Here is a 144,179-nt window from a genome sequence, read left to right as displayed (position 1 = left end):
ATACACAAAGTGAGGTAATAAAGATAGAACATGGGGAAAAACTACAAATGAAAAAAATAAAGCAGAAAAGAGAAAAAGAGTATGATAAGGTGGATGTTAATACAGAGGTGCGTACACGGGGGAGGGAAAAAAGAAATATATATCATCTATCATCATACTTTTACCTATCTATAGCGGATGAGGAGGCTATATGATAGACATTGGGGGAAGAGGTATAAATTAGAAGGAGCTCTGCCCCTCAGCCCTAGAGCGTAAAGTAACTGCACCTCTCTCTCTCGGAGGGGTGACTCAGATGGGCGGAAGAGGAATAACGTCTAGACGTACTGCGGACGGGAGCAGACAGCTACACGCTGACAGAGGGGGGGGCGCAAACGATCTACGGGATATGTGGATGGAAGACAGGGACAAAGAGGAAGACAACGAAGGCTAGCGTAATCTGAAGATAAGAAAAGCAGGGGAAGAGAAAAAAAGGTAGAAAAGAAAAAGAGGGAAGGGGGGGAGTACGGTAGCGGGGTCAGATAGGTCTAGGAGAACGGCAGACAGTTAGGTGAAAAAAAAGGAGTGGAAATTACGGGTGTTAAAGGGCAAAGCAGTCGGGTGGGATGGAGGTTAAGGGAAAAAAGCTAAGATATAATCTAAAAACATCCAAACTGATAATATACAGATAGAGAGAGGAGTTATGAGACCTACCTAACCAGAATAGATAACAAACCAAGACCAGATATAATAGATAAACATACTATAATGATATGACAGAGGATCAGATAGAGCAGATAGTGAAGGATATAAAAATGGGGAAGAGCGTGGAAGCGGTGATAGTAGGGAAGAGAGGGAAGGAGGTAAATGGAAATAAGAGGAAGGGAAAAGAAGAAAAACAAAAGGGGGAATAAAAAAGGAAGTGGGGGGGGGCAGGGTAGTGACAGAAGGGGTACGGGAGGGGAGGATGGGAGGACCTCGCAAGGAAAGAGATTGGGGGGAGGGACGGTGGGGGGGGGGTTGCACTGGGGGTTGGCGGCGCGAGTGCGGGAGAAGGGGGATATGTGCGTCGGGAGAAAGTCAAAAGGGTGATGGGTAGGAGAGGGGCGGGGACTTCCGAGGGAAAGAGGGAAAACTGTGAAACGGATGGTTCCGACTAGCATGGCCAATAAAATCCCTTAGAGGGCATATAACTCAGGGCAGGGGTGAGAGTGGTGGGGAAAGGGGGAAAAAAGAGGAAAAAAGAAGGGGGGGGGAAGAGGAAATTCAGGAAAAAGGCGATGGCCGGCTAAGAGCAGATATGAGCTTAGCCGGACCAACACGGGGGGGTAGGTGATGTGCGGAGGGGGGGGGGGGATATAAGGCAGGGAACTAGGTACAGATAAGTGCTGTAATGTGCAAAAAAAAATCGTAGCTCCGGTCTAATTCTTTCAGGGAAACTGAAAACTTAGACCAAAAATAATGCAAAGCCACAAGACAAAAGAATAAAAAAAAGACAAAGGAGACAAAAAATGGGAACAACTGTTTGAAGACAAATATCATATCACATTGTCCTCTGGGTGGGCCAGGCTTAAAAGTGACAGGGAGGATTCCCTAAACATATGGGGATGTTCAAAAACAGCTTTCTGGGGGGGGTTATCAATAAAAAAAAGGTGCTTTGGTACCAAAGGTTGTGAGTTAAAAAAAGAGGGAAAGGAAGAGGAAAAAAAGGTAAAGGCATTCATACCGGGGTGACATTAAGAAGTGATTAAATGTCTTATGGCAGTGCTGGTAAGTTGATGTTCAAGAAACAAAAGCGTGAGGGTGGTGATTAGTAGAAAAAAGTCTAACTTCCAACAACTGCCACAAACAAAAGAAAAGAAGCCTGACGCAAGAAAAAAGCTATAGGCAATTAATGGTAACAGATTGGCAGGTGATAGCAAAACGGAGAACAAGGTTTGGCCAAAACAAGTTCCCGATTATGTGGGAGGGGAAAAGCGAGGTAAGGCATAACGGGTGGGAGGGGCTGAAAAAAGGAGAATGAGGGGTAGATGTGGACTGGGTGTAAATGGGGGTGATTCAATAGGTAAGGGAGAAGGTTGCATGCAAGCTAAAGAAGGGGGAGCGGGTACACAAAAAAAAAAAGGAGGGAAGCTGATGCGGGGAGAAGGGAAGGGAGAGGCAGAGAAACTGAATGGAAGGGGGAAGAAAAGGGAAGGGAATTGCGAAAGAATACGTAAGGGAAGGGGAAGGAGGAGTTGAGGAAGGAGGGGGTACAAATAAAGGGCGGAGGGGGGCTGGCGGAAAAGGGAAGGGAATGGAAAAAGGAGAGAAGGGGGGAAAAAGGAGAAGAAGGGGGGTCAAAGAAGAAAAAAATAACGGAGGAGGGGGAAAAAGGGGGGAAGAGAGAAAAAGAGGGGGAAGAGGGAAGGGAAGGGGGGAGACGGAATTTTTAGTAAATAAAAACCGACGTGGGGGGAAAAAAGAGGTGGGGGGGCCAAAGTTCGGGAACGGGAAATAGGGGGAGTAGGGGGGAAGGAGGAAAAGGAAGAAGGAGGGGGGAAAAAGAAGGGCGGGAAAAAAGAAAGGGGAGAAAGGAGGAAGGAAAGAAGAGAAAGAAAGGGGAAAGAAGGGGGGGGGGGAAAGAAAGGGGGGAACAAGAGAAACACAGGCGGGGGCGGAAAAAGAAAAGGGGGAAACAAATAAAAAGGTGGAAGGGAGGAAATACACTGGGGGGGGGAAAAGAGGAAGTGGGAGGGGGGGGGGGGGGAGGAGAAAATAGCACAGGCCGAGAAAATTGAATCGTGGAGGTAGGGGGCAGGGGCGCTGTAAAGCAATTAATGGGGGGAGTGGAACGAAAGCGGTAAGGGGTAAGAAGGAAGAGCGGAGCAAGGAGCGGGGGGGGGGGAGGTGTGGGCGAAGGGAAAGAAGACGAAGTAATAAGGGGAAGATAAAAAATTAGGGGTAGGGAAAGGGAAAGGAAAAAGGGGAGTAGGGGTCGGAGAAGGGTCGGGGGGGGGGTGTAGCGCGAGAGTGGAAATGGGGAACCGGCGAAAGCAAGAGGATGAGGAGGGGAGAGGACGGATGGCAAGAGACGGGGGAAAGGGAAGAAGAAAACGAGAAAAAGGGAGAGAGGGGCGGGACGAAGGAGAAGGTAGAAAGGGAGAAAGAAGATGCGAGAGGAGACAAAAAAGCAGTGGGAAGAAAAGGCAAGTAAAGGGTAGGGGAGAAGGAAGGGAATGAAGAAAAAGAGGGAAGGAGAGAGGGGAAAAAAAGAAAAGGGAGAGAGGGCCGAGGGAGAAAAGGGGGGAAAAGAGAAGGGAAGAAGGGGGGGCGAAAAGGGGAGGAAAAAGACGATGAGAAGGGGGGGAAAGGAAGAGGGTCGTTTTATGATCTATTGAATATGCAGAAAAAAGTTTTGATGGGTGAAACAAAACAGATGGGTTAGATGAAGGTAAGTGGGAGGATAACAAGCAAAAAAAAAAATCGACATTCACTGAAATTGCAGAAGAAAAAAAATTCCAGTAAACTCGAAAACAAGAATCTGTGTATCCAGAGGGGGGAAAGTTAGGGGAAGAACTTTGGGGGGTGAAAAAGGACCGGGGGGAAAAAGGGTGAGCGGGAATTAAATGGGGGAAAGAGGGAGGTTTAGTCGTAGTTTGGTGGGTTTATATGTGGAGGGTAGGCGGGCAAACCTTTCCAATTGTGGTTTTCAGTCCGGTATCACCCAAGTACGTAAGGCCTAAGAGATTTGAAATGGATTTACTACGCCGTGAACAGCCAAGAAAAGGTTATACAATATTCATCAAAAAGGGGGAGAAAAGAGAAATGGAAAATAATATGGTAAAGGGGAAAAAAGGGGGGGGGGGGGGGGGGTTGGGAAAAAGGGGGCTGGGAAGGGGAAAGGAAGAAAACAAAATGGGAAAAGAGGAGGGAAGGGTAGGTGGGGAAGCGTGGGGAGGCTGGGAAAGGAAGGAGGGGGGAAGTGAAAAAGAAGCTGAAAGAAAGGCGTGGAAGGGATAAAGGGGAATTAGCGAAAAAGGAAAGAGGAAAAAAAATAAAAAGTAAAAAGGGGAAAGGGGAGGAGCTGGGGGGGGAAGAAAGAAGCGCGCTTTATGTAATGAAAAGAAGTTATCCGAGGGAAGGGTAGCAAAAGAGGGGGGAGAGGTGTGGGGATGGGAGAAGGTGGAAAAAAAGGGGGGGGGGGGGGAAAAAAAAAGGGAAAAACTGGTGAAGCAGGGGGCGTGTGCAAAGGGAGAGGATGAAGAAGGTAGAGGGAAGGAAGAAAGGAAAGTCGGAAAAATCGAAAAAAAAAGAACAAATAGTGGTCAAGAAAAGGAGAAAAATCAGGTCCGGTGTCCGGGTACGGGAAGGCGTAACTCTCTCATGATATCGGAAAAACCCTGTGCCACCTACCGCCAGCGAAGCGTGATTGTGGGGAAGAAAGAGTCCCCCACGGCATATTAAAACATGGTCGTGGGTATGACAAATTTGTAATCATCAAAGCCACTAATAGAATAAGTTGAGATTTTGAGTAAAAGGGAGGGGAGGGAAAGGGGAGGGAAAATTTCAGTTGAACTGGGAGGTTGCGCTAAAAGTAACTGTAGAGATGGACACCTAGTAGGGTGTTGGAACCAGTACGCGATGTAAAGAATAAAACTGGATTTTTCGGCACCCAAATATTTAGAGCAACTGGGGTATCCAGTGGGGTGTGGGGATTGGCGTAAAGATTGGGATTACAATAAAAGGAGAATGATGAAGGAAGGGGGAGAAAGGGGGGGGGAAGGGGGGGAAGGGGGAAGGGAGGAAGGGGGGGGGGAAGGAAGGAAAGGGAAAAGGAGGGAAGAAAGGAGAGAGAAAAAAGGGAGCGAAGGAGGGAAGGAAGGGGGGGGGAAGAAAAGGGGGGGGGGGGGGGTAAAAGGGTGAGGGGTAAGACGTGAAAATGGGGTGGGGAAGCCCGGGGGGGGGTAAAGGGCCTAAAAAGTAACAGGGGGAACCAGAATTAATAAACAGGAAGTCACAGATGGAGTAAGGAAGGGAGGTCAAGCTATGCAATGGAAAATTGTGGCTCATGAGGGAAGACGTAAAATATACATAGCTTAAAATGAATGGTTTTAGGATGCATTAGTAGTCAGTTCATAATTGCTGTTGCAATCCAAAATCTAAATATAGCAGTGTAAAAATGTATTCAGATACCTTGAGAATAGATTATTTTAAATGGTTAAAGCTTTGGATTTCTCCCAGCAGACAGATATATGGGCAAGTGTGGATGATGAATTTAAAGTACCATATGAAGTCTGTGCAGTGGCTGCAGAAGGTGGGCTGTTTGAAGAAGCGGGCTGTAAACTGATGGTCTTTCACTTCTACAATCCGCTTGTGCTTGAGTGCTCCTTTCCTCTGGAAGACTGGAAGCCTGGGTGGAGGAGAGAGGGGAGAGGGCAGAGGAGACGAGGAGGGAGAAGGAGAGGACAGGGACAGTGGGGAAAGAGAGGGAGATGGAGAGACTGGTGTAGACATGCTGCAGAAGGGAGGATGGGGCAGGGGGGAGAGACAGAAGGTTAAAGGAAAGATGAAGAGAACGGCAAGACGAAGATGTGCGAGTGGTGAAATAGAAGAAATGATGAAGGGAGGATTAAGAAAAAAATGGTTGGAAAAAGGGGGAAAGGAGATGTGGATAAGGTTTGTGTGTGTACAGATGGCAGTCTGTGATCCTGATGAAATCAGGAGGAGAGGGTGAGACACACACACACACACACAGAGAGAGAGAGAGAGAGAGAGAGAGAGAGAGAGAGAGAGAGAGAAAACAGAGTGGAAGGGAGGTTAACACACACTTCCATTGGGACATCAGAGCACATAGAGATTAGTGTTTCTCCTTTCCTTCTTCATACCACACACACACACACACACACACACACACACACACACACACACACACACACACACACACACACACACACACACTCCATATCACCATGTCAACCATGCCCACCACCTGCTTTTCCACTTTTCCCTCTCTGCTTTACACTCATTTTTCCCCCTCCTTTTCCCACTACAACACTCATTATATTCATAAAGAACATTTGATAAGATGATAAGTTTTCCTCAGTTTGTCCTCTTCTGAATACCACATCTTAAATCTGACATCTGTACTGCTTCTAGCAGATTCAGGGTCAGACCCTTGTGCAACAAACAAAGGATCGATCTCACTCACATTTATTTAGCAGAGCCAATACAGTGCAGCTAGTGAATGATGAGCCACATGCAGGATCAAATCTAGCAACAGGAGATGAGAGGGGCCAACAGAAGAGTACCTCAGACAAGAGACAGATAAATTCAGTAGGAAAAGAGGAGAGGAGAAAATGAGGAAAACCTTGACAAACTGAAGAAAATAAATCAGCTGCAACCAAAAATCAATGGTAAAGTATTTTTAGAGTTAAAAGAGTACATTAAGAGAAGTTAACAAAGGTCAAGGCGAGACTGAAAGAACAAACAGAAGTGAAGAAATTACCTGTTTGTGGTTGCTTTGGTTAAATGGTCACTCACTGTTCTCCGTCTTCCCTCTTGGTGGATGACAGGTAAACAACTTCTTCAAACCTGACTCATGAAAAGTCGAATTGAGATCATGCAGGAAACCAAAACCAAAAATAGGGAAAACCCTCTGAACAGCCCCCGAAGAGAAAAAAAAGCAAAAAGAAGAGAGAAAGAAAGTTGAAGGTTGAGTGAAGCTTTCCAGGAACGCACGAAGATGGAGGAGGAGTAGAGGGCTCTGTATTCCTTTATCCAATAGACATTGAAGAGGGGTAGAGACACTGAGACGATTTTCACTTTCCAAGATTGATTCTGTTTTTACCAACAGGAAGAGTGTGCGAGGCAAAAAGAGAGAAAGTGACAGAGAGAGAGAGAGAGAGAAAGAGAGAGAGAGAGAGAAGCTGGTAGTAGATGAGGAGAGATAGGCAGCAGTTCATTTTTAAAATCTGGGTTAGGTCTCTCCAGAGGATGAAAGAGAGACGGATGGAGGGAGATAGAAAGAGGACAGAGAGGGAGACACATTGGACAGCTTGGTCAGCTAGCATCTCTGCTTGTCAAAAGTGTGTCAAAACTGATGTCCAGAGCACAGATCTTTAGAAAGCCTCATCTGCAATCTGATATGTCAGCCTCTGTGTGTGTATCATGTTCTTACCTTAAAATGAGCTCATCGGGTGGGTTGGGAGCGAACAATATGGCTGACAAGCATGATGACACCAAAAAGGGAGCATGTCATATAATGTCATATATTTGGAATTAGAAGAAACCCAGGAATGGTACAGTCTGTGATATCTAACTCCCTCACACAGGTGGCTGACTCAATCCAGGTCACTGTGGGAGGATTCAGAAAATATAGCAAGATGGCTGCTGTGCAGGGAGGACGAATGGGGCTAAGGGAAAAAGTGCAGTGAAAAATCAGGACAATGTGCTGCTCTCTTTGACAGTGGGGAAGGGACAAGTCTGGACTGAACAAAAACACCCTCACACCTGTCAGCAACATGGTATGTGTATGTGTGTCTGTGTGGAACACAGATAGCGAGAGAAAGAGAGCAGGCAAAGGGAAAGGGAGGGATGGGATGAGTGTGCAGCGAGAGATAGAGGGAGTAAAAGGTTGAAGGTCTAATTATGTAAAATGTAGGTTATTAGTCTCCTGATGAGGACACTGTGCAAAAATTAATTAACAATTATAATTAGCAAGATTGTTAGAGAGCAAAATGGTGTCATTGGGCAAAGATGTGTACAGGGGCAGGGTGTGTACCTGTGTGGAGGAGCTTGTGTGTGAGTCATTGTCATTGAGAGCGTGTGGAGGTCAGTACGATTTATGCCTTCATTTCACATAGGAGCACACGGAACAGAAGAATTTCAGATCATGCATAATGTGTCTGTCCTCATGTATTATATCAAAGGCAGAACTCCAGTCTACTTCATTTGAAATTTAACTTTAAAGAAGTGGTTCTGAAAGCGGGGACCCATGAACCCTCAGGGGTTCTGAAGCAGGATCAGGGGTCTATAAATTTTGTTACAGTGGTGGAAATCTCAACATACATTTATGTAAGTTATACATGATGAATTACAGTTTGATCACACAGTAACTCAAAAACAAACAGACAGTATTTTACTTATATAGCAGCATGTACATTGCCCCATTTAAGCTCTATAGAGTTATTAGTACACCTGGTGATCATAAAGGGAAACTGACACAAGCTCTAGTGGTGACCCACTGGGGCAAGAATCACTCAGCACCATGTTCACTGTATGAACAATTTGTTTATGAGCAAAGAACAGACCGCAACAGTTGCTACTGCTAATATCGTCTAGGTTTAACTTGTGCCCCAAAACAGCCCTGACTTGTTGAGGCATGGACTCTACAACACCTCTGAAAGGTGTGCTGTGGTATCTGGCACCGAAGGTGTCTGGAACAGATCCTTAAAGTTCTGTAAGTTGTGAGGTGAGGCCTCAGAGGATTGGACATGTTTGTCCAGTATGTGTCACAGATGCTCGATTGGATTGAGATCAGGTGGAATTTGGAGGCCAAGTAAACACCTTGAAGTTTCTGTCATGTTCCTTTTTGCAAAGTAGACTCATACTGCTGAAAGATGATTACGTGTCAAACACAGATGAATGCCAAGACCCAAGGTTTCCCAGCAGAACATTGCCCAAAGCCTCACACTGCCTTCTTCTGGCTTGCCTTCCTTCCAATGCATCCTTGTGCCCCCCCCCCCCCCCATTTTCTTGTCTGTTTTGGTCAACGTGAAACTACCGTATTAACTCTAGCACACCGGTATTCAAGTTTCTGCTGTCTGCACACCAATAATGGATGTAAATGTGTTTGCTACCCTGCGAAGAAATAAAAAAATTAAATCAACAAGAAGAGCCAAATCACGTAAATTGTTAAGACTGGCTACTGTAATATCAGTTTCAGGTTAAAGTACATTCATTTCTATAGTCAATTACATAACGTGAAAATTATATAAAAACGTATTTATTCCAGTGAGTTTATAAGAAGTTCTATATAAAACCATATGATGTTAAACATTTTATACATTTTTTACATTTATTTATTTATTTTTTTAACTATTGCTCGGTCATATGACCATACGCAATCCACGCATCCTGGACATGTGGTCTTGTGCAACGCCCACATGTAAAACACAGACACTCCTACCTTCGTAATAAACACAGAGATGTTAGTCCCTTCCGAATCCATACATGAAATGACAGACGTCGGCTGAAAAAAATTCTAACTCAAACGTCGTTTGGAAAACTAGTCCCGTCCAAATAGGGCTTAACTGGACTGTCTATTTACACCATGAAGCAAATTATAGGTCAGTCATTTTGTTTAAAGCACATGCATTAATCCACAATCATGACCACTATCATAATGTGTATTTGTGTACAGAGTTCTGAACAGCACGGAGATAAGTAATAGAGAAATAACTGGTACAGGATATAGGATGAAGATGAATGAGGTTTGGCTATATATATATACAGTATAAAAAAAGAGAGATTAGTGTTGCATCACAGAAAACAAATGCTCCATGCCAACAGAATGAGAGGGTGATGAAGGAGTAAAAGAGGGAAAGGAGGACAAACCCATTTTCACAATGTAAATCAGCAACATATGTTATACTTAAAGGCTTTGATATCTGTCATTTTTGTGGGTGAAAACTATTTATAACAGCCAGAATTTATGAAGAGTCAGAAAGCTGTATAACTAAACATAACGACTCTCTTAGGGGGAAAAAAATAGGCTATCATCTCATTGAAAAAAGCTCCCATTAAAATAGACTTAAGAGGTTTCATATTTGTCATTTTTGTGGCCATCTTAATGTGGGGGACTCTGTCATGCCGAGATTTTAGGCAGGTGTTTTTCATGGATGTGTTTCTAGCTGAGCTGCAATGCACTTCTTCAGCTCATAAACATGAGCTATATCCCCACTGAAATACATTACAGCTATAAAGCACTGGGCCACCCTCAAAACTCGAACATTTATAGATACACTTCGTGGAAAAGCTAGAGAAAGTGAAGGGATGATTTGTTGGTAGGCTGCTAAAAGAAAAGCGGGAATGATGAGACAAAATAAAAGCAAACAAAACATTAGTAGAGCATTTAGCATGCAGCAGGAAAACAGAGGGGGGTAGAAGAAGAAGGCAAAGAGTGCAAAATCGTTTCCAAACGTACGTTACCAGCTATATTGTACCATGTCATACAGTATGCAGATTATAAAAAGCTATATATGGAATCCACACAGCCATATATTCATGGAAAATACTCCTTTTTTTCAATTGTCTGAGCTATTTTCTCATTCTGCTGACTGGACCAATCTCATTGTCAAATACTTCTTATCTGAGAGCCTCCTAACTCATTTCTCCCTCTCATTTTTGTCAGAAAAAAAGACTCTATGCTTAAATGCAGTGAGTCTTGATTAGGAGGACCTCAGCGCTTCTGGCATCACCCCGGCCTATAAGCCAAGCTGTGCTCTTTCCTCACACCATTTCTCCAGTCATTTCTTGCTAATTTCACACTTACGGTGCATGATAGATAATTAAATTTAAAAACGAGAAGAAAAAGGCCTAAAGTGAAATTTCTGTGTCGATGTTGATATGAGTTTCACGGAGAGTAGAAGATGATAATTACAGAAGCAAATTACAGAAGTTGCTAGATGACTCGGTTATAGCATCGTAAATATTACTGTTATATTATAATGTAAACATGCAGATATTATCATTTTTATCCATATTTGAACTGTATAGTGTCCTGGCTGTATTTATTGCTTTTATAAACTGTTAGTGTGCTGCTATCATCCAGTCTGTCAGTGTTGCATGAGGTTTAGCACCGTCAAACATTATTTTCGTCCTAACATTACTGTACATCAGTTCGTGATCAGAAGAATGACAATAAAGTCTACTTGACTTATAGAGGAGTTATATCTGGGCTTGATTTATGTAGAGGTTGTAGCACCGCTTTTCCAAATAATTGCATTTTATGTGAAATGCAGTTTGTCTCCCATATAACAGGACAGAATTATAAGCCCACAAAAGGGGGTCATGGGTCCCTGTGTCAACTGTACACCATTCATACACAGCGTATCATTTCCGCATGGACGAGCTTTATACGCACTTTTCTGCTCAACACGCCTGATGAAATTCTGCCACCCCAGCTGTGTCCACTGTCTGGCTAACTAATCACCCTAATTAGAAAAACTGGCCAATTATCCAATCAGGTAAAATGAACTCCAGCACAAAGCAGCTCTCAAGATATCCAGATAAATGAGCTTCAAAAGAAGCACAAGGAGAAAGCAGTGCTGAAGCTCTTAAGCTGATTATGTACCTAGTTGGGAGACACGACTGAAGTTTCTTCTGCATGAAATCTTGTCTTGTGCTTATAGTGTGAATCGTTCTGTTATGTCGTGTTATGCATATTATAATAACAAATGCCATATTAAACATTATTGTTTTAAGAAGAAGAAGAAGAAGAAGAAGAAGAGAGAGAGAGAGAGAGAGAGAAAGAGAGAGAGGTATTATGATTTCATTTGGTTTCATACAAACGAAGCTTTAAAGAAATCTATAAACAGTCGCCTCTTCCAGATTAGTAGTAGGGAAATGGGGAAATGAAATTTATGAGATTAAATGAAAAATAAACGACAAAATATCCTCTAACCTGAACATTACCTCTGTATATTTCATATGAACAGTCAATGGACAATTTCATTTTTTAACCTTAGCCTGATCTTAAATAATGTATTTGTAGCTGTTAGATTTGATGTGGAATGTGAACTCAAATCACAGCTATTACACACACACACACACACACACACACACAAACACACACACACATGTGAGTGTATATACTTGGAATAAATATTCAGCTTCACTTCATTGCTGTTCTTCAATCAGCATATTTAAATACACCAATAAGGCCCATAATCTTCTTCCACAAAACTTCAAATGTTTACTCAGCAAAACCAAACATAGAACTTACTGTACTGTACCTTGGCTCAAACTAAAGAGTGAAGTTATAAAAAGAAAAATCAGACAGCTGTAAATTCTTACATCGTGAAATTGTACTTTATACAGCGGCAGACGAAAGGAAATTTGCACGGACGGCAAAATGGAGTGCAAACTGTCATGTGTAATTTGTGATAACTACATCGCTGAAGACTGAAAAGGAAGAGAAAGTGTAAAAGTACTAAATAGACAACATGTGTTGAGCATCTTTATCTGTCCCAATAACCTTGATTTACTCATTTATTACTTCTGTGAACAGCAACAAATTTCTTCCACAGTTCAAACGATAGAATTTATCTGTTCCTTTTCCAGTTCGAATGAACATACAGTAACAACACATGAACCATGAGACTTTCTCAATTGACGCTACAGAACAATTTCATTTCAGAAACAACTTCAGTTATACACCTCAATTATACTGTACCTTAATCAAATATCACTTTCTCCCATTAGTGTTTTAGTCTACTTTTGTTTCGGCCACAGAGACCGATTTACAGCTACGGTTCCAAAAGACATTTTAAAGGACCCTATAGCTGGATGTAATGAACCGCTGTTCTGTTCATGGTGTACTGTATGCCTGTCTCGTACTCAGTGTTCCCGGGAATAGACTTCGGATTCACTATGACCCTGACCAGGATACAGCGTTTTTTGAAGATGAATGCATGAATGAATAACTGTAGCAGGGACACAAAATGCTTTTGATCCCGTGCAAAATGTCAGGCGAACGTCTGCTCCTCCGATCATTTGTAAAATCTTTTTTTTTTTCCTCCTACGCACTTTCATTGATTTAAGGGGGAGAAAGAAAATCCGGTGAGACTGATTAAAATAAATGCCGGTGTTAAAAATGATCACAGAAAACATGTCACTGTGCATTCTAGGCAATTTGTTACTGGACCCTACTGTATTGCACTGCTGGGTAAAATAGAAAAAAAAAGGAAAAAATGTATAGAGGTGCTGATAGAATTTCGAGTGAATGAAAAAAAAAACCCATCATGATGCTTCCTGAGTCTGTTACTTTTCTGTGTTTCTTTTTTTTTTCCTTTGGAGATTTAGTCTATGTGCTCGTGAAGCCTGCAGTACTCTGTGTCCATGATAAAAGAGCGAACAGTAAGACTTGTAGCATATGCTGCGTGTGTGTGTGTGTGTGTGTGTGTGTGTGTGTGTGTGTGTGTGTGTGTCCGTATATACTGTATAAGTCCAATACTTCGTGCTCATCGTATCTCTTTTTCTCTCTGCCCTCACCGTCCTTGCACACATACAGTGTTAATCTAGGCTTTGGGTCTTCAGTGAGAAGATAAGTAGCAGCTCAGCGTCTGACGTTATGCAGTAACCACGCTCTACATCTCTCTTTCTGTTCTATTTTTCTCACTCCACTTCCATGCAGCAGGACAGTGACATAAACATGGCTCAGTGCTGATCATTGAGAAAAAGCTCCACATCCAAGGGAGGGATCAACTGTGGCCCAGACGCTCCTGTGATGAGGCTTAAAATATCTCCCCAGCACCACTGATAATACAGTCTTACCCACTGACATAACATACATTTTACATTTTCCTCATTTTCCTGACATCACACAGTATACAATCCACAGTACAAAAGCACATCTTCCTGTCCCTGTGTTGATCTATGCTGATTGGTTGCACATGCAGAAATCTGCAAAAAATCTGCATGTTGATTTATTTACGATCTACGGAGGACGGTGTCTAATACGGAGATGTGTTGTTCTTTCTAAATGTTATTCCTAATGAATATGCAATCTGGGGGTGTTTGTTTGTAAAGCCACCATGGTGTTTATGCAAATAGATTCATTTTGCCGCCACCTTGTGAAAGTGATTCCGAGAACAATAATTACACGTGCAAATTAATATCCGTCTGAAGACAAAATAAAACAACTGTTTAAATAACATTTCTCACAGTTACACTACAGTATCCCAAAACAATGGGAAATTTTCTTACAAAAAAAAAAATGATTGCGGTGAAATCCTTCTCACTGCATACTGTATATTTGCTACACAACATATGTACTGTATCACTACCACATATGCAATTTATGCATTATAATAACATTAAAAATACCTCTTGTACATATACACATGCCTACAATCATTTTTAGTTACAGTACATTGTGTGTTTGCATTCATACATTTATTTTTTTTTCAGAGTGTTACAGGTATCATATACAGTATGCTGCAGGTTTTAGCCATAACTATTTAAGATCTGAACTCATCACAACTTTCTATATCAGTATTCTATATCAGTATTTATTCAGTATATAGAAATGAATTGATACAAGTCTGATATAAAATGACTTGGGACACTGTTGACTCTGTTGGGGATGTGGTAGCCTAGTGGTTAAGGTGTTGGACTACTAACCAGAAGGTTGTGAGTTCCCAGGTCCACCAAGCTGCCAATGCTGGGCCCTTGAGCCAGGCCCTTAACCCTCAGGTGTATAAATTAAAATAAATTGTAATTCACTCTGGAAAAGTATGTCTGCTAAATGCCAGAAATGTAAATGTTGGGATAATCTAACACTGATTTCTAGTGGTTGAAGATAACGCTTTCACATCCCGGGATGCTTGTAGCATCTCAGAGAGCAGAACTGGGTTTGATATCACTATTTATTTTAAAGATATAAATATTGGTGTAGAAAAAAAATCTATACATTTTTATTTTCGTGTTTTTTTTTACTATGAAATATTGCTAGGTACAAAACATAAATACTTAAAAAAAAACTACAAGCTCCTTACATATGAGCCATTAAGCACCACTTTTTAGAGCGTGACATGTTAAAGAAATTCAGTGCTGATCATGGGACACAACAAAACTGCAATAAATTCCATTTTTTGGCCTCTTGTGAAAAGATTTAACCTAATGTTTCCTCACTTTATTCTGCATGCGATGTCATTTACCCATTTATTCCTTCAACATGCCCATTAACTGTAGGCACTGTTTATCAGATTGGACATGCAAATTAGCCAAAACATGACAATTTGGTCTCAGATAAATACTGTAGACTGAATAACCCACTGAAATTAATCAAGTTTCAAGAAAAGACATCTGATATCAATTGGGATTCAACATCATAGCAATCGATACCTTTAACAACAGCAAGGTTACAACTGATAACATTATGGATCTGGCTTTTTCAAAAGACATCATATAATAGTAACTGAACATCTCTGTGCATCAGGTCATTCTGAATGTTTCCAAAATGGTGATGCGCTGAGAAAGGAACGAGTGATTTCTCATAAAAAGCAAAGTACAAAGTTACAGTTAAGACCTTCCTGTCCAACTGGCATCTGTCAATCAAAAGAAAATCCCTGCAATAATATGCAGGCAGCTGTGCTAATTATCATAAAATCACTATCATTTAGCACTAAGCAGAATATGTATTTCACTAACTAGTTCCTTTTTCTAGAAATATGTAGCATGGAATCATTATAATATAGAAAGCAATGGAGTATTTTATGAGTATTTCACTAAGCTTACCATGTCCACTTACAAATAAAAAAGGGAACAAATACACAAATATAACAAATAACAAATATAACTAACATAAGGAAAAGGAATAACACTTCACTGCTTTTCGCTCTGTTATATTGTCAGCCTGGATAAAAATAATTGAAAGTGAAGTTGCTTGTGTTATTCCAGTGAGTAGTAATTCTTTCTAATGAATAACCACGCTGTGATTAGAGCGGCTTTTCAGCTTTCCATTTTTCATATTAATGCCATGTGAAGTTGACAGCACATCTAAAATATCATCACATGAATGCTCTTGATTAAATTAAAAAAAAAAAAAAAAAAACAAGCATGAATTAAAGCATCAGTAGATTTAGATCAACCCATATTTTCATTTTTACTTCCTCCAGCTATACGTTTTCTGTGATTTCTCAGACTGGTGCACACTGTAATGAGCATGTGATGTTCAGAAAGAACCTACCCTTTCTGATTTATTGTCAATTTTGATGTGTTTAGTATTTCGCCGTTTCACCATTTTTTTTTAAAACTAGGTTTTATTACAGATTTGTCATCAATCAAAAGTTTAGTTCACTTGAAATCTGGTGCATTTGCCTTTTTGTTTCAGTTTATAAATGAGGTCAAAGCAAATTTGTCACATCACAGCACATCACAAGATCTTCACCACGGCCTACAAACATGGCCGCAACAGACTCTCGCTCCCGGCGGGCACCTGAACTCCCACGCTCACGGTCACTACCTTTCTCATTTTTTTTTTACCAGTGTTATCATTATGTATGTTCGGTTTAGAGGATCCAGTTCATAGTCTGATTGACCTGTGTCTGTTTTGACCCTGTTTTTTGCCAGATGTCTGTTAGATTATTTGCCAAGTCTGGTTTCACTTTTGTTTTTATTTGTTTAAACATATTACTATTAATTTAAACTCGTCCAAATTTTGGGTCAGGATCTAGCCCAGATTTTGCCATGTGCCTTTTGTTTATGTTTTGTATTTAAGTGTCTGCCCTGCCCTTGTCTATTCCTTCCTGCCTCAGCACACCTGTCCCTTATGTGTATAATTGTCTTCCTTATTTATTCGTGCTGCGTTGCCTTTGCCTTGTCTTTGTTTTGTCTTTGTATGGTCTTCGTCTGGCTCGCTCTTGGTTTTTGAATTTCGGTTTTGTCTGTTTTGTTTATGTTTAGTAATTTTGTTTTTACTTAACTATCTTGCATTTGGGTCTTTTTATCCACAAAGACACCCCGGTTTTTTGACATTTTGTGATTTAAAAAAAAGAAACACCTATGACATCATCTCTGCATTCAGGACACAATCACACAGACCTAATCAATGGAGACAATGGAGAAATAGTCATACTGTTCTGCTACCAATCAATATTCATGTATCTATTGTTACATATTCTATATATTTGTTCCCTTTGCATGTACAGGTAATTCTATTTCTATTTTATTCTGTTTTTACGGTCATTTTTATTCTGTTTTTTAGTTTGATTTTTATTCTGCTTTTTATGACAGTAGAAATGTCTACTGTGTAGGGTTCTGTATGTTACATAAAATTTTAATCAAAAGACGAAAAAAAAAAAAAGAATTTGAATTTGAGACTGAGAGAAGTGGTCTTAAACCAGTTCTAGAGCTCTAGAATAACCTAACCAACTGCATCCTGAATATGATATGGCCTGAATTGGCCAGATTAATCAACCACACTCAAACTGTACACCTTTTGTATTTTGGGAACTGTTGTTGAAGTTGACAACTGTATATTTAGAAATACAAGAACAAAATATGATTTAATTGATAAAAAAATAACTTTTTACTTAGCTAGTTCTATAATTATCGAATCTTTTATTTATTACCTGCTTCATGTTTCTGTGACCAAGTGATTTTGTATGCTAACATGCGACAAGATCCAGGGAAGAGTCTTACATTTTCAGTCCTACATAAACCTTCAGCCAAAGTGTTTTTGCATTTTGGATCATTTAATTACTTTCAGTATGAAACCAAACCAACCCAAATAGCAAATGAAAAAAAAGTATAAATTATAAACTCACTCGAATTTAGACTTTGCAAACAGACTAACAAGTGTGAAAGTGCCCTTGGATTCAGGAGCAGCGTGAGGGTTTGGCTTGTTTTGACTTGTGCAGAAAATGTCTCATAAGACTCGCTGACCATGAATTCCAGAAAAAGGTGTGATTTTTTTTGAGTAATACGCACCAGTCTGTCATGCCTGTCTGGTTTTTGAAAGACAGTGACTGACTTGTATTCAAACATGCTCTGCTTTCCACCAACCAGATACAATGATCTCCAATATTGCAGTTTGGATCCCAATCTGAGAACTAGCTTAAATCCTATTTCTGACTAAGATACACAGATATAAGATATTCCAGCTCATTCTGTAGATTACTAATTCATAATCATTTACAGCCAGAGATGGATGAATGCTTTAGATAGTGTTAAGAACTTTGGAGAAGGTTATTCAGTTGTCCATGCTTGCTGTAGGGAGCTGCTTTGCTTACTGGAGCATCTGCACAAAAAAGAGCTCTAAAACTCTGAAATGAACTATAACATGATGGACAATATAACAATATAATGGACATTTTCTGCACCGCATGAAACACTAATATCAAATGTGTTCATATTTATAAATTCATCAAAAGTATTGTGTTTTTTGGAATTAGGGCTGAAAAAATAACGAGATAATAAGAATAAGATGAAGATAAGATGATTTACGATATGACTCACCAAGACATCAGGTTGTAAGAAATTTATCTTTCTCTACGCATATACACACACACAGATTTTGTTTCCTACTGGACAACAACTAATCTTAGCTTCTACTCAATTGCTATCTGGAAACAATGCATTCATTTTAAAGCAGAATGATTATAAAATCTAGTAAGCAATCAAGTAATCACCAGTAAATAAATAAACATGAATTTGGATATACTAATATCTCTTTTCACTGTTACTTTCTTTACAGTATTTCTATTTAATTCTATATCCTACTATCCTGATAACCTACTTTCAATAGAACTTAGGATTTTAATGGGAAATACCCTCTGACAATGGACCTCGCTAATAAATTCTGTTCATTTACATATATAAATATTTTTTTACATGGCGTCCCACTGGTCCTTTCATGAGAAGTGAAAAGACCGAGTAACACCTGATTCACTGTACATTAGCTCTGTGGTGTTAATACTGATCAATACAGGACATAAATCCTTGAATGCAACAGGATTGCTGTGCAATGAAAAGCTGGCTGTCTATTTTGCCTTTCAAAACAGTCGCTAATTTTGTTCTCAGAGCAATTAAAGGTTAAAGGAAGGATCGCAACATTGTGAACACTCGTGGTTCAGCAGAATAAGAAACAGAACAGTAGTCTATGTTTTTGCAATAGTATACATTAATGAACCAGTTTGACCCATTCAGACCCCTCATTCTCTGAGTGACCCATTAAGCTTGGACTGTACAGTACAAAGGTTTTGAATATTGCATACATGCCAGTTGCTAAATGCTACACCTGGTTAACATTGCTAAACACATCTAAAAACTGATAAAAGTGATAAAAAAACTTTTTAATTATAATTTGGTGGCATCTTTTGCTTAATTTTATTTCTAGGAGATGTCTCTGAAGTCCACCAGATTAGCCTAGAATCTCTTTGATTTCTCAGACGAAGGTTCATGCCATGCAGAGAAAAGTTTACTAAGAAGGATACACATTTTGGGAAAGAAAATCTCTGCTAACAAATTAACAAGTCAGACAATCAGCATCAAATAGAGATGCTGCTGAAACAGCAAACATAGTGGCGCTGCACAAAGAGGTAGCTTGAAAAATGGAAGACAACCCTGTTCTGATGGCAGACAAAGTCGAATGTGCTGTATTAACCATGTGCTGCTTATCACTTATTCATTATTAGCTTTCAAAAGACAGATCTGATAAAGCGAGTCCCACTCACTTGAGCTTTCATTCACGAGGGGTGATGCATCAGCTGTTACTACAACACTAATCCATGCCAACCTCGGTGAATGTAAGAGAGTGCATAGGTGACACACTGTGCAAATAAGTTAGGCTAAGTAAATCCTGCAACAGGACATGACCTGATTTCCTGCATAAAGGCTACCATCTGATCAGCTCAGCAGTGAGGGACACAACCAGACACTCGGATGTCAGTGATGCTGTCCTTCAAGTAAGACCTTTCAGAGTGCCTGAAGCTAGACTATGTCTTAAGCTCGTTAGAGAGAGAGAGAGAGAGAGAGAGAGAGAGAGAGAGAGAGAGAGAGAGAGAGAGAGAGAGAGAGAGAGAGAGAACATACCTGTGTGACATTGTATATGTGCACAACGTCTCACTTTAATGCTGGGACATTACAGTCCAGTGACATCTATTTGTATGTGGTAATATGTGTGAAGAATGCATCAGAACAAGAGATAAAGAGGAAAGAAAGAGAGGTGGTGTGAATGTGTAATATATATATATATATATATATATATATATATATATATATATATTGTGTGTGTGTGTGTGTGTGTGTGTGTGTGTGTGTGTGTGTACATCAGGAAGTGGATCGTAGAAGAAGAATTTGCTCCCGGCAACAGGCATACCGGCACTGCCAGAGGCATACTGACAACTCACTCATGAAAATTCATGCACATATGCACACACAGACACACACTCTCTCTAATTCTACACAGATAAAATAATTCAAGTCACCAAAACTTGCTCAAGGTCATAGCTGCAAATAAGTAAAAACTGTGCAAATGCTTCATTCTGACTGAGGCTGAGTCTCAGCATGTTGCCCACAAGACAACTCAGCCCTGATCACTGAGCTCAGCATGAGGTGAATGATAGTAAAGGCAAAGCAGAGATGTACGCACACACACACCCACACACACACACACAAATATGCACACCCATGTGGCATTCTGTGATATGCCCAGAAACAGGAGTCTGTACAACAAATAATACAGTGTTTGCTGGTTTCATTAGTGTACACAGACCCACATAAACAAAGCCATACTTGACCTGGCAACATTCACATGATAAACCCAGACAAATATTGACTACCATGAACATTTCTACATATTGATACGAAGTCCTGATTTACTAAAAATTTGTGAGTGTAAAAGTGTGCAAACTTGATAACAACATGCTGATCTACTAGGGTAGACACTATTTTCCCATGTAACTCTGGTTCTGTGAACCCCAGGTCATTCCAGCCACTGTCAGCAATCGTAGTGCAATGGCAAGTGCAATAATGTACCATGCATGTTGGGGAACACAGCATAGCTGACATTCGATATGAAGTTCTAAAAACATCTGTGGTACGGAAAATAGAACTACGAGTTGATCAGACCACCAAAGTGATCCATTCATATGGCTGCATGGCATGAATAAAACAGCAAGTATCTGATAACTTTAATATGCAGAAGGGGATGACTTAGCCCTCTCAATTGGATGGAAAACAAACATGGCTTTTACTATTTTGATAGTGACTCTGCTCAAAAGGAAGCAAATGTGTTTAGGTCACAGCAAATTGGTTTTAGCCATGCTGGTTTTGTGATTCTAAAACCTGCACCTTTCAATGGCCTAGAATAGCTGGGGCAAAGAACCTCCCTGGCAGATTGTGCAGATTTAAACATGTCTGGGATAAGTGAACTATATGTAAACCAGGTTAGTAGAAAGCTTGGTCTTGTCCTGCATTAAGTGCCCAACTACCAAGGATGATTTGTTCTCACCAGAAATCTGAATTCTGTGCTCTGGCATAGCATATCTGAGAATAAAGATTTATCTGGTACTGTAGGTATCACCAGTAAAGCAAAACTAGTTAATTAATGGTAGACGTGTGGCCAAGGCGGACCTGCTCATGTTTCATCTTAATACTTAAGAACTTACAAAATCTCAAGAAAATCCTTGCACTGTGGCTGAATACCATGATGACTAATGTTGTGTGACAAAATTACAGGCAGTGCCATGGACACTATACAGTCACAATCTGGTCTCACTTGGCAAATAGATGACAGGAGAATGAAGGAAATCCAATTCCAGCCTCAGTAAGCCAAATTCTTAGTCTCGGGAAACGTACGCAGTATGGCAAGGGAGACTCTCTAAACCTGCTAATGGCACAAATACAGGGGCCCCATTTAGTCAGTGGATGGAGGGTGATGTGAATGTTCGGAGGAATTGGTGCCAAGACACTGAATGCAGCAAGGCACCGAGCAACAAACTACAGTAGTAGTAGTAGCTACTCACATGCATAGTGAGTAAAAAACTAACAAGGCTAGCAATGCTAATGTGATTATCCAAATTGGTGCTCCAAAGTAACAGCTTTTAGTATTCTCCAAAAAAGAAGCTATAATTGTAAGAAAATAGTTACTCACCACAGTAGAAGTGATGAATGAATAGAATAGGAGTCTATTGCCTTCTTTGGAGATAGGATACCTGTAGCTCCGACCATAGTTAAGTACTTATGTAGAGGGCTCCATAGGGTGTATAAACGGTCTGAGATGTGTACAAGGTGAGAAGGAAAAAGGGAAAGATGACTGTATGACAGCAGTATTTATTGTGAATACGGTGTCATACTTCACTCCACGAATGTGTTGGAAGGTCTCAGCATATGTGCACAAGAATCACGTTATTCACACCACCCTTGTCTTTCACATGAGCAAAATATTAGCATGGGATGTTCATTTTGCATGTTCTGCTTATCGATTGTGCATTTCGAGGTACAGTATTTCTATATACTGTACATGTGCAAAATACAGGGTGGTGGCAGTTTTTATTTTGTGCTTGTGATTTACTAAGCCTGGAAATCACTTGTAGCACAAATTATTCAGTGGACAGACCACTTATTAAATTTGCAGAAGCATGTTGTTTGAAAACAAAATTATACCATATAGTATAAACCATTTAGTCCAAATGATGTGAAAGTTGATCTAAATTATGCCTTAGAAACAACGGCATAACAATCAGGAACTTTTCATAATAATTTGCTGTTATTACCATGATAATCTTTGTTGTATATGAGATATTTGTGCACATTTGCCACTCTGATAGATATCCTTTGAAAAGATTTTCATTCACATCTAGCTTGTCAACATAATGCACACTCTTGTCTATATTCTTTTATTTATTTATTCATATTGTATTCTGAACAGTTTTTCAGTTTTTTTGTCAGCATCTTACTAAAGATTCATGTATCACTTTACTCTCTGAGAACTAGCTATGGTTACTGGGGATGCTGAGCGCAAACAAAAATCTGTTTTATATATTGCTTCCTCCCATTTTTTTTTCATGGATGTACTTCACTTAGTTATTCTTTGTAAATCACCCGCAGCATGCCCAATATTGGTGTGTATGATTTATCACTATGCACACACAAATTAGCGCTTGTTATTTCAGACCATAGTAAACCATGACCGTAACTCACACATACAAAAATCTCATTGCAATGTTTTAAATGCATCTCATGACCTAGTGGATCTCAACTCCGGTACTAGAAAACCACAGCCCTTAAATGATTCAAGTATTTTCCACACCGAACACCCTTGGCGCAACCATTTTCAACCATCTCCTAAATTTGATCAGAGAATTGGGGCAGAAATATACCTTTAAAACTATGCATTACAGTGGGTTCTCAAAAAATATCCTAAATCCTATAGGGCACTAAGGAAGGTCATTTACCATTGTAAGTAGTAGGAATAATGACTGCTTGTTCATTTTACTTTGTTACATACATCACTAACATGCAACTGTTCAGTACAGTAACAGTACACGGAGTACAGTATAGCCCAGACTCTTGCTTCATTGTCATCACATGCACCTCTTCAGTCATACTGTCAATTCATTAATGCATTACATTTTGATTAGAATCAAATTGATCATCATCTTTAATAATCAGTCAACAGAAGCAAGAACACAGTAGCTACTGGTCTCTGTTTTTTGCTAAGTGAGAGAACTGACAGGTATAAGCAGTGTGATAAACCATGAATTCAAAATGTGACGCAAATACATGTAAATGTAGTAAATGTTTTAGAACTAAAATAAAAATTTAAATATAATTGTAAATCATTGTTACCAAACATTAATTTAGAGTGAAGCATAACAAGAATCACATGGAGAAACAAATAGGCTTTCAAATACCCACAGATGGATGGCTGAATGGATGATTGGATGGCTTGTCATGAAAGAAAATAATAATAATTGTAATTACTTCAGGCAGTATTAATAAAGCATATTAAAGCAGTAATAAAAAATAAAAAAAATACTCAGGGATTAGAGTAAGATATGGTTGGATGGATTAATGTGTATAGTATATGTATGAATGTATAGAAAGATGAGGATATTAGACTTCGTTTTTGTCTTTTCTTAATTCACAGGCACTAATGTTTTCACAGTCATATAGGAGGAATAAAATTGAAAAATGTTTCCAGTATCTAGAATTGCTACAAAGCTAAAACATTTAAAACTATTCTCTAACACTTCCTCCAAGAATACCAAATATAATTTTATATATATATATATATATATATATATATATATATATATATATATATATATATATATATATATATATATATATATATAATGTCAGAATATTTATGTGTATATATATATTTGTACATATATATATATATATTGTATATAAATGATTCAAATGAGACCTCAAATGATAAAAGTTCATTCACAGCATTACATGATACATTCTGGGGGGAAAAGTAAAAATAAATAAACAAACAAACAAACAAAAAACAGTGTATATATTGTGATATATTTTTCTCAGCAAAATTAAGCTACATGGAAAAATTCTGTTCTGTACATGCAGTCAAAGAGTACTGTGTTAGTGCCTTTCAAGGGTCAGTGAAAGATCAAGTGTACTGTACATACACCCCACTGGACCCATTCAACTGTCCCTCAGCCCTTGCCCCACTCCCCGGTATAGCCACGAACATGACTTCCCCAAGCATCATCAGAAAGCTGACCAAGATGGGCTTAGCAGCTGTTTTAAAGAATTCATTTACACAAATCGCACTTGATTACCTGAGCATATTCATCCCCAAACGTATGCGATTATGTGCACCCTTTCATAAATGGGCAAAGTAATTAATCATATTGCAAATATTAGCAAATTTGTTTTAAAAAAGTCCCCATTAAAGCAGTATGTTGTACAGAAAGACATCACAGATCCTATTAAAAAGCGGAATCTCGGGTAAAGGGTGTTTTAATCTAGAACATGTGCAAGTACTTCACATCCTGATGAGTGTGTTTTTTCATGATATCTGCATTCAAAATGCTACAAGTCTAAAGGTATTTCTATATTTTGCTACATTATGTTAAAGCTACATTCAACTACAACAAGGGCAAAAGAGTTGTGCCTGATGTCAAATAAATTTCAGCAACATTTCATGATGTAAGCTAATCTAGAAGACCTAAAGCCCTGATATGTGCTCAGTTTGTGTGTGTTGGCACCAGTGTTCATTCTTATGAATAATGATGGTCTTATTGATTTGCCCTTGATGTATTAAATGATGCATTTTACTGGCATAAGCCAAAGCATTTGTGCTTTCTAAAATTATTTCTTTTTGCACTGGAAATAGTGTCTGCCAAATAATTATTAAAAGATGGTGGAGAGAGCTGGGAACACACTCAGTACCTTATATCTGCAAAATTACTTAACTATTGAACAAATAATGGAATTACAATTAAGTTTAAAAGACATGATTCAGTATTCAGTATTATTAACTAATTTTAATATAATGTAGCCATCTAGTGCCAATTATAGATATTGCAACCCTCATTTTGGTTAAGACAGTTACGTATTGCTTGTGTTAAATACTCTAAGCCAACAAGAGAGATCAAATATCATGGGTCCACTCTAAAAATCTGAATTCTCTGTTATTTGGCATCCAAGACTAAAGTTCTACTATTTAACTTCAGACACAGCTACTCTACATTTACTAACACAGTGAGCGCAATAGATAGAATAAAAAAGGAGTAGTGGGAACCTGGAGTAAGAAAAGAAATCCATACAGAAAAACTGCTACATGTATTCTGTTTTTGTCCTTAGTTGTTTTCCTGTTAAAATACATCGCAGACTATAGTAACATCCCTGTTTGACACCACGGCATCAGAGTTCTGACAAGCGCCAATAAATTTCTGCTAATGGGATTTGATTGGTTGAAGTTGTTGCATTACATCATAGGAAATGCAAGTACTCTGGAATCTTGACTCTAAACAAATTAGGTCAAAGGTCAGACATCACTGTCCAATATGGTCTTGAGAGTTGAACACAAACAGAAAAAATGTCACCGCATCACTGTGATGAAACACAGCGAAAAATATGTAAGGCCAGTTGTCAGCCAGTGAAGTGATTTTGGCCACAGCCAGCGTGCCGAAAAAGCAAACTAAAAATCTAAAAAGCAACTTTAGTCTTAATGGTTTCCATAGTCCATAAAATTCCCATTGAAGCAAGAGTCTTTCTTGAATGACAGTGTGTGTGTGTAAACATGACATCATTATTCACAGATTCTAGATCCACTGTTCTCATTGGAGGACAGGACTACGGACGACATTGTAATGCTCAGTTCCGAGCGAAAGTGGAGCACAGCTGGGCTTTCCGTGGTTTGGGAGACAGCCTCTGCCATCTCATCTCCTGTTGTGATATCACCACCACTGTCCCAGACTCTGGCGCCATCATGGCAGTCGTAGTCACTGCCTTGTTCCTGATGCAGCGCGTGTATGTGTGTCACAGTCCATTTGCACCTCACCATAGAGCTCACACACATGTGCAGCAACGAAGCCCCGTGTCATACTTCGCTTTCAAGGCTGGAAAAGTGGGCAGAGCCACGTCGTGAGCACAGACTTTTTGCTTTAAGGGGCAGGTGGGGAGAGTAGAAGCGTCTGGGCTGTGGCACAGAGCGTAGTCTCTGGTATTGAAGTTTAGCACTAGCACTAGCCCCTTTTGTGGTACCAGGCGACAATACCGGTGGGGGAGACATGGATGCAGAAGAAGTGGGTTGTGGAATGGGCACAGGAAGAGAGGAAGGTGCAGAGCTTGCAGGGAGTGAGGGCAGTAAGGATTGGGTAGGGGAGGATGCTGGCTCTGGATGTTGAGCTTGCTGGGTGCTGAGGTTGGACTGACTGCCAGATTTGGCACCATCAGGTTTGGGGGGAAGTTTGGGTCGGGAGCCTGCATTTAGACTGTGGCAGTGGGGCAGCAGTTCCTCCTGACTGTGGGAGGTGGCACTGCCCCTTTTAGACCGACAGGGCACTCTGCTGTGGCTAATCTGTGAGTACGAACACGATCCCATATCCTGCTCCCTCTCTCGAGCCCTCTTTCCTTTGCTCTTTGACCTACTGTGACCTCGTTTCTCACTTTTCATTGGCAGCTTATCAACTGACCAGTACCTTCGAGGAGGTGGTAGTGATGTTGGAGGAGGTGGCCACTGTGAGCCAAGTCCCCCACTTCCACCCCCAGAGCCCCACCCAACCCCTGCTCCTGAGCCCCAAAAGTCTCCACTCCAACCTTCATTTCGACCTAATACAGAATCATCCCTGCTGTTAATGCTTCCCCCTTTCTCTCGGGCAGGGTAGGTGCCAAAAAACCAACCCCCACCTCCAATTCCGCTTGCCCCTTCTGCCCCATTGCCCTCCCAATACCTTTCAAACTGACCAAACTCCCCTGATGACCCATCATCAGAATAACTCTCATCTGCTCTAACACGATCCCTCTCAGACTCAGACACAGCCCCTCTTCCCCCTGCCCTTCTCAATCTTCCCTCCACTCTTACCCTTTCTTGCTCCCTTTCCTGTTCCTCCTCTGCTTCATCATCTTGCTCTTCATCCTCAGAGTCCCATTCATGGAAGGACAGCCCCTCTCGGGTGTGTGCCCGGCCCCTCTCATAGTGTAGGAGCAATGGTCGACGCTCACCACCCCTCCCAGCCATATCTCGCTCTGCTCCACTGCTCCTCCTTCGCTTGGTTGATGGAAGAATATTATGTAATGAGGAGGGAGGTGAACCTCCAGATGCCTCTGTACCACCTCCACTGACCCAGAATTTAACAGAAGTAGGAAGTTTGTGGAGATTTGGGTATCTCTTGCTAGATGGTCTGTGGCGTGAATGGCTACTCTTTGCCCGCCTTACTCTATTCCGACCTCCACCACTCTCCTCATCTTGTTCATCTCCCACATCCTCCCCTCCATCTCTGTTCTCTCGCTCTCTCTCTCCTTCCCAACCTAAGAGACTTCCCTTTTCTCCAAATGTGCTCCGGTACTGGTTTGAAAAGGTGGCGTACTCTCCCTCTCTTTCTCCGTCACCCTCTCCCTCTCTCTCTACCTCTACATCACCTTCATCTGGCTCTGAATGCTTTCCAATGGATGCCTTCTTCTTCTTCTTTGCCTTCATAACCTTTTTCTTTTTCTTCTTCACCTTCCGCCGTTTACGCTCCCTCTCTCTTTCCCGTTCTTCTCTCTTTTTCCTCTTTTTGTTTTTTTTCTTTTTCTTTTTCTCTCTCTCTCTTTCTTTCCTGTGCCTTTTCTCCCTTTTCCGTTCAGTGTCACCAGATCCTACCCCGTTTCGCTCTCTCTCTCTTTCCCCCCATCCTGCCCACCACTCCTGAAGCTGAGCAAGCTGACTGCCACCTCTCTCCCTCAATCTGTTGCCTTCTCTCTCTCGCTCACGCTCTCCAAATGAACCACGGGGCTTGCGTGGGGGTACAGGGGGTGGTGGTGGACCATGTGTAAGAGATCTGGGGGACAGGATGGAGCGCTCAGGCATATTGTTATGTCGGTTGTGTCCCTGCAGAAGACTGGACTCCTCTGTCAGCTCATCTAAGTCTTCTTCTTCCTCTTCCTCCCTATCCCTGGTGCTGCGTGAGGTAGTGCTGGAGGTGGTTGAGGGAGAGGTGGATCGAGAAGAAGAGGCAGAAGATGTAGTAGAGGAACTGGTGCTAGAGGTAGAGGAGGACGTAGAGGTATAAGGAAGAGAGAGTGAGGGCGATGGTGGTGTGTATGATGGGGAAAGTGTTACAGGTAATGGAATAGGAAGAGGGGGCGAAGGTCTGGGCCTTCGACCTATGTCCCTTCCACCTCCTCTCCGGCCTAGGGGCAGAATGTTTTCATACAGTGGGCCACCAGACTCTTTTGTTTTTTTGGGCCTCCGCTTCCTCCAAAGGGATGAGGGAAGAGGAGGAGAGGGGTGCTGTAGTGGGGGGTTAGGTGGCAGTGGGGCTGGAGTCTGACTTTTAGGTGGTAGCCTAGGAGTGCCCAAAGACTTCACCCCCTTCCCCTGACCCCCTCCACCAGTACACACTCCCACCTTCTTCCCCACCCCATGGTCCATGCCCTTCTCCTGGTAGAAAGCTAAGGTAGCTGGTGGGGGTTGCTGATGGTTCCTGGGAGCTGATTTTGGAGTCTGGGTGCCTGCCTGTTGGTCCATACATGGTCCCAAGCCTTCAGGGTCAATGGGGCCATAATAGCGCTTGTATCCATCCAAAGTGCTTCCAGCAGGTCCACTCCCTGCCCATGTAGGAACTAACTTTTGTGGGAAGGTCCCCATGTCAGATATGCCCCCTCTGAGATTCATGGGCGTGGTGGCACTGGCAGTTTTGGGCAGTCTCCAGCGGTCCACAACAGCCAGTCTGCGGTCAGGTCGGGGCAGAAATGTGGAGCATGGGAGAGGGGCGCCTAGAAGTGGCGTGGTAGAGGGTCCCAAAGATCCCCCAGAATGTACCACCGAAGGAGGGGACCCAGGAAGGGGGGTCTTATAGGTCTGTGGAGGCTGAGGTGGGTGTTGTTGTTGCTGCTGCTGTTGCTGTGGCACCATGGCAATGGCCTGATTGGTGACACCTGCTGTGACAATATGGGATGAGGGAGGGGCTGACACCACAGAGGTATGATGGTGGGTGGGTATGATGACTTTGGGTCCACCTTGGGCAGTTTCATCCTCAAAACTGCAACAACTATACATTCCCTGAGAAAGAAATAGAGAGCAAAATAAAAAAAATATATTTTGGCAGTGGAGGATGTTATTTTGTTAGTCCTCAAAGAAATAAGATTGTTGTTCTGATATGATTTTCCAGCAGGCTCAGCTATTCTGGGGTGTATGGGGATTTGATTTAGGAAAGAGACTAAGCCTGAAGTTTTACACATCACCCTTACAGGATTAGCATCACTCTGATTCTACCATGCAATATCTCGTAAACAGCAAAACACTCTATATATGTGTCATAATGACTCATACTCATCCACTTTTCTCTCATCTTTTGTCTCCTATAATCTCCTCCATTTGCTATATCTGTCTGCCTGAATTTGGCTGCCCTTCTTACCCTGCTGAAGGCAAGTAGAAAGTCCAGTTTTCCAGCTTGGCCCATTCTGTTCATGCAATGGCGGAGTCTCCAATAGACAAGATGCTCCCAGGCAAACACCAGCAGACTCAAGCCCATGGCCACCAGCAACATGTAAAATACTCCAGCCATATTGTCAATGTCCAGCTTTGAGCTCATCACTTCAATTTTATCATTGTGGCATATCCCTGAAAGCCAGAGACGTTCCAGCATCTCAATTTCATCTGAGAAGAAAAGAGAAGAGTTACTCACTCTTTACACTACATAAAAAACTGTTTATATGAATAAAATTCAGGAAGTTAATATTTATATATAGAAAAGATATATATTCTTCACTTCCTAAATTGCATACTAAATCAAATGATACCATTAATTATGTATACACTCATGCATACTGATCGCAATATATGATCAAGAGTACTATTTACAGTGCTATACAAAGTATATCTGTGATGAAAGAGAGACAGTGGCAGAGAGAGAGAGAGAGAGAGAGAGAGAGAGAGAGAGAGAGAGAGAGAGAGAGAGAGAGAGAGAGAGAGAGAGAGAGAGAGAGAGAGAGAGAGGGTCAGGTCTAGACAATTCCTTGTGAATGTGAAGTTGGAGAATAAAGTAAGGAGAAAAACAGGCAAAAATATGTTTGTCTTTATTTGGAAACTCCATAGTGTCAGGGAAAACATGCAGGAAAGTAGAAAGGACAAAATGGACAAAAAGAAAAATGTAGATAAGATTGTGACATAATGGCAAACAGCAGGAGCATATTTTCAGTTCCATGAGGAGTACATAAAAAGAGAGATGAGGATACAGCAAGAGAGGGACAATGTGAAAACAGACATATTATACAAGTATATGTGTTTCATAGTGTGAAAGAGCAAAAACCTACTGGAATTAAATGAGGAATAAAATAAGTCAGAAAATCAATAACCAATAAATAGAAGATGGATTGAAGGGTGAGATCATAATCATTTAATCGTGGTAGATTTTGGACATCCTGGTTGTAGGAGCGGACTACAAACACTATAATGTTCGACATTCTGCTTCAATCGGTAGACAGACAATTATCCAATATAAAGCCACTCTGACAAATTTTGGTTTTAAGTCTCAAAAATTAGAAAGCAGACAATTTATTTGTAAAATATTTTAGCAATGCTTTAGAGACATTTCAAAGAGAAGCAAATGGTGGCAGTATTAAGATAGAAAACCTGACTGCATGCATTTATGATTGGAATGGCATAGGCCTATTGCAAGTGATTGATAATGTAAAGCTAATAAATTTCAGAAATGTATAATTTTTATCACAAATTGAATTGAAATCTTCAGCAACACACCATTAAAACACTATTGCTGGCTAGGGGCTCAAAAATGGTAGGTACATGATTATTCTCATCTTATTATTAGCATTATATTGTTGCTGAATAAAATGTGTGGAAATTACAAAGTAAAACTAAATAAATTCTTAAAAATCATCAATCCTGGACTGATGATGTGCTATTCTTGTATTAAGTCCTGAAACAGCCTCCATGTCTCATCCACTCAGAAAGTTTAAAAGACAGATCCGTTAGCAGCTGTTTGATGAATTTAACACTACTTAATTGTGACTCAAAAAGTGATCAGAGGATGCAAATTTGAATCCTGATGATGCAACCATATGTGTCTGGGAGCCCAAGAGAGCAAACTTGGCAGTACTTAATTGTATTATACTATCTAAAAATATCTAGATGAAAATATAAGTATATACAGTAACTTATCGTCATCCTTTGATCACAAACAGAATTGTATTCAATGTATAACAAAAATGAAAGAACCAGCCTCGCAGTTACAACACTTTCAAGGGTCTGTAGATATGGACAGTTTACCACAAATTTGTTAGGTATAAGCAGACGAGTATCAGTTTGTTTTCACAAGATACAAATTGGGCCATAAAAGGGGCCATAAATTTAATCACAACCAAACTGTTTTCAGCTCTTTAGCTGTCTAGAGGTAATGATGGTCTTTTTATTTTTCCTTAGCATGACACATGTTGCTTGATAGGCACGGTTAGGTGGTCTTTTTAATTTATTTTTTTACAAATACAATTGAACACCCTTTAACCTGAGATAATAGCTGGGCATGACACCATCTGTGTGACCTACAGTCCCAGTCCGACTCTTAACTATCATCAGTCTCATGCCAGCCACAAACCTGGGTCAGACCTAAGAGAATATCACCAAAAATGTCCGCCAGATTATTACTTCAGTTTATTACTTCAACAAAGCATTTTGTTTTACTTTAAAAATAGGACTAGGCTACACTAGAATTGCTATATTAAGATAACCTTGGTATTTCATAATATGTAACACTGGAAATATTTAATATAGTGGCCTTAGATGAAATGTATTACTAAAACATAATATAAACAATATAATTCATGAGGTTGTGTGTGGAAAGTGGAACATTCTAATATGATGGTGTATAATTTATAGTCTAGAATTGATTGCATTCTCCAGTGAACAGTATTTTTGTTATATTTAACCAACAAGGTAAGGACACTCCATAGATAACCAGCAAAAATCATTTGAAAAAATGGAAAGAAACTCTTTAAATGCTTGAAAAGCATTTGCTATAAAAGAAACCAAGAAAAACAACAACAACAACAACAACAACAACAACAAAAAAAAACTACACATGAAGAAGTACTGTATTGATAGCTGTTAGGCCTATGTGATGAAGCTCTAACAGGACGTAACGAGTAAGACATTACTGTCTGAGAGGTAGACGGAAGGAGTGAAAGATTAGAGGAAAATGTCGAGAAGAGAAGGATTACAGTCAGCAGGTTGGAGAGGGTAGAAAGAATAGAAAAGCGATACACAGAATCACCACCTGTGAAATGCTCTTGAAATGCAGCAGGAAAAAAAACTAATCAGCCTACAAAGCAAGTCATTAGTGTCAACAACCACTAAACCATCATGCTTTTTAATGTTCCAAAAGTGAAGTGGGTGCAGATTCACAGAAAATAAAACCACAGAAATCACACATAAACAAATGGAGAGAAAAATACAAACAGCACAATTCGTTTCGCATATAGAAATGTCATGACACGGTTAGCTGTTTAATTGTGGCATTAGCTGATGGGACCTGGCATCAGTGAGATGTTCTCACAGCAGGGACTTGGCAAACACACACAACCACACACACACACACACACGCACGCACGCACACACACACACACACACACACACACACACACACACACACACACGTGTACACTGAATGCCAGTGAGGATTAAAAACAGTGTGCAAACCATTAACCTGTGAGTATCCATAATAATGGCCAAGACTTATTGCTATCTTATTGCTATGAAGGCAGTACTGGTCAGTGGGGTGCAGTAGCAATGTTCCTGCTTCGTCCATTTAGTTATTTATATTTGTATTTGTTGGGTTTACGTTTATAGGCTGCTAGCTATTGCTTTTTTTTTTGTATTCATTTTTTGTATTTTCTGTGAGGATCTGTTCAACTAAATCATCTACACCAATAAAGCAGTTTGAAGTCCTTCGTTTACAAGCACACCTACACAAACAGTGCATAGATCACATTAAATAATAATAAAGTTCCCTGCATTACTATGTAAAAAACCAAACCAATAAATTCATGAAATACAACATTGAATGAAATCCATTCAGCTCTTTTAACTATCTCAACTTGGGTGCAACCACAAGGTCAGGCTCTTACCATCGCCCACCAGCTGCAGCAGTGCCAAGTCCAGTGGTCGCTTCCAGCGGGAGTTCTTAATGAGGGCAATGCCATAGCCTGTAGTGGCAAACACTTTACCAGAGCCTATAGTCATCACTTTACAGCCCTCGTCCTTACGAGCCATGTAGTTGAGCACTGCGGCATCATAGATAAATGCATCTAGCTTACTGCAGGGGGGAAGGGAGAGAGAGAGGAAGAAATAGACAGAGAGAGAAAGGGAAATGCTGAGAAGGCAGTGTGAAAATGCCTGCTTCTCAGATTTATTAGCAAATACAAAAAGTGTAAATAAATGTCGGACATCGGAAAACCACACAGCATGATTAACAATTCACAATATTTAAATTATTTATATTAAACTATTATAAAACACAATAAATGTGTCGCAAAGGGCCTTAAAAACGACCCTTAAACACATAAATGAGAGCCGATAGCAAATATGCAGAGCATAGATAAACATCTAAAAAAACATCTTCAAAAAATAAACTGTAATAATGGAAGTTTTACATGATACACCCCAACACAGTAGTTAACTTTAACACAAAGGTGGTAAACACATGGCTTACAAGGATGATTTTTTTTTTTTTTTGCCCTAGCCATTTTTTTATCGTTGACCAGATATTCACTTGGCAGTCATACTATTCATTACATTTCCAGCATTTGGCATTACTTTGCTTTCAGAATACTTTTAGCCAAATTCCTTGGCACTGAATCATACACAGGCATCCACTTCATGCACCTAAGTGGTTTAGAAGATTCCTTAATTATTTAGTACTGGTCACCTTAGTCATTGTGAGTAATGGAGAATATTTCATAATGTGCTTGCTTGTGGTTTGTTCTCTCTTTACTTCTAGAGCGGCATAATCTAAGTTTCATCATTTATGGGCTTTTTGTTCATGATAAATCAAGGAGTAAAAGTCAAATGTCCAATATAATTTAAGTACAGTCTTAGGTGACAGGGACTTATCTTAACCCAGTAACTCTTTATCTTTTGCCGTGTCCTTTGAAATATCTATTTTAAAACAGGTTTCAATAACAGTTTGTAAAACATGGGTCAACACTTTTCCCCATATTTACAGGGACCACGGTTTGGTCCTCAGTTCAGGTTACTGTCTTGTATGGAGATTTACATGTTCTCACCTTGTCATGTTCTCGCTTTGTCATGTTCTCTGGTTTACTGTTATGATCAGTAGACCTACTACTTAAATAGCTCCAAATGGTAATCCACTTTAAAAATCCACCAAAGCCACAACCAGGATTGAGCAGTTAAATGTGTATGAATATGAGGATAAATGATCATATACAGTATTTAAAACATATGTTTAGTGCTGTTTTATCCTTATACCTTGCGCAGTGGAATGGCAAGTCACCCTGGACCCACATACCAAGCTTGTGTACAGTATACAAGACTATTTAACATTAGAAACCAGGGGATGTTCTAGTTTCTAGAATTAGGCCTTTATAGAACACACAGTCACAGACACAAACACACACAAACACACTCATGCACACTTGATAACAGCTAAACTAAATCAGGGGTGTAAGTTGAGAACAACTGGTGTTTTTTTTTTGTAAACCACTTCAATAAGTCTCTACAATAATCAGGTACAAGCATTCATGGCCTTCATTCAATAAAAGAAATAAGCAGCTCAGTGCAACTGAGAGCAATCAAGAAGGCAGTGCATTAATAACAACATTTGGCAACACCAATAGTTTAATTTCATCACATTGCACTGATGGGTTTCTATATGAAACTCTCTGCTCTTGGTTTATTTTTAATACTTCGTGTTCTTGTAATGTACCTTTTTCACTCAGAAAAAGTGATGACTACATTAACATAATCAACTACTAATTTATAATTTGAAAATAACCAATTTATCCACTTAACTAATTATAACCAAAAGTATAACATTAGATCATCAAGCTTACTGTATAAATTTATACCTTCTCTTTTAATGCCAGGATCAAAGGTGCTCATATAACAGCAATTATATCAATAATTAATATCATTAAGAGAAGCTGTAAAGCAATATATTTTACAGGAAAACACTGAATAAAGTGCATTTATGTGTAAATGATCTTTTTACCTTTTTTTTTCTTTGTTTTTGGAGAATGCAACAGACTCCAAACTACTTACCTGTCTATAATTTCAAATGCAAAGAATAATGCCTTGAAATATTAACATTTTTATTGGTTTTGAATATGTGTGTGTAACATTGCCGTTGTTTCATTTGTTTTTTGTTGGTGCTACTCCAAATATTAAGTACGAAACTTGCCATTAATCATTTCCGAATGTGAACAATGTGTGCTTGTAAAGATGTTACCCTTTGTGGTGGAGTGTATCAACTCTGTCTCACTTGTAAGTGCCTAACAAAATTAGCTTCCCAGCCATTTTAACAATGACTTAAAAAATTACAATTTGTCTGTTACAAACTGAGGCCATGAAAGTGAAAGGTCACATGATCTGATGCTCACTGGTGGCCATTCACAGAGTAGAGCTTTTGCATTATGAGTATGAGTGAGAGAGAGAGAGAGAGAGAGAGAGAGAGAGAGAGAGAGAGAGAGAGAGAGAGAGAGAGAGAGAGAGAGAGAGAATGCATAAATCATAGGTATTTGAGGAAAAAGAGATAAAGAATCTGGCAACAAGTATGAAAAAGTGCAAGCACATCACAAAATGAATAACCTTAAACTGCAGAGCATTCCAGGTCGAGATGTAAAATGGATTTGGATGGTTGATGAAATGAAAAAAAGATATCAAGAGTCAGCAAGACAGATGCAGCACAAACCCCGTCTTCAGGTTGGTGATGGCCTCTTCCACTCCTTTCTGGTTGTATTTAATCATGTAGTGGTGCATGTCGGGGTAATTACTGCGAATGTTCTTCTCTGTGCTGCCATTCGGGACCGTTCCAAACTTCAGGGGCGGGTATTGTTCAGTAGGGTGCTGAAACTGAGGAAAATAGGACATGAGGAAATACAAAATCTGAGGTATGTATTAGCTTAAATATAGAGTAGGGATGACTTGATATAAGTGTGTACAAAACTGCACACAAAAACATAAGAGAACTACAGTATAAAGTTATGTGAGCTTAAGTGTGTCAGGTAATCACAGAGCTTGGACTTTTCTATTAATCATTATGCCTGAGACAATATTAGGAAAAATCCTTGGGAGGAACCAGACTCAATCTAAGTGACACCAGATAATGATAAAATCATATATTGTTATGTAATATTCACATCAAACATCAAAATGTATAAAAAAAAATATGATCTCTGTGTCTCTGTTACTAGTATGGATATTGGTATCAGATGGGCTGCTTTGAGTATTTCTATAACGGCTGATCTTCTTCAAACAGAAAAATATCATGTGAATGGAGGGTCTGAAGTCTGATACAGCGTTTTGATGAGAAAGATCAGAGGAGAAGGATCAGACTTGTCCGAGCTGACAGGAGGTCTATAGTAACTCAAATAAGTACTCTATACAACTGCAGTGAGCAGAAAAGCATTTCAGAGGTTTTTATAGAAAAGAACACAATCCATACTGTCGTTTCTTAATACTGTACAGTATATATTTGCTGCAGTTATAGGCTGTCATATTCCCATTGTGGACCTTTAAGTAATTAAACCCTGTAAGTAATTAAATGTGGTACTGTAATAAGTCTGGAGTTGACTTCACAAATTCCCAGTACTAAATTGTTTTAAGTCTCTAATCTTTGCACTTACTCAGGTATGATGGTATAGCATGTGGCCCAGGATCATTATTATTTTAACATCTGACATTGTTGGAACCCCACTGTGGTCAAGAACCATTCCAAATGGCCATTCTTGGTTGTATACAAGCCTCTTGCTTGTAACTGAAAGGCTGCTGTGACTTGCTGAGCTTCAGAGTGCTCATCTTAAAATCCATTCATGATGAGAATTGAATTAAATGGCTCCCTTCTTGAGACTTAATCATTATCTGACTCTATGTCCTGCAGAATTAGCTCCAAAAAATGCTCATATTTGCAAATACAGCTGGTTTTTCTTTTTCATTTTTTGGAAGGAACCCAGAGTCTGATGCAGAATTATTTATCTTTTTGTCCTTCCTGCTATGTGTCCCACGGTGAGGGGTATAGTGTTTGAAAATAGAAAACAGAAAATAACATAATTCTTCACACTGCAGAGGATAAAAAGGATAAGACCCGCACTCGGTGATTCACATTATGTCTGCGTATGAAATGTACAAGACATTACAAGACAATTTCTCACACTACCGAGGTTAAAAAACAAAAGGATGTTAAAGAGTAAAAAGACAAGGAGGATTTTGCGATGGTGTGCTCATACATACTGTACACCTTTGAGCTGTTGACTCAATCCTGAAAATTATGAGTTTCTATAATCTGTATGAGTCACTCTCTGGTTAGGGTGACTAATGGAAAGAGACACTTACTGTACATGCTTAGGGAGCCTTCTTATGGAAGGTGAGATCACAGCGTGCAAAAGCAAATTGTTTTTTTTTTGTTTTTTTTTATTCTTATTTATTTATTTAATTATTTTTTAAAAAATTCCAAATGCAAATACCAAATATGTAAAAGTTTTAATAAAAAAAATCTAGCATTTTATTACAACAGAAATATTCCAACAGTATAAAATCTCACTGTAATATGAATTTAAGGCTGTTCATTTTTCATATGAATATTTTTTCGTTTATTTTCACAATGGGCATGCAACTGAAGTGAAATATGGAAGTGCAAGGTTTACACACGCAACTGGTTTAAAAGCATTGATTAAAGTAGCAATGTAGTGTGCCGCAGTTAGAGCGTCAATAAACGTTGACAATAAAAGACTATTTAGAGCAGTTTCTTGGGTTGTTAACACATAAAGAGAGGAAAATTGACATATTGAAAGATGTGTGTCTTTATCAAGAAAGACCTTCCATTCCAGCCAGACAATAAGCTACCTCTGTTCCAAAATTATCCCTCAAGGAACAGGACTGTCATCATTTTTATTTCTATTAATACAGAATTATTACCTTCAGTCAGTTAAAAATTGCTATTGTTGCTGAACCTAAACAATAAGCATAGCATGACCAGATCAGCTTTGTTCATCATCTGGCCAATTTATTTGCACTGATTTAAAAGTCATTTTGTATAACCTGCTGTAAATCATCAGCGATGTGAGTGAAATGTGTAGAACAGTGTTTATTAAAAGACACTATTACTAATGTATAATGCAGGATAGTAATGCAGGATTTGTTAGATAGCATAGAATAAACTTGAGACAGAAAGTACACAATGGCTAGACAATGGCACATGCAGACATTTTAGCTGGTGACTGGACTGTTTGTGGTAGCTTTTGGTTAGAACCAAAAGCTTGCAATAAGGGTATTTTCATTTGTTACTGATTCTTTACATCGTAAATGTCTCTCTTGACAGTCACCTTAGTTTCAAGAATAGAGGACTTCTATTCTGTCTGTTACAGCCTACAATACTGATGGTTTTGGACTAGTCTCCCCTTTCACTTTCTGCTTCAGCTCTACCAGCATATTAGATTGATTCTTTTGCAAGTGATGATGTATGTGCTTCACCTTCCTGTAACTATACACTCACTGAGGAATACTTTTACACATACTGTACTCATTCATGCAATTTACTAATCAGTCAATTTTATAGCGGCAGTGCAATGAATAAAATCATGCAGGTACAGACCAACAGCCTTGGGTGATGTTCATCAACCCTCAAAATGGCAAACAAATATGATCTCAGTGATTTTTTGATTTTCCTGGGCTTTTCACACACACACAACGGTGCAAAGGGAAAAATAAATATGGAGTAAGTAGAAGTTCTACCAACAGTAACACCTTATTATTGATGAAAGAGGTCAAAGGAGAATGGCCAGATTGGTTGAGATGGAAGAAAGGCTACAGGAACTTAGAAAGCCTTTTTATACAATTGTGCTGAGCACAACATTTAGAACCTTGAGGTGGATGAGCTTCACCAGCAGAAGATCATGTCATGCTCTACAACTTTCAATCAAGAACAGAAAGTTTTGGCTGCAGTGGACACAGATTCAGCAAAACTGCACAGGTGATGACTGGAAAAAAAATAGCCTGGTCTGATGAATTTTGATTTCTGCTGAGACTCACAGATGGTGGGGACAGAATTTGGTGCCAACAGCATGACTCCATGGACCCAGCCTTCCTTCTGTCAAGGGGCCAGAAGAAAGTTTTCTTGGCGCACTTTGGGCTGTTAATAGTACTCTGAGTATTGCTGAGTATTATGGAGTGTTGCTGAGTGATGATCATATGTATCTTTTTCTACACATATGCAGAATATACCATATTCTAAAGGCTAATTCCAGCATGAAAATGCACAGGAATTGCTAGACGCAGTGGACCACATCATGGTCCAAAATCTCAAAGGAATGTTTCCAACATCTTGTAAAACCCAAAGCAAGAAGTAAGGTTGTTTTCAGAGAAAAAATGGGCCCTAGACAGCATTACTAATGTGTTCCTAATAAAGTGCACTGTGAGAGTACATTTATTTTATGTGATTTTCCTGTAATTTTGATTATAATTTTAACAAAAATAACCAGTCAAACATCAGACATTGTTCTTTGGTATGTCTTTGTCAACCGCACTTACTCTGAGCATCACACTCTCACTTAGATCGTGTTGCTGTATAGTCTTTCATTTGACTGATTTCCTTTTGGGTTGTGTTCATTGAATTATGGCTGTAAAATAAACAAAAAAAGTATTTTTAAATAAACTTGGAAATGAGCTTAATTTTATACCGTATTTTGGCTTTTGGGCAAACACTGCCTATATACCACTTATTTTATTTAAAAAAAAAAATTTCAAAAAAATTAACCTCTCAGACTATTTTTCCAGCTGACATTATTTAAAGTTTTTTTTTTTTTGGTGTGCATTTTTATCTTTGAGATCCCTTTCGAAATTAGATGATCATTGTTAATGACCAATTTTAACAAAACTGGTCAAAAAAGCAGACAAAAAATAAGGTTTGAAACTTGAAATTGAAATGGAAAGATGATAAATAAATAAAACAAGATTTCCGTAGAACAAACAAAGCGTAACATTTGTAAATAACAGATTTTGAAGAAGCTGTCCTTAGGAAAATAAATAGTGTTTACAGTGAAAACCCAATAAATGCAAAAAAAAAAAAATGTTTTTGTATTTCTTGGAGTAGAGGTAAAGTGGTGTAAATGTGCCAATCACAAATCCAGATTTTACTTCCAATAGTGTTGTTACAGTAGTTACAGATTGGTTCAGAAATGCTTTAGGGTGCTTTCAGATTTGCTTTTTTTTCTACTTTCTAAAATTACTCAGATCCTGCTACAAAAAAAAAAAAAAAGCATCTGGTCAGAAAAAAAATTGCTTACTACTGAGACGAGTCCTGGATCATTCTTGGGTCACCACTTAAACAACAATTAAAATATTATTTTAGTTGTATATCTTAATATCAAACAAATGCCTTGTGTACTTTCATTATGTATTATACCCAAGTAAACACTATATACACCACTGGTAGAATATGTTGTGGGATTTATACCATAAAATCAACTGTTATGACCCCATGACGTATCACCTTCATCAAATAAGACGGCACAACATTTCCTGAGACACAAAAGAAACCTTAACCTCAAACCCGATCGCTTTGGTGCAATTTGCTAATTGATGTCATCAAGCAGCAGCAGTAAAACCACTTTAATAGCTTGAAATATAGCGTATTTAATAGCTCAACTATATCTTGCATTACTAAAAAAAAGAATGCATCCTTTTTATCTGAGTGCCAATAGGTGGCTTGATCCACACAATCCCAAAGGTATTATCAATCTTCTGTCCTGATTGAGTGCACTCTTTCTCTTTCTGCTTAAGTCTCTATAGGCATGAACCAAATCGATTCTACACTCCACATCCATGCGCTGCCCTGAATAATGAAAACAGCATGAACTCAAGCACGCGCACACACATACTCTCTCTTCAAAGGCTTTTTCTTTTACCCACACACATACACACCCATGTACTCAAACGTACCTTCTTGTCACTGAGGCCAGACACAGTGTCAATGTATTCCTCTTGGATCATGAAGGCCGCCAAGTTAGCTGTATAGCTGGCAAGAAAGATTACAGCAAAGAAAGCCCAGACGAGCACCATGATCTTACTGGTGGTTCCTTTGGGGTTCTCCACGGGCACAGAATTATTGAAGACCAAAGCCCACAGCAGCCAGATGGACTTTCCTATAGTGAACTTAGAACCTCCTGCTTCTAGGAGTCAGAGGGAGAGAATGTTAGAGAAAGTCTTAGATTTAAAAAGTTTTTGGATTTCTTTGCTTTTCTTCTTTATTTAATTTAACTGCAAGAAAGTGGATGCAGGGCACTAGAATAGTTAATGATAAAACAAGAGCTGCACATTGCCAAAAGGAAAATAAGCAAGTGAACAGAGAAGCAGTAGGATGTATACAGAGCTTCTGTACTATTCTATTATACATGATGGTTGAGGAAGAGTGAAAAGTCAGCAGCGGCTAGTGCAGAGCAATCAAACACAGATAAAGAAAAAGGGCTAAGGCTAGTTGAGTTTACTTATTAGTCTTTTTTGGAATTCCTCTGCTGCACAAACACAAGTATTCATTAATCTGAATAGTCAGCATGCTAGTCATGTAAAATATGGCCATTAAAAAGCAATAGAGATGTCTATGAGCTGGCAGAGTGTGCTGGAAAACAACATGGCTGCCAGCAAGCCAGGGGTTTGACTCACTCTTGCCGTTCTGCAGGCTGCGGTTATATCCAACTGGACTAAAAAATTCAAAGATAAAGACAGTCACTGCTACCACAGTCAGGCACATAACGAACATCATCACCCAAACTGCAGGACTGTATGGCTCTGAGAAGAGAGAGAAAGATAAACAAGACAGAGAGACAGAAAAAGAGAAAAGCAGACAAAAAAAAAGGAGAGAAATAGATCCGAACTACATTGAATCCAATCTATACAACTGTGTTTGTATTGATCATTAGGTTATAAAGAGCATCTTGTAATGTAAAAGTAGACGCAGATCCATTAATAACAAAACAAATTGTAGCATTTGGTAAGGGAATGTTTATCTACTGCATTTCTCTAAAGTAAAATAAATAGTTTGTTAGGATAGGGAACATTAAGTCTGATTGATTTGTACAATATGCACCATCCGTACACTCATTCATCACAGTGTTAAAAATGGTTTACGCCTGCAGAGATAAAACTGTTTTTCATCATAAGACATGTACTCACCAAGGAAGGCAGAGGGTGAGACTGTGCCATTACTACGGGAGACCATGACGCTGATTCCTGTCTCCACAAAGGGCACTGAGAAGTCAATGACCTCTGACCTCTCCTCATTGATGGTGAGGGAGCCGATAGCCATGTCCGCACGCTTATCGACCACCTAGAGCACAGGAGAATAACTGAACACCTACAGACTAACTGAGTGGACCCACAGTGTGGCATCTGCCACTCTATTTGTTCAGCCCCATAACTATTATTTGAATACTATTTTGCACTGCCCACACACCTATGACAGACAAGAAAATTGTGAAAAGTTAATGTATGAATTTACACAACCATACTACCAGTCACAAGGAATCCAGTCTAAGCTATACTCGTGCATTATTTTCTTTCCAGCTCAGAACACATACAGACCTACAGTATAGCTGAATACCAGTTGTGTTGCCAAGGCTTACAGTAATTTAAGGTAAATAAGCAAGGCTGGAAAGAGCAGTCTTTCTTATTATAAGTTCAACCTGAAACAAGCGGTTAATTATCCACTTCAATATTATTCTGTACAAATTCCATTAATAGTACACAAGTACACATAAGCCGCTAGGTGCCTGTTCAAGATTAAAAAAAAAGAGTGCCTTTTTAAGGCATTAAGAGGCCATAAGGCTGCCTGGTGCCTTTCTTAATGGTAACCATAGGGTACACAGGCAGCCACCGGCAGTGAGGAAGGTTTTCAAGTTGAAGAAGGAGTCCTACAAAGTAGTGCTCACAGAGGGCTCCCCTTATTCAACTGAGCAGTAAAGGAGAGCCAGTAGGGTTGTGGGTAAGAGCAGTTTCTAAAACCAAAGTTTGAGCATGGAGAGGTCATGCAAAAGACTTCTATTTGGCTCCAGAGATACAGTATACTGAGACACAGATCGGATGTTTTTAAAAAAGAAAGACCCCTTAACCCAGTGGGAAAGCACTCTCTTAACAGGCAGTGTCAGTAGTGTGTTAGAGTCCATCTCTTCAGCTGAAAATACTATGGCAATGACTATTTTTAGGTTTTTAGGCACCAGACAAAAACTGTTTCACATGGTCAACACACTTCCTCAATGTGTATGTTTGTAAATATCTGGGAATCCCACTCCTCAGGCAATAATATGGTTCTGAAGTGAAGACTCTGTTACACAATATGAAAGGATTCAATGTGGATTCTGCCGAAGGCGTTTATTTTCACACTGCATTGTAATGGGTCTTGTGCGTAAGGTAATCCAGTCAACCTGGATTTGGGGGAAACATAAAGTAGCTTGCCTAGATATTTGTTTTGTTGGTGGTACCACTGGAGTTTGGGCTTTCTGGGTCACTATATTGTGTGATCCAATCTCTGTATGAGCATAATTAGAGCTGTGGCCATATTCTTAAAAACACAGGCACAGGCATTGGTGCTTTACACGGTTCAAAAACACAAGTAAAAATTCAGACCCAGTACGTCTGATTTGGACCACAATGAAGAAGGGCCAGATAATCATTCATCTAAAGCTTTCATCGATGAGGATGCTCAGAAGCAGAAAAATTTACTTCCATTCCCATTCCTAAACAACGGAGAGCACTTTTCAGTCTGTCTCTCTTCTGCTGCTGCCTGAGTTGACCACTTTCACTGCTATAAATCCCACACTTTGACTCAAAATCAACTTTTTCTTTCTAATTTATTTCCCTCCAGTTGAAATCCCCAACATTTCTGTTTTCATTCATTCATTCATTCATTCATTCATTCATTCATTCATTCATTCATTTTCTACCGCTTATCCGATCTTCTCGGGTCATGGGCACGTTTCTGTTTTCATCATAAAAATGGACATCCTCATCCAAGGTACTCTCCAACAATAATAGATAATCCAGGGGTAAAAAACCTGTGGGAGGTCATAGAGGACCTGATATTTTCTAGGAAACTCAAACTCTGCCCAACACTTGGCAAAACAAAAGGCATCGCCTTACCATTTAATGACAGACAATGATGATGGAATTTCTACATTCCTCCCTTCCTCCTTCATAACAAGGGGAAGCTGAGCTAGCCTCTTTATTTCTCAATGCAGAGAACACCAAAAACTGGATCTTTGGAAGGGTTAGACTGGCCCCAACTGCTGCTGCTGCTGAAAAAAAATTGTCCTTTTAGCCCTGGATAACCCACTAGACAGCTCCTGTGCCCTTGCTTGTTGGAAAAGACTTTCTCAGGACAGAAGGCACAATGCAGAACGTAGGCAGGAGCTCCCAGAACCAAAGGACCAATCACTGACTACTGATGGTGGTCAGAGAGAATAACAGTACTGTCACTAAAGCTGAAGTTTAGCACCTCACTAAATAATCATTTTTTCCTATTGTTTCAGCAGGTACAGGTACAGGTACAGGTACAGGTACAGGTACAGGAAGATAGCAGAATGGAAGTAAGATGATCAATTCACAAATGTCTGGAGAAATGTTCTGATACAGTGCTTAAGGGTATAACAGTAACACATGGAGGCAGCTGCACAGTTCAACAATCCTTAGCAGAGCCTAATATTTTTAAACTGCAAGAAGAGGACAAATAAAGAGAAATGTAGGAGGATGGCAGCCTTCGGTCAGTGACAGTGGTTGAGGTCATCCATGGAAGTTGCTACAAAGTGTGGGAAAATTAGGAACTCTTAGAATTAGAGCACAAGGCTCGCTTCTCAGCTGGAAACAGGAGGGGGACCATCGTGGTTGTATGATTCTGTATGAGAAACACAGGAAAGCAGCAGCATTAGTGTGACAGCAATAACTACACAGCACTCTCTGCAGGCACCATCCTTTTATCCTTGTGAGCTGACTCAGAAAGGGTGAACAGCTGCAGTGATCAGAAAGCACCAGCCGTGCTTTATTCCTGCGTTCCACCCCATAGCAATGTGCTTTTCTGTGGTCCTCAAAATTTTGCGCTGAAATGGCACTGTCTGTTGAGCTCTATCTCAGCAGTTGTGTTAAGTGATTTTTTTTTTAACCATGTTGCACAGTGGCTTACCATTCCAAGGGGGAGAACTGGTCTGGTGTCTACAGATCAACAGGAAGCTGACGGGGCAAGCCTCTTAAGGTGAGGAATAGCCAATATCTGTTATCTAAAAGCACATTACAGCTGAATAAAAGTGTGACACTTTATATACTGTAGGATATCTCCAGCCATTAAGTGGGCTATTGTCAAACGCCCTAGTTTGGCCCACACTGCAGGGGCAAAACAGAGGTTGGGCTGAGATAATCCTATAGCACTGATCGGGGTTATAAAATTCTCATGTTCCCAAACAAGGGAGAGTAGAATGAGTTATGCAACCTATATAAAATCTTTATATATCTACAACTGAGTATTTTTAAATTTACTTAAATATATTTGCCAACAATCAACCTCGATGGATTTCCATTTCTGTGCATTCACAGAGTGATATTAATATTAAGCAGGGTTTTACGTTAAACCTTTTTTGCACATAGTAGAGAAGTTGAGAGCACAGAAGTTGAGAGCACAGAGGTTTATACAAACAGTTGTAGCACAAGTATAAAATGTTTCATGTCTGAAAACAAATACAAGTAATGGAGATCATCATTTAAACAAGCATTGATGTTCCAATAAAAGCGCAAAAAATACAAATGATCAAAAATTGGTTTTAGACGGTTATTTCTAAATGTTAAAAAAGGAATGCAGAAACATAACACCATTTCCACCTCAACATTACACATCTAAGTAGAACAGATCTGTAAACACACATCGCTAAATAAAAACTCTAAATAAACAGTGTGTGTCTGAGTGTGTGTCACAGATCTAGCATGTCTGCTGGCTACTCTTTTGTATTTATTCTCCTGGCCATTTTAAAAGAGGTCATACATTTAACTGCTACCTGATTTGAATTGAATTCCTCCATTCGTCCTGCGCTGATATGACTTGAAAATACTGCGTCAATTTTCCCGTCAACTCGCTCAACTAGCAGCGATGTAGAAACTATGGGAATGTAGAAATTGTGGGAAATGGAGTTGGACAAAATGACTCAATGCAGCCAGGATTCAAACTACAAAGTATAACAGTAATGCACTGTCAATCTCACACGCGTAAACAAACACTAAACACACAGTGAAATCACTAAAAACTATTAAGCGGCTGTGTTATGAGCATGCTTTATCGCATGCAAACTCTTGATATGCTGATTTTTGAGTGTCTACAAACAACCGCTTAAATATGTATACACTGCATTACCTGCATTTCTCAAAACATGGCTTGTGATGTTAAAAAATGTTTAAAAAAAAACTCTCTGTCTTGTGTATCACGATTCTAAGAGTATTGTTTTCTTGAATCTGCTCTTTACAGCCTACCTACAATGGAAACCTTTGTAAACCTATATATATATATATATATATATATATATATATATATATATATATATATATATATATATATATATATATATATATATATCCAGCACCACCGCTATTACAGACAGCACAAGCAAGCATGTGGCAGACCAAAGCACACCAAAAGGACAATAGCCAATCATAAGCATTGCCAATTAGAAAATTGCTATTGAGTTCTGGGTTTGTCTAACCGATTCTTTCTGTTTCAATGCTGCAGAATCTGTGCACAACAAGCCAGTCTAGATTCCCCTCACCTGTTGAACCTGAGCCATGCTCATGGGGTTTGCCTCATTGCCTTTCTGCACCTATTGCACAGCTATGTCACTGGGAAATGCATCATTACCTGCACTTGCTTTAGCAGACTGCACCTCTTTTCCTTTTGCCCCATGCTACAAATAAAAGGACATTTGTTCTATGCTAGACTGTGGTAATCAACAGTATCTAAAGAAAAAAACTTTAGGTTTTAATAGCTTGCTTGGTTCATTTAGTAGTTAACTAGCTCAGAACCTTTTTTTAAAACTGGCTATATATTTAGCTCTACGGGTTTTGGCTAAGATACAGAGTATGTATGTATATATAATGTATATATATATCGCTGCTCACAGTAAACCAGTCACCATAATTACACACTGGATTACTGTTAAACTGCAATAATAACAATAACAAAGTATTTTAAACAACACGTGCAATAACAGAAATTTTGAAAAACGTGCAATATCACCTGTGTGCAATATATCCGTTAGCGTAACTACTACTCGTGGTCTCTATTTTTCTTCTCTTCTCTTGTGTATTATGTCTCTATTCTTTGATATATTTATATTTCTTTCTCTTTGCTGCTGTAATTTCCCCATTGTGGGACAAATGAAGATATAGAGCTAAATATATAGCTACCAAATGAACCAAGCATGCTATTAAAAAGTTGTAAAGTTCTTTTCTTTATAAACTGTTGATTACCACAGTTGTGTTCACTTAAATATAGTTTGTTAGTTAATATAATACTTCAAAATGCATTCCTCAGATATGGACCATTTCTGGTTAGTTTTGCGAATTATAGACTTGTTAAAAAAATGTATAATTTGTACTGTGTTTTACTTTAGTTTAGTTTTTTTTACCAGAAGAGTCTGGTCACACTTACAAGTCTGCTTACTCTTACATTTACATTTATGGCACTTGGCAGATTCCTTTATACAAAGCGATGTACAAAAGTGCTTTGAAGTCTCTATCCACAAATAAATTGTTATTGGTAACTAGGTCACAGAGTAAGAATACTATAAGTTTAAAACACTATTGGCAGCTAATCTAGCACACAGACAATTTTTAATATATAAACTGGAAAAAAATAAGCGCTAGTTTAAGTATTTCAGGAAGCAGTAGGTGTTCACCCGTCATTTGAAGACAGCTAGTGACAGCTATTCTGACAGTCATGGGAAATTCATTCCACCACCTAGATGCCAGAACAGAGAAGAGTCGTGATGCCTACCTACCTTATACCCTGAAAGATGGTGGGACCATTTGAGTGCTGGAGGACCCGATCACTGGAGTGATAAGGTGCTTTTTAGGTAAGTACTGTAGGTGCAGGTCCATTCTTGGCTTTGTCGGCAAGCATCAGTATCTGATGCACGCAGCTACCGGAAGGCAGTGGAAGGAATGCAGTAATGGGGTGGTGTGGGAGAGCTTTCGAAAGTTGAAAACAAGTCGTGCAGCTGCATTTTGGATCGTTTGCAAAGGTCAAACTGTACTCAGAAATAGACCTGCCAACAGCAAGTTGCAGTAGTCACCTGTGTGACCTGTGTGAATAAAAATGGCTGAATCCTTCTGATGTTGTAAAGGTAAAGATACCTTGAGAAATGAGCACATCAAATTAGCAATGTGCAAGGAAAAGTATAGTTATCACAATGTTGCAAGCAGTGGCCAAAGGGGAGAACAACGAGTTGTCCATGTACATGTACCCTTACATAAATATTGTTGTAGACCAAGTACACCCTATCACGGCAACAGCAGCAGTGGTGTTCTCTTTTATCTGGATAATGCAGCCTACCAAACAGCAAAAGAATATTCTGAATAGTTTGAATTGAACGTGACCAAGAATTCATGGGTTGACTTGGCCTTGATCTGACTGAGCATCTTTGGGACAAAAGTGTTGGAAAATCTGCTGATAAAGTCTTTTTAGATACCACAGCACACCTTTAGAGGTCTTGTGGAGTCCATGTCTATTTTAGTGGCACTGCTTGCCGATACACATGGTACAGTATTGACGTTATGGTCTATATACACTAGATTGCAGATCACCATCATGCGGTTTCAAGGTAATTGAGGTCACTGATGAATTTTTTTATTTTGTTTAAAACTGAATGTATTTTACTTTAAAAAGTCATGTTACAGTGAATCGAGTACTAAAGTACTGTTACAAGTGTATGCGTACTTTGTTACTTTCCGGTTTGCATGTTATAATTTTAATTAACAAGTTCCATTATATCAATTTGAGGTAGCTACTGTATGCAAAGGAAGGACAGAATGCTTTATAATTACTGTACTTTATTCATTCCAACAACAACAACAACAACAAAAACGCAATAAACTATGTAACAGGAAGACTGAGGATGCAATAGCTGCATGTATGCATTATGTACTAAGTGTAATTACTAGCAGAATTATGTAGCAGTGACAAATTGGTGAAATAGACATCACAAAGAAAAAAACAAAATCAGCCACAGGCGTTCACTATATCTTTTTAAACTTATTTTAAACACTATATCTTTTTAAACTTATTTTAAACACTATATCTTTTTAAACAACACTCTACCAAAGTGTGTTTTTCTAAAAAAAAGATTTTAGACTCAGACATGACACGTTCATTTTGCCTGAACATTTATCATCAGTATCCGAGTTAATCCTGTGAACACTAGAATACTTAAAGGCAAGAATACACCCGGATGTAACACCATGAAATGCTACCTGCTGCACCGACATGCGACTTAAAATATGATATAGTTATACAGTAAGAGGGAATGGGGGGATGTAAAATGTAATGACATCATTGTTTTTTCCGATGATTATTCCTCACTCTGATAACTACACACCTTTCTTATTGGAGTCACTGTCATTACTGAATGATTCATAGTTGTTGCTGAATTACATGTTTTATTGCAAATATTTAGATAATAATCCTGGATTTTAAGGGGTTATTTGAAGATCGTCAAAGTTTTGGTGATTAATGCTGGAAGATTTCACCATATGCTAAAGGTTATAGACTAACAAAACAATAAAGGTCGTTTTTTGGAGTTATGAAAACGAGGGTGGCATTTTTGTGAGATAAATTATGGAACGTATATGTCAGTTTTTAAGACCCATATGTCAGTATTTTATTTACTGAAATACACCATAGGTCTCAGAGTTGATTTATAATTCATTGTTAAAATGTGCTGTTTTTTTTGTATTGTAAGCATGGTGCACATAGACACAGAGATGGACTCACGTGCTGTCCTCCAAGAAGATAACTGTATCTTGGACGTATCTTAGGTACTGTGTGTCAACCTGCCTTCAGGGAAATGCTGACTGGTTAGCAGTAAGTAGCAGTACGTCAAGTTATGTTTCTAGAAAAATGACATAACATGTTGTAATCTATCCCTCAGTCCCTAGTTTAAGGTGACTTAAGTATGCATTTAATTTGTTTGTTCTTGTCACCATAGTGACTGATAAAGAATGCATTTCATTCGTTCACTCTGTGGAGTGGGGGTAAATATGTTTATGTTAATTTGCTCTCACTCACACACACACACACATACAGTACACACACACAACCATATGAATGTGCACGTACAGATATGTACAGACATATTTTATAGTTGCAGCCATTCATTTAAAATAAAACTGTTGTTGTGGCATATCACTTGGAGTACCCTTAGTTTTTGTGCATTTTGTCTACCTGTTACAAAATACCCCAGTATGTGTTACAACCTACCCCAGTAGTTGGATAGGTTGTAACAAAGGACCACCTTGTATTTGTCATCATCTCACAAAGTCTGTGACATAGCTGAATAAATTTAAACTGTTGCCATTTGTAGTAGACAAATGTGCCTAAAAGTTTCAGACGTGTAGCCTAAAAAAAAAATAAGGTAGTTTTAGGTGCTGAAGAAAAAAAATTTACTAACCATATCCGGTCTCCCCTATTCTAAACTCTTTTATTTCTACTCACTCCCAGTTTTTAGGCTGAAATCTTTCAAAACATATCTTCTCGGTGAAAAATCCCTTGCATCAGAGAGCTATTAATTAACAGCATGAGCACATAGATCAGTTCTTCCCCTGCCATTTATTTCAAGAAAACTACAGTCATGACACTGGGACACAAGCGAATATAAAGTATGAGGCTTCAAACCAACCAAATGTCATTATAATGGCCAAATTAATCAGCCTGTATGATGGTACACTCCTTTTTTTCCCTTCTAATCTTCCTCCAGTAAAGAGAAGACGATCTTCTTGATAGCGTATAACATAGATGAGTGTATTATTGATTTAACTTGGTTTACAACTGATCATGAAAGATAATTATATTCCACGGTATGTTTCGAGTAAAAGTATAGCGAAATATATACGCATATACAAAAGGAATAGATCAGAATACAGGCTCCGTGGACGAGCTTTCCGGGTTAACGAAGCATGCATACAGACTCACACACACACACACACACACACACGCACAAACACACACACACACACACACACACACACACACACACGAGTGGACATATCTGCTGGGTAGTGAAAATAACCTTTAACCTTTGTAAGCAAAGAAAAGCTGATATGCTGGTGTTTAGCTCAAATACAAATAAGACTAACCAGAGGCAGAAAGAGTGATGAATCGGTTGTGTGACTGTTATTAAGAGCCAGAGGGAAATTAGGGAAGAGAAGGAAAAGATAAACAGCAGTCAAATTGGATACGAAAACAAAGGTGTGAAAAGGATGTGAGAAAGGAAGACAGGCTGAGAGAGAGAGAGAGAGAGAGAGAGAGAGAGAGAGAGAGAGAGAGAGAGAGAGAGAGAAATAGAAGTATAGATAAAGTGACAGAGGAAATGGAAAATAAGGCTCTGATTCCTTAGCAACCATCTTGAACAGGCCTCCCTTGGGGGTGTGAGCACCGCAGCAGGGCTTCTCTCTCAAAACAACAGCCGTCTACATCTTCCTCACACGCACGCAACAAGTGTAGGCATAAGCAAATCCCGAAATTGTTCAAAAATGAGATGTGTGTGTATATGTGTGTGACTGTGTGTGTTAGCCATCGTTCACACTTCTGCATGGTGTGTTAAAAGGGGGACACAGTGTTTCAGTGGCAGTTTCGGAGTGACAGGCTGAGAATCCAGGCATTAAACACTTCACAGCTCCAGACGTTACACACAACAAGTCAGAGCATCACCCACCCACAGCCGCAAACGCACACATCAACTTGATCAGACAGTGTGAGGGTTGCATTCTCAGGGCCCTACAACTTGTACACAGTGCATACGCTTCACGCTTACCTTCCACAAATAAACAGTAAGACGCAACACATGGCTTTGGATATATTAATGATATAGAAAATAAATATATACAATATATTACATAGAAATCTTTGCAGTTGCAACTAAGTATTAAAGGGTATCGTTGATATTTTAATACGATTGCAACGGTGACTCTTAAGATAAACATATAATTGCATTCGCTTATAATGCATTATTACTAATGCGAATTAATAGACAGAAATAGATTTTATATATTTTTATATTTATTTATAAGATATAATATTATATCGTTTTACTAAATTCACAGTACCTCACTGCTTTTTTTGTGTAAGTTATAACACCCTAAAGCTTATCATTAAGTTCTAAATTCGGGAGCATATTATACTGTATGTGACAAGCTGTGGTTTTTTCTTTCTTTTTTGTTATATTATGTGTGAGAGAGAGAGAGAGAGAGAGAGAGAGAGAGAGAGAGAGAGAGAGAGAGAGAGAGAGAGAGAGAGAGAAAGTGGAGGCAACAACCATTTATAGCTGTTATAAATAATAACAGAAATGAACTTGTTTTTCGGATGTTCCACAACATTACACACTAACTATAAATAGCTAAAAATCAAAATGTGCTGTTCATTAATGAATCAATTGTAATTGCTGGAAATATCTGTCAGAATAAACACACCAGTGTGTGCAGTTCTCATTAAATAATCAACACGGGGGTGGGAGGATGGGGGTGCAGTAGCTCTCTTTCATGTTGGACCGCATTACACCACTTCTTTCTTTCCTTTCCTTTCCTTTCCTTTTCTTTCCTTTCCTTTCATTTTACTATAAAGTTTTTTCTTAGAAAACTCTCTTGTAGAGAGAGTCTGTGCTACCTGTGGAATGAACAGTATGTTCTCTGTTTGAAATGTCGGATTATATAATAATAATCCTCTGTCTGGTATCTTTTTTTCCATGTATTTAGCCATAAAAGTTCATGATAGTATGGTATAAGACAAGGTTATATTTTGAGTTATTTTAAATCGTGTTTTAAAATGTTCACAGCCAGTCTCAAGGTGCCAGGGCATGACATTTTGGTGTCATTGCTACATCTCAGGTATAGTGATACTGTAGGTAGTGCAGTTATTGTAGTTATTTTAGATTTCTTCCTCACAGTATACCATCACTACACCACTGAGGAGTGTTAGAAAGTCTCCTAATAGAAGCTCCCATCAGCTGAGTGAAAAAGTCAAGGTGAATATTACAGACGCAACATTTCTTAAGAGAAAAAGTACTCAAGGGCCATCTGACACCTTACCTCTCCAACCATGCCGTTCCACACACCATCGATCTTTTTCCCGTGCTTTCCATTGGTGACCAGGTAGAGGTCATAAGTGAAGCCCACAATCTTGGCCAAACGCTTGAGGATGTCGATGCAGAAGCCTTTGCAGCACTGTTTCACAGGAGTCACCCCTTCCTGATGAGCCCTGTAACCACAGAAAGAAAAAAAAGCAGAAAGAGAAAGGAGAAACGTGAGGAAAAAAAGAGAGGAAGTAGGCTGTATTATTTGACTGTACTGTAGGAACCACAAACGTATCGGTAATAATTATTTCTGTGCCGAGAGCCAAGAAGCGGAAAGAGAAAATGAAGGATGAAGCTGAGAGAAAGAAGATGTGAGAAAACAAGACCGTGAGAGAGAGAGAGATGGAGCGAGTGGGGTGGGTGTGAGTTGGGGCCGGTGTGTGTGTGGGGTGGGGGGATGGGGGGGTTGAGTTAAAGTCTGATGGAGTGAGAGGTGAGTAGAAGGTGAGGATAATGAGATGAAAAGGCATTAAGCAGTGAGTAGCAGAAAGCATGCATAAGCAAACCTGGTTTACTCACTCACAAGGACACACACACACACACACACACACACACACACACACACACACACACACACACACACACACACACACACACACACACACCCCAGGTCAGTGTGCCTGCAATAAGGCAGTATCCACATGAGACACATTAATACTTCAAGCACTCAAGCAGATTGACAGGCTACATGATGAGCGAGGGTGTGTAGGGATAGCCATAAGGCAAACATACAAAAAAACGAGGGAAGGAACAAGAGCGACAGATCGATGGATAAACAGTAGCAGTGAATGTAGCCCCTGGACTTGTGCAGCCCCGCCTGGTTCTTACCTACCAAAGACAGTGAGAAACAGAGAGGATGAGAGACATATGAAAGAAAGGTGACAAATGGGTTAACGAGGAGATCATATTCTGACTGCGATGGTAGAGAAGTGGCAGGTCTGAAAAGAAAAAAATGCCACAAACTTGTCCCTGCCCTGGTGTTATGCTGTAGTTAAGGAGTTTGTAAAATGAACCATCAATGGATGAAATTTGTATATTGTTCTCTGATCAATAAGAATCGAAGATCGGCTTTTCATTAAAATGAAGAGATTGCGGAAATCGGTTTGATCGTGAACGAATAAAGTAAAAATGAAAGTTTCTGGTATTTCATAATTATTTATACCAGGGATTTTTTTTTTTTTTTTTTGCACATGAATGTCCAGCCAATTTCTATTTACACCTATTTACTTACTGTATATCTGAAGCAAATTACAAATAAAGAAGGATGTATTGCAGGAATCTAGCATTCACGGCTCAGCGGTAGTGACAGGAGTTGAATCATCCGGTTCTCAGCACATGAACTTAACCACTCTGCTACCATTCTCAGCTATTTTCTTTTAGCTGTTATTGAAGATTGATCTGACGTATTCCTGCAGCAATCATGACACATGAAATTCTCAAATAAATCCTGTCTGGTTTTACATTCAAATGTATTTACAAACCCATAAGTCTATTCAGAACACTGTCGTAAACGTCGTACAACCCCACTCAATTATTTTAAAGCACGGGCCCGATGTTCCTTTGCCTTTGCTCATGTTTTGTCCATGGCTAAAACCTACCCTAATCTCCAGCTACACCAAGAGTTTCTGATGGATAGGAATAGAGAATAATAATGCGGATGCATTCAGGAGCTCACAAGCCCATTAAGAAGCCTTTAAAGCACCGCTTAGAGGGAGCTGAGATACTCAGGGCTCTTAGTGAGGCAGATATTTACAGTACAGGTACAACGAATACAGCAAAACAGCTTTTTTCCCCTACGACCATTATTATTTACTGAAAACACCCGTGTAATAAATAGTGGCAGAGTACTAATAGTATTAATATTAGGAGTTGCAAGAACACTGTGTTTTAGGTGCAGACATTTACAGATTTTTGCTGCATAATTTGCAGAATTTTGGCTGCATAAGAACACGATCGATAAGATCGCATGATAGATGTATAGTGGATTTTTTTTTTACTACATTTCTCACACAGACTCACTAATCAATTCACAAATGGCTTTTTTTTTTCACTGCGTCTGTACCAAACAACTGTGAACCAGTTTGCTAAACTTCTGTTTCTTTAGATTTAGCCAGCATTATTAGCTATCACTGTATCAAAAGGAAATACATCAACATTACAAATCAAATCTCCATTTCATTACTATTCAGCAATATTCACAGTATTCATTAATATGGCTATTGTTTTCAGTTACTGTTTTTGACTGGGTGAGGAGGAAAAAAACTGTTTTGCAATGGTTGTTCAGTTGCTGTGGTTGTTTACCTGTAAATATCTGCCTCACTAAGAGCCCTGACTCTAAGCAGTGCTTTAAAGGCTTCTTAATGGGCTTGTGGGCTCCCGAATGCGTCTGCATTATTATTCACTATTCCTATCCATTAGAAACTCATCTTGTACTCATCTTACTTCATTTCTATTGTAATAATATTTCACCTGTAAACTGACACTAGCAGAATATAAATAGAATTTATTAATAATAAAGTACACCAAACATCTCCATCTAACCACAAACCAAAAACAAGAAGGCTCAGAAGAAAGGAAGGTCGAAAAGGTTTTTGGCTATGAATGATGAGATTGGTCATTTTCAATAGCAGGACATACAAGTGGGCCAGGAACATCATCAGTGTCCCCATCCATCCCATTCACAATTTCTTTATCCTCATGAAGTCTGGCAAGTGGTACCAGAGCACTACAGTCAGAACATCCAGACTATGGAACAGTCTATATCCTCATTATAGCAGACTGCCTTAGCCAACTTCATATTAACTGGACTACAAAACTCTGACAATCTTACCCATTAAATTACACTGCGTTGTCACTTTTCACTTTAAAATTGTTGTCACTTTAATTGTATACTCATCACTTTAATTGTAAACTTGCACTACAGCCTACTATGGAACCGGTTGTTACAAATTGTTTCTACTGAATACGGGTTCTCTTACATTGTAAACTGTCTTTAGTTTCTGTTGTATGTCTTGCTTTTTTTTTTCTTGCAAAACTTCATCTCTGATTCTTATTTACGTTTTATTGCAATTTATTAACTTTTACTGATGTTTTTAATTTTTATTTACTTTTTATTATAATATCAGGTTTGTTGCCCTAACCCTAACCCTAACCTGAACCCTAACCCTACCCTTTGTTCTCGTGAGGTAAAAACAAAATAAGCATTTGATGCATTTAACAATAAAAATATTGAATTTGGAATCTTGGTTGATGCCGAATTTCCCACAGGGAAAAAAGTCAGGAAAGAATAAAATAAATAAACAAATAAAATTATATATATACACATCCAGAAGGTTCAAACTTGTGCTATGTGATGCAGAAATCCACAAATATACTGAGCAGTTTCTGCAAATAATGACAGGCAGGCATGTTTGTTCAATACAAATTGCTGAACCATTTTTATATATGAAACCTAAAAATATTTTTCCATCTTATTTTATTAATTGAATGAATCCGAGTTTATTTTTGTGGATGTTAACGTGTTTGCTAGTTATACAACAAAAATATCTTACTATTATAAAAATTTATTTACTAAAATAAAAATTTTAAATCTAAATTGATCACTGTTGAAATGATGAAGCAGTTCTTGGTGGAACTAATACTTTTAAAACTTGCTTTTTAGGCAAAGAGTAATGGTGTAATGGTGTGTTAGACTGGTTATCATACTGACGTGGCATTGAGAGGTCGTCGGCAGGGCACAGAATCCCTGATGCAGGTTCCTGAAGCTTGGTCAGCCAGTTCCACAATGACGAATGGCCTCTCCTCCAGGGTCACCACCCTCAGGTGCTGTGCATCATCAGGAGGCTGCAGGAAGGGGCCGTATCGAGACCAGGCTGGGTATCGCAAACGCAGCACACCGTTTTCCCACCATCCTACCTGAGACCACACACAGAGAACACAAGGTAAGGTCAAGGACCAGGTGATAATGAATAAAAAAGAAGGTCTTTGGTTAGTGCCTTGACTCATGGTTCATCTGCTGACAGAAAGCAAAACTCTAGATTTTTCGTTGTCTGGGAACAAAGTGGCGATATTTTTGGTCAAAAAAGTCAGAAATGCCTGCTCTAGACTAGAACGCTCTTTTTATTCACTTTTCCTTCATATGAACATCAGAGGTCAACCCACCCCATTACACCTTACTATAAACTGCCTCATTTTGTTGTGTCATTGAGGCAGGTTGATTGAGGAGAATGACTTCACTCTGTGTTGGGAAGCCTGCCGAGCGTGTTGAGGCAGTGAAAAATGACTCCCTGCCTCCTCCATACTTCTCTCACTGAGAGGCTTGGACCTTTAGCGCAGAAGCAGCATGGGGCTTTTCACTGAAAAGCAAGATGGAGCCTTTAGCTAAGAGCTGGCCAACAGAGGAAAAGGTCAGGGAGACACTTGAGGGCTTTATTTACTAAGTGTGCCATTAAGGCCATTTCATTTGCTTGCAGAGACAAAATAAAGTAGTGTAGCACTTTCAATTTGTCTTCCATGTGATTGCGATCTGGTAACAATTACTAAAGACAACAGTGTTGTTAAGAGTATTCTCATTTCTACAGTCTAATGAACCTCTCTATATTAAGTTTGCTTTATTAATTCCCATTATGATCATCTTAATGGTCAATGCAAACAACATGCGCACACACACACACGCACACACACACATTGTTAAAAGCACTATACAAATAAGCTATATACACACACAGGAATAAAAAATAAAAAAAACAGACACACAAGCCAACTAAGAGTCTGTATTGATTGGTCTGCCTGTCCTATGGGACATCTATTTAGGCTCAGATATATTATAACAATTCGGCGCAGTTGGATTTTAATTAGATAATAATTAGCCTTTTGTATTCGCATAGCAAACAAATGTCACATCTCTATACAGGATGATTGGCCTACAGATCTCCATGCAGAACTATTAGCTTTATAAAAGCCTTTCAATGGTTGCTCCAGAAAGCTAGACATCTTATTAAAAATCCAATCTAACGGCAAATTTGCATAAAACCAAACTTAAATTATTTTAAAACAAATAATGTATTCATTATACGTATATGCATATGTATTCAAGACAGTAAAAAGCCTTAGCCAAACAATTTCCAGTAAACACTGTCCAACCCAAATGAATGCAGGAAATGTGTAATAATGAAACATCATTAGGCTGTGAAATAAACATTTTATGAAATAAAAATCTCACAAGAAGGTTGCCGTAAAATGTCAACTCGGCCAATTACACACAAAAAACATTACGATGGTAATGAGTGGGCTAGCACAATGCTATAGTGCCAGAAGAAACTGTGTGGGCATGCAGGCTCTTCAAACTGTCAGGCTGTGAATGCTGCACGCTCCACGCTTTCCTCATTACTTCAGGCCTCACGCTCCAGCCTCTGCACCTCCACCAGCGCAGCCGTCATATTGCTCAGATCTGCCAATGACACCACACTGCTGGGTCTTATCAGTGACAGTGATGTGCAGAAGGGGCACATCACCTTGCATCAGTGAGTGCAATCCTTCAGTAAATCACACTCGCAGAAAAAGATGGGTCAAATATGCTGTCGACTGCAAGTCAGAGTGAACAGTAAAGACTTCTAACAACTCTGCTTTGGTTCCGTTTAGTCTGAACGAGATCGCAGATGTCTCATTACATTCGCCTTGTTGTGCACTTGCAGCATCTTGTAATTAGCATATTTTGTGCATTTTTGTTCGTAAATGCAACATGCGCAGCCCGGAAGACTGACTCTGGCCTCTGGGTTTATCCTTGACACTTACACACACAGTGACAGCTATCAGTAATTCTGCAGCTCCTCACTTAATCCCCATAGAGCTATTCACCTGCCCCTGACACTGAAATTGCACTTCTGCTCTATTATATATCTATCACAGCTAAGACGGTGTGCACACAACACTGTTGGTTGTGTGTAATTTGTAGACGAGATCCTGGCGGCCAGTTGCTGCTTGGGATTCAGTACAAGACGGCGTGGGCTTAGAGCCGAGACAGTTAATTGAAAGGGAAACGGTAGCAACCCAGCATGTAGGCGTGGGCATTACTGTCCTGCTCACTTACAGCCATTCTGTAGCCTTAGCGCTGACATGCGACCTCTTATTTAAAAATGCGACAGACATAAACCTTTGCATGGTACAGTACAGAAAGACCATATTTCCCAGCAACAGCTTTTTCTGACAGCCTGCTTGTCACCTTCACGCCTCCATTGCTTACTTCTATCATCAACCTTTCTCTACAGGTCAGTCTGATCATACATTCCAGCTTGTCTTCTCCGATTCAATTGTCTTACTCGAACTCTGTTTACCCGGCAAAAAAAGGTAAATCTGGAACAGCAGAACACTGTAGGACTCTGACTCTGTCTGCAAATGTGACAAGGAGAAACGTCTTAAAAATCTTGTGTAGGAAGAGTTCAAGACTCACGTCCAATCAGTTAACACTCAGCTGAGTGTTCCAGTGAGTAAGAAAAGGCAGGGGTGTATGTATAAGGCATTTTATATTTCAGAAACTGCTGCAAGAGGTGGATACTGTATGTCTGATGATAAGTGTCATGTCTTGGTGGACCTCTTCAATAATTTCTACTGGTACAGCTTCTTCCTCTTTCTTTCCTTCGTTCTATCGTTCAGTTCTAATACAATCTGGAAGAGAAGAAATGAGATGTTGTAACTTTTCTGTCACATTTCAGCAAAGTGGTGGCTCTGCAGAAATCTCACTCTATGCCTAGGTGGAGGGAGAGTTGTAAAAGACAGGCTATGATCAAACACTCTCTCCCTGGGGAATAGCTAATGCTTTCACAGAGTGAAGCGCGCACACACACACACACACACACACACACACACATATTCTGCCGTACACACCCATCCCTCTGAGCGACACCTTTTAGAGCCAGGAATGGTGGGGATAAAACAGGGCATGTTTGAGACACAACAGTCCTTACAAATCAAACTGACAGCATTTAAACAAACTAAACACAACCACAGCAGATTTGATCTACCATAATGAGCTTTGGAGCTAGAGAAGGACAAATCCATTTATAGCTACACATTTTATCCTTTAATTTGATGAACAGTTTTGTTTTAAGAATACACTCCATGTGACAGAATAATTGCCTAAGTAGGCTGAACACTACTTTAGTGAATAGATCCAACAAGAAGAGAATTAATGCTCTATGTTAAGGGCATACAAATGTGCTATTTGTGTCAGGGCTACCACTGGCTATGCTAAGGATCAACAATACATTTTACGGAAATCATTTAGGAAGGTTTGCAGGCCTTTTGACTTTTACCAGAGCACTGAAAACAATTGGAAAGGGAAAAAACATCTGTACTCAGCACACCCTCGTAAACTGACATTACAGCACTTTCCTAAATATTTGATGAGAATTAGAAATAGAAAGACTGATCGTTGGAGATAGAAAACCTCAGAGCCAGAGTTCCCACTAAGGTGTCTAATCTGAAGCTCTTGAGCTCTGCAGATCTCATCTTAAAATAAATCTCAAGCATAAAACACAACTCTCTGTAGAGACATAGCATGTAACCCTCGCCCAACTGTTGCATCATTTTGTTAACGTCTTGATATATTCAGTTTGTCTTTGGCAATCTCAAGACTCCAAAACCCTAGAATCTGAAGGGCCAGTCTGCTCTTTTGTCCAGCTTTTTGGAACAAAGTACTCAAATCAGAGCAGGGCATGATTTTGGATGCTGGAAGAGAAAAGAAGCAGGGAGGAGAGATTTTCCGAGTGGATTGTAATAGGCCAAAGGCTAATGGCTGATATCAATGCTGAGTTCACCAGCTGGAGACATGGGAATCTAAACTGAGCTGACAAGAAGTACATGAGCATCAGTGAGAGATCAATATGTGACCTCTTGGCATGCCCGGGGCCAGTAGGAGCCACCACGTTCCTTCATTCTTTAGCTTTGGGGCTTGCCACTGAAGCCAACCCAGTGCTTATAACCGTTCTCCAGTCACCCAGTGTTCCGCTTTATTGAAAGACTAGACTGGCATTTCTTAGGGAGCTCTCTCACTGAAAGTTTAACCAAAACAGAGCATGGTTTGCATGAAAAATTGGTAATCTTAAATCTGTCATGAGGATCGGTAAGTTCAGCTCGGTCACGAACCCGGAAACTACCTTTAGGAGATGGTGTGAGTTTCGGTTCCACTAAAACTATTCTACAATTCCTATGAACGTGAGCGCAACTCATACTTGGGTCCGCATGTGTTCAGGAAGTAAAGTAACTGCCATGTGTTTTAGCCAATGATGTGCACATGTGTAGTAGGAGTGACATTGGAATGCTGTGGAACATAGAGAAGATAAGATGCTATACTGTGCATTATAGCACCAAATAATAATAAAAAATACAGTGAGTCATGGAATGCACTGATTCAATAGAATCAGATAAGTCTGAAACCAGTCTAACGCTGTTGGGACAGCAGGAGAAATCGCACTCGGATTCAGACCACAGCAAACACGCCCAGTGTGAAAACCACCTTGAACTAATGGGGGTCTCTCATTCACACTGGTTCCATCTACATAAGCCCAGACTCTGTAACAGAAATCCACACATAAGGTAAAATGAAGTGACCAAGGTTCATCCAAGCACACCAAAAGATATGTGTGTTTTAACTATTATTCACTAGGATTCACTTTATGGGCATGTACTCATCGACTGCTATATTTGCCAATCATTTGGCAGCAGAACAACAGTGGTGTTCACTTCAAACTTCAGAATTGGAAATATGTGATCTCAGTGACTGGTAGTGAGATGGTTGTTACAAACAGATGGACTGGGGAATATTCCAGAAACTCCTGATCACATGGGATTTTAGAGTCTAGAGTTTACACAGAATGTCAAAACAAATAGCATCCAGTAATTGACAGTTCTGCAAAAAAAAAAAAATTGCTGTTGTTCAGAATAGAGAGATGTAATAAAATTTCTACCGATGTGTCAATACAGATAAGATATACAGTACATGAATAAAATTTTGTGGACAGTTATTGTGAATTATTATACTTCCCTCTCGGCAATAACTGCCTTCACTCTCCTTAAAAGCCTTTCCACTACACTTTGGAATGTGGCTGTAGAAATTTCTGTCCTTTAAGATACAAGTTCAGTGCTAGTGGTGGCTCAGATGGTTCAGACTCTGGGGTGTTGCTTGGAAGGTCAGGGGTACAAACCCCAGCACTGCCAAGCTGCCCCTGCTGGACCCTTGAGAAAGACTCTTAACCCTCTCTATTATAGCTTTGGTGTTCAATGCGGTTGAGGTCAGGGCTATGTGCAAGCCAACTGAGTTCATCCTCTCCAAAGTCTATAAACTATATCCTTAAGGACCTTGCTTTGTGCAGAGAGGCATTGTCATGCTGGAACAGGTTTGTGCTAGTGAACGAAGGGAAATATTAGTTAGAAAAACAAAGCTTGTACATGGAAGCCTTGCTTTTCTTAAGGTTTGTGCCTGTTTGTCACTTAGCGCTCATCTTTACTTGATATTAAGAACTGCACCATCTATGACCTACGTCATTTGAGCTGCTCTTTCCACTGTGCAATTGTAAAATTTCATGTCTGTAAACATGGACTCAGTGCAAATTAGGCATAGCTTTAGTATCAACAAGAGACAAACTTCTGTGTCTGATCTTATAAAAAGATCTAAATGAATTTATGTCTCATAATCAAATGTAAATTTCTGTTGCCACCAGGAGATATTCAATATGCATGAATAAATTAGTTTTTTTCTTGTTTTCTGTATTTTTTTCTATATTACTTCTAGTTGTGTTTTGGGGTGTGGAAACCAGCTGCAGTATTGTTTACCACATTGCTGAACGGTAAAGATGTTGCCAGAATTTCATGCACATTTTTTTTTTTGTCTTTGTTTGTCTGTATGGCAGCCGCTCTATAACTTTATCATTCTGTTTTATCTTGTACTGAGTGACATTGCAATGTTTGTGACAATTTCCTAGCTATATTTGTTATTACTGCCTTTGCCTCCCATGAGATGTGCTCTGCAGGTAGCACCTGACATATTACACATGACTGCTATATTCAGCTCACTGAGGCTTAAGGCCAAAATGCCAAAAGTTTTCATCAAGCATTAAATAATTGAACCACATTTAGTCATTGTTAGAGTGTAGGTTTTTCCCTCCACCTTTTATTCATCATTTCATTTGTCTCTCAAACCTGCAGGATTTTTTTGAATGACTTTCAAGTGAGTTGTGTACTTTTCTGCACTTTCTCTATTTTATCTGTTTTTGTTAAACACTTCAGCATACTTGAATTTCAGACCATGACAATAAGCCATGACAATAAACCCTGGCTATTCACAGTTTGATGTTTCATGCTGTACAATCCTAAATGCTGGGTTAATGGTCTAATTTGCATATTTGAGGTGTCAACAACCATGATTGAATAAATGCAGTGTACGACTTTTGTATAAGTGAGGAAAAAAGACAGATCTGCCTTTCTGTGCCCGAGCAGGTATTGTTACCTTTCACAGCTTTCTACTCTGTTTTAGCCTTTTGTGTTGTTGTTGTGTACAGTAGTAGAACAAGCATTCTCTGATATCCAACTTCCGCAAATTTTTCAAAACAAGATATTTCCCCTACGGTGCGTTGCACAATTCTGTGATGTTCACCGTCCACGTCATTGTTTTCAAATTATATTCACCAAAACTGTTCAATTTCTGTTTGGGTGTTTGCTGCTAAACATCTAGTTGTAGCACTCTACAGTACCACTGTGTTGTTTCACACTGTACATGTTTAACACATGTTAGCCATGCTAATCCTGCTTCTAAATTACAAGCATGGAATGTTGATCAGGGGTTAAAAGCGGGCTTTAGAACGATGTTAACCCAGGTTAAAACCCCACTATAAGCCAGGATGTTTAAAATGACCAAGGGTCAACTATTTCAAATGAGGAAGTGGTGGCTCAGTGCTAAGGACGTTAGCTACAGATACTAAGATCTAACCATCAACTGCTCAGCTGTATAAATAAAATGTATGTAAGTTCTGCCAAATGATGTAAACATTTTATTCTTTTCGAAAAACAATAATGGCGTAGTGTAAGCTGTCATGACAATGAATATGTCACCTATCAACGCAATGATAGCATGACACAACTCGACAGCTGGACATAATGTGTCATTACACATCCTGACAGTGTGTGACATCTGCTATGATACATTTAAGACATGATCATGAAGAAATTTTGGACGATTCTTTCAACCAACAGAAAGAATCAACAGTGAGAATCTCTTTAACTAAGTCTGCAGAATATATACATATATAACCTACATACAACCGGTCCAAACGTCCGAGACCACTAATTTTACATTACAAATTTACGAATTCTATTATTGACAACTTGAGAGAAATGTAGAATCTTTGAAATATTTACATGAATCTTAGTATCTTAGTTTCTTAGTATTTGATTCGTCCACTTTTTAATTAGACAAGGTAAATCCTAACCAGAAATTTGCATACATTTAAATAGGGACTTAGAAATAGTGCAGAATCTTGAATATTAAATATCGAACGTTTACTTTCATTCTTTTAAATATATAAAAATGTGAAAATCTTCATTTTATTTCCAGTATTATTTAAAAAAAAAAAAAAAGGCTCTAAGACTTTTGGACCCCACTATACTGTACAAGATGTACGTGATAGGTGTAAGTTTTTTTTCCTTTCGTTCTGGATCGTATTTTGTACGTTCCTCTGTAATAACAAAATGTCATCGTTCTGGCACTCAAGACCATGCCTTGGCATTTGCTAACATTGCATGTTTTCTCTTAAAGATCTTCTTGTTTCTTTTAGTTATTTAAAGTGACTGCAGTAATACTGTACCACATATTGATACACACTAATGGAGAACGCACTGATACGGATCAATATATCGGTACACCTCCATTACAACTGTACACAGTCAGCACTTGTGCTCCAAGCATACATGATGCATTGCTCTCAGTTAATTGTAATGGGTTTCTCTTTTGATGAGTGCCTCAAAGCCCTGGGAAACAGTGTTCTCTCTCTCTCTCTCTCTCTCTCTCTCTCTCTCTCTCTCTCTCTCTCTCTCTCTCTCTCTCTCTCTCTCTTTTTTTAATGAGTGCATTGTCTAAAACATCATTGCACAATGGTTTCACTTTCTGTGAAATAATGCTTTTACTTCAAACCAGGACAGAGTAAATCATATACACTATTTTAATATAAACTACTCTGTTTCTATAATTACTGTGTTTCTATGTAGTCCCTTATGAACCTATAAAAACGATAAGGCCAGTTCATTTGTTTGTGCTATAAATTAAATGACACTTACAGCAACACAATATTTGCTTGGATGTCCCTTGCTTGCGATAACTGCACAAGTCATTAACATTACCGAATTGTCGGTTTTCCAGGCTTTTACAGCAGCATCTTTCATTTGTTGTTTATTTCAGGATGTTTCTCCCTTCAGTCTTCTCTTCAGGAGGTGAAATGTCCTGGTGAACTTCTTTGTTGAATTAAGTGTGTGTTTCGGATCACTGTCTTGCTGCATGATAGAGTCCCTCACGATACATTTGGTTGCAGTTCTCTATAAATTGGCAGACTGTAGCTCTTCGGAGCTTTTAATTGTTTAAACGATCAATCCAACAGGCCACACGTGTTAGTAAATAACGCTCAGTCAGTCACATGTTCCAATATCTTTACTTGCTTTAATAGTTTTTATCTCTGAGTATTTATATGTTAATTTGTTAAGTATGGTATTTTATTTGTGATTTGATCTCAGCATAAACAAACAAATTGGTCTTGATGCTTGTTAAGGGGACCTGATATCTAGACATGTGAAGTCAACCTTGCCATCTTTTTGGACCGCTAATTGTGCAGGTTCGCATGATAGGAGGAAAGCACTATCTTCCCTATTCTCCATGCATTAGCTCACAAATGCTTGGGATTGATTAGTATTGTGAGTGACAGGCGAGAGACAAAGAGATAATTCCATGGCCAGTATCGGTCTCTTGACTTCTGGGCGCAGATGGCTGGCACATCATCAGGATTCAAACCTGATGTTGTTTTATAAAACAGATCAATATTTATCCGAGAGGATTTTATCAGTTATTTGGTAGAAAAATTTCACAGCAGTCCCCATTGGTGACAATTGCTTTCAAATCATCGGGACCTTTTTACCTTGACAGCACAGAATCACTAGCAAAACCCACTTATCCAACAACAGCACGACGCTTCGGCTTGAGAACAAAGAAGGGATCTAATGATACACTGTTGGCAGGTATTATAGTTAAAGAACATCTCTTTATACCATCATTTGCAGAATTCTTGTAACATTCAAACCACAAATAAGCTTGATTGAATACTGCATCACATGACAAATTAGCCACAGAATAAAACACCCCAAAACCACAATGTACTATGACAGACCTGAGCTGATTATACAGTATAAAAACAAAACCCTTGTTATTTCTTACGTCTTCCCAGCCACTCCCAGGTGTGTAGGAGATGACGTCCAGAAAGGGGTTGGCCAGATAGCCCTCGTTATTAAAAGAGTAATCCTTCCCACTCATGGTGATGTTACTGAAATACCTGCAAATGAGAAATGATAGGGAAAAAGAGAAGGAAATGAGAAACAGAGAGGTAGTGGAGATCTGCATTCACACTGTCCTCAGCACTAAAATGGGATTCATGGAGGCTGAAATATAAAAGGTGATATTTTCCATAATTGCCTCAAATTAATCTTTTTCATACGGATCCAACATTTTTCAGAGTATATCTTTAAGCATGAATCTTTTCCTGAAATGCTATTGTACATTACAGTGCTTTATGTATTTGTATTATGTGCAGTAGCAAGTCCAATTCCATCTTGGAGTCATGAGTCATCGCATCGCACTGTGAAAAGAAATTGCTGCAAATTTACAGCAGTTATGCTGTTTTATTATTTTACAGAATAGTACTGTAAATTGGACATTTAGAGAAGTGGATTGCTGTACAATAAAATAAAATAAAACAATGGAATATTAAAGAAAACATTAAAAACAATGCATAGTGGGATTGCTAATATTTTAAGCAAGAAAGAATGGAAAAAATATATTAAAATTATATTATAATTAATATTAATATATTTTCCTCCTTTTTATCTTTTACAGTAAATGACTGAATAAATTTACTGGCCGAATTTCAGACTTTAAATTTTAAGTTATAATATATGGCCGTCTGTATGTGGATACCTGTCCATCAAAGCCACATATGCTTATTGAGGACATTGTGTGTCCCATCTTTGTAATGTGATAATAAACTTCACTATTCCTCGAAGGTCTGCCAATAGATTTTGGAGTGTGTCTGTAGGGATTTGTGCTCATTCCACAAGAGCATGAGAGCATGAGTGAGGTGATGTTAGGTGAGGAGGCCTGGTGTGCAGGCAGTGATCTAGTTTATTTCAAAGGTGTTCCACTCTGGCAAACCATGTCTTCATGGAGCTTGCTTTGTGCACTGGGGAACTGTCATGCTGGAACATTAGCAATACCAGTGACAGAAATCTGTAATGATACAGCATACAAAGGCATTCTGTAGAAGTGTGTGCAACAAACTTTGCAGCAATAGTTTGGAGAAGGTTCACGTATCAAGTCAAGTAGATCTTTACTGTAATCACAGCCATATGCAAAGTGCAGTGAGTGTGACTTCTGGGTGTGATGGTCAAGTATGTAGTGTACTTAAGATATAGTGGCTTTGTCATGTTCTTGGGTTTATGAGCTATATTTACACTTTAACACCTGTCCCGTGTTGTTTTCACTTCTATGAGCAATTTCTAGCAGTTTCTTATCTTCCGTTTCTGTGACCTGGTTGAAAGTCAGAACAGACTGCTTTCTTGCCCCTGGTCTCTCTTACAAAGAAAGAAGAGAGGACGTAATGCAGCCCAGGGATATCCTATGTAGACACTAATTACTAAATATGCCATACAAGCTCTTTTTATAACTGCAACAAAACATGCAAAACTGAATGCTAAACAGAACCTTGAGCTAAACAAGATGATATTTAAAAGATGTGCCCAGGGATATTATAGGCAAAGGAAGTAATTTGCCTACTCAAGGAAAGCTTTGATAATGTAAAATTTTACAGACAATCTGTAGTGAGAGAGAGAGAGAGAGAGAGAGAGAGAGAGAGAGAGAGAGAGAGAGAGAGAGAGAGAGATATGAACAGATTGGTTTAGATTACATGGATAATTCAGTCAAAAAATAGCTACCAAGCCAGCAATGTATGGCACAAATTCCCGAAATCTGAGTAAATACCATGCACTGTTAGCCATATGAGCCTGTTGGCTGAATGTTATTAATTACTGCTCATTCTTAAATTCAAATTATCAGTCATTTTCAGTACTATTCCTTACTTCATTCTTCCTCGAATCCTCTGAGTTCTGTTGCCATCTGTCTGGCAGTTTGTGACAAAGTGCGGCCCACTGGTAGCACCGTAGTCTTGGCGCAGGGCCATGGCTCCATGTATAAGGACAGAAACACCCCGGGCAATACGTTTGCGTGGTTCATCTCGCCAGCCCTGAGGCTTCACAGCAAAAAGGCGGCTGGGCAGGCCATTCACACCCAACTCAGACAGCGCCGGGCCGACAGCAAACCACATATGAGATGCACCAGCCTGCCCAGCAGCCCACGCTGCGTGAAACACCTGCTCGGCCTCCTCCTGGGAGCAGTACAGCAGTCGGACCTGGGGGAGAGGAAAAGAGAAAGAGCGTAAGCGATTGAGAACTAGTTAGAGCATAGAGGTCAATACACGGAGACTCAGACTGAATACAGAGACAAAGCGAAGTGAGGAAGAGATCATTTGTGGTGGAAGGACAGAAGATCAGAAATAGGTCAGAGATTTCGGGAAATTAGAAAAGACTTAAAAAGCAGACAGAACATGAGAGAAGAAGAGCAACGCTGGGTGAAGATATCTGCATACATGTGTCACAGCTCACGAATAATTATGCCCATAAAAGGGGGTGGCATGTGCCTGGGGAGAAAGATGGTGAGAATCAAAACAGGCCCAGTGGGGAATAAGAGGAATATGTCATTACTTTACTGCCATATTTCCAAAGCATAACAGTTTAATCCAGATAATAGATTCTCTAGCATAGTTACCAGTTATCTACTGTACAGAGCTTTCATATAAAAAATACAAGTGCTTTCGAACATATCCTGATCTCACGCAAGAGTGCTTAGCCTCAACGCTAAAATTTATATGGATGTTCTCATGGGTTACGAGCTTCAAAAATGAAATAGTCATCACTCCTGGCATTCTGACTGGTTGACAAAATAAACCAGACAGTAGAGATGGGAATTCCAGCTGTTTTCAGTGAGTCACCTCACTCAGCATCGCTCACCAATAACAGCCAACTCTTTTAGCTCCCTAATGCCTCATTGCCATTTTTAATCATGCTCTAAAAATGTTCTTCTTTGCTTAATTATGACTGAAATTGGTCCATGAAATCTGACTCTGCTGTCCAGTGAATAAAATAACAATACTTTAAGAATTGATGTAAATAAATCAGAGAACAATTCATTCCGACTATAAATATGCCCTGAAAAATACAGTTTGCATCCCTGCAATAATGTTATCCTGCCTGTCAGTTTGTACCTCATTAAGAAGATTCATTTGTATTCATTCTGATAACTGAAATCAACCTGTAAATCACGTTTCCCTATGAAGTACTGTACATCTTCCGCAAACAGCAATACAGCGGCTCATTCTCCTCCTGTCATGCTGCCCTTATACACACAATCGGATAGATGTTGAAAAGACGTTTCCATGGAAGCAGTTTGATTGAATTACATTGCAAGAGTAACGCCACTGCTGGCTCGTATATACGCAGCTGGCTCTTTATATAAAAGACGTTCATTAAAGAGCCGGCACGTTTACAAATGACACATAACTACCATATTGATTACACAAGGCCAAACCCATATCAGGTTGATTGGCATGTCAAGATAATTTGCATGTAGTTTTGATTTGCTGACACTACTGAGGTAGGAACCACATGTAAGTGTTAAATATTCTTTGCTTTCTTAGAATAGCAACTCTATAAGAGACCATGTCTAGACAGCATGGCAGCATCCAGGTGTTGATTAGGGCATTCCAAGCAGAGATCTAATTACAGCTGCAACTTTAACAGTCTTACTAATGCTCAGTCTTATACAAACGTAAATAATGTATTCCACCAGTCAACGCACTGAATAACTAGTCTAACCTTTTTGCAAAGGTACTATCAAGATAACCTGAGAGATTAACAGTAAGCTAATGTGTTATAAGGGTATGGGAATTATGGTAAGATTCCGGCTTACACAAATAATGACCATTGCATTATTCATTCATTCATTCATTCATTCATTTTCTACCGCTTATCTGAACTATTCTCGGGTCACAGGGACCCTGTGCCTATCTCAGGCGTCATTGGCCATCAAGGCAGGATACACCCTGGACGGAGTGCCAACCCATCGCAGGGCACATACACTCTCATTCACTCACACACTCACACACTACGGACAATTTTCCAGAGATGCCAATCAACCTACCATGCATGTCTTTGGGCCGGGGGAGGAAACCGGAGTACCTGGAGGAAACCCCCGAGGCACGGGGAGAACATGCAAACACCACATACACAAGGCGGAGGCAGGAATCGAACCCCCAACCCTGGAGGTGTGAGGCGAACGTGCTAACCACTAAGTCACCGTGCCCCCCATTTGCATTATACATATTTGAAAATAAAAAATAGGATAATGAAACAATAACTATGCTATTTTGCTATAATCTTTATTGTACAATATATAATATACTACAAATAAATACTAGGTAATTATAGTATTTTGCTCCTCTCGGTAAACATGACTGGTTACACATTAATTATCCCATTACCATTCTGATGAGTTTAAAAATAGCAGAAAGTGTTTGAGATTAAAAGTCGACCAAGACGAAAAGCAATGCTAGGTGATTTCTGCACTGAAAAGTACACACAGAGTAAAAAGAATCATCAGCAGGTCAGAAATTAAAATGTATAATGGCACACAAAAAAGTGAAAAGGAAAGTAAAAGGCTAGAGCTGAAAGAGTGATCACTGAACGACAGGGTGAACTTTAGGAAAATGAACTTCCCAGTATGTCTCGGGCACCCACGGACTCAGAATATAAAGAGGAGGGATAATGATAAGATTCATGTATTTATCATCTCCAGGAACCGAGTGGGTTTAATAATGCCTTGCTTCATTAAGCTTTATAAGAGATTTCCAGGAAAATGGTCAACTCTTGTAATATACACAATTTGACAAGTTAAACGTTTATTAGCGTATCCTGCGTATCAGAATTGCCCTGTCACGAGCAGCAGTCATCTCCTGACTTTACCCACCTGAACAGTGTGTTCTTTTTTCCATGGCAAGAAATACCACTTAACAGGTTCTGTTTAAAAGCACTAGAAATTTCTCAGCAAATTAAACTAATCTTTTAAGATTGAGCTGCTTAATCTACTAATGAAAGCGGAAGGCAGTAACAACTTATTTCTTAGTAATTACCCAGAGCAAATTCTGATTGCAGACTTTTTTTTTTAAGTCTATTTAAATTCTGTTTCTATTTTACTTCTATTTCTAAGTCTATTCTATTTTTCTATGTGTTTGTTTGTTTGTTTGTTTAATTATTTAAGTAATTAATTAAATGTATAAAATTTTTTTAAAAAAAGGCTCGCAAACAAGCGAAATGGATTTTAACATGCGTGCACTTGTTCCGAACGCCAGCAGGACACACTCACATGAGAGCATAATGAGTTCGAGTGTGTGCGATGCTGGATGTGTACAAAGTGTGCGACGGATATAGAGTGTAGTGTGGACACGCACGCAAAGGAAGTCTGTGTGAAAGCAGAAGGAAATCTGATAATATATTAAGCTCTGGCGAGCTCGATTTCTGGCAGTAAGTTAATGCCATGGAGAGTGATTAGAAGTGGAACAACAGAAAGACTGTGGAAAGAAGAGAGGAGACAGGAGGAGAGATTGAATGAGGAGCTAAGATTCTGAACTGTTAATCTTTTATTGGTTTTGGAGTTATAAGGACTAAGTGAAGTAGCCAGAGACAGACCCATGTAATCACAATGAAAAGGAAGAAAGTCTACTTTTGTATGTCTAATACGGACTTGTTATGCAGCTGGTATGCATCTGAGACTGTGAAAAGTGCGTCTATTATAATCCTTAACACTCTAGTTCGGTTGTCTATATCTGTACAGATGTATACTGTGTGTGCGTGTCTAATCGTGAGTTCAGGACACACATGGCTGTAATTGAGGAGGACCACTGGCTGCTCCTGTCTGCCAAAGAAATCGTGCAGGTCTGGCTGAGGCTAATGCACAAGGCATTGGGCTGCAGAGCCACTAGCTCAGAGCTATATTAACACTGACACCAGTGTACCAGGACCCACACAGTACAATAACAACCCTGTGAGCATACCCCCTCCCGCCCCCCACCCCCGGCTCTCTCACACACCATACACACACACAGACACACAATAACAACCCATGGTCACAATTGGGGGGGAAATAGAAAATGAAAGAGAGTGCACTCAGGAAGGACAGAGAGAGGTCAGAGAGGAAAAGGGCAAAACCAGGAAGCATGGCTGATGGAAACCAATAATGATGAAGGATGAAGAAGAATGGAATTAGAGAGAGCGGGATTCAGAGAATGGGAGAAGGGCAGCAGAGATACCAGGTCAGAAGGAGACACAATTCGAGATGAGGCTATGTAGAAGAGAAATAGAGACAGGAGAAAAGTAATGAAACAGAGTAGAAAAAGAGACAGGGGAATGGACAGACAGATAGATAGACTGTCACAAAATGACAGAAAAATATTATAAAGAGGCGGAGAATTAGCTGCTGTGTGAGTGAGAAAGAAAGTAATGGAAGGAAACGTGTCTCTCACTTATTCTTACCTGCGCCTCGTTCTCCTTCAGCAGTCTGCGTGTGCGAACTCCGCCTGGGTCATCGGTTAAATTCAGCATCACCACACTCTTCTTCTCCCAGCCAATAAAGGAGCCATCTGTCAAACCCTCGACCATAGACAGGAAGTCTTGGTAGCCATGGTGACGTGTGGAAACCACAGAAAATGCTGTCCAATCGTACTCCTCGAGCACCTCAAAGATCACTTCCAATTGGAGAGCAGTGGAGGTGCTAAACTGCAGGAAGATAGAGCCGCTCTCCTGCAGTATGATGAAACGAGAAAATAACTACTCTTTTTCATGTCTTCACTCTATTCATTCCCTCTATAAGGCATCATGGGGACTGAATTTCTTATACAGTGTTTCTTACATAACACTAACTACAATTAACTTCAGGGTGATAGAGCCTCTGGCAGAGTAATTAAGGGGGGGAACTACATTTCCCATGACTACGCTCTCTTCATTTTCAGTTTGCATCATCATGGAAATTGAATTTCTCATCAAGTGTCTCGGAAATAGGAGTCCACTGCAGTAAGGAGAGGCGGCAACAAGGGGAATGTAACTGTGAATGGGTTTCAAATGGCTGCTGGGCAAATCTCCCACAGATTTAAATATCATTTCTGGTGACATGCAGGGCCTTTGTTAGGAAAACCTTACAACTTGCTATTTCTCCAGATTAAATCATTTTAAAATACATATTTTGTAAGAAAAAAAATGCTTTGTCTTGAATGTATTCCCAAATATAAGTTAAAGAAGTTGTATGAATTGTTTTTAAACGTACTGTAGTTAAGATGAGAAGAATGAGAGAGCGCATGTCCCACATTGTAATAGACAATTGTAGCTCCACATGTTTCTTCACACCCAAATCTAACATTGTTTTTTTTTACTGCTGGTCTAGCACATGCAAAAGACAACAGCCATCAAATATCATCAGCTTTTAAGCAATGTCCCTTTTTTTTTGCAATCTCATTATTGGGACTGTTTTTGAAGACCTAGGACACGCTGGAGGGACTATGTCTCTCGGCTGGCCTGGGAACGACTTGGTATTCCCCCAGAAGAGCTGGAGGAAGTGTCTGGGGAGAGGGAAGTCTGGGCATCCCTGCTTAGTCTACTGCCACCGCGACCCGGCCCCGGATCAGCGGTAGATGATGGATGGATGGATGGGACTGTTTTTATTTTCGACAACAGACACGATGCCAAATAGTCCCACATCAGACATTTAAATGTTTCAGCAAGGGTTCAGCAAGTCAGTCAAACTATTGGTGGCTGTAGTCAATTTGCCAGATGACTTCAATTTACAAAGGCTTCATTCAAGCCAATGGGTTGTGTGAAGTTGATTTTCATTTCAAAATCTACATAGCCTCTAGTGAGCGAGTCCCATCATTTCATTCTGCTGTGAGCACATTCTTAGCCATTAGAGTAATAACCCTCGTCATACCTGTGGCACTCTGCCCAGTCCTGCTCCCCCTCCGACAGCCACAATAGGAAGGCCAGTCTGGGCCGAGACGAATTCCAGCATGGGAGACAGTGGGCCCGAAGCCAGTGGGAGGGGTCTCTCATCCTCGTACACCAGCCCCTGCACAGGTCTGGATGCCAGTAGGTCACACAGTTGGGAGAGAAGGCTCCTGGGACTACTGTCATTCACCTGCAAACAGATCAGTTTCAGATTAGTGTTCATACTGTAGTTAAATTCACCTTGCAAGTTTCAATTTGTATTATTATGTGCATAAAGAGTTCATAAGCATCTATTTATTTTTCTTACGATATATTAGAACACTCCTAACCAGACATGGTTAGATGTAAACAGTGTGTGCAGTCATAAAGTGGCATAGTGAGAGATATTGCATATATACAGTACTATAATTATTCTATCCTATATTAACTATACTATATTAGCATATTATGGAAGCTAATGCACAGACAGAACGAGTCTAATATCAGTACAGCAATACAGTGATATATGTACTTCTCTGTATACACTATGATCTAAAACCATTTGATCCAATACACCACATTAAATGGTCAACTTTTTCAATTTGACTACAATAAAGAAAACTTTATTAAAATCCTTGTTCAAATTCACATTCAAAATCTCAACTGAACTCCAAATTGGGCTGCGACTGCACTTCTGTTCACATGATATAAAACTTTTTCAAGTCCTAGCCCACCTGAAGCCAGATGACATTAACATAGCCCCACTTGGTGACAACACTCTCCCCGAAGCTGCTGTGCACTCGGCCAAAGCCTGGATACAGGACCCTGCCTCCGGCCGCTGTCACTCCCGCCTCGTCCTGAGCCACGGAGCCTGCATGGATCACTGCAATGTTGAAGTGCATCGGTGCCACCTGGTCTCGCTCACGCTCTCGGGGGCGGAGCAAGAGGTGAGGGGAGGAGACAGCTGGCCCAACCCATTCCACCAGGGCCAACAGGAGAGGCAGGGCAGGTACTGTGACCATGGCAACAAAAAAAGAGGGCAGGAGAAGCGGAGCAGCAGGGGGCGCAAATAGAAAATGCCTAAGAAAGAGAAAAAGAGCAAAATGGAGAGAAAGAAAAATGATTAGAGTCAAATCTAGCAGCCAAAGTGTTGGTGAAGAGCCAGAAAGACTGGGTATGAAAACAAACAAAAAAGAGGTGTGTGTACAAGATAAAAGTGCGTACAAGATAATCCAGAATAGAAAAAAAAAGCTAAATTAACTTTTTTATTTAGGCCACCGGATGAAATAGAGCAATACTGTGGAAAAAATAGAAATGGAGAAAGAGACCAAAATTGATAGACAGATATAGCTGTGCTGGAAGGAGACGAATGTGTGTGCATGTGTGTGTTTGTGTGCTTGTGTGCATGTAGCAGCTATCATTATACCTGTGGTTATTATGGCAAACAAATAATATTAATTAAAATCCTATGCTTTATACGTGTATATTTACACACACACACACACGCATACACACACACATTCAGTGGCACACTAACACAAAATGATTAGACTCATTTTATAGAAAGAAATGGAGTTAATATTACAGACTCATACACAAATATGCACAAATATACACACACTCTCTCTAACAAATCAGTTTTGAATTTAAATAAAGTGCTGAAATTTGAGCCCAGCATCCCAATCCCCTTCCACTTCACACTCTTCATCTCTGTTTCTCATGACTTTTGGTATAAATGCAATCATTTGGGGTCACTGAGCTCAGTAAAATAACATTCCCACAAATTTTCTGGATTCTATGTATCACTGCTTGCTTTGCTTGCTCTCTTTTTCAGCTTAAACCTACTGATTTCTTTGAGGAAAAGACTATAGGGAAAAAAAATTAACGTGTTTGGCTTAAACAAACTAGCAACCCTATAGTTTTTGGCCAGGCAGGTGTGACTGGCAATACGAGGCTGGCTGGAGCGGGTTGAAGAGACACAACGAGCAGTTGGTAAATGGTACTTTAAAAAACTGTAGATACACCATTTCCCTTTAAAATAGCACTGACGCCTTCTACATTAAGCATGAGCGATATCAGATAACTCAAATGTAATGTGATTTCAACCCGTGTAAGTTATCATAAAGAGAAATAGAATTCAAATGAAGTTTCCTTCCCTTATATTTTGAAAGAATCATTTTAGAAGTACTGTATTACAATCAATATATAATAAAAATAATAAAAGTGATTTTTCAAAAATTATCTCAGAGTTTTTAGAATTATCTTTCCAGTAGAAATAAATAAATAAAAATTGCGTGGGGCACGGTAGCTTAGTGGTTAGCACGTTCGCCTCACACCTCCAGGGTCGGGGTTCGATTCCTGCCTCCGTCTTGTGTGTGTGGAGTTTGCATGTTCTCCCCGTGCCTCGGGGGTTTCCTCCAGGTACTCCGGTTTCCTCCCCCGGTCCAAAGACATGCATGGTAGGTTGATTGCCATCTCTGGAAAATTGTCCGTAGTGTTTGATTGTGTGAGTGAATGAGAGTGTGTGTGTGCCCTGCGATGGGTTGGCACCCAGGTCCAGGGTGTATCCTGCCTTGATGCCCGATGAGGCCTGAGATAGACACAAGCTCCCCGTGACCCGAGGTATTTCGGATAAGTGGTAGAAAATGAATGAATAAAAATTGCTTTTGGGCATGAATTGTAGCTCCAGTTGGACTCTGTTTCTTGAAGTATTCGGACAAAAAGTGATGCCAACTACATGTGGTCTTTGAGACAACAACCTCCTCATCAATACACAATTGTCAGACTGTATATTTATAATCACACCCTCCAGTGTCCCCCAAATGAGGATGGGATCCCTGATGGGAGTCTGGTTCTTCTCAAGGTTTCTTCCTTTTCCATCTAAGGGAGTGTTGCCGTGCCACAGTTACTTCAGTCACCTCAGACTTGTTCATTGGGGATAAATACAAACACATTTAAATATAAGTCTTATATATTAAGTATCTATTATACTAAATATATATACTTTTTGTATTATGTTTCTCATGTTCAGTAAAGCTGCTTGGAGACAATGTCCATTGTTAAAAACACCAATACAAATAAATTTGAATTGAAATTATGTTGGCTCCTCATAGGGCTTTCGAGACACATGAACCAAATTCGGATATGTTGTAGACCCTGGTCTTTGTTGCTGTTACTGTACTTTTCTAAGCGATCCGAGTACCGGTACTTCCGGTACCGGGTCTCAGAGTGGCCTTTTTTCCCCATAGACTCCCATTATAAATTCGGCAAGCTTTTGAACTATCTACACCAAACTCGGCCAGCTCCTTTAGGGTGATACTCTGAACAAAGTTTTAAATTGGTGTACCAATTGGCCTTTCGGTTGTCCCGCAACCCCGCCCCCAAAATATGCAAAATCAAAAAACTTTTTACAACATGGACATGTGATGTATCAAAACACTCAGAACAATGAGGGGAACTTCCTCACGGGTCTTCGGATGACATCACATCACATGCTCGTCTCCACTTACCTCCTAGCGTTCTGTCTACTTGCTTTCAAAAGTAACACTGACCCTTATGTCCACTCGCCTCCAAAAAGCACCGGCTTTGTGAACACTTGCACTGTCAAAGCCAACATCAAAGTTTGTCGTGACGAACTTTACAAATCTAGTTTCAATTGAATTTTCATTTTGGTTAGTCACTAAGAAAATGAATCAGATATACAAGCAATATAAATGCGTAACAAACAGGAGTATGTGGCAGTAACTCTTCATCAAGAAACGTGTACATTTCTTGACCTCCAATAAAAACAAGTTAATACATGTACTGATGGACCTCCAAAAAGCTCAATACTGTAACTACATTACCCACACACAAATGCTGACCATTATAATATGAAAACCTGCCCATTCAAACAGTTATTTAATCAATGCAACATGTAAGGCAATGCAGATACACCTCAAGAGCTTCAGTTCAATCAACTGAAAAGAGAAAAATGTGAGTAACACTGGGAAAAAAAGAGTGCTAGTTCTATAGGTGGAAAAGCTTTGTTGATAACAGGGGAGCTGGTTTGAGTTGACAGAGGATCTCTACAGTTAATCTGTACAACCATGCCACTGAAACTGAAGGTGGACGGACTTCAACTGCAGAAAACCACGACAGGTTCTAGTCCTGTTAGCCAAGAATAGGAATCTGAGGCTATCGTGGATCCAGACTAAGTGTAACTGGACAAGTGCAGGCTGAAACATGTTGTCTGGCCTTTTTACAATCTAGAACTGTGCAGTTTCAGGGAGTCTGTGCCCTCAGTAGCCCCAGATACTCGTTCATGACTGACCAGAGTGGACCATGATATGGCCTTCTGCTGCTGCTGTCTATCCACCTGAAGGTTCGATGCTTTGTGCATGTAAAGATGCTTTTCTGCTTACCACAGTTGTACATAATGAGCAATTGATGATTGATTGATTGATTGATTAATTGATTGATTCACCATCACCTTCCAATCAGCTAAAACCAATCATGCCATTCTCTTTAGACCTTTCTTATCAACAAGGTAGTTCTGTATGCTAATATCTTGTTCCCTATAGTTTTTTTGTTGTTGTCGTTTTTGTAAAAAAAAAAATCACTGAAATCCCAGAACATCAGCAGGTTCTGAAAAACTCTAACTAGGCCAAGTGGCACCAACAACCATGTAACAATCAGTCATTGATGAGTTCTAAATGAATTTTTCTCTATTTTGATGTTTAATATGTTACGTGTTTAAATATTAAGAGTGTTTGTTGTGTGTTAAATTTTGATGTTCCCTCGAACAAGGCACACTGTACATTTGTATCACAAAACGTTGAACTGATTGAACTGAAAGGAAATTCAAACTACAATCAACCTCACGAAGCAGAAATAATCAGAAACCAAACAGTTGGCAAATCTGAATGGATGTCTCACTTATCTAACACTGTTTCAAACAAAACTTTAAGAATTAAAAAAAAAAAAAAAAAAAAGAAGATTTTTTATGTCAGGACACCATTTTTCATCAAGAGACTATATCTTATTTAAAGATCACTTATTCATAGTATAAGTATGAATAGCCACTCAAATTGCCACCTACGAGGTACGGATGCTTGTGACCAGTGGGAAGAAGTGTACAGATGATATCAGATGTACTTCAGGCTACGTAGGCAGAGTATCAGACTATTAGTTTTACATTCAGTTCAGTAACATATACAGACTTGTTGCTGGCAATAAATAAAAATATAGGTGAAAACGTATGTCCAAATGTAAGGCCATTTTAGACCTTTAATGATCATATTCTGCATTACTTCCTTATGAGGAGTCCACTCTACATTTCAGAACAACAAGCCATATAGGAAGTTAAATAGTTGTGTTCATTTGTCCTGTGTCATTTCCACTCTTGGTGAATGACCAACATGATATCAATTCTAATCATGTAATGTGGCTTGTGACACTTTCCAATGTCATTCTACATCATTGTCATTCAGGACCCATTCGTGGCATTTATGATACAATTATCTAACAGTTTCCAAGCTGCATCCCATTATAGTTAGATCCCTAACAAAGATTAAGGCCTTAATACCTGGACAATTTGTTGTTGTTGTAGTTGTTAAATGGCAAAACTCCACAGAAATCTAAAGTGCTGCATAGCATGATACTCCCAGCAAAAAAGGTTAGAAAGTCCACATCATTATTTGTACAATATGATCAATAATGCATGCTTTCATATTGCTGCATGAAGCTTGAAGCCACCCACAGCCAGCCAGTGCTGCAATATAACACCCTGAATTCTGATTCACTTTCCATGGCTAGTTTGGAGCTAATTGCTTCTTACTTTGATCATATTCAGTATTCAGTGAAACACGCATAGCCTGGATGGATCGCACTGATTTTTGAAGTGGTGTGTATATATCACAGTCCAGTGCAGAAATATGGCTCACACACACACACACACACACACACACACACACACACACACATACACACACACACACACACACGCGCACGCAGACACACACACACACACACACACACACACACACACACACACACACACACACACACACACACACACACACACAGATACACTTGTACAAACACATTATGCATGCATGAGCTTATACAGACGCACAGGCACTCATGCGCACACACACACACACACACACACACACACACACACACATATACACACACACACACACACACACACACACACACACACACACACACACACACACACACACACGCACACACACTCATAATCTCATGCATACTGTACAGACTCAAGCTGATGTGCATTATGCAAATGTAAAACACCTGAAAGCGCACACACACACAATCAAACACACTCAGGCCGTCTGGATCTTGATTCGCCTGGTGCTCGTTATGGCTGGCAGCACGAGCGGATCTTCAGCAGCACACGACTGCCAGGGTACAGCAGCACTTGTGTTTCTCTCCACTGTGCGGGTGTAAACACCTGTCATAAAGCATCGTGCCCACACCCTGATGACCCGCCTCATCTCAACTACTTCATCTGACAAACGACCATGGCATCAATTATGTGCTCAGACAGCGTTAAAGAAAAATCATTGTTCTACCCCGCTGTACATGAAACTTGCATGCGCTATTTATACACTGTTCAATCTATTATCAGAAATATAAGGGGACTAGCATGATGCAGAGCTGCAGTGAACTTCAATTACAGCACAGCGCACAAAGCAGGAGCTGTAATCTTAGCAACAAAGCCAAAGCTATATAATTGCTTCCTTTTTTTTTTTTCTTTACTTCTTTTCACGGTATAAAATCACCTTGCCACTGATGTCTGTTGTCATAGTATCTCAGAGACCACTTCTCATGTGTGGTTTCAGCAAAGGCTAAGACTATGTAAGACACTTCAAAATCATTCGTTCATACATTATTCGGTAAGAAGCACTGTCCAGCTTAGTGCAGATGTGCTTCCGAGTGCATTTCACTAACGATCATTAAGAGGCAGCCCTCACACAACAGCCAACAGAGGTAACATGAGACATTTAAATATTAAAAGCAAATACGCTTTGGCAAGCCAGCCCGTATACTGTATACACAGCTCTCGGTTGTAATCTTATCACCTCCAGTGAATTACATAATTGCAGTGGTGTAACAGGGATGAATATACTGTCTGCCTCCTTCGTCTGTAGTGCTCTTACCCAGACACTTGCTTCACTCGCTAGCATAGTGAACTGGTTCTGGAGCCTTACTAATAAATGCCTCTTATATTCGTACTACTCTGGGCTCTGAAAGATTACTGAATCACTCAACAGCCATTGGATAAAATAATGAATTTCATACATTTGACATTGGTACATTTCGGTGCAATTATGGCGCTGTAACCTATTATCATGACACTTAAAAGATTCTTCTAAGAAATTTAGATTGAAGACATTGAATAACTATGAAATTAACAGATGTGACAGAATTTGATATGAGGAAGTAAATGACATCAGAAATCCTTTCATTCGCTCGGACCTTATTACACCGTAGTGATTAGGCTTATATTTGATATTTGCTTGTTTCTTTAAGAACTAGATTTCCAGGCTGATTTTAAAGCATATGTGAGGTGCACGATGGAATTAAGCGAAGTCACTTCAACATAAATTCTAAGATGTTTGCATACTGCACCATGCCATTAAATGGTTCTGGATCAAAGTCAAATTAATCACGTGCTGTCCAGTGGGATCAGTGCGAGTAACAGAGATTGAACGGATTTTTATCAGAGCTTCTGGTTTCGATTACATTTTTCTGGAAATATATGAATTTGCATGAAAGTACTGCAGAGCAAAATACAGTAAGTGACTCGATTAAACTAACCTGCAGCCCTGTTTTTATTTTAGGTATTGGATTTTTTTAACGTAAGAAAAACATTTCATTTTGTGCAACTTTTTAGAAACTACCAATGGTGAACTACGTATACTAAGAATCACAGCTGCTTTGTTTTAGGGTCTAATAAAAATTTCGTCTCTCATTTCATCATCTTCTTCAGATTATATTCGCTAGCAGAGTTGAGGACACTTCATGCTCAACCCATTTACAAAGAGTCTCTTTGCACTGTTTTTCTTTTCTCATCGGTCTCTTTAGCACTAGCTCTAAAAGCTACTCGAGTGAACAAATGTAAAGGCCAGAATCTTAACATGCTGTTCCTGTCTCTCTGTGGCTCATAGAGTCCATCTAATCAGAATGGTTGCTTTGACCCATTTACAAAAACATATTAAAATAGTCTCATTAGGAAAAGCAAAAACCTTTAAAAATATCAAGTTTTCCACTCACATAAAAAAAAAATTGAAAACCTCCATTAAAAAAAAAAAAAACCTCTTCTCCCTTCACTCTCCTAAGCCATCCATTGACTCTAATTTAATTTTCTTTAATTTACTTTTCTATTTGGTTTGATCTAATCACTACTGTTCCATTTAAAGATATAGAGTATTTTCATTTGACCTCCAATTACAGCACAAATTTCACTGTAGCATATTTCACTATTGCCAGCTGCATATCCACCTCTGCTTAGCCCCATTCACAAACATCCATGGCTGCGTCCCATTTTCTACTCCATTCTTACAAAGCTGGCTGCTTTTCAGAAGCGCAGCGATGATGAATGGCTTCCCGAACACCTCTATTAGCGGGTAGTTGGCTCTGTAGAAGCTTCGGCGGGGCAGATCTGCACTACGCAGCTATTTGGCAGTAGGTGCTGGGTGCTAGACTATGTGCTGAGCTTGTGGGCAAAAATGAACGCAGCTGGTCCAGCTTGCAAGTTCACAGGTCGGTACTGCAGACTGCAGGAGCGGGTCGGTCTGTAGTTTAAACACATTTTAACCCATTTAATCCCCTCTTGGGATCAATTTCTCTTTCCAGACTTACATCTCTCACACTTCAAGCTTCACACCTTTCCTATTAGTTACAGAATCATTTAGAACAATGACTGACTAATATGGTTTAAGATGAATAACTGAATATTATACTGTAGCATAGCTTTGTTGAATTCCTGACTCTGTACATGTTAAATCGCTTTCTTTAAAGTCACAGACAGTAGTTCCAGTTGCAAAGCAAACAGCAGGTTTATTTGAATGTGCTTTTTTCTAGCTTTAGCTGTAGCTGTACCTTTCTCAGACACAAGGCTTTGCAGTATCGTGGAAACATATCAAGCTGCATTTGAGAGAAAAATAAAAGAAGCTGATGAGAAGAAGCGAATATTCCTAGCTCTCTAACGTAAGTAAGAAGAAAGAACTTGTCTCGCATGAAGTGGAATTAAAAATGAAATATAGTATAAAATGTATATATAAAATAAAGTATAAGAGGAATAAAACACATTGAAACATGTCTTTACAGAAAAAATCATAAATATTCTTAAACAATTAAAAGATCGAGATGTCCAGACTGATAACGAGTTACAAACAAAAAGTTTACAAAACAAAGTCATGAATGTTTTCTTTAAAATATACTGTATACGGTTAAAAAGAGTGCTTAAATATATATATACATATATAGTATCCAAAGAGATAGATCATTTAAACAATATGCTCCAGGTCATCTGTGGCTGGAAATGAATTTGCAGTTGTTTTGACTCGGTGGTAGAAACTACAGAAAACCGGTTAGCACTAACATCCTCGCAATTTTGCGATACTGTTTATCTCCGGTTCTGATCAAATCTCATTCATAATTTGTGATAAATAAGTGATATTGCATTAAAATGTTGAACCACATTAGTCTGGTTGCATCTACATAAAAGTTTATAGACTCATTTGGCATTAAAGTGCATACTTTGTTTGGAAACCCTTCCTTTTGGGTTATTTACAGAACACAGAGGCTCTATATAACAACAGAACTTCCTCGAGCGGTGACAAGCTTGTATTATCTATTAAAAAAACATTATCCTTAGTTAATTACTGCTATTCCAAAGCACAATTGAATGGTCAAATCTGAATGAACAGAAGGTGTGAGTTGTTTTTGTATATAACTGAAAAATATGTGTTTAAAAAAGTAAAATAGTTGCGATGTGTTTTTTAGCTAGGAGATATTTATTGAACAGTTATGGAAGGAGTCCCTTTAGAAGTGTCACGATGCTTTGTAAGCTTTCCAATCCCAAGAAAGTAATTTGGTTTGATGAGCAGTCAGAAATCAGACTATATTTAAATGTTTATCATGCACTGATAACGGTCTAGTCAAGTGAAAATGTTTTATGGTTAATGTCCTATTAAATGAAGCTTTTCCATTATTCTGGGTTATTTTGAAATGATTACTTTGTAGAGAAGAAATTCAAGACATTGCTAATCACATAGAAATCTCTATTTCATTTATTACCTTTCGAGCATATGTCTGATTCCGAACACATCTGTACACCACAGCTTTAGAAGAATGTTAGGATTAACTGAGGAGATGGATTGTGAGCATATAGTAAACACACACATTTTCACCTTGGGTCAAAACACACAAAGCACCAAATCCTCTGCGTATTTTTGTATTCGGCGCACCACACACACTTCACAAAGAAGCAGGATGTCTGGGGAAATCCCTCAAGTAAACTGGATCCATTTGCGGATCCTCTTTGTACATTATCAGCGGTGACCACTTGTATAAAGCGGCTACTCAAAATTCAGTCATGTATCCACACACACTCATGCTTTCACACATCTGCCAAATCCTTACGCACACTATGTGGCAAGAAAGAGACTGGATTCACACTGTGCACATCGACACACACTTCATGGGCACTAGCACACACATGCATACGTGAACACACACACACACACACACACACACACACACACACACACACACACACACACACAGCTGTCATCTTTCCCTGTACCTTCCATGGCATGCAACCACAAATACCAATACACCTGCCCAGACGTACAGATGAACAGATGGAGGCTCCCATCAGCATGTAATATATGATTTAGATGTACATGTATACAAAACGATGCATACTGTATGTAAACACCCAGACAAACCTTCACACGAGTCTGGAGCTCTACGAACAAAATGGCAGCATACACTTTACTCAGCAGACAGATTTCAACGTGTATTAAGTGACAGACCTACTGTAGATATACAGTAGCAACTCCAATATAGTGTGATACAGACACATACTGTAGTAGTAGTAGTAGTAGTGGAGTCACACACTCCAAACACACACTCAAACGAGGCTTATGACATATAGCCTAGTTTGTGTTAGTATGGTGCTCCAAGGAAATCCAACACTTTGTCAGACACGGTCATTATTAAAGGTCAATGTCCGCACACTGGTGTCATTATCATAACAAGGAAACCGTCACGGGAACCTTTGGTCCGACACGCGCATTTCTGACAACTGCGATTAACATTCTGACACACAGGAGACTGAATACCTTGCACTCCAACCTCGCTATGTTATTCATTCTTGCGAGCAATCTGGCTCACAGGTTTCCAAACGTGTACAATTGATCTGCATATTTGAAAAGAAGTGACATTGTTAAAGGTGTGCCATAACTGCCAGATGAAAGGGAATATAAGAAAGTGACAAGTCCTGCGTATGCACATAAAGGAGAGTAGCTATTAATATCACCGGGCAAAAAAAAAAAACAATGGTACAAAGAAGATACATGAAACACATTAAAGGCTTCAGTTTTCCAGTAAGAAATGTTCCCACTCGGGTCCATTTATGAGTTAAGCTGCAAAACCTAAACTTCATTATTTGTAGTAATTGTATTGTTATTATTAACTTACACAGCCACTAAATCGTACAAACCATAAAATGAGGTAATGGACAATTTTCAACCATGACTATGTATAACTGCTTAAAAGAATGGAATCCCACACAAATTGCAGGATGCAAGTAGTTAGAAATTTATAGTTAGGAGGTAATCATTGGACATCAATACATGTAGCAATATCGCAAAGTTTGTTTAAAAAATGTTGGGGGCAAATCCCTTTTCAATCTCATACTACAGCTTCTCACTGCAGACAAGACTCACAAGCTTGACCAGATCAGTGCACAACGTGACCTGATCAGTGCTCAACATAAAGGCTCTTCTTAATCCACTCAGACTAGTTCAGTTTTGTGTTCAGTTAAGGTGAAACTGTGCTCACTGCAGCTTCACTGGACTCTGAGACAGTGCTCTTCTTCTGTTGTAGACCAGCATGGGTTTGACTTGTGCCATGTGAGACACTTTACTGTTCACCGTGGCTGTGAGTGTTTATTTGAGTTACTGTAGACATCCTGTCAACTCAACAGGTCTTCCCATTCTATTCTGATGTTCCTTTTCAACCGCGTTTCCACCCACAGAACTGCCACTCTCTGGATTCTTTTTTTTTTCCTGCACCATTCTGTGTAAACTCCAGAGACTGTTGTGTGTGTGAAAATCCCAGAAGATCAGCAGCTTCTAAAATATTTAAACAAGCCCATCTGGAGCCAACTTCCAAGCCATGGTCAAAGGCACAGAGGCAACTGAATCTCTTATCTCTAATCTCTAGCTGTCACACGATTGGCTGATAAACTGTATGGATGATTGAAGTAATGATCAGGTGTATAGGTGTTTATAAAGAGTATAAATACGTAGACTTAGTTATAAATAGGTATACACTGTCTCCTCTGTCAATCAGAGAGACACTAGCCATTTGCAGAAATCTATCAGAACTCTTCATGACATGAATTCCACAAGATGCTAGAAACGTTCCTTTGAGATTCTGGTCCATGTTGACATAACTACATCACACAATTCCTGCATATATTTTATGCTGTGAAGCTCCTGTTCTACCGCTAAGGTGTTGTATTGGATTCTACTGAGAAAGTGACTGAAGATCACTGAACGCATTATCATATTCATGAGACCAGTTTGAGATTATTTTTGCTTTGTGACATGGTGCTTTATCATGCTGGAAGTAACCATTAGAAGATGGTGAATTGTGGTCATGAAGGGATGCACACGATCAGCTACAACACACTCAAACAGGTTTTCTGTTCTTGGCTGACAGACGTGGAACATGCCATGGTCTTCTGTTGTTGTAGCTCATCTGCGATATGTCATGCATTCTGAGATGCTTTTCTGCTCAACAGAAATGTACAGAGTGGATATCTGCCTTACTGTAGCCTTTATGTCAGCATAAACTCCATCTACCGGGCTATTGAGCTCTATCCTCAACAAGGCATTTCCATATGCAGTACCAGTGCTGTCTGGATTTTTGGAGTAAACCCTAGAAGCTGTTGTATATGAAAATCCAAGGAAATTATTATTTAAAGAAATACTCAAACCAGCCTGGCAGTAACAATTATTGGGTCTTACATCTCCGAGATAACATTTTTCCCCATTCTGATGGTTGATCCCCAATTACTGTATGTACAGATGTTCCCAATACAGTGTTCCTGCAGGGCAGATACTCTTGAGCACGGAAAAAAAGCATATTCCTCCGATTGCGTTTCACTGCCCTGTAACACAGCATAATCACCAAAAAAAAAATAAAAAATGTGGCGTTTAGCTTTGCATGTCTTGAAGGAAGCACGTGTTTGCCCCACCCTCCCCAGTTCCCTCATTGTGATAAGGGGAAGTTCTCAAGCAGGGGACAGGCAAAACTAAATTGGAAAGAAAATATAGGAAAAGTTAAAAAAAAAAAAAGAAAAAAAAAGAATAGAAATGCCATCACTGTCAGCATGGTTTGTCAATGCTGGGTCTGACCATTCCTTAACTTCAGCTGTATAAATCGTGTTCATAATAAGTCTCAATTATTGATGTGCGGATGATTTTGTTCAGCTTGTACAGTCAGCAGTTGCCCACAGTATTCTCAAAAAAAAAAATGATTTCATTTCCCATATTAAAAAACTAATTAGTAGCTAGTAATGTAAACCCCCACAACGCTGACCAGGTAGTTACTAAGGACGACTAAATGAAAACACTTATATGGTGATGAATGTCAAATGAGTTGCTTTATTTTTTTGATGAATCCTGCAAGACCCATGTATTGTACTGATGCACTTGTTTAAAGCATGTTATATCTTCCTTCTGAAAGACTGACTCATATTTGCTTACATCCGAAATACATAACTAGCAGCCTAATATTTGTTTTTGTTACATAAACGCAGATCATTTAAAAAAAAAATTTTTTTTGTCCTTATTAAGACATACTGGTTATTTTTTGTTTTTCAGTTAAAAAAAAGAAAGAGAAAGAAAGAAAGAAAGAAAGAAAGAAAGAAAGAAAGAAAGAAAGAAAGAAAGAAAGAAAGAAAGAAAGAAAGAAAACACCTCATAACACAGGGCCTGTCATGTTCACGTCTAGCCTTTACCTGTCAGTAAAATCAAATCCATAAATAAAAAAAATGAAAAAGGCCCCTTTAGGCAGCAATGCAATGTTCATTAAACATACAACATGTATCTGCATCGAATCAAATACATGCACACTCATGACAGCTAATCTAATTAGACAGAGGTGTACTCATACAATTTACATCACACTGTGGTTATCGGCGTGTGTAAAGAGCCTGCAGCTGTAGGTTTCGATGGAATGTAAGGAAATGGTGAGCTCGTTTTTAATTAAATCCAATCACATAAAGTGTTTTTAGAAGCAAAGGGACTCTAAGAGGGTTTTCCCTGGTTACTGTACATGACCGTAGTGGACATGGACAGGAATATCCGTGGTTACGGTAACCGTGGAGATGGGTGAGAGATGGCTTCCTGTAGAAACTCATGGCTGAGGAGAGCAGGATGCCGTCAAGTGTCACTCTCTCCCAAAGCAAACGTTTGCAGCTCATTTTAAAATTAACACTTTATGTTTCCATTTTCAGATCCCATTCATCACCAAATGACACCGCACATTTCCTCTCACAATTTTCTCTTTTCTTCTCACTGCCTTTCTCTCTAAGAATACTATGCACTGCCAAAAACAGTGTCACTGTGCAAACGTGCTTAGGGTTTTGTGTGTGTGTCCGTGGGCTAATGTGAATTAGCACCGTGTTTATCATTGCGGCCCTGACCAAAACCACACAGGAGCCGGCAGAGAAGGGAGCACTGTAATCTCTTTCAAACACTGGTCTCTGATCTCGTTAAAGACTAATTGATGTACAGTGTTAACGAGCTTTACCTTAATTAGTCACATTTAAGTGAACAGGGGATACAGAAGGAGGGAAACAAGAAAGCCAATGGAGTTTGGGGTGGGCTGGAAATATTAGCAGTGTTATTCAGTCAAAGTGTGCACAGACATGAGTAGACAGACGAACAGCCTGACAGACAGACGAACAGCCTGACAGACAGACTGACAACCTGACAGACAGACAGACAGACAGACAGACAGACAGACAGACAGACAGACAGACAGACAGACAGATAGATAGATAGATAGATAGATAGATAGATAGATAGATAGATAGATAGATAGATAGATAGATAGATAGATAGATAGATAGATAGATAGATAGATAGATAGATAGATAGATGTTGGGGAGACAGGCAGTGAGGTGCTGGAATAATAGGAGAGGAGTGAATAAAGGAGACAGATATAAAGGAGGATGACTTCAGGATAAGCATTACAGAGAAAAGGGCAGACAGTTAAAAAATGTAAAAAATTTTAAAATTTAAAAAAAGAGAAGTGAAAAGAAGGTAGGAAGGCAAAGACAAACAGAAACAGTGAATCCACTTTCTCTCATCTCACAATCTGAGCCCTCCAACCATGTTTGGGCTCAGACACTCAATTCCAGCTGTCCCCTCTTCCCCCCGCTTCCCATTTTCCCTCATCTTCCTCTCGCTTACTCCTCTCTCATTCTTTCTGTTTCTCCACTGTTGATTTCTTTCACACTGTTCTCCATCCTGCCATTTACTCCATCCACACTTCCCCCCTTCCCCTAGCTATAAGACTGCATCCAAACCTCACTATGCTACTGCCACATCTCCCTTGTTATATGTGTATTCAATTTTTACATTTTTACATTCTACACCATCACTACACCACTCTCATTGTCTCCTTTTACTCTCTCTGTTCTTGCTCCTGGAAAAACAGCCGAGAGACTGATGGAGAGAAGCTCTATTGACACGGATGGCAACACATGAGCGGCAATAGCTGCATAATATTAATGCAGCAATGCCTGTGTGTGTATCGCTTACTTTTATTTAAAAGATTTGCTTTTACAGAACAAATACAGATTTATTTCTGGTGTATTTGGGTGAGATGTAACAAACAACAGTGATTTGTTCACTTGCGGAATAGTATATAGAGTTCCTTGGCAAATTATATTTTAGATCAAAGGCCGTATATGCTAATTATATTGGCATGCTTTGAGACCTTATAACCAGCGTACAATATTTTAACCTGTGTATAGACATCGTATACACCGATGAGGAACCAAACCTCCTGGATATCTGCCAGTGCAGAGTTTAGTTCCAAAGTGTAGAGTTTAGTTCCAACCAATACACGTCTGATAGAGTCGATGAAGTGGTTAGGATTGTGGAATGATTAAACTCTGCAGTAACACTAATCTCCTAAAGGAGGCCACAGCAAGGGCTCCACAGTACAAGTGGCTGAGTACAGTACAGACCTGTTGTATGTCAAGCCTGCTGAGAGGGACTGAGCATTCATTTTCTTTTGATTAAAAATGCCGTTAAGAAAAAAATCAATATTTTCATTTTGTATAGCCCAAGCCCGGAGTGGAGAGATGCAAAGTTACTGAGGATGATAGAATGAAGAAGGCCTTCACTCCAATGATTTTAGTTAATCCACTTGCTGCGGTTCTCTCAAATCACGTGACAAGAAGAAACGTTGGCCTATCAACTAATCAGCATGGACATATAGTCTAATGAACCTGGCTCAGTGTTCTGCAATTCCAATCCAAATCATGCAGCCATGGACTGGACATGATCACATTTGTATGCAATTGAACAGTCTGGATGTATATTATTTATGGTCAAGTGTAAGTATATCATATTCTTCTTGGTGTTAGAGAGCCTGCTGTGTGCAGCGCACAAGTGAGAGCTTTATCGACAGCTGCGTTCCGTGAAATTGATAAAGCCGCAGTTTACGCGACTGGAGACTGGAGAGATGCGGGCTGACAGCGCACTACGACCAAAGGCTGCGTGCTGCTGTTGCTTCTGCTCTTGCTCTTGCTGCTAATGTTCAAACGGCCAGAGAGGCAGAATTTTAAAACACTCTTCAATATTCCATGGATATTGTTATACATATTCTGTTTTCTTTCATGCATTCATCAATTGAGCTCACAGACCAAAGACTGAGTGTCTCTGCTTGTCTCAGTGTCTCCTGCAAACATGCTGCAAACATGCGCGCGCGCGGCTGGTGCATGCCCATGTGTGTGCTACGAGAGATGTGTGTAAAAAAAAAAAAAAAAGTCATAGTTCTTATGGCCTATGAGCGAGCGCACGACAATGACAGAAGGGTCAAAGCCCCACGCGAGCCGGTTCTCTTCCACCACTCCATCCCGCACCAGTCACCCTCTCACGTCTCTTTCAGACATACGTGTTCCCGCACCCGCACGCGCATCCCCATCAAATACCGCAACAGTGTCCGTCAAAGACGCGCCGTGCGCCCGTTTCCAGCGCGCGCGCAAAGACGCTTAAAAAACACCTCATCCCGCAGCGCGACGTTGTGTTTGTTACAGATGTAGGCTACTTACTGCGGTTTTCACGCGCCTGTCCCCCTCTCTCTCTCTCTCCTCTCGGCCCTCCGTTCTCTTCACATCATCTTCCTCGGGCTATATCCCTTTTGGCGTGTTCTCCCCCGGCAAATGCATCTACACACAGATTCTACATGGATTCAATTTTCGCGAGCTCACTTACTCTCTCCCTCTCTCTCTCGCTCCCCCTATCCTCTCCTCTCTCTCCTCTCTCCCCTCTCTCTCTCTTTTCCCAGCTCTTTTGTTAAAATTCAGTATATGCACCCGGTCACCTAGCAACCGTCAACCTCTCTCTCTCTCTCTCTCTCTCTCTCTCTCTCTCTCTCTCTCTCTCTCTCTCTCTCTCTCTCTCTCTCCATCACAAGCGACACGTGTTGAATGCTAAACTTAGCGGCGTGCAGTAATAATACTAACCGGTTGGCTGGCGTCCTTTCCCCCTTTCTCACTGCTTCACCATCACCGTTCGCCTTCGTGTATCATAAAGCAATATAAATATTTACTAGAAACCCTTAGCCTTCCCCATCACCCCCTCATCCGTCTCGTCCCCTCTGCGCAGAGCGGCAGGGTTGCCAGATTGAATCGACCGACCATTTTTGGCGAATTAAACGTTAATTGTTTGAGAAGTGCATCTCCACCACATCCACCATTCATTTTCATATGACCACCTCTACATCTGCTTAGTTAATCAGTTATCTAGTCAGCCAATCATGTGGCAAGCAGCAAAAATGCACAAAAAGTCAAGCAGATACAGGTCAAGAGCTTCAGGTAATGTCACATCAATCAACATAATGGGGAGAAAGTTGGATCTCTGTGACTTTGATCGAGGCATAGATGTTGCTGCCAGGTGTGTTGTTTTTGATTATTTCAGAAACTGATGATCTCCTGGGACTTACAAACAACAGTTTTTAGAGTTTACACATAAAGGTGAGGAAAAAAAAAAACATTCTTTGGGTGGAAATGCCTTGCTGATAAACGAGGTCAGAAGAATTCAGCCATATTGGTTCAAGGGTATAATAACTCATATAATTATGCTTTATGACCGTATTGATGAAGACCACAGCAGGCTTCAGAGTCTACAGGAATCTGAGGTGATCGTGAGAACAGGCTTGTCGAAACAAATCACCAAATCTTTTTGCAGACTTCAGCTCTACCATTTGTGTGAGTCTGTGCCCATGATAGCCTCAGATCAATGTTCTTGGACAAAAGGTATGAAAACCCACATAGTGTCCTGCTGTTGTAGTTCATCCACCACAAAGATTGATGTGTTGAATGTTCCCGAGATGCTTTTCTGCTCAGCACAGTTGTAAAGAATTCTTATTTCAGTTACTATAGATTTCCTGACAGCTCAGACCATTCTGGTCATTTTCCTCTGATCTCTCTCATCATCAAGATGTTTCAGACTGCAGATGCTCCACTCACAGGATGTTTTTTTTTTTTTTTTTTTTTTTTGCATTTCGCAGGGTTCTGTGAAGATCCAAGAGACTGTTTTGTGTGAAAATCCCAGGAGATCAGCAGTTTCTGAAATATTCCAACCAGCTCATCTAGCTGCCATCATGTCACAGTTAAAGTCACAGAGATCATATTTTCCTCCATTCTGATGTTTAATGTGAACATTACCTGTAGCTCTTGACCTGCATTGGCACGATTTTATGTATTATGCTGCTTCCACATGATTGTATAAATGAGCAGGTGTACAGTACAAATTTACCTAATTAAGTGGAGTGGAGTTTAAATATCTTTGATTTTACCACTTTGTTAAAAAAAAGTGCAAGGGTTAGAGACTGTTCAAACTTTAAAGCTTATATAGGGTATAATGATGCTACAGTATTTGCCTGTGTTTTAATTTGAGATAATCTTATTACTTGTGACTTTTCCTGTATTTTCTTTTGTGGCTGGTGTGATACAGTCAATGGAACATTTTTTGTTTCTGTAGTATATACAGTATCTTTTACATGAAAATCTACATGTAGTGTGTCTTTTTATTTAGCTTTTAGAGAGAACATTTTAAAGGTTTAATCACTGGTCTTAAAGTTACAATTGTGTTTCAGGAATTATTTAAAGGTACACTATGTATACATTTATAGGTGAAAGAAACAAATAATGTACCCTTGATGGTACCATTACAGTAAAAAAGGAAAAGTACGGTTTTGTACTTTTATTTCTGAGTGTAGGCATTCCAGAGGTTTGCTCACACAACAGCTCAAAACACACATGCACTTAACCAAACAAGAAAAAAAATCTTAGCTACCTGGCAGGTTGATGTGCTTCCCGCTGTCCCCATCTAAGACAAATTTATATTCTCCTGGACAATGTGTATGAGCAGACTTTTACATTTCCTTTAAGTATCTATGAGGATTTTCTCTGGGCTCTTTGGTTTCCTCCAAATCTCCCTCATTAAAAAAACATGCAGGTAAGGGGACTGGTTACTCAAAAATGAAATTAGGTGTGAATTAGTGTTCCAATGTGTGTGCATTGTGTGTTCCAGCCTCTTATCCACGTTCCAAGGATTTGTATCAACCTTGACTATATATCCATCCATTTTCTTTCCCATTTATCCTACACAGGGTCATGGGGAGCCTTGAGGCCTATCCCAGAGGACTTGGAATATACTGGATGGGGTGTCAGCCCATCACATGGCACAATTTCACACACACACTCTCACACCACAAATTTCTTTGGACTGGGGAAGGAAACCAGAGTGCCTGGAAAAAGCCCTCTGAAGCACAGGGAGGACATACAAACTCCACACAGACAAGGCAGAGGCAGGAAATGAACCCCTCAAACCTGGAGGTGCCAGAAGAAGACAAGGCTAGGCTGGGCCTTGGACAAAGTTCCTGCAAGGTGAACAGATTATACTAGCAATGGAGGCTTGGAAGACTAAAGCAGCCACAGTCCAGTTGAGTAGGCTTGTGATCAGAGTAAGCAGCACCCCCATAGATCAGTCCAGGACTCCAGGTAGTGAACTGGTGGTGAACTTTGGGACAGACAGTACAGAGGATTCAGAAATGGAACTAAACTTACAGGCAGATAATATAGAAGTGAGCTGTCAGACTATATGCCAGTAATGTGATGAAACTGAGTTTTATGAAACCCTTGGGTGGTATGGCATGCAACCAAAGAAAGCAGGGGAAGGGAAGTCTTCGTTAAAAGAGCAAGTTGAAACTCTGGACCAGCAAAGCCAAAAATACCACCGAATACTTTTATCTCTGCAGATTAGAAAAAGGGCCATGTAAGGAGCAGAAGCACAGGCCAGTGCTAGCTTGGGATTAGAGGAATTCACTTAGAATTCATGGATAAAAAGTGGTTGTAAGCATAAGCAGTCAACAGGAACAGAGAGGTGTGTTGGATTTTACTATTTGTTTGGATCAGGACCAGCATAAGACTTTGTGTATGGATTGGGAGAGTGAAGGCTCTAGAGGACCGGGTACTGGTGGACTGGACAACAGTATTAGGTACCAACTGGAATGATGTTCAGAAATGCACAAAATGCTAAATTTTAGACTTCTTAAGAAGTCTAATGTCAAAATGTGTAAGTGATACTAGGCGGGAATGTTAGTTGTCGAAGTGGGCACTTTAACGTTTCCTTTTTTCCAATTTCACTGGACATTGTCCACAGCAGTTGCTAGCTATTCATTCTTTATTACAAATGCCTTATGCATCAAGGCATTCGTATATCAAAATGCTGTTCTTTTTATTAACAAAAGATGTTTTCCACCTCAATTGAGCATTTGTCTCATAAATGTGATGAAACCTCCTTCACTACATTTTATTTCCGGAATTCATTTGCCATAAGCATATTATTTGTTTGCCATAAACATATTATTTTATTTTTTATTTTTTTATTTTTTTTTAAACACAGGAAGGGGGTTGTTGTTTTGTAGCCTAGTTTAAAACTTTAAAACTAGCTAATTAAGTAGTTGCCAAATAAATTCTAAAGCACAAACTACAGAAATCAAAGTTTCCAAATAACAGGCTATGCAATGAGAAGCACAATGCAATCAATAAAATAGTCCTCTTTGTAAAGCAAATTGTAAAGGATGCAGCTGTTCTGTGCATGAAGCTCTGTGTTGTGTTTCAGTGTGGGGAAAAAATTTACAGACTCTACAGAAAAAATGAATAAACACCAAGCGTTAATACACTAATGAATACCTGCAGTGCTTGTTTACAACTGGAAACACTGTGCAGGTCGATATAGCACAGTTTTATTTATTAGGACTATATAAAAAAAATCCCTCCTTTTTAAACTGTAAAGTTCAAAGGATTTTCATTTCCTTTTGTTTTTATAGGCACAATGTGGGATCTAAAAATCAATAATTAAACGACAACAAATCTGGAGCTGCTGACACTGTATTCCAGATCACAGATTCCTATCAACATGAACAATCAATGTTTTTCAGAAGGTCTTCTGTTACTGAGGTATTTCACATGCTCTGTGATGCAGCCCAGCTGACGAAATTTGGCCAAGCCTGTCGCATAATGGACCTTTACATTTTCCCTGTCTCTTTCACTGAACAAATCCATTAGACATCACTAGTGTGTGTGTGGAGGAGAGAGAGAAAGAGAGAAAAAGACAGAGCAAAAAAAGAGAGAATGGCTGGATGAGCAATCAACAGCCACGGTATTGTTTAATTGCTGTGTTCACCTTCCCTTCATCCAAAATTTGCTTTCCCAAAGTCCCCAGTTTACCCCTGAAAGGTGGGTAGCATAATACAAGAAGACACATCTGATCCATTATCATTAGTGGATATAGTGATACCCATATAAGCTTGGTTGATATTTAGATATTCAGTTAGTGAATTCTTCGCTCAATGGTTTTTTGACAGATTGGTCTTTTACCGATGCTTAACATTGGGCTTCATTCAAGAATTCATCACACTACACCATCCCAATTATCCCGAGGACCCCAAACATTAATACCCACCCCTTACACCCCCAACTGCCTACAGACCACAAGAACAGCACGATTGTAGTAGATTCTGATATTGCACTGCTTTTATTAGGCAAAGCACATGTTAATACGCATTTCAATAATACTGCCGTGTGTGTGTGTGTGTGTGTGTGTGTGTGTGTGTGTGTGTGTGTGTGTGTGTGTGTGTGTGTGTGTGTGTGTGTGTGTGTGTGTGTGTGTGTGTGTGTGTGTGTGTGTGTGTTCTGCTGTTTGAGGAACTGCTCAAAGCACAACAGATGAGTCAATACTGATAGTGAAAGATCCATTTTGCTTTGGGAGTGTATACAGATACAGAGCAAGGCTTGCTTAGGTAGTTAAAGAGAGCAAGGAACAATGAAAGATTGAAAGAATCTCACAAAATTAAATGAACCCTATTTTAAACGCCATTTTCACATTCATCCTAAGGTTACACAGCACACAGTATGAAGCTCTATCTCCGCACCCCTACAGCGTGTATTCAAACGAACCTGTCAATTATAAAATCATGTAATAAAAAAAATAAATTCACTTCTTAGCCAGGTACTCACTGAAACTTCGTAAACACAGCATCCTGCATTTTAAATGCTTCGCTCAGAATTCATGCTATAAATATCCTAGACTACAGACTAGACTTGCAAGCATGCAGAAAAATTTAATATTTCAGTTTAAGCACACAGATTATGCTTATGCACAATAATGTGCATTTTTGGTCATTCTGATCTAACAACTATTTTTTTTCCTGTCATTAGATGATGAATTTATATAAGAAAATATTCTCACTGTGCCAAAAAGTCTCGATAAAGCCTTATAAGTGTAATGCAATTAAACTATGAGTAATTGTACCTGTATCTGTGAAATGCACCAAATACTATATCTACTAAAGATTACGTAAATTAATCAGATACAGTAGATGATAGAGTACCATCTAAAAGACTAAACAGTAAATTAGTAGGGTGTTAGAAAGAGCAATTGTGGGTAATGACACTAAAAGATACACAATGCCACTAAATCTCACAAAAAAAGCAATCTGTCCTGTTTCAGTTTCAAGCTTCTGTGCCCATTGTAGCCTCAGATTCATGTTCTTGGCTAACCGAAGTGGAATACAATGTGGTCTTTTGCTGTTGTATCTTATATGCTTCATAGTTCTACATTTTGTATGTTCTTACTTGCTTTTCTGCTTAAAACAGCTGTAAGAAGTTGTTATCCGAGTGTCCGTAGACCTTTTGTAAACTCAACCCAAGCTTCACATTCTCCCCTGAACTCTTTCTTCAACACAGACATTTCCCCTTTCAGAAATGCCACTCAATGGATAGTGTATTTTTCCCTCACATCATTCTCTGTAAACTCTTGAGAGTATTGGATTTGAAAATCCCAGGAGAACCAGCCCATCTGGCACCAACAACCATGCCACAGTTCCTGAGATGACATTTTCTTTACTCATTCTGATGTTGATATGAACATTAACAGAAGCTCTTGACTAGTGCTGCTACTCCATGAATGGCTGATTGGATAATTGTGTGAATGGGCATGGGCACAGACCTCTATGAAAGTAGCCAGTGAGTTTATAACAGCTGATGTAACTTCCATACTTTAGAGTGAGCTGCCATGTGTCTCTGCCAAGAGCAAGTGCATCCTGACTGATAAATCTACTTGCCTATTTCCCCCAATGCTGCAAGTGTGACAAATGCTCAAGGTGCTGGCTGATGCCATTTCCCTGGTTGAAACCAATGGCAAAACATTTTCTGCTGTAACAATGACACTTTACAGTTAGAGACACTGGATGTATGTTATACACTCCTGAGTGGTTAAAAGGATTATATGAAACTTCATTGTCCCCCAATCCCACGATGCCATTATAATCAAACAGGGAAAATTCTAAACTGGATTTCCTTTTAGTTGACACATTTCTCAGTGGAATTGTTTTAAAAGCACAGACCTTTGGATGATTAGTTATGCAGACCAGGATATAGCATCTTGCATTAGTAATGGATAAAAGCGACAGGATCTTGGTGAACACAGAGAGGAGCTAATAAGGAAGTAAGGGAGAAACAAGAGGGAGATGGAGAGAGAATGAGCTGTGAGCTGCCACCCCATAGGCTCTCGTCTCACACGTAGATGCAGTGACAATGGAATTTATTCCATTGCAGTTAGAGAAGGAAATAAAGCAGGCCTCATCCCAGAATGTAGCTAATCTATTATGGTGTCCTTTATTCTCCGTCTCGAGTAAATTAACTTTTCCAAACCTTTTTTTTTTGCTTACACTAGATCATGAACTTTATGTCCTTTAGAGTGCTGATGATGAACCTTTTCTCTTCTACCCCCAGACTTACTGTTTTTACTAAATGAACAGGGAATGCTAAAAGCAAGCCTCATTTGGATTCTTTACAAGCATAAAAAGAAGCTGGCATTATCCCCGATGATTCACAAACGAGCAACAAAGTGCATCACCATGGCAAAACTACATTCGTAATGTATCTCTTAAACGAACCAATATAATACATGCATATCAGGCTAATAATTATTCATATTCATGAAACTAGGATACATGCATAAATTATTCTTTTTAAAAAACAAGTGGGAATACTGTCTCGCCGGACATGATATAAGGAAAGGAAATAAAAGAAAGTTTTACAGAGGCTTTTGGGAGAGTCTGTCTTTGTTCCTTCAGGACATAATAGTTTTAGCATTCCTCAGTAAGTGATCCCATAAAGCAAAGTTCAAGAACACTATACGATTTAATTTGATAATATTTAATAATATTAGATTTCAGTGCTGATTTTGCTCGAGTCTGTTCCATAAGAGCATTTATGAGCTCATGCACTAATGTTGGGCAGTTAAGTCTGGCTTGCAAACATGTCATTCATTCTTTCTTTATATCAGGGTTGTGTTGAATCCAGATCCTCCAGTCCTGGTTACACTGGTGTACTCAGTCTGACTTAGGGGCACAAATTTACTCCAAAGCATTACGTGGACTTAAGGCTACAAGCTATTCAAGTTCTTCCACTTCTACATAAACGAGCAATTAAAGTATAAAGACTTTCCTTCATTCACAGAAAGTATGCAATTGTCAAACAAGTTCAGTTCATTTAACCATCTTCAGAAACTGCTTCATTCAGGTCAGGATTGTGGTGACTTCGGCTCCTCCCATTCTGTGAACACTATCGTCTGGTAGGTACTGTATAGCAGTCAATCTCAGTCTATCTATGGAACACAAATTTAACACAAAGCATTCATTACTTGGAGGTGAATACTAGGCTACAAGCTATTCAAGTTCTCCCACGCCTCCATTAACAAAGCGTTTAAAGTATAAAGACTTTGCGTCATTCACCGAAAGTATGCAATTCTAAAACAAGTTCCATTCAATTACATTAAATTTTAATTGTATAGCAATCCAGGTCTACATCCAGACCACTAATGAGAAAGCCAGAGGCAAGAGTGACAAGAAAAAACTCCCTGAAACAGCAAAAGGAAGAAACCTTGAGAGAAACCAGTCTCAAAAGGGAACACATCCGCTTTTGGGGCAAAACTAAAACAAGTGTCTTCCCCAAAGTTACCACAAAATAGAAAAGTGGAATTCTCCAGAATGTGATGCAATGTGCACTTGTGCATTCATTCATTTCCTAATCATGACATTTACTGTAAGTGTTAGATTGCCCATGTGGAGAAGTAATGGTCCCCAAGCATCCACCAAACCTTGTCCACCAAAATGGTTTAGAGTCCATTGGTGGTGGGATTTCCACTAATCTAGCCATGGTTTAGAAATTTGGATGGAGATTCAAGGCTCAAGTGCAGCTGCTTCTGGAAAACCCATGAAATTCTTGTGCTAGCATTGCGTCCAGAGGCAGTCTGCAACATGATAGCAATAAATCCAGCCCGAAGCCAGATTATTTTTACACACTATACACTTGAGCAATATTCTGTTCCGTGCTGTAGCAGATTACTACAGATGAGCTACGGCAAAGCAGAAGCTAGAAACTTTTACGAAAGACAATGCCACTTTGATGCCACATCGAAAGTCTCCAACAGATGCTACTGTACGGATAATGTTTAATCTCTGCACACACCTTGGTGTCTACACCGACAAGGACATCTGTAAACATCTGAATATATTTTTCCGTGTACTGTATGTATGCCCGTGTATTTTTGTTGTTGCTATGATGGATCGCATAAAGTTTAGACCACATACCGCTAAACAAAATACTTCTGTAGAATATGAAAATGAGGACAGGGATATTTGGAATAAAATCAGGTTCTTCTGTTGATCGAGATTCATATGTATGCTGAAGAAGATCTTATGCTAATAAATCTTTTCTGTAACTTGTGTATAGCTATTGCAGCACCATCAAATTGTTCCCAGAAGGACTTCAAAATTCCAAGCATTGGGAAAGTAAATATGAGGTAAAAACAAGAAACTATATATTCAGCAGCATCTTCAGCATCCTTACTGTAAGAAGTAAAAGGCAAAGTCAGTAAAATTCATGTACTGTACTGAAAAAAAAGCAACATTATAAAATAAATTATAGAAAAATCTATAGTGCCATACAGTAACTTATGTCGGAAGCTTTTTTTCGAGGCATTTCTTATTTACTATACGTTTACTGAAGTTGGTTTAAATCCAATCAAATTTATTCCAAAGTAAACTTTTATTTGAATCCTGATTAAAAGGTAACAATCAAGACATTTCTAACATACCGTTAAGTCGTTCGAAATGGGATGTACTTTTCTATCATGTTACTGTAAGAGTTTCTGTCTCTTTAAAACATTCACACACTTACAAAAGTAGAATGACTCACAAGATATGATATCATTTGGATCTGATAAAGAACATCCTGGATTGAAATGTAAGCCATCTGTCATCTGTATATTTTTCCATCTGTACATTTCCATTTCCTTTGATTTGATCTTTACATATATGCCTGCTTAACTAACCAAGTTTTTTTTATACTGTATAAAAACAATTCATATAAAAAGTTTTTTTTGTTTCTTAAAATAAAGAATACAAAAATAAAAATCTGTTATACTGGATGCTATCTGAAAATAAAAATCGTATTTAATATAAATTACTTTAACTCGGGTACTGTAGTAAAACTGACAACAACTTGATTCTAAATTAAACCAGAATCATTACTTTTAATATAGCATGATTAAAGCTCTTGTATAATCGCAATAGTATTATTGTTTTGCTGAACATTTTTAGCAACAGAGACAAATTGTCAGCATGAATCCTGTATACATACAAAAAAAAGTCAACACACTTCAGGTTAAAAGATGAGTAAATCGTTCTAGATTATTTATTTGATTGTATTTTAGTAATTAGGACCAGCTCAGGCCAAGACAACACAGCAGCAGCAGGTAACATTGCCACCTCATAGCTCCATAGGTGCGGACTTGATCATGAGCTCAGGTTACTGTCTGTGATTTGCATGTTTTCCCTGTGTCCAAATGAATCGCCTCTGTTTTTTTTCCTACTGTACCTATCAAAACATGCTGGTAGTTGAATTGTTTACTGTAAATTGAAACTTGATGAATGTGTGTATAGGGTGCCTAGCAATGGGTCAGTCTTCCATTCAGGATATATTTCCACTGTGTGCCATGTCTCGATCCAAAACGACCCTGACCGCTATAAAGTTGTCTGTAAGGTCGACTTTAACAAGTTTATAAGAAAATATTGTGAGTGAGTACATACATAAATAACTGCAGAAGCAGGAGCACTTTGCCATCATACCCATCCATATGTGCTTAACATCCCAGTCCAGATTTAGTCCCCTTAACTTTCACTCTTTTGCGAAGTTTTTCCACTAGATGTTGTACCACAGCTGTGCGGATTTGTGCATTCAGCCAGAAAAGCATTAGTGAGGTCAAGCACTGATGTCAGACGAGGAGGTCTGTTCATTGGGGTTGAGATCAGAGATCTGTGCAGGCCACTTGAGTTCTTCCACTCCAAGCTTGACAAACCATGTCTTCGTGCACCTTGCTTTTTGTCATGCTGGAACAGGTTCGGACCTCTTAGTTCCAGTGAAGGGAAACTGAAGAAATTCTATAAAATGTTTTGGTGGCAACTTTTTGGCAACAGAATAAAGAACAACCACATATGAGTGTGAAGGTTAAGTGTCCACAAATAAACATATTTGTTAACCAAAATGTTTTAAAGTAAAATGTTAAGTAGCAAAAAAGGAAACTGTTTATAGAATAATTCTGAAGCTTATGTAGTGAATTTTAGGAACTTGCAACATGGTATTAAATATGCAGAACCATTAACCTTAGGGCAATAGCAACAACAACAACAATAACAATATATTATCCGCTAAAAACAATTATGGAACACATAGCACTACTATGTGAATACACTTTGAGATGCAGAAAATAATGGATCAGTACAGTATAACCACTAGTAGGATAAAACCTGAAGAACCAGGCAGAACCACAAGTAAATAAAGAAGCTCAAAGAAACCTCAAAGAAAATTGGGTATAGATGTGTTAGCAGCGATTACAGACACATGTTCAACACTCTTTAAATAGAGATGGAAGAAGAGAACCCTACTGTATACCAACCACTAGGTACAGTAGAAGACTAAAGAAACTGCCTTTGAGGTCACAATGTGTTAGCCTTCAGATCATTATATTAGCTGTAGGGTCTATAGCGTTTTCCTGGGAAAGCTGGTCTCACCTTTTCTATGATTACATCAGGGACAGGGTCAGCAAAGTCCAAAGATGAAATGCTAAATGCACAAGAGACCAGAGGAAGATCATCATCAACGAGGGTCAACAGTGTAGTGAAGATTGAGATCAATGGATAAAAAAAATGACAGAAAGAAAGAAAGAAAGAAAGAAAGAAAGAAAGAAAGAAAGAAAGAAAGAAAGAAAGCATCAGTTGCCAGGCAGAGTCTGGAGATGACCAATCCAGTGGAGTCAGAAACAATTACAACCTGAGGGTCTGAGGGGTTATTACCAAGGCTGCACAGAGATCTTAAGAAAGTCCGGTGCTTAAAGTTAAGCTACTAAGCCGCCCAGCCCTAGCTGTTAAGACTGACCTGTACCTTGTTACACTGAGCTAACATTGCATACGCATATGGCAGTTTAAAATTTGCGGTTACCAAATCTGTTTTATGTTTGCAGATATTTGACATTGCATTGTAAATGCTCACCCAATTCCCCGATGGTACAGATTTTTCTGTAGCTTCTTCTCTTTTCTACATAATCAGATGGATGTTCTTTACACCAAAAAGGTACACTGGCTTTAAAGCTGCATCCCAAGCAGCAGTTGCGAACACAAACAAATCACTGTTATTATTTTCCTATAACAGCATGCCCTGTCATGTTTTATTAATGCTACTATAAGGGAACAACCTGTATTGTTCACTCTTTACACTATAGGTGCAAGGCTTGTATATAGTATACACGTTATTCTTTATCAAAGGCTCAGTAATGCATCTGGTACAGGAAATTTTTTTTATGGAAGACAAGGCAGGTCACATTTCTTTGGTCACATTTTTTGTTTGATTTGTTGTTTTTGCTATCTAACCGGTTTTAAGTGATTTAACATATTCTACATGGAAATAAATCGTATGCCATCTGGCTGATTGAGAGTTGTTAACAGCACACGTGTGACTTGAGCGGCTTTTTAAAGTTTAAACACATTTTATGCATTAAGCAGGATATTAGGACATCTGGCACTTGCAAAGTTAAATTAGCTATCCTAGGAGTAATGGCTGAGGCAAGTCTTGGTCAACGGCTAATGTGAGGGAAGGGGTGATTAATCTCTCTGTGGTTGTCATGCACTAAAAGTCAGTTAGCTCATATAAACTTCATTAATTGCCTGTAACCTACAGAATATTTAGCTGCACAGAACATTTCCTTGTCTCGCTGATATACTTTGTTTCAGTCACAGAAGAAGTGTGCCTCATTCTGTGGCCTGATGTAGTAGAGACTAGAAGAGACTAGAAGTAGCCCTTAATCAAGAATGGGACAAGGGGAGGATGGAGCACTGCAGAGAGATAAATTACACTGAATAATCAGATCAGCTGGGAGGTGCCACAAAATTACATTCCACATACAGCAGCGTTGCCTCTGGCTGCCACTTTAACAATTACATTAAAGGTTGTTTGACTGTGTTAAACTTTGGCTCATACAATAAATTCATGCTGGAGCCTTGTTATGTCAATAACATAAATGTATTTAAAATGATAAGAGGATTGATTTGACCAGTGTGAAATATGCTCGATAGAAACTGAAAGCTGTTATCATCATGGGAACTTGTGCAAATGGAATGAAATACAGCTAAAATCTTTGAATACTGTCAAAGGCAGGGTCCCCGATTTTTGAGAAATGCTTCAGAAAACTGAGTCGGGACAAATAATAAACAAAAATCAAAACAAAAATCAAAACAAACGTGTAGCCAATGAGCAGAAAGGGGCGGAGCTTGTCAATATGCGGCAGAGAGAGTGTTCAGTGCGCATGTGTGACATTAGCAGAAAGCGGTTTTAACATTGACATGGAGGATAAAAACAAAGAAAGAAAGCGAAGAAAGGTTTACGATAAGGCAAGAAGTAGGACGTGTTAATGTAGGATCAGTTTTCCAGCGGAGGAGAGAACTTAAGGAGCAGGAAGTTGGCCACATATTCACAGATTCGTGTTTCCCGAGTCAATAACTCCTGAGCTAAATGCTGTTACTACACAAATAACACCTCTTTTCTATCGTAGTAATGTAGAGACGCAGCTACATCCGTGTTTTGTGTAGTAACAGCGTTTAGCTCAGGAGTTATTGACTCGGGAAATTCAACTTTACTTAAGACGCCGAGGCGCTTTTTTTCCTTCTCGATAGGTGAGTAACGTTGGTTTTGCTTTGTTACACAGAACTAATATATGCTGTCCTTTGCATGATTATGCTTGTGTGTCATTTTTGCTTGTTTGTTTATCTGCAATCGTATTGTTTTTCCCTTCAGCTATGATAAAGACACATTTCTTTCCAGTAGTTGCCTGGGTTATGTATGTGTGTGTGGGCGGAGCTATCAATACAGGGGTGGGACCTCTTTGGGTTAGGGGCATGTTTGTTTTGGTGATTTCAAATGTTGACATTGGCTTTCAAAAATCGGAGACCCTGCCTTTAATGACTATTGGAAGCACCTTATTTCAGTCTTCTTTCATTTGTACTTGATAGCTTTTTCAATGGCAAAAAGGGATTTGTCATTGAACATTAAAATGGGCCTTTGTTATGTCTGCACCGTTGTCCTGTTTGTTTGAAAGTTAACAAAGCCCATTGGACACTCTATTGTCGTGCCCTTCAAACTTTGCAAGTCTTCACTCTGTTCAGCTATTGCACCTTGATTACCGACTCGTCTTGATGACAGCTAACGACCAAATACACAGGAAACTCATTAGTGTAAAATTACCATCGCTAATGGCACCTTGGCACTAAAGAAGTTCATAGAGCATTCATCATTTTAGATTAAGCAAGTTTGGATACTTTTCTGATCTATTTGTCCGGTCAAATGTGCTTGCGCAACTGTGATATATTCATAACGTGAGTCAAGGAAAAAAATTACTGTGTGACAACATAAATGTTACAACATTTATCTGTGTTATGCCTTTAAAGGGAGATAAAAAACACACACAGAAATCACAGAGATATCATAACAAATGAACCAATCACTATAGGACCAAAGACTTTCACCCTGTGGACAACATGATCAGCATGCCTTCCATTTGAATACGCATTTGAATTCCATTCTATGCAAACACACATTCAAGTTTCAAATGTCCCCTTGTTTCTCCATCCAGTGAAACAAAGCAAACTTCTGCAGAAATCCATAATATATTAAAAAAAAACATGCAATTTATGTAAGCTGTTTTGGATGAGGCCATCTGCCAAATGCTGTAAATGTAAACATATTTCCAGTGAAGGATGAACTACTCATTAAGCTATGCAGAGGATCAGATGAATATTTGATGATAACCTTAATTGTTTTAGAAGCTACCGAAAGTTCATACTGTATACAGTTGCATATTGTATACATACTGTATATATTTGCTATTTTCGACATATTTAACTTGACGTTTAATCAATCGTTTTTCTCAGGCTTGATCATAATGGCATATCAATGTTCGAACTAAAATCTAGTCTTTTCTGGCTGTCTCTCTCTCTCTGTGAGAGCTACAGCTTTGAACAGGTGGAAACAAAGTAGAGTATCAACTGCAGAGGAGTCGGAATATTGGAGGCAAGATTTCCAATGAAATCATACATTGCTCAAATCACTTTCCCTCAGTGGATTATGCTATTTTTTCATCTGCATTGCGACTACACAGTGTGTGCATCCGTGCGTGCATGTGTGTGTGTGTGTGTATACATTGTACTGTAACTTGGCTCCCTAAACTGGAACCCTTGAGGAGATCATGCTGGGCCCCCGATGGAAATTTCTTAGAATAGGTTTTTAATACTGACGGCAAAGCAGCAAAGCGATGTCCCATGTGACGTCCTTTGTCACTATTCATTCTCCTTACTCTGGAAGATTCTATTGAAACAGTATGAAAACAGTGCATACCAGGATAGAAGTAGGAGTGGAGCTGGCAAATGTGGCACACTCCTATTGTTTGTATGACATATATTGTAAATAAAATTCAGGTATAACTGCAATGGAAAACTTCTTCCTGTGATCAAGGGCTAACGATTACTTAAGCATTTAGAAAGGTTATCATCGATTGAAATGAAATTAGGAAAACAGCCTACTGTATATACAGTAGGCCTAACAGTGTTACATTTGAAACTTATATAAGCTATAAATCTGATGGAAAGCAAACAACAACAAAAAAAACTCCCACGAGTGCTGCTAGTGTGATAATAATTTACTTGAGTAAAAGTAAACAGACACCAGAAACATTCATCAAATGACAGAAGCTGTCACTTTACAAATGACTACAAGTGACATAACTAATATGTGAGAAATTCAATGAACAGCCAACTTTCAGTAGCTTACTAGGATCATTAACTGACTAGCTCGTGTTTATTTGGATATGTTTCTATCTCTGTGATTAGCAGCCTAGCAAAAATTACACCTTCGCATGATCCTAATGATTACTTATAGACCGTAGCAGCACTTACAGTAGATATCTTGAACACAACATACAGTAGCTGACAAACATTGACAGGGCTCTCAAGTTTTGAAGACAGGCAAGAGTGTCATCTCCAACCCCCAGTGACCCCAATAAAAAAAAAGAAAAGAAAAAAAAAAGGAAAACTGTGTTTCAGCAGGATCACTGACCACATTTTAACCAAATGCAAAGTATTTGTTCATTTTCCATTTATTAATTTGTGTGTGTTTTTACATTGGCTCCCATTTAAAACAGTTCGGCTCAAGCACAGCCATTTTTAGGGTCATGATTGAGGACAATGTCCCGTCCAGAGACAAGCTGTTTCGTGTTGAGGTTTTGTTCAAACCGACCATCGAAAATACCCTCTCTAATGAATATTTTTTTCCATTGGTTGTTGCGTTAAATCTTACCCAGATACAATAGTGCTATTTTCTGATTGGTTATTGTGTAGCCTTTTTTTTTGATTAGCTGATAAGTGTCAGGCTCGACTAAGAACTCCAGGGGAGACGCGCTTGTTTCCTGCCCGGTTCCATAGAGACAGCGGTGCGGACTGATACGTTTTTGGTGCTGCGGCCGATTAAATATATGATAAATAGTACGTGAGAAATACGATGAGACCAAAATGATCAATGCGTGATACTTGACAGCCGTGCATCGAAGTATTATTAATAGTTCGTTTTGGCTAGCTAGTCTAGCTCACTCAGATAGCTAATGGGCATATTTTTGTAGGTTAGATGTTGAGCTGTGAAATGCTCCAGGGCTGACTTTCACTCACATAAAAGTAAAAGAAGTGTTATTTAATTATTCTAAAACTCCTATTGTTAAAGTAAAGCAAGTACACGAGTGCTGAATGGAGACTACATGAAGTTTTTTTGTCATGTATTTTTTTTTCTTTCTTTCTTTTCTTTTGTGTTTAAAATAGTGCATAGATTTCTTTGCTTTTTTGATGGTTTAAACTTTGGCACAGCACCATTAAGAAATCTGAAGTACTGATGAAAAAGTGCATTTTACATAACCATCTCAGCAGGTATGTACTGTAGGACTGTTTCTTTATCCATGTGACATTAAAAAGAAACAGAAAAGAAAAAAAAAAGCATCTCGGTGTAAATCTCAGACAAAGATAGAGTTCAAATAGTGATATTAATATTGCATAACACCAGGGGTTGCAGTTTTACAAGGGGGTTACTAGCATCGACCCGGGGGGCTGAATATTTACCTAAACCCCATTTTAGTGTCAGTGCAAACAGAGCCAGAGTATGCCCATGGGTTTGCTGTGGAAAATCAGGATCCTCTACATTAAGCAGCAGATAAACCCCCAACGGTTTTTTTTTTGTTTTGTTTTGTTTGTTTGTTTGTTTTTTGCACCTGAAGTAACTGTTAATCTCCCTAGTGCTCTGGCAACCTAGTAACATTCTGCTGCTGGGTAAGTTCATTCATAGAAGTGCAGGTAAAGTAGACCTCGATTATGTATATTCATTTGGTAAGTGCAGCAGAAAAGGTAGATTCCGAGACCAGAACTAACTGTTACATCTTCCAAACTCTTTTTGAGTGATCTCAGGAAGTAATAGAAAATCTACGCTGACAAAGAGATACTCAAGAGAATCTGAGGAGTGTGTGTGTGTGTGTGTGTGTGTGTGTGTGTGTGTGTGTGTGTGTGTGTGTGTGTGTGTGTGTGTGTGTGTGTGTGTGTGTGTGTGTGTGTGTGGAGCTGAGATTAGAACAAGTCAGTGGGTTAATATGAAAATGCTGTGCCTCAGGTAAAAGAGTCAGGTAAACGAGGTGGGGGTGGAGGAATGGGGGAGGGGTGGAGAAGAGGGGAAAAAGGGGAAGCTCAGAAGTAGAGTATTTAAAGCAGGGGAATTGAAAGCACTGTGGAGCCAATGGGTGGAGCAAAGAACAGAGCGCAGTTGTAAATCAAAACACGATCCCACAGGTAGATGTGGCAGAAGAGAGACACTGAAAAGGCTCATGTGAAAAAAGGAGTGCAGGAGATAAGGATAAGGTGAACGGGGTTAAGTTACAGTCTTGTTAGGTTTAATTCTCATTCAGTGTCTGTGGAATGAGAAACACAGAAGAAGGAAGTACAGAGCTGCTGGCTGACTGGGGGAGTGGGAGGATTAATGTTAGAAGCTGGATAAAGTGACAAAGTGAAACAAAAGAAGAGAGAACTGAGTTGAACGGCAAGCTAGAATACACAGTGTGGTTGTTTGAGATGCAACTGCAAACAAAAGTTTGCAGGTAAAACAGGCACAGAACAGAACAAGCGCGAGACAGACAGCAGCAAAAGCAGACGTAACGTAACGCCACCATGTTGATGAAAGAGTACAGAATATGCATGCCTCTTACTGTGGATGAGGTAAGTGTGTGTGTGTGTTGTGAGCGTGGCTGGAAATGTATGTGTGTGAGCGAGCACCGTATTTCAAAATTCATTGTGTGTTTGCATGGTAAACTTACAGAAATGGTCAAGTTCATGATGTTTTTGTACTTGTTGCTCACTCAGGATGAACTCGGTGTTAGTAACTTGACCTGAGTGAACAGCTTTAGCCTTTGACCAGAAACATGTAAAACTTTAAACCAGGAAGGTTGTATAAAAACAGCACCAGTTTACTTTGCTCTCTGTGTGTGTGTGTGTGTGTGTGTGTGTGTGTGTGTGTGTGTGTGTGTGTGTGTGTGTGTGTGTGGTGTGTGTGGTGTGTGTGGTGTGTGTGTGCGCGCACGTGTGTGTGTGTTTTTTCCTTTCATTAAACAAGTTCGACAGGTTAAAATGTTTAACACTAGAGGCTATAAGCAGAAATCCCACAAACCAACAAAGGACACTATGTGATACTATCAGGCTTTTATAGGAACATCTACCCAGATGAACAAGTCTGCCAGCTTCATGCTCACGCTTAAACACAACTGTGGCATCCAGAGGAGCTCTAAGAGGTGGTTTGGTTGGTTTTAGTTCCAATGGATCAGATAAATACGAAGATTGCTTCTCCGATGCATTGTTGTAGTCATCACTGAGGCTGACTGATGAAGGAAGGATGATTAATGAGTGCTTTTTAAGAGAAGAATTCAGAAGAAATAGTCAAGTGATAAATCAGAGGGCTTCCCTCTTTCATTTCGATGAAAGTGTAAAGGCTGGAAACAAAACGAAAGTATCAAAGTGTGAAAAACACTGTAGGATTCAGGACACTGGCATCAAATATGTACAGGTGCACAAATGAAAGAAAAAGAAAGTGTTACCAGAGCAGACAGACTGGTTTTTAACCATGTAAGCAGAGAATTTCAATTAATGAAAGAGATATGTTATTACCACAGCAATGCAGAAATGTCAGGGCATTTCCTGTAAGCACAAAAACAGCTCACTTTTTTTGTCATCACATGACACCATGAAGAATAATGAGGAATTTCAAATCTTTTCTCACTGTATCTTTATTCAGCCCCATTCGAGTTTATTAGCATAACAAATAACAGCACATTTTTGTTGGCAAGACTTTTGTGTTATATAATGGGTGAGTACTGTGTAAGAAAGAAAATACTAATGATAAGTGGCATGAAGAAGAAGAAGAAGAAGAGGAAGGGGAGACAGAAAACGGAAAATGACACAAATATTAAATTACATCGTTTCTCTAATACAGTATAGGATTGTTCAGCTGTACCATTTGTATTGATAAGTGACGTGACATAAGGCTAAGTACGGTGACACGTACTCAGAATTTGTTCTATGCGTTTAACCCATCCAAAGTTCACACACACAGCAGTGAACACACACACATCGTGAACACACACCCAGAGAGGTAGGCAGCCATTTATGCTGCGGCGCCCGGGGAGCATTTGGGGAAGTTCGGTGCCTTGCTCAAGTGCACCTCAGTCGTGGCCAGCCCGAGACTCGAACCCACAACCTTAGGGTTGAGAGTCAGACCATTAGGCCACGACTTCCCCCGTAAGACGTGTTATGTAACGTGTGAGTATTTACCGAGAAAGACAATACTAATGATAACGTGAAAAAAAAGAAGAAAAACAAGGTGTAGGAGAAACAAAAGTTAATTGATATCTTTTCTGTGTAATACAGTATACAATCGGTAAGGTGTACAAATTGCATGACTTGCTATGTAATGTTCTAAGTATTGTGTGGGAAAGAAACAGTACCAGTAATTAGCAGAAAGAAGAGAAGAAACGAAAATGACACCAAAATAAAATGAAATGATATATTAGTGGTAAATTTAATGATACGGTCGTTTGCAAAGGTTTAGGAACCCCTGACAATCTCCATGACTTTCATTTGTAAATACTTGGGTGTTTGGATCAGCAATTTTATTGTGATCTATCAAATAACTGAAGGACACAGTCATAGTTCAGTAGTGAAATGAGGTTTATTGGATTAACAGAAAATGTGCAATATGCATCAAAAAGAAATTAGACAGCTGCAGAAATTTGGGCACCCTTGCCATTTTGTTGATTTGAATACCTGTAACTACTTAGCACTGATTAATAGGAGAACACAACCGGTTTAGTGAAGCCTTGAACTTCATAGAGGGGTGCATCCAGTCATGGGAGTCAAGTTGTTGTTCTCTTTGACTCTCCTCTGATGAGTGGCAAAATGGAGGCATCAAAACCACTCTCAAATGACCTGAAAACAAAGATTGTTCAACATTATGGTTTAGGGGAAGGCTGCAAAAAGTTATCGCAGAGATATAAGCTGTCAGCGTCCACTGTGAGGAACATAGTGAGGAAATGGAAGACCACAGGCACAGTTCTTGTTAAGGCCAGAAGTGGCTGGCCACGGAAAATATGGTTAAAGTTGTGGGTTGCATGGATTCCACTCAATATCTGCAGGTTCTTGGGAATAATGTTGACGAATCAGTCACAAAGTTGAAGTTACGCCGGGGCTGAATATTCCAATTCAATTCAATTCAATTCTAGTTTATTTGTATACGGCTTTTTACAGTAGACATTGTCTCAAAGCAGCTTTACAGAACATAGAACAGAAGGTAAACATAAGGTATAATATAAAGAATTAATATAAAAAAAAATGAAACAAAATTCAAGATATATATAGTTCACAATGTTCACTGCTCAGGTAGCAGTGGCAAGGAAAAACTCCCTTAATTTCAACAAGACAACAACCCAAAACCCTGCTCAAAATCTACTCTGGCATTCTGGAATGGCCATCCCAGTCCCCAGACCTGAATATCATTAAACATCTGTGGGGTGATTTTGAAGCGGGCTGTCCATGCTCGGCAACCATCAAACCTAACTGAACTGGAGATGTTTTGTAAGGAGGAATGGTCCAAAATACATTCATCCAGAATCCAGACACTCATTACAGGCTATAGGACGTGTCTGGAGGCTGTTATTTCTGCTAAAGGAGGCTCTACTAAATATTGAGGTGATTTTTCTGTTGGGGTGCACAAGTTTGTGCACCTGTCTAATTTTGTTTTGATGCATATTGCACATTTTCTGTTAATCCAATAAACCTCATTTCACTGCTGAACTATTACTGTGTCCTTCAGTTATTTGATAGATCAAAATGAAATTTCTGATCCAAAGACCTGAATATTTATAAATGAAAATCATGGAAATTGTCAGGGGTGCCTAAACTTTTGCATACACCTGTACAGTGTATTCTGTCTGTGCTGTCTTTAATACAGTATAGAATTGGTCAGCTGTACATGATCAATAAGCACAGCCTTGAGCAGTGCGAGGGAGGGGATGGTGTGGAGATCATCCGGAACGAGCTTGATACCCACCCTAAATACGGAGCCGGTCAAGTCACTGAGAAGCGTATTTACCTCAGCAGGTAAGACGACACACAATGTTCAGCCATCACCTCTTTCCTGAATGAACTTTTTTTTTATCCTTAAGCAAAAAATGTGTAGAAAAACAAAGAAATCTTTTAGGATTTAGAGGAGGAGGTGTCGGTCTAACAGTACTTAAAATTTCCTGGCTAGAGCTCCTTCTTCTATCCCTTCCTTCCTCGCCTTAATCAGGTCTGTCAGGTAGCATAAAGGCTGAACATAGGGTCCTTCCTGTTTTTAACATGCACACAAGCCTAATGATTCAGCTTTTAACGTTTAATTGGTATGCGATCTGCAGCTGTCTTAAAGCCAAACCTCATACTCTCATTTCCTCTCGCGCTTAAAGCCGGAGGAAGCTGCTGCAATCGTGTGTTTACTTTATTTGATTTTTTTTTTTTTTAATATCATTCATCAGAGATGTTTGAGTAGCAGTTGAATGAAATTCAATATTAAATACAACTGTAAACTGTGTTCAGCTCTGAATTCCGGCAGTTTTTAAAGTTCTACGTATGACGATGTTGTTGTTGTTTTTTTCAGGCTTCGAATCTAATTAAATCAGTGTTACATTTTCAGCGGCATTAGCATTTAGATTATGCATGCTGAATCAGGAGTAAGTGAAGAATGAGTGAATAATTGCAGAGCCACATATTTGTGTAGCAAAGTACTTAGTTTGAGAAGATTTCCACTCTGGTCTTATCCGGACTACAGGATATAACAGTAATCCTACTCTGAGCGTAACAGTACTGGTGCACACGAACTACACGGACACACACATCACAGCCTGCGTGCACACAGTCCTGAGGGGGCTGAGAGTATAAAACATAAATGACTTTACTGGCAGAAGTAGAATACACTTTTCAAAAAATCAGTGTGCTAGAAAAGGCAGAAGCATTATGTTTTCAATGAGCGAATAAAAATTCTTGTGTTTATTTTTACTGCAGAAATAATTAGGAGGGGGGCACGGTGGCTTAGTGGTTAGCACATTCACACCTCCAGGGTTGGGGTTCGATTCCCGCCTCTGCCTTGTGTGTATGGAGTTTGCATGTTCTCCCCGTGCCTCGGGGGTTTCCTCCGGGTACTCCGGTTTCCTCCCCCGGTCCAAAGACATGCATGGTAGGTTGATTGGCATCTCTGGAAAATTGTCCGTAGTGTGTGATTGAGTGAATGAGAGTGTGTGTGCCCTGTGATGGGTTGGCACTCCATCCAGGGTGTATCCTGCCTTGATGCCCGATGACGCCTGAGATAGGCACAGGCTCCCCGTGACCCGAGGTAGTCGGATAAGCGGTAGAAAGTGAGTGAGTAAGTGAGTGAGTGAGTGAGTGAGTGAGTGAGTGAGTGAGTGAGTGAGTGAGTAATTAGGAAATGGGAACGGTTCAGGCTTTAGAAAATGTCGTGGTGGTGTGTCCCTTAAGAATCAGTGCAAGAGTGAACAGTATACTTTGGACATGACAGTCCGCATGTAGATTTCTTCTTCATGCCACTTACTCCACCTCACATCTGTCCCTACATCTATCACTCTGTTCCTGCGGTAACAAAGCTGTCCTGTTGTCATTTATTAGAGTACAGTTCTCTCTCTCTCTCTCTCTCTCTCTCTCTCTCTCTCTCTCTCTCTCTCTCTCTCTCTCTCTCTCTCTCTCTCTCTGTGTTATTGTGAAAGGTTCATTTTATAGCCTACAAAGTTTTATGTGTCAAAGGTATGTCAGCATTTAACAACCGACCTTAATGTACTTAACACTCTGTACCACTATGACAACTTGAACATGATAATACTGATAAAAGTACCTGATAATCGTGACTCACTCATGTAACCCTTTTAACCACTAAATCTTAGTAAATTGCCCTCCTGGATGAAGAAGTTTGTCCCTATGATCTTCTACATCACTGAAAAGGCCTGGAATTTCTACCCATATACTATCACAGGTCAGTAACAATAACCCAAGAGATACATATACTATATATCTGTTAATAGCTCTTGATACACAGATATATTGGCTGACACGGTTAAACACCCCTTCTCTTCCGAGAGAAGAAAAACATAAAAAAAAAAGTTTAACTCAATGTTTGGCAGCTGTATACTGTACAAACAACTTAACATGGATCATATTACAACTGACCCACCTTACAACTGACAACAACTGACCCACCAACAGCCGTGATACAATCAACACAGTAGTATGGAGTAGAGGCTGTGGCTGATTTCTTCCTTGCTCAGACAAATCATGTCAAATGTTTACACAGCTTGAAACTTTGTGTGCACTGGGGCTAATTTATTTAAACCCTCTTCTGCATGTCCATAACACACCAGCAATGAATATTTTCCAGTAAATGTTCAACTGTCAGAGACAAGTGTGTAGAGACAAGTGTGTAGTTTGAATGAAAAAAAAAACTCATTAATGGAAAACACAGCTTTTCTGTTTACCGTGCTTTCTATTTCTTAAAGCATAGAGATAGAGCATGATATAAAATACTTGCCAAGATGCAATTATGAATGATGTTGCCTGTTTGTCTTTTAATGAATGTGTGTGTGTGTGTGTGTGTGTGTGTGTGTGTGTGTGTGTGTGTGTGTGTGTGTGTGTGTGTGTGTGTGTGTGTGTGTGTGTGTGTGTGTGTGCGTGCAATAATTTTGAGTCAATGATAAAACTCTCCCCTGCAAGGCTAAGGAATTCATAATAGTAGTTTCTATGCATTTTTATCTCTGTATATTTTTTTATTAAACTGTATATACACTGCAAGAAATGCATGATCTGAGTGTATAGAGTGTTTATCCTGCACCTGAGAAATCCTTGACCATAATGCTCTGTCCCTTTCTCCCCTCACTCGTTCCTATTCCACCGGCATCTGTTGGTGTTTTTACTGCAGAGTACACAGTAAGTAGCCTCATACACTGACTTTAACACTGATGCAGTCCTGATGCACTCACTGACCATCTGAATTTACACTATAACCAACACCCTCTGTCTTTCTCTCTTCCCTATCTCTCTCTCTCTCTCTCTCTCTCTCTCTCTCTCTCTCTCTCTCTCTCTCTCTCTCTCTCTCTCTCTCTCTGCATATCTGTGCACAGTGCTCCTTCCTTCCCAAGCTGATAATCAAAATCGAGACACACTTCGAGAACAACAATGGCAGCAATGATAATGTAAGAACAGTGGTGACAATATGCATTGTGTGTGTGTGTGTGTGAGAGAGAGAGAGAGAGATAATTTTTTTTTAAAGCACAGCTACCTATTTAAACCCACCCTTGCTGTCCTTGTAAGAGCATTTCTGCTTCTGACCTTCATCATGAAGATGCTAGAACAAGTGGGATTGGAAAGTATCAATGTGTTTTACTAGGAGAGAATTTTCCCTTGAAAAGCACCAAGTTGTTGTTTAGAATATACGGCAGCCCATGTGTGTGGTAGGGAAGTAAAGCAGGTTTGGGTAGTATTGACGTTTGTCTGGATGCAAGTCTGTGACTGACAAGAAGTTGGCTCGGCTTCAAAGTGCCCTCTCTTATTAAGCCATGTAAATTAGGGCTGTACAAGTCCCAGCCTGCCACCATGCCATCACTCCAGATCTTCCCACAAATAGACACACCCAGACGTTCCCTCAGCGCGCTTACAAAAATGCTCCGGCAGATAAACACACAAGTTCACAAAAGCTTGAGACAGGATAATGGGAAACAACACACATGAAAAATGTCAACACAGCCGACAAGAGCAAGAGCAAACACTGAATCGACACTCCAGCAGGAGAGAGACACAGACAGTGAGACAGTCAGAGAGAGAGACCAAGAAAGAGAGAGAGAGAGAGAGAGAGAGAGAGAGAGAGAGAGAGAGAGTCTAGGCAGAAGGCAGAATAAAAAATAAATTAAAAGAGGAGGAGGCAGGTCAGAGTCTTCTACACAGGGACTCATATTGCAGTAGTCACTGATGACAGAATCCCACGCTGCTTGTTTTTATCCTGTCCAGCTCTCCTTGCTTTCATCCTGGCTGCTGTAAAAGGCACCTGCTGCGCTGCAGAGCCGAGGCCGCTCCTCCTTTGCTCCCTCTGTGGCTCGCTCTCAATTGCAAGGTGAGCAGACTTGGGCAAAGTTCCCTTCGCCTGCAGTAGTTTGCATAAATCACTGGCTTTGACTGCAGCAGGCTGCCTTTTGTCATCGTATGTTTTTCACACAGTGTCATGCCAAGGGTGTGTTAGAGAACAGTTCTACAGTTGATCATTTGCCTTAGGTGTTGCAATAGAACTATTTAATCAATTCATTTCAAGTTATCCTGGTGTGGGTCTACATGTCTGCGCACCATTCTTCTGTTCCGTCTAACTCGCAGTTTGTCCGTGTTTGCATTTCGCTTTGCAATTTTGGCATGACCCAGTAAAAACAAATGCTTCCTAGGCTCCAGCACATTTGGATGCTGGGTTTCGGTTCACAGACCCCTTGTGAGGGTGTTAAATGAGTGTGGCTTTCACTCTCACCCCTGTCATGCTGTGCTGCTGCTTTGCCATTTCAAAGATCATGTGCCCATGTTCTCTAATGTCATCTGTACAGGTGTTTGAAGACATACCCACACCCAAAGACAGTGTCTCTTTCTTAGATATACTGAGTGACCCGATTCCTGAAAAATACTACAAAAAAGATGAGGTACATACGCACAAACACACACAAACACACTCACACAAAGACACACATACACACACTTGTCTTGCCACTCTTATAAGGAACTTTAACACAATTATTAATGCAACAAGCCTACAGCTGTCTAACCCTAACCTTATCCTCAATAACCAGAGCGAAATCATTTGCCTTTACGTATTTTTTTTACATAAACACTGCATCCAAATGTCCCCACAGAGTAAAAACAGTCACATATACTCCTTCTGCACCTAATTAGGAACACTATACTAATACTGAATAGGGGCTTCCTCTGTTCTAAAAACAGCCTCAATTCTTTTTGGCATAGAATCCAGATGATGTTGGAAACCATGTTGATATGATTGCAGCATGCAGTCACTGCAGATGCACCTCCAAAGGTGTTCTACTGGATTCAGATCCAGTGATGGGGAATGTCTCTGAAGAACATTGAACTCATTGTCATGTTTAGGAAACCAGTTTGTGAGACGTTTGCTTGATTGATTTGTACAGTATTAACAACCAAAAGTGTGCCAAGAAAACTTTCCCCACACCATTACACCACCTGGGCTATAGATACAAGGCAGGTTGGATCCATGGATTCATGCTGTTGGTGCCAAATTCTGATTCAGAATTTGAGATTCATCAGACCATGTTTTTATGTCCAGTTTCGGTGAGTCTGCGTCCAATGTAGCCTCAGCTTTCTGCTCTCGCATAAACGAAATGGAACATGACATGATCGTCTGCTTTTTAACGCATCTGCCTCAAGGTTTTAAGTGTTATTCTAAGATGCTTTTCTGCTCAACACACTTGTAGTGTACAGTTCAGTAGACTGATTATCTGAGTTACTGTTGTTTTTCTGTCAGTTCCAACCAGTCTCGTCATCCTCTATTAACGTCTCTCACCAACAAGGCATTTCTGTCCTCAGAGCTGCTCACTGGAGGTATTTTTATTTATTGAACCATTCTAAACTCTAAAGGCTGCTGTCTGTGAAAATCCCAGGAGATCATCAGTTATAGAAATACTCAAACCATTCATATCAGCCACCAACAAGCATGCCACAGTCAAAATTACTGAGATTGTATTTGTTTCATTCTGATGGTTGATATGAACATCACCCAGAGCTGTCGATCCATATCTGCATGACTTTATGACAGCATGTATCTGTCGATACATAATTGGCTGATTGGATAATTGCAAATGAGTAGGTGTTTCTAATAAAGTGCATAAGTGTATTCCCATCCTTGTAGGGACATGGGGTCCCAGGCCTCTACACAAACTGACACAAGTGCCTCTACACAAACTGACACAATTTTGCCTCTACACAAACTGACACAAAAACACAAACATACTGTAGCAGTTCAACCTACTATAATCTGTTAAGCCATGAGACAGATCGAAAATCCAGACACTAATGTCAGTTCTAGCCTGCCTGCACACACACACACACACACACACACACACACACACACACACACACGCACACACACACATACACACACACACACACACACACACACACACACACACACACACACACACACACACGTTATATTACTATCTTTATAGTTTATTTTAATTGATTTACTCTTAAAAAAATCTATGCCCACCCCTAACCTTAATTTATACAGGAAGGCATTTTTCTTCACGCTGACCATCGCAATGTCTACCCAAGGTCAAATCTGTCATGTAACCCTATTATTACAGGGACATTTGGTCTAAATACATACTCATGCACATACACACTGTAGAGATTGTGAGGACTTGTGGAGAAATAAATCAGCAGACAGTGTTGTGATTCCAGACTTTCTGATTTATTCTTGTGCATAACTGCCATAAATCTCCCAAGCAAAATCATCTTGTTAATTAGTTAGGGGTAGTTAAGAGAGAGCAACAAACCCCAGTCATTCAGCTAATTATAACAGGGTGGCACGGCATCTTAGGTGGTCTGAATAATTACCATGAGGCCATAGGGCATACCTTCTTATTAGATTAGACAAGAAAACTATCCTTGTATTGTAATCTGACAAAGACACACTAACAGCATGCACACGTGTGTATGTGCGTAACATGTACTGTATGTGGCTGACTAACCCATGCAGGACCTGAGCATCTGGATGTCAGAAAGGACAGGGCGTGGCCCCCTGCTGGAGGGCTGGAGACAAAACACCAATCCCATCATGTGCTCCTACAAGAGAGTTCAGTGCAGCTTCGAGGTCTACGGGTTCCAAGGCCGGACAGAAGAGTTCATCCACAGGGTGGGAACCTGAGCTAACCCGAGCTACTTCTAACGACTCGTCTATGTGGCACAGTTATATCATAAGTGATTACAGTGTGTAAAGATGTTTCCTTGTTCCCTGTAGAATATACGCGACATCCTGCTGGTGGGACACAGACAGGCAGTGGCATGGATAGACGAGTGGCACGGTTAGGATAAAGCTTTCTAATGCTTTCTATTATTAACCCTTATGTTCAGGATATCCCACTCACAAAGGCGGTCCCTTTCAATTTATAAAATGTATTACCTAATATCTCCACTTTCATTTCTCTTTGCTACTCACAGGTCAAAATGACCTAAGCGTTACCTGTATTTCAGTAATATAAATATTATCTTTTAAATTGGTTTTTCATTTTGATTTAAAAAAAACCATTTTCTTATTATACTTTAAGTAAAAAAAAATTTCAGAGGGTCATATTAACCCTTGGGTTAATTACTCTGTGTTTTCTTGACAAGCTTTCTGTAATATGAGCGGTCATTTCGATGCAGCTTATTCAGGCATTATACATATGCCGTGTAGCCTGCATATAAAGTGCTGGTGTGGACTGGTGTGTGTCTGGCTAACACAACTACGCATTTGTGTTGTGGCAGGGATGAGCCTGGAGGAAGTGAGGGAGTTCGAGAAGCAGCTGCAGCAAGAGACGAACGAGAAGATGAAGAACGACATGAGTGGCTCAGGTAGCATCTCAAAGCAAGGGAAAAAGGATTTGGGGAGGGGGAGTGATTAAGAGTGACAGTGATAGAGAAATGAGGAGAGTGCCTGAGGATAAGGGAGAAGATTCAGAGAAAATAGGCAGAGAGAGGAGAATGTGTGCAGGATAGAGGGAAGGGCCGACACTGGAGGACGGAGAGCAAGTGATGATGGAGAGGGGTTTGTTTAGCAGTGATGATCCTAAAGAGTGTGATCCTGAACTCACCCGGTCTTTATCCAAGCAACATAAATCATCTAACGCATGCTATGCTACACTAATGACACTACTGGAGTGTGTGTGTCTGTGTGTGTGTCTGTGTGTGTGTCTGTGTGTGTGTGTGTGTGTGTGTGTGTGTGTGTGTGTGTGTGTGTGTGTGTGTGTAGGGTCATTCAAAGCCTCCCACTGCCTTCTGTTGGCAAAAGAGCAACAGCGTGCAGTGCTAATGATAATCCTGACAGTAATTACAGTCCAGTGGGTGATATCCCCTGACTTTGAGCTCATGATGAAAAACCATCATGCACTCATCTAACAGCAGACAGCACTGAATGTAGCCTGTACCTCTACTGCCCCTTTAGGTCAAGCAGTTCCATTGCAACTTTCTCTAATCATACTACTGAGAAATCCCTTCACTCCATTTTTGCACACACTCTCTACCACATGTGACACCAGCATCTGCAGCAGAACATTATTAGGGTTAAAGAGAATGTTACACTTTCATTTTGGCAGCAAATGTTTGAGTATCTCCGTAAAAAACCTCTCTTTTTTGTCATTTTTTCTCCACACCCTTGTTCCTCCCTCCTCCACCTAATTCGCAGGCTCAGTCGCTCGTGTGCGCCCTTCATTCTCCCGCTCTGTCTCGGTCATGGATGCGTCGTCACTGAAGAAGATGGGGGTGAACACTGTGGATATTACAGACCCTCCATCATCACCATGTTCCTCAAAGTTCAGGAGCTCTATGAGATTGAATTCCACACCGGACTAACCGCACACTCCTTTCTGTTAAAATGAAATGTCCAGCCAAATACTATTCCTTTTTGAAGATATTCATTAGCGAAATATTGTAGGGAAAAAATACTATGCACAGATGTGGGTAGGGGATCTGTTTTTGTTTTTTTTTAACTGTTGCCAAAGCATGATAACTAGCTAGATCCTAGTTCTCTCTTATTGTATCATAGTTATCAGAGAAAGTGTGGACAAACCTCTAGATCAAACACATACTGTATGTATGGACATGAAACTACGCAGACTGGTAGCATGGCAGCAAGAACAGTGCTTCCTAGCTACATTAGCTATTCTGTACCCGTGCCTTAGAGCAGCTGGGGTTGTTCTGATGGACATCACCATCGTTCTTGTCCAGCGAGCAGGGCCAATTACGCTCTTTAAAACTCCCAGCTATGAATGACTATGAAAAAAATAGGTCAAAACCTTAGACAAGCATGTGTTCTTTACACTAAACCTCGTTAGAGTTCTATCCTGTTTACGCAACCTAACACCTTCCCATGCACTTCTCTATTGACCTAGACATACACTTTGTGTCATACACCTTCTGTAAAACTGCATGTATGTGCACATAGCAGATCATACAGCATTGCAGAGACTCAGCAATGCACCAGCAAGGTCTGCTTTAGATCTGTTTGAAGGTGACACCGGGTAGCTTCCTACACGTTTCACTTCATGATCGGTTAACCTGTGCAAGGCTTTTGCAGAGAGAATTTTTCCCCAGTACCTACAATTAGCTCTAGTTTAGTTGTTGTACAAATGCACAATGTAAGTACAATGCAAGTAATGCACAATAATGTGTCAGTCAGATAGTTGACAATTATATTAAGCACTTTAATATGTGTTCCGTTCATTTCCCTGAATTTCTTTGTAGGAATATTGCACCATTATTGCATATATTGATTTAGGTTCAGTGGGAAATAGTAGATTAATATATTGGTTCTTTAATAATACAGCTTAGTTTCTGACTTACGTATGAGCTCTAATATTATAGTGATAGATCAAATGTGTATGTAAGTGCGCTCTAGCCAGCTGTTCCTGCCTGCAAAGAATTACAGTGTTGGGCCTTGCATTCTGGTCCTAAGATCAAGTGGCCAAAAATCACAGAGACTCTTACATTACACAATCTGCTGCCTAGGTTTTTTTTTTAATTTACTACTAAAAGAAACAAATATGAAAGAAAATGATTAGCATATGTAGATGAGGCCGGGCTGTAGCTGAATCTAAAAAAAATATTGTAATGTAAATAAAAAACTAAACGAAACTCAGGGATAACACTTGTGTTTGTCTTTGTTATGCCGATTATTTTAAATGGATTGAGAAATAAGTGAAGATAATGTGTAGAAATCTTAATCAAATTAAAGTGCAGGTATCCAAACTGCGACTGTCTCATCCAGGGTGATGTCTCGAGCCCAGTGCGACCTTCATTCAATAAAGTGGTTCCTGGAGACAAATGCATGGATATCCAGCCAAAAAATGACTCAAGTGAAATTAAAATTGTTGCTTTTATTTATTACTATCCGAATAGTAAACAAAAATCAAAACAAATGTGTAGCCAATGAGCATAAAGGGGCGGGGCTTGTCAATATGTGGCGGAGAGAGTGTTCAATGCGCATGTGTGACATTAGCAGAAAGCGGTTTTAACATTCACATGGAGGATAAAAACAAAGAAATAAAGCGAAGAAAGGTTTACGATAAGGCAAGAAGCAGGACGTGTTAATATAGGATCAGCTTTCCAGCGCTGGAGAGAACTGAAGGAGCAGGAAGTTGGCCACATATTCACAGGTTGGAGTTTCCCGAGTCAATAACTCCTGAGCTAAATGCTGTTACTACACAAATAACACCTCTTTTCTATCGTAGTAATGTAGAGAGGCAGCTACAACAGCGTTTTGTGTAGTAACAGCGTTTAGCTCAGGAGTTACTGACTCGGGAAATTCAACTTTACTTAAGACGCCGAGGCGCTGTTTTCCTCCTCGATAGGTGAGTAACGTTGGTTTTGCTTTGTTACACAGAACTAATATATGCCTTTGTCCTTTGCATGATTATGCTTGTGTGTCATTTTTGCTTGTTTGTTTATCTGCAATCGTATCGTTCTTCCCTTCAGCTATGATAAAGATACATTTCTTTCCAGTAGTTGCCTGGGTTATGTATGTGTGTGTGGGCGGAGCTATCAATACAGGGGTGGGACCTCATTGGGTTAGGAGCGTGTTTGTTTTGGTGATTTCAAATGTCGACATTGGCTTTCAAAAATCGGAGACCCTGCCTTTAACTGATAAAACTTCACATAAAAACCTGTTAGAAAGAACCTATATACATATGCATGACAAACTCTAAGGAAAAAAAAAAAAAAATCCTGTAAATATCCGATATATGCCATTAATTAACATTTGACTAAGTGCCTAGCCAGTTACAGGCGTTTCTACCGGAATCTCTGCTAGTTTGTAAATACAATTTTCAAGCTATCACAGCTCAATATAGCCAGTTCATTTTAGCAAATTAGCAAACTTCCTTTGTTAACATGCTTTTTCAAAGTAGATGGTGTTCATGGCTTCCAGAGAGGCAATGAAGACACCTTTTATGTAAGGCTTTCCTTTCTTAATAATATTTCAGCTTACTGAAATATTTTACTGATGTAGAGTCTCAGTTTAAACACAGCAGTCTTATCCATCTGACTTATCCATCACATGGAGAGGTATAGCGCTAACTACATTGTGTAGCATGAGCAGGTTTCCTCAGGCGACAAATGGACAAGATTCTTGATTATTTTTTTCCACACTGACGATCTTGACTGATGCTTCAAACTGAAATGGAAATAAAATGCACCAAATCTGATGAGAAGATGAGAGAAGAAGAGACTGAGTTTTTAAACTTTAAATAAAAAAGTATGTTTTTTTGCAGATTAAATTATGTAAGAGAATACAACAACAACAACAACAATAATAATAATAAAATATATAAAAATTTATGCTTGAGTAATGAATAACAATTACTGTTTATTTCGCCCTAATTTAAAAAGAAAACCATATATTTCTCTTAGTTAATCCATATAGACTTGAACAGTATAATAGAATATGAATTTCTTTGTCATGTCCCACTCCACAGTGGTGGTTAATGGCTATGAGATTAGAAATGAGTAAATATGAAATTAGGCACTCAGAGCTTTAATTCTTTGTATTTTTTCACGAGTATTTCTGTTTTTACTGAGCTTACTTGGGAAAATGATTTTTAGAAATGTTACAATAAAACAAATTCACATAAATTATGTATTGTAAGAAAATGGTGATATCAAACCCATGTAAAATTTGAAGGCTTTAAATTCAACCACAGAAAGCTTATCCCAACAGAAATAAAAACATCTCACACTCAAAGCCAACGATCAAATGATTTATTTGTTTGTAGTGATTGAAAATGTCTGATGTGGAAAGACAATATACTCGTAAAAAGTGTCAGAAAAGCTCTCCTTATTCCTTTGGAAGAAATCGTATATGTGAAATATTACTGAAGAGCATGTTTATCAAAGATGTGCTTTTATTTTTAAATGTATAAGAATAATGTGTTTTTTGGTGTGTAAGCGGAGGTTAAATTAAAAGGAAATGAGCAACTGATGTTTCACCAGTGTCATTTAAAACCTCAGAAGTGAAATAGAGACACGTCTATGCAGTTCGGTTACAGCTGTCTCTTTTATCTCGGGGTGGCTTTTTTCAGCTTCAGTATCTATCATCTCATCTCGCTGTAGACATCAATTCTTTTTCTGCTCTCTCTATTTCCTTAAAGCAAAATGTATCGTGTGATACATGGAATTCATAGAGAGAAGGCCAATCTTTCAACAAGCTACAATTCCTGAGAAATGATACCGCGTGCGGACATAGTGTGTGATTTCCTAGGTTAGAAGAGCAGGTTTAACATGAATTTGATCTACTTTATTAGCTACAGTATAGTGTCTGATTAGTTCTTATGTTTTAATGGTCAAAAATTTATTCCGATGTTTGTGCTACATGCTTTTCCCTCCACCTCATTTTCCTTCTTCCGCCAAGGAAGGATGCCCCAGTGCAAAAGCCTTTCACAGCAGGTTTATAAATGAGATTAATTAAAGAGATTCGCGTAAACACTGCCACGTTGACTTGCCATCTTACCGACACACGTTCACTGCAATCGCTGGATCACCTGTATGCCAAATAAATTAAGGTGAAAAAGGCTGTTGGGAGGGAATTAAATACTTCTGCTATGCCCGTAAGCCAATATTGCCAGAACCCCAAATGACCAAACAACCCTAATGAGTTCAATTGATGTTATTCGAAACGAAATGGCGTCATTTGTCACTTCAGACATTCAGCATCACTGGCGGTTTGCGGATAAGGTTCGCTAACAAGTAGGTGCTCTAATTTAGTGCATTCATGGAAGTCTGGAAGCATGGTTGGATTTTGCTCACTAAGATATAATCAGTGTTGGAAAGAGTAGAAAGCATATTGACTTGTGCAAATGTGGTGCTACCAAAGTTATAGATCATTTGAGTAAAAGGTGAAAAACTACCTGAGTAATTAATTCTTCTATACTGTCACAAATGACAAAAGTAATGAAGCTTATTAATATTATTAATATAGTTTACTTTTTTATTATGCTGAAGCAAATGCCACCTTGTTTATCAACTGTATATAAATAAAGGTGTATGTATACAAAATAAGCTTCAATAGCTTGCAATTTTCATTAGTTAGCTAGCTAGCTCATTGTAATTCATGCAGTTATATGACTAGCAATATCACTTAATCTACCGTACATGCATATGTAATAAAATAGGCAATCGCTACCAAACACCTCAAGTGATATTTTAGAGTTTTAAACCATCCAACAATCCGAACCAATCTGGCTCGGTAGTCGAGCTCACTCAGCTAGCTAACAGATTACCTGTGCATGTTTCCTCATGTTGGATGTTGAGATGTGAAATGCTGATAGCATGTTTTGTCTTGCATGATTTGCCGATCACTATCACACTGCTCATCTCTCTCCATCTCTCTCACTGCCACTACCGTCACGTGTGCTTTCAAGTGTAGACTTTATTTTGATCGGTTCCTTAAATTGAGTCATTTAAATTTTGCAGATTTACTTTAAAGAGCACATTATAAATACTGTATGTACCCATAGCAAGATTACATATTTATGTTTTATGCTGTAATGGTTCAAATAAACCCATTTAGAGTGCCATTAGCATCTATGAGTGACCGATTAATAAATTCCACAGTTCCAGGTGCTCAAAAACTTTTGACTGGCACGGTATAATTTACTCACTAGCAACTACAATTAATAGTGACAGCCCTAGTTGTTCTACTTACGAGTTCAAATAGTGAATATTAGAATGGATGATTTATGGACCAGACTCAGTAGACATCTTTCAAAAACATTGTTGTTATTATTCTAAAAGTCCAGGTGGGCTCATTTGCAAAGGTCAATTATGATTTAAGATTAGATTACTGATCTCCTCTCTTCAATCATGCATAAATCCACATATTTACACACTTCTACATGTAGGCAAAGCAAGCTCCCCACACACACACGGCAGCACTAGCTCACACACTCCTCCGAGAGACGGGATGTTTGGAAGGCATTCATTGAAATTCAGATCCTAAATATGGCAATCAGTGCAACCATAAAGGATCCAAATTTAATTGGCCCACCCAGGGCATTAATTCCACAGTTAGTGCTGCACTGCAGAGCAACATATGCTCCCTAATGAATCCCAATGCTTCCTAATAGGACACATTTTATTGATCCACAAAGCCGGAATTACAGTCTCTCTTAGCTAGGCAACAATGCTGCACATTACAACCTAAATGCCTCCACATGGGCGTGTAGGGTCATGAGGGTGCAACCGAGAGAAGTAACACACATGCTGTTGTACACACGTACAAAACCACCATAACACACACTCACAGATACGCATACAGCATCCCACACGAGAGTTATTATGCATCATTACAGAGACTTCACCCTATGACAAACAGCCAAAAAGCCTCTCCTCCCCACACATGAGAGGAATAGTAATGAGTGCCAGAGAAAAGAATCGTCCAGCCCATGCAATCTTCCCCATGCCACACTGTTCTATCTGTAAAGGCTCAATCATGCATCCCTCTTTTTTTTTCGCCCTGCACTTCTGTAACGACATCAGCTAGCTGCTTCCGAATCTTTTTTCACTTCTTTTTTGTCCTGTATTTTTTTTCCTTTACAGTTTTCCTTTCATCACCTACACTTAGCTCTTGCATTCAGATTCACACCTCCCAGCTCCAGTATTTGCCTTCTGAAGTGTAGAGAGAATTCTTTTTCATCAGATCTGGTTTCATCTCACATCCTTTCTCGTTAAATCTCCCTCGGTTTAGATGAATTTGCAAATTGGTTTCACTAGATGAAGATCAGTTTCCTAATCTGCCACAGGCCGTACCTAGTGCTGAACTCTTGCGCTATTATTAGAATGAATTATGCTTTCAGGAAAGTAGCCAAATGCGTAACCTATGCAAGTGGCGCATGCACACATACTAACAGATGCACATCATGTTGCACTCCCACATCATACATATTAATGAGGGCCTGCTCTCAGCACTGAGGCTGAGAATGACCACGAGTAAACAAGCCACTGACTCTGTGTTAATGCCCTTGTGGTATGATCCATAGCAGAGTTGATTAAAATCTGAGAGAAAGAGAAACAGGTGATGCAGCAAGCTGACCCAAATCAGTCCCACAGTCATTTGCACAAGCTTTTTTGTTACAGGCCGATTAAAAAAATAAAAAATTTTAGGCACATGTAAAAGTGTTTTTTTTTTTTGTTTGTTTTCTCCTAAAGAGAAATGGCAATTTTTAATTTTTTTCCTTATATATATATATAAAATAAGCAAAGTTATCGGTCCTCTGCTTCTTGCTATGATGTTAACAGTGACTACAAGCCAGTATCTAATGATGTAAATGACACAAATTTGAAACAAACCAAACCCCTGATGTCTCGGTTCATTAATGTATCTTGATAATGCTTCTTTATAGTGGTCAGGGTCATGGTGGATCCTGAGCCGATCCCAGGAACACTAAGCGCATTCAACACTTTGTAGCAATTTAACACAAACGAGAGAGAATTTTCATTTTAATTTTCAAATTTTAAACTTTTTAACCTTATAACCCTGAGAAATCGAGACGTAACCTTTCGAACACAGGGAGAATGTGGGTAACTCTGCACAGACAGTAAGCCGAGTGCAGGAGCTTTAGGAGCCTGGAGCTATGAGGCTTCAATAGCTACTGCTCCCCTGTGCCTCCAGTTTATACTTCATTTTGGTTTTTTTTAAAGCAAATCAATGGATTATTTAGTAACTACTATAAAGCTAATAAGAAGTGTGTGTGTGTGTGTGTGTGTGTGTGTGTGTGTGTGTGTGTGTGTGTGTGTGTGTGTGTGTGTGTGTGTGTGTAAACAGTGGATTAAAATCAATGAAATTATTTGAGTACCTTAAATACCTACATATGTTTTCCCTTAAACACATGACTTAATTTCCCTGTTCCAACTCTTTTTTTTTTCAGTTAGGACTCATCAGTTTATTCTTGAAACTTTCCGCTTTAAACAGTTTACTGATTACTGTCTGTTAAATGTGATAGTCAAACAATTACTGAACCTTATTTATTAATATTTCACTCAATGTGATATTATACAATAACAGTAGGTTCCAGTTGGAAAGAGGTAAAGAAGTGAGTGCAGGCAGGTTGGAATGGGTGGAGGAAGGTGTCAGGAGTTCTGTGTGATAGGAAAATATCAGCGAGAATCGAGGGGAAGGTGTACAGGACAGTGGTGAGACCGGCCATGCTGTATGGTTTAGAGACAGTGTCACTGAAGAAGAGACAGGAGTCAGAGCTAGAGGTAGCCGAGCTGAAGATGTTGAGGTTCTCTTTGGGAGTGACAAGATTGGACAGGATTAGGAATGAGTACATCAGAGGGACAGCACATGTCGGACGTTTGGGGGACAAAGTTAGGGAGGCCAGATTAAGATGGTTTGACATGTTCAGAGGAGGGAGAGTGAGTATATTGGTAGGAGAATGTTGGACATGGAGCTGCCAGGCAGGAGCCAAAGATGAAGGCCAAACAGGAGGTATATGGATGTCATTAATGAGGATATGAAGCTAGTGGGTGTTGAGGATGCAGAAGATAGGGATAGGTGGAGACAGATGATTCACTGTGGCGACCCCTGAAGGGAAAAGCTGAAAATAGAAGATTCCAGTTCAGTATTCTGATTGGGCGAGCAGTTTTAAGAGCACTTATGTTTTCTGTAACCTTACTAAGACATTCCACTGTGTTTCACTTCGCTCGTCTGTGTTCACCAGTGTTGTATAAAGTACTACAAAGCAATACTTGAGTAAAAGTACAAGTATCGTACTAGAAAAAGACTTTGGTAGAAGTGAAAGTCACCTTTTAGAATATTACTCAAGTAAAAGTCTTAAAGTATCCGATATTTACTGTACTTAAGTATCAAAAGTCATTTTCTGATATTAAATGTACTTAAGTATTTGAAGTAAAAGTAAAAAGTAAAATTTCAGTGATTTTCGGTAGGCATAAGAGCAGGTGCGGTTTTAGGATTTCATCTTTAGGGGGTTTTAGCCCTCACTGAGAATTTAAAACAAGAAGAGTTTTATATTATATATTATATGACTACATAGTAAGCCAAATGTTATGGTATTATTAAATGGCAAAAGTGGACACCAAAATTTTATGCATGATGTAATGATGCCAGTCTTGAATCAAATCAGTTCATGTATGTGTGCATTCTCTACAAACAGTGTGTGTCCAATGAATGCAGTCATTAATAAACAAATATTCATAAGACAAAGACCAAATCAATAAATGTTATTTTTATTTAGTATTGATATTGCATTAATATTTTGTTTGTGCTATCAACTCTGCTAATAAGAATATTTACATTTCACTGCTTTTGGTTGCTTTTGGTTGCCGCCGTTATAGATAAACGCCTCCAGCTCTGACTGCGCGTGCACGCTGCGCGTGCCTGTGCTTCTCCGTAGAGCGTGCGGACGTACATAATACAATCTAGGTGCATTGATTCGCCAAACCTCCCTTATTGCAGTCGCACACAGTTCTTCTGATTTTATTTTGTAGTAACGAGTAACGAAGGCGCTTAGTGGGAATATATAACGGAGTAAAAGTATACATTTTATCTAGGAAATATAGCGGAGTAAAAATGAAAGTTGACATATATTTAAATAGCAAAGTAAAGTACAGATACGTAAAATTTCTACATAAGTACAGTAACGAAGTATTTGTACTCCGTTACATTACAACACTGGTGTTCACCACATAAAATTCCACTTCAGTGTTCAGAACATTTACTACAGCATAGTTAGTATAGTTACTACAGCTGTTTATGAATGTAACTTTTGTCTTTAATAAATAATAGCTCTTTAGTTGAAGATGAAATAGAAGGCAGGATACCATTCATTCCTTTTAAAGTACCTTTAACAGGAATGTAAGCCCAAACGTAAACCAACGTAAGCGAGTTAGGCGATGTGCTACAAGGTAGCCAACGTGCTACTGTATAAAGTGAGTGATCTTTTTTCGTTAGCGGAGCAAGAATAAACAGAACATTTGGGAATGTCATTTACTCAATATTTATTTTTTGTTTAATGAATATGGGCTCGTGACTGCCACGCATCACATCACCACACTTTTGCTCATGCAATATTGCTCAAATATATTAGTCTATTAACACAGTTTGCATTTAAAAATGTGTCAAAGAAAATAAAAGTAGATTTGGGTCCTTGTCAGTAAACTCTTTTTACAGTATTATTTGTGTTTGTTTGATATTATCGAACTGCTGGTTTACTGATTAACCATGGTGTGTAGAAAAGCTGGTGTGTGGCCATCCATACATTTAAGGGTTAAACATAGTGTACATTGCAAAAGTTCAGATTTTCCAGAAGCACCTATGGGCAGCCCAGCGAGACTAACCTTCAGAAGCTTCCTTTAGCTACGCATCTATAAATATTCACAACCCGTATCCCATATCCCCATCGGCCAAATACTCATCTCTATAACATCGCCTGTAAGGTCTTATCAGCCTAACATGACTTCAGACCAGGACCAGGTAATGAGGTCAACGAGGAGGAAAGCATATATGCTGCATGAAGGAAGGTTAAACTGGACTATAAACTACAAAATACGTAGTCTGGACTATAAAATAAGAACATTAAATAGTACTGAGGAAAGCGAAGTGCAAGATAGCTTATTAACAGAAACAAATAAGAAGGGAATGTGGAGAGAGAGAGAGAAAACAAGAGAGTAATGAAGTGACAGTGTGTCAGAGATACGCTTCTGTAGAGCTTTTGACCTGAATCTGAGATTCTCTTGTTTAATTGAGGCTGTAATTACTCTCTCTCACCATGTCATTCAGATTGCAATCTACATACTGCAAGAGCTTATTATCATTAACTCAAGTGACTTCTCTAAATCTAACCTAAAATTCCTGCTGCCTCTGATCCTCTCTGCTCTTCAATACATATCAGTGCTCTTTGTCTGGTCTATAAAAATTGTTAAAGAAGGCCACGGGAAGCATCAGCAAATTAAACTCAAGCCTACTCAAGAGGAAGGGACGGATGGGTTGTATCAGTTGAATTCAACGGATTAGGGCAGACTAAAAAAAAAAAAAAGGGAACTGAACCAGGCGACAGGAACAGAATAAGGCCAGAAGTGTGGTAATGACCTTGGGTGTTTGCTGCTGTTGACATATGTAGAGTAATGATCGTTATGTATTCATTTTCTCTGGGTCCATTTGGCTCCCACGGTTCCACCTGTACAAACAAGCACCCAGCAGAGACAACAGATCTGGTTCAATGTGCTTCTGCTCAGCTAACACTCGCGTTCCGGTGTAAAGCTTGCATTCATGCATTTTGATTTCACACTTTGACCTTTGTGCTAATGAAGCTCTGCAAAGAAAGGGGGAATGCATAGAAACAAAAGAGCACGGTAAAGGAACGTAGCGAGAAAAAGGAAGGGGAGGAAAAAACGAAATCTATAGCGCTCAGAGTTGTGCCATTTTGTCCCATGAATGTTGGGTAACAATGTATTCCTATGAAAATGTCCATTTTGTGTCTTTCTATATTGTTCACTAAAATTCTTAGTGGTTTACGGACGTTAAGTAATGCTGTTCAAAGCCACAAATATGAGTTACTGTCACCAGTAAGATGCTGATAGTTTTCCAATAACTTCACTTTATTCCCCTTATAACACAGCTGTTTGCCAACATTTACAGTACAATACAAATATTTAGCCAAGTTAGTACCTGTTATCACTCACATTACACCACCTACAAACAACCAAGCTCTGCTTTTTTCTTGTCCGCTTGTTTTTTTTGTCTACTGTTTTATTGTTTCTCTCTCTTGAAGTTAGCAACACCTCTGTCCTCTGTCTTGACCAAGCACTGAGATGTTTATTATTACTCTTAATCATACAAGTCCATTTGAATAAGCTGTTACCATAGAAACTATAACATATTTGATGTAATTGACAGAGCTGTTGTAGAAAATGAATCAGTGCTTTCTGTCCAATCGGAATAAAACCTTCATCAGCACTGGGGCATATATGTGTTATAACAATCTGTGCTGTTTCAGAGAGTTGGCTGCTGGTAGATATTATAGTGACTGAAGTCTTTATTCTGCAGTTTAGCAATTGATGGAAATCTGACAGATGGTGACTGCGATCCAATTAAAATTTACAGTCCACTGTTCAACCGTTATATTATGAGTCACATGGGGTGGAATTTTAAGGATATAAAACACTTTTGAATTTCATTTAAAAGGAAGAACGATGCATCGATGACGTAAATAAAGATCAGGTTCAATGAGTCGATCATGATGAGAGCCCTTCATAACGATCGACTCAGAAAACATCACAATTAATCCCGTAACTGCATACACACTATCAGTTTTACATGACGCCAGATGTTGCATGTAGTTTGGAAGTAGAAATTGAGATTTAAAATTCAATTTAGAATTAAAAAATGCATATGATAAAATATCTCTTATCACTACAATACCTTTGCAAAGAGATCCATGACAATGAGCACACACAGTTTCTCCTTTATCTTGTATAATATGACGCATATACACACTACTTACAGAATGTTTCACTGTCGTCCAGCAGAATGCTAGATCAGTCAGGACCACTTGAGTCAAAATAAAGACAATTCTTTTAGACACGTATTTAAATTTTTATTTGCAAGATTGTTAAAATTACATTTGGCGGTATGGCTCTGTTCTGAATTTCCCTTCCTTTTCATGAGCTCCATGAAAGCTAGTCAGGGAATAGCAGCAGCTTCTGGGGACAATCTCCCGAAACAAAAATCCCCCCATTTAGAACAGAGCCTGCATCAGTGACAACAGAATGACACTGATTAAGTTAAACAAAAAGTTTCAAGGAGGAGCTAGGGGAGGAGGTGGGTTGTAGCAATGCAGAGGAAACAGCCAAGCAGACAGACTGAAAATGCATTTAAATAGGGTTCCCTGTTTGAAAGGGACCAATTGAGCACTTAGGAATCAGATCAGCTGATGGGCTGGGTTAGAAATTTTTGACAATCAGCTGATAGCCGAGCTTGACTATGCGGCCTGCCCGAACCGACGCTGAACGCTATATTTGCAATGACTTTATAGTAAAAGTATGTGTTAACGTAGCTAAAGTGTGTTGAAGGTTAATTTATGGGTGTTTATGAGGGCATGATTATGGGGATGAGGCAGTTCTTAGAAGGTACAATTCTTCAGTATTCAGGTGAGATTCAACAGAAACTTTAAAGGCTCCATGATCAGATCCAATAATGAGAAGGAGATGACAGAGAAACATTGATATGTGGTCTCTCTTCAGTGCCTGACTATAACCAGGGCAGTGTAGAAATTAATATCATTCAAGGTACTAGAAAAAATCTCAGCTTGAAGGTTGGAAGAACAAAATCTTTTCACACTTTGCCAGCTTTTTTTTTTCTTGTCCCCATGTCTGGATGTCAAGGTGTCAAAGTTGATTAGCCTAAGATCTTTTTTATACTAAAGCATTCACATACAGTGGCTACATTATGACCCCGCGGTGTCCGTTTTTACAGGATCAGCTTGGCTAAGTCTCTGATCATGCAGGAGCAATTAACACTCGGCCCCCTTCCCCTTATACACCCTGATACAGGAGCAGAGAAGCAGGCACATGATGTGCTGTGAAAATATCGAACGAAGCTGACCTTCTGCCAGCGATCAAAGTGAAAGTGCGTTCCCCAGCAGATTCCCTGCAGTGGGAGGCTGGGAAAGGACACATGCCTGCAGGCACACACACACACACACACACACACACACACACACACACACACACACACGCACACCTTTCTTACTGCTTTACACATGAAGTGTGTCTTTTTAGTATTCGTTTCTATAAAGTGGCAAAGTGAAGGTGTTGAGATTTTCATTACACAGAACCTTGTAAGCCGTCATTTTCAGTACATTCGGATCGTAGTGCTCATGGTCTGCTACCTTGAGATGGAGAAATGCTTGACTTATTTTGATTTCTTTCTTTTGTTCACTCGAAAAACTCTTCCTTTTTTTTAAACCTTGCCTCATTTCTATTCCCTATTGAGTGTGTCAGCTCCACCGGAGTAAGAGCGTTATTCTTGAAAGCGCCTAGCGTTTGAGATTATTCATCCTGTTTGGTTTGTATTTTTACACTCTGGGTTTTACTTGTATTTGTAATGGGAATTTTGGAGAAGACAGATTTTAAGGAATTCTACCAACTAAACCCAAGAGCTCTGAAGATTGAAAAATTGATCCATCTTTCAGGGTACAAGGAAGGTCCACATCAAGACTCTTCTCTTCTGGTACCTAGGTGTGTGGAATGAACTTCCTTAAGATTATCCGAACAGCTGAGTTACTGACTGCCTTCAAACAACATGCAAAGAACTTTCTGAAGTACTTAAACCAGCACTTGTAAAATTCAAAAAAGGAAAAAGTCTGTGTTTTTTTTGCTGTCTTACCTCCCAACAGAGTTTAGACTGATGGTATTCTTAGTCCATGACCTAGTGAACCAGTATCGACGTATTCATTGACAGAGACTTCAAAGCACTTCTGTAAGTCGCTCTGGATATGGGCATCTGACAAATGCCGGATATGTAAATATAAATGACCTGATATATGTGTTAGTAACAAATCAGCTTTAATTCAATTGTATAGAAATGTTAAAAATGACTCGATTTGTTATGGTATGTCACTTTTTTTTATGGTGTGTGAAATTGCAGGCTCTTAAATTTCCCAAACTAATTTGGCCAAATATCACGTGAAAAATCGAAAGGATTTGGGTGGATTAAGCCGAAATTGGCAGGAGCCACTTTTGTCGCATTATAAAACCAGACTGAGTTGGCACAGATTTGGTAGATTAATTCATGTAGTTTATTGGTAGAGGCCAAGTGCAAGCTCATTAAATGCATACATTGTACTGTGCCAGTCTTAGAGGTGGCATTATTTAATAGTTCACCTATATATAGACCGTAAGACATTCCGAGATGATTAATTTTAGAGACACACTTAGAGACAAAAAGTCGATATAGCTACCGATGGGGCTACAAATGTTTACTGTATAGTATATGATATAATATAATACTATATATTTATAGACTATTACCAGCAGGAGGGGCACGGTAGCTTAGTGGTTAGCGCGTTCGCCTCACACCTCCAGGGTCAGGGTTCGATTCCTGCCTCCGCCTTGTGTGTGTGGAGTTTGCATGTTCTTCTGTTTCCTCCGTGTACTCCGGTTTTCTCCCCCAGTCCAAAGACATGCATGGTAGGTTGATCGGCATCTCTGGAAAAATTGTCCGTAGTGTGTGAGTGTGTGAGTGAATGGGTTGGCACTCTGTCCAGGGTGTATCCTGCCTTGATGCCCGATGACGCCCGAGATAGCCCGGGTAGTTCGGATAAGCGGTAGAAAATGAGTGAGTGAGTGAGTTACCAGCAGACACTATAGTAAGTTAGCTAAAGTGTACAGTGAGCTATTCTACAAGATGCTTGGATCAATTTACCAATAGTTCTCCTAACCTAAAAGTAATGGTTTCATTTTTTTAATTTTATCTTTTAATTTTTTTTTTATTGTAATTCAATTATGCACAGTACTCGATATCATTTTCCCTGAGCTGTACCCGTAAACAGGACAGGCTGAATCGATATCTCAATAATATTTAGGCTGAGATCCCATACGAGTATTTAACGACCTGAAAGATTTGTGTATAGATTTCAACAATATTGATTTTGTTTGTCATATTTAGTTAAGTGGGATCTAATTAACATTTTAACTCAATTAATCCATGCAGATGGTGGAACCTCTCTATCAAGATGATGGAGACAGATATGAATAATGTATGAATAGCTAAACTGTGGATAATTAGTATTATCAAGTACTTAAGCCCTCGGTCTGAATAAATGTTTGAATGTACAGAATGTGTGTAAAATTCGGAAGGATTTATACTTATGCGTGTTTATCCAAATGTTTGATTTTAACTTGAGACGAGTTGATGATGATAACCGGATCTCCAGACACCAGTGTGATGAAGTACATTTCAGTGCTGACTACAGCAAACTTAACCCCACAAGAAATGTAAGGCTAAGATAAAGTGATTGCAGGAAATAGTCTGGCCAAAGTAATTAAACTTCGTGGACATGAGGCAAAGTGCCGGCAGAACCTCATCTATTCTGAAAGAGGGTTAAAATCTGATAGCATGTGAAGTACGGTGAATAAAAAGACAGATCTTGCTGCTGACACTCCAAAGTTCTAGAGCAATATTATGGGCTGTGAAATTATTATTGAGAGCCTGAGGGGCAGGAATGGAAGATGAAAGCTCAGTGATCTTGACTACTGTACCTTGGCTCATTTCAGACCAGCCAAACTGATTGGATTTTGAGCGTAGATCTATGCATAATGGGTATCTCAAAAAAATCTATCGTAATGTTAAGTTCTGGAAGTTTTAAGTGCATCCAGAAAAAATGTAAGCTTCTACACAATGATGTACGAGTTGAATATCATCTATTTAGAGCATATTCATATTCTGTGGTTCTGCTTACTGTGAACAAAATCCAAAAGACAAAAAAAGACTGGATGGGAAAATCAATTAAGACTTTAATTTTTTTCCTTAACATTTACAACACAGCTGAATAGTTAACCAGGAAAAGGTGTAGATTGAATAATTTACTCAATAAATATGCCGATAAATTAAAATTACAAATTATATTCATATGTGGTTGGTTAAAACTCTTTGCTGTTGAAAGCAGCAACGGGAGCAAAGGAATAGAAACACCCAGGGCTGATATGGTTTTTGGGAAACAGATTGAACCTTTGCTATGAAGTGTAATAGTGTGAATAAGTCACACTACATTAAGCAAAAGGCTGCTGAAAAATTAACACTATTGTGGATGATAGAACATTTTGAAAATATTCTCCTTAATTACATCGTGTTGCTCGGTAGAGCTAGAAACCAAAAGCTTCTAGATACGTTCTCTAAATAGAAATTAGCTGAACAAAGCTCAGAGATTATAGCTCACAACCTTATTTATAATAGGATTTCTTTTTAAAAATAAAGGGAGAGAGATTTAGGTGTTTTACATCCTAGTATAATGAGCAACACGGTATTTAAAGACATTTCCATTCTAGCCCAGCGTCTCTATGGGAGCTATTGTTGCATTTGAGTTTCTTGACTTTGTGCCAGACCTTAAAATGATTACAGCTATATTAATGCATACATTAAGAAACATGGAAAGATAATTTTTCAATCAGGGAAAGAACTGTACAATAGCAGACACGGATAGAAACGAGTGCATTCGGGTCACTTAAGGCACCGTACAGTGTGCAGAAAGGATAAAGAACATGTACGTGTATGCATGAACCCATACACACGCAAGAAAGCAGCAAAGAAAAGCATACACACAGGGAGTGCATGCCCTTCCCTGTGAAGACACACAACATGTATAAAGAGCCTGCAGACACTCGCCCTCTCCATGCCGACAGTTTGTCTGGCGCTGAGGGAGCAGATATGTCTGCAGGAATTATTTCGTTTGATATATACAAGTGTATGGTGCATGTGTGCACATGCACATGTGTGTAATGTCTTCATTGCATTCTCTCTCACTTGGTCTCTCTCTCTCTCTCACTCTTTCTCTCTTTCTCTCTCTCTCTCTCTCTCTCCCGACATTGCGTGGAGTAGAGAGTTGCAGTCAACAGCAGTCAGAATCTGTTTGGTCACATCACTGGACAGAGATGGATGGATATTAAAGGAAAGGATGGAGATGGGGTCACCTCTCCAGGGAGACAAGATTTGAACAGTGGGTAATTACCCGTCAAGCATCCAATTACACACACATGCATACACGCATTCACACACACACGCACGCACACACACGCACGCACACACACACAGACACCCGCACAGAGACACCCACATATGCACACTTTCTCGTCCCTCACCACTGCTCCACCATCAGGTCAAGGACCCTGCTTATGTTCAGGTCTGAATCGAGGGCAAAGTCGCTTTCCACGAAAGGTGCCACTGGAGGCGTGAGAGGGTGCAGGCCAGATGACAGGGATTCCAGCCAATCAGCAGCATCAAACGCAGGCACATCCGACCTCCTCTTCCTGGAACGCACACTTAGAGGAGGTGTCGTGCAGAGGGGAGGGGGAGGGGGAGGGTTAGATGCAAGGGGCAGGGAATGGGCAGGGGAGGGTGGAAGTTCCAATAGAAGTGAAGAGCAAAGCGGAGATGAGCGACCACTTTCTCCTTTTGAGCTGAGCTGGGTAGGTTGCAGTTGGTCAGGCGATGGGGCAGGGGAGGAGCCTGAGAGCGTGGTGATGGATGACTGGAGTTCGGAAGTGATACCGGTGTTACCTGAAAAAAAAACAAGCATGGCAGCAGGAATAACTGCAGGAATCGTGGATTGTAATGGAAATAACATTTCCACTATATTTTGATTAATGGAAATAACATTTCTATGATATTCAGGAGTACCACATGGTGATATATGATGTCTAAAAGCATTCTGCAAAACTAACCAGAACAGCTAACAGGTTCCTCTAAAATGTCATCTATGGACTCATGTGGATCCATCTGAAATAGAACGATGATAACAGGCTTTTACTAAAAGATTCTCACATTATTCTCTCTCTCTCTCTCTCTCTCTCTCTCTCTCTCTCTCTCTCTCTCTCTCTCTCTCTCTCTCTCTCTCTCTCTCTCGGACAAACCTGTACTCTTTGAATGGCCTCCTGCAGTAGTTCCTCGAGACTGCGTTCAGTGTGGGGTGGAGCTTGCTCTGGGCTAGCTGTGATTTGCATCGGTAGCTCAAAATCCTGGGAGATTGTATCACATGGCTGACAGGAAAACACCTGCTGAGACACCATGCGGCACAAGGGATTTCAGTTTAAATTATACCTGGAATGTCTCCAAAGCTGATAAACAGTTATGTTGCATAGCTTGAAACTTAGCTTGAAGAGGTGTTTTATTAAAATGGGGCAATAAATATACTTTCTACATTCAGCAATTTTATTGCCAATCTGTTCTCACCTGTGTAAACAGCACTTCCTGTCTTTCTGTTTCTGGTTTCCCTCTGGCACATCCTTGGTCCTGTTGCAGGAAGGGGTGTAGGGAACCTCCACTTGTCTGTAATTGATATAAGATACAAAGGCACCAAATGAGTAAAAAAAAAAACTTTGTATATATATATGTATGTGGAAAGTTGTTTGTTCTTGCCGGTGTGACTGCTCTGAGAGATTTTCCTCTGGGTCTGCTCCGAATCCTCTCTCTCATCTCCAGTTCCACAGTCAGCTCCTCTGCTGCCTGCTCTGACCTCCAGAGAGCACTGGAAGGAACTGGAGGTGAGGGGGCTTGCAGGTTTGGACTTGAGCTCGCAGAAGAAGACAGGGATGTCAAGTAAGTGGAACCAGCCAAACTTTCCTCTACCACTGCTGATGGTTGGATGTAAATTTGTGACGGGCTACTAGACGGGCTTAAATTAGGGGGTGGAGGTGGTTCTAGGGTCCCTTCTAACTGGCAAAGTGGGGCTGGTGTTAGCTGGGGACGGGGTATTTGGAAGGGGCGGAGCCTCTCTAACAGAGCAGGTTTGGTGCCAGAGACCGGGAGTCCACGTTTGCGTAACTGCTGTCGGAGTTCTGACACCTGTGAGAAACCGGTAAAACACTCAATAATTCAGAAATATTCTATTCTTTATTTGGATGGAGAGTTGGTATGATTATTACCGTTAGATCGTCAAGGTTCGGGGGAAGTAAATCTAGCTTTTGAACAGAGTTTGTTTCCAGGAGGGTGCCATTTGTTTGTGGATTTGCAGGCTGAAGGCAACTTTGTGGTCCAGCTCCGGAAATCGTCACTACCTGATTCTCACTGTTAATTCAAGAAATGATGTGGATATTAATAATACCACAATGATCATGTATGCGTTGGTGTTAATGTCTCCACATTAAAAAACAAACAATTACTGTAGATCGATGTATAACAGTCTGGTTACTAGCAACCACTGGCTAGAAATAGCAAGTTACAGTAGCTAAAAGTCCTCAGTTTCTAACTTATGTTATGTTATGCCATTAGACTGTAGGCCACTTCCTACAGATTTTTAAGAACAGAAGAGTATTTTAAATACTTTATCAGTTGATACACATACAAAGCTTACTATCTATTTAATGCTACAAGCCACATTCATTTCAAATGGTTTCTAATGGGAGACTAAATACAGTATTCATGTACATGAATTTAATATTCACAGAACAGGGGCTATATTTCTGGCATTATATAGTGTCTGGCATCACTTATGTTAAATTTTATTGCACAATGTAACTATGGGTAAACTGTCAATCCCTACTGTTGATATCATTTACTAGCACTTTTGTCTGAAACATTGTTTAGTGCCCTGTGTGAACAAATGAGAAGAAATACATATTGAAAAGTTTGATAACTCCCTTACTGTTGTATGACAATTCTGATGACTAGCAATAATATCAACACAACAGATTTTTTTACTATCTAGTTGAAACTAAATAAGTTATCTTAACGTCTTTGGTTTGTTTGGTTCTGTATAGTTAGGCTATGAACTAGCAGGTATCAAATGTAATAGAAAATCTGGGCCCTGGGTCACTGGCTAAAAAAGCTTGAGAAACCTTGATTTAGATCATTTGCCATCCCTAATAGACATCATGATCTAGTAATAAAGCTTGTCAGAGTAAGATGATGTGTGGTTTTATGCACCTGGTTGCCACAGAGAGCTGTTGTTGTTGGTTTAGTATCTGTAGTTGCAGGAAAACCTGCTGTTGGTGTAGGAGGCGAGAGTATGCAGGATCAATTTGCTGAGCTTGAGTGGTACTGTTCTTTTGGGAATTGTTCCCAGAATTGCCTCCAGTGTTGCCCCGTTGGTCTGGGGGTATGTACTGGTGGTACTTCAGCTTCCTCATTTTAGGCTTACAGTCACGAGGTTTGCGTGGCCGTGGAGGGCGTGGTGAGGATAAAGACCCTCCGAGAATGGAATGAGTAGTTGGGGTTAGGCACTGAGCTGTCTGATGGAGCAACACAGCCGAAAGAATAGAAAGAAAGCCGAAAGGAAGAAAGGAAATACATAATTATTGGTAATATTAAATTGAGAAAAATGGAAATAGTTCAATCAGAACAAAACAAGAAAACAACTTTATACTTCCATGCAATGTATGTAGTCAGGCTGCAGTTAAATCAGATCTGATCTGAACAATTAATAATAATTATAACCTTTAACCCTTTTCACCAGCGCACTGGTGTTTCATTTGAATGGAAATCAACTTCCATTAAAATT

General features: G+C 39.5%; 3 protein-coding genes across 7 annotated transcripts in view; 1 reads left to right on the top strand and 2 right to left on the bottom strand.

Moving 5' to 3' along the window:
* Nucleotides 1-24,052: 24,052 nt before the first annotated feature.
* Nucleotides 24,053-93,209, bottom strand: LOC113641958 (glutamate receptor ionotropic, NMDA 2D). Its single transcript, XM_027145169.2, has 15 exons — nt 92,963-93,209; nt 76,095-76,440; nt 75,365-75,571; nt 73,921-74,187; nt 69,358-69,686; nt 67,445-67,559; nt 57,686-57,891; nt 53,933-54,101; nt 42,782-42,935; nt 42,272-42,397; nt 41,552-41,781; nt 36,309-36,469; nt 33,505-33,692; nt 29,781-30,022; nt 24,053-29,425 (listed from the first exon to the last, which is right to left on the bottom strand). Exons 2-15 carry the CDS (start codon nt 76,380-76,382, stop codon nt 26,261-26,263), a joined length of 5,847 nt encoding a protein of 1,948 aa, XP_027000970.2. The 5' UTR covers nt 76,383-76,440; nt 92,963-93,209; the 3' UTR covers nt 24,053-26,260.
* Nucleotides 93,210-110,833: 17,624 nt separating this feature from the next.
* On the top strand, nt 110,834-124,594 carry pitpnc1b (phosphatidylinositol transfer protein cytoplasmic 1b). Of its 2 annotated transcripts, XM_027147709.2 has the most exons (10): nt 110,837-111,330; nt 114,611-114,759; nt 116,589-116,677; nt 117,617-117,624; nt 117,819-117,890; nt 119,277-119,369; nt 121,460-121,615; nt 121,721-121,784; nt 122,227-122,313; nt 123,143-124,594. In XM_027147709.2, exons 1-10 carry the CDS (start codon nt 111,283-111,285, stop codon nt 123,307-123,309), a joined length of 933 nt encoding a protein of 310 aa, XP_027003510.1. In that variant the 5' UTR covers nt 110,837-111,282; the 3' UTR covers nt 123,310-124,594. The 2 variants fall into 2 exon arrangements, with proteins under 2 accessions (XP_027003511.1, XP_027003510.1); XM_027147710.2 differs by lacking the exon at nt 119,277-119,369 and having other exon boundaries at nt 110,834-111,330.
* Nucleotides 124,595-139,458: 14,864 nt separating this feature from the next.
* Nucleotides 139,459-144,179, bottom strand: part of si:dkeyp-69b9.3 (myocardin) — a 13,221-nt gene continuing 8,500 nt past the window's right edge. For 3 of the 4 annotated variants that reach the window (XM_027146028.2, XM_027146046.2, XM_027146053.2), the window contains exons 9-15: nt 143,606-143,910; nt 142,606-142,747; nt 142,100-142,525; nt 141,914-142,009; nt 141,595-141,738; nt 141,406-141,460; nt 139,459-141,241 (exon numbers count right to left, since the gene is read on the bottom strand). In XM_027146028.2, coding sequence (XP_027001829.1) covers nt 140,820-141,241; nt 141,406-141,460; nt 141,595-141,738; nt 141,914-142,009; nt 142,100-142,525; nt 142,606-142,747; nt 143,606-143,910 — 1,590 coding nt within the window. In that variant the 3' untranslated portion in view covers nt 139,459-140,819. The remainder of the gene's footprint in view (nt 141,242-141,405; nt 141,461-141,594; nt 141,739-141,913; nt 142,010-142,099; nt 142,526-142,605; nt 142,748-143,605; nt 143,911-144,179) is intronic. The other variant, XM_027146035.2, reaches the window with a different exon arrangement.

Source organism: Tachysurus fulvidraco, chromosome 3 (assembly GCF_022655615.1).
Source record: "Tachysurus fulvidraco isolate hzauxx_2018 chromosome 3, HZAU_PFXX_2.0, whole genome shotgun sequence".
Classification (NCBI taxonomy): domain Eukaryota; kingdom Metazoa; phylum Chordata; class Actinopteri; order Siluriformes; family Bagridae; genus Tachysurus; species Tachysurus fulvidraco.
This window is presented reverse-complemented; position numbering and strand designations above follow the sequence as displayed.

Coding starts and splice junctions, on each gene's coding strand:
- LOC113641958 (XM_027145169.2), bottom strand. CDS start 76,382: ATGGTCACAGTACCTGCCCTGCCTCTCCTGTTGGCCCTGGTGGAATGG. Junction 75,572..76,094: donor TTAATGTCATCTGGCTTCAG/GTGGGCTAGGAC, acceptor ATCTGTTTGCAG/GTGAATGACAGTAGTCCCAG. Junction 29,426..29,780: donor TTCTACTTGCCTTCAGCAGG/GTAAGAAGGGCA, acceptor TTTCTTTCTCAG/GGAATGTATAGTTGTTGCAG.
- pitpnc1b (XM_027147709.2), top strand. CDS start 111,283: ATGTTGATGAAAGAGTACAGAATATGCATGCCTCTTACTGTGGATGAG. Junction 117,891..119,276: donor ACAATGGCAGCAATGATAAT/GTAAGAACAGTG, acceptor TCATCTGTACAG/GTGTTTGAAGACATACCCAC. Junction 122,314..123,142: donor GAACGACATGAGTGGCTCAG/GTAGCATCTCAA, acceptor CCTAATTCGCAG/GCTCAGTCGCTCGTGTGCGC.